We start from the raw sequence: 124769 nt of genomic DNA on the forward strand, positions 1-124769 counted from the left end.
TGTCCAGTTTTTAAGAAAAAAAAAAAAAAAACAAGACATGCAAAGAAACACAAAAGTGGGACGCAATACAAGGGAAAAACACAACCAGTGGAAACCGTCCCCCAGGAAATTCAGATGTTGAATTTACCAGACAGAGATGTAATTCAACTATTGTAAATGTGTTTGATGACCTAAAGGAAACCATGTCTAAAGAACTAAAGAAAATTATGAGAATGATGTCTTACCAAATAGAAAATATCAATAAGAAATTCAAAATTACAAAAAAAAAAGACAAATAGAAATTCTGAAGTTGAAGAATAAAATAACTCAATGAAAAATTCACTAGAGGGGCTCAAAAATAGATTTGAGTAGGTGGAAGACAAAATCACTGAACTTGAAGATAGGCCAATTCATACCATCCAATCTAAGAAGAAAATGAAGAAAAATGAACAGGTTCTCAGAGGCCTGTGGGACACCAAATATAATACTAAGATACACATAATGGGAATCCCAATGTAAGAGGAGAAACAAAAGGGGACAGGAAGCATAATTGGATGTATATCTCAGTTCAGTAACCTAAATTTCCACCTTAATAAACTAGTAAAAGAAGAAAAAATTAAACCTGGAATAAGCAGAAGGAAGGAAATAACAAAGAATAGAGCTAAAGTCAGTGAAATAAAATAGAAAAGGAAGAAAATCAAGAAAACCAAAAGTTGTTTCTTTAAAGGATTAACAAAATTGACAAACCTTTGGGTAAACCAAGAAAAAAATGCGAGAAGATTTAAGTTACTAAAACCAGAAATGAAAGAGAGAACATAACCAACTGACCTTTCAGAAACTAAAAGAAGTATAAGGGAATACTATGAACAATCACTTTCAAAAAAAAAAAAAAAAGGAAAGAAAAGAAAATCTAAAAGAATAGAAAAATTCCTAGAAAACACAAAGTATTAACGGTAACTCAAGATATGGAAAATCTGAATAGATTTATAACAAGTAGAGACGGAGATAGTAACCAATAACTTTCCCGGGCACCTGGGTGGCTCAGTCATTAAACATCTGACTTCGGCTCAGGTCGTGATCTCACAGTTCGTGAGTTCGAGTCCCATATCAGGTGAACTCGAGCCCTGCTTCAGACGAACTTGTGCCCCGCTTTGGGTAAAACACGAGCCCTGGGTGAGCCCCACTCTTCTCTCTCTCTGCCCCTTGATCACTTGCACCACTCCCCCCCAAAAAAATCCCATAAATAAAAGCTCAAGGCCAGATGGCTTCATTAGTGAATTCTACCAAACATATTTAATACCAATCCTTCATGAACTCTTCCCAAAAAATAAGAAGAAAGAGTACTTTCCAGCTCACTTGGAGGCCATTATTACTCTAATACCAAAACCAGGCAAAAATATCCCAATAAAAGAAAACTACAGACCAATATTCTGTATTAACACGGATGCAAAACTCTTCAATAAATTCTAGCAAATCCAATCCAGCAGAAAGTAAAAAGGATCATGCACCATAACCAAGTGGGATTTATCCCAGGAATAGGTTCTACAGAAAATTTGTCCCAGGTAAGTTCTTTATAAAAAGATCACTCAATTTAATACATTTAGTAAAGGGGAAAAAACTATGTGATCCCCTCAATAGACAAAACGAAACATGTGATTCCACTTATATGAAGAACCAGAGCAGCAAGTCCATAGAGACAGACGCAGATTAGTGGTTGGCAGGGGCTCGGGGCAAGGGAGAACGTGGAATGACTTCGAACGCATGTATGGTTTCTTTTTGGCATGATGAAAATATTCTAAATTAGATTGTGGCGATGGTTGTACAACCTTGTGAATATACACAAGTGAATTGCACACTTTAAAATGGTGAAATGTATGGCATGTGAATTACATCTCACTAGAAAGACTGTCTGGTTTTGAGATTCTGTTTCTTTTCTTGGCGCACGCGCGCGCACACACACACACACACACACACACACACACACAGAAAATAACGTTTGACTAAAAAACCTCTTACGTCAGGCTCTGTGCTGACAGCTCAGGGCCTGGAACCTGCTTTGGATTCTGTGCCTCCCTCTCTCTCTCTGCTCCTACCCCGCTCGTGCTCTGTCTGTCTCTCCTTCAAAAATAAACGTTAAAACAACAACAACAACAAAACAAACCTCTTACAAGTATGCATTGAATTATAGTCCATGCCTTAGAGGTGGTGATGCAAACTTTAGGCAAAGTCTTCTATTTTGAAGTTTACATGGCAATGGAGAAAATCAGCCGCTTTAACGTAAAGCAATGTAAGTAACAACACTAAGAAAATAGCAGAAGTCACTTTTATTCGCTTTTTTTTATAAAAAAGAATTCTCTTTCAAAGCTTACCTCATGTCAGTCGCTTGACTCACGACAGCGTTGGGTTTTGAGTCTTTTTCTTCATCCGTGTTATACAGAAAGTTTGAAGTCACAAACTATGGTCAGTGCTCTCTGCCATCCTTTTTTCACCCCTGCTGTCTTTGGGATATTTAGTTTTGATTTAAAACAAACAAACAAACAAACAAACAACAACAATCTAAGTTGAAACATCAAATACTATCCAGTTACTACACGTAAAAAAAATAAATCTGTGTTATAAATCTGTCACCTATTAAAGATGGGGAGCAAAGTTGTATAACATAATTGAAGTTTTAAAAAACAAGGCAATTCCTTCGAAGATTCAAAATCTCGGGACGCCGGGGTGGCTCAGTCGGTTGAGCGGCCGACTTCGGCTCAGGTCACGATCTCGCGGTCCGTGAGTTCGAGCCCCGCGTCGGGCTCTGTGCTGACAGCTCAGAGCCAGGAGCCTGTTTCCGATTCTGTGTCTCCCTCTCTCTCTGCCCCTCCCCCGTTCATGCTCTGTCTCTCTCTGTCTCAAAAATAAATAAACGTTGAAAAAAAAAACAAAATCTCTTGTGAGAATAAGATTGACACCATTTCAACTAACACTAGCAATTTATTCAAATAATTTCGTCCTCTCCGGTAACATGAAATTCAAATACAGTAACTCCATGCCTCAAATTCAACTCAGATTTTCAATATTTCTCAAAGAGATTATTTCATCTTTGGTCTCATAGGTGGTTATTGCTGACTGGAATTCAAAGTTACTTCCTTAGTAGGGATTTCAACATTTGTTCATCACAAGGTAAGGTTTGAACAGTAAACCTTGGTGCATTTAAAAATTTGGAGCAACACCTGGGTGGCTCAGTCGGCTAAGCATCGGACTCTTGATCTCTGCTCAGGTCATGATGTCACAGTTGGTGAGATCGAGCCCCGAGTCAGGCTCTGTGCTGACAGTGGGAAGCCTGCTTGGGATCCTCTCTCTCTCCCTCCCTCTCTCCCCCTCTCTCTCTGCCCCTGCCCCACTCGCTCATGCGCGCGCACTCTCACTCTTTCTCTCTCAAAATAAACAAACGTTTTAAAAAATAACAAAAATATCCTATTGGGGAACAGCTAAATTTTGTTCTGAAACTATCTTCTCAAGATGGTACACGTATGTTCAAGTGCATATAATTTATATCGTATAACTGCGATAAATATTATATTATATATATATATATACATATATATATTTCTTACAAATGTGCTCACAGTGCGAGATGATCAATGATCTTTTTAAGAGTTCATCTAAACCCAAAATATTGACGCCTACCCAGACGTGGCCTTCTGTTGCCATGCCTTCCTGTGGGTCTAGACAGAGAGCCCCTTTCTTCTGCTGAGAAGGCACTGGACAGGCCTGTGGAGCTTCTGCTACACCGGTTGTGTGACGGGAGACCCGCATGCTTTTGGAAGGGAATAAAGAGACCTGACAGCGGTGGGTAGAATGGTTGCACCCCCTGGCCCTCCGCTGCAGTGCTGTCTGCTCTTGTAGAGGTCACAGTGCTGAAAACTACATTTCCCAGACTCCCTTGCAACTGAGTTTTGGTGGTGATGGGAAGTCCCACCAACCAGAGGGCTTTCTGCGAGACCAAGCACAGGATGCGGAGTACCCGCTTTGCTGCGGGACCTTGAGGTCACAGCTGCCGGGGTGGCGTCCCGGATCCCGCGGGAGCCTTCTTTGTTCCGTGGGTGGTGGCCGGATTCTGCAGACTCTGCAGTCGCGGGGGCTTTCTGACCCCGGCAGAAGGAGCAGGTCCTGGGAGCGGCAGCAGCGGTGGCCGCTTCCTGATTTGTCGTCTTTTTCCGACCCGGGCTCAGCAGAGCCCCAGCCACCCTGAGCGCTCAGCCCAGAGCCTGCCTCTGCAGCCCCGGAAGGATTCCCTGAGCACCGAAGGCTCCACTTTTAGCCCCATTTGGTTTAATGCACTGGGTTGCGTTTATGGTTAGTTAAGGTGGCCCTGACTGTGGCCGCGCTGAGGGCAGGAAAGCTGTGCGGCTCAGCGCTGCGTCCGGGGTGAGCACTCCACGGGACTGGCTAGGAAGCCGGCAGGCACAGAGTCCGCTCTCTAGGGCGAGGAGTGAGGGGTCGATGGGCGCAGGGACCCATGGGTGATGTTTCCAGAAGTACGTTGCTCCCCTCCGGTAACAGTCACACTGTGGATGAAATGAGTACAGTAAGGCAGCCAGCGCCCCAGCATTCCATTCCGGTCGCATAAGCTAGTGACCTGGGTCCTCCTGCTCTCCTAGTGCTTCTTAGTAAACACGCTTGGGAGCAGGACTCCCAAGGACAGCATTCACACAGGCTGTCAGGGGCTGACGTCCTTCGGAGTTACACGGTGCCACGTTCCCCCCAAACATGCCCGCTAGCCATGGGCCAATCTTTCCAATGTGCAACAGAGTCAGAGTTGTTGAGTGAAGGGATCGCTTTACCGCCATGCTTCTACGATGCAAAGAGAACACGTTTTTTTGCCAAAGAACTTACTGCAATGGACTGAATGTCTGTGTCCCTCCCCCCGCCCCAAATTCCTATGTTGGGGGCGTTAGGAGGTGGGGCCTTTGGGACAGCTCAGGTGTCGAGGGTGGAGCCCTCGGGAGCGGGATTAGTGCCCTTATAATAGAGGCCCCTTATAACACAGGCCCCGGGCCTGTGAGGGCACACCCAAAAGTCAGCATTCTGCCCCCCTGAAGGGAGCTCTCACCAGACCCCGACCGTGGCCGACGCCCTCATCTCGCACTGCCAGCCTGGGAGAAATACATCTGTGTTTATAAGCCATCCGGTCTGCGTGCCGTGCAGGGGAAGCCGCTGCGACTAACACCCTTAAACGTGAGGATCCCAGCCCTGGCCCCGCATAGCCCTTCCTGGCGTCTTACCGCCACAGGCACAGCCTTGCCCTGTCAAGCCCTCCATCAGAGACGTGCGCTGGTGACACTTGGTGGGAGCAGTGAAGGACATGAAAAACCGGTGGCTCTTACTCTGCAAAACAGAGAGCGGACATGCACTGAAGGTTGAATCACTTTGAAGAGGGGAATCCAGTGACTCCTTCCTCCCTCCTTGCCCAAAATACCATTTTATGTACAAAGAAAAGCAGCTCCTCCACCTGCTCACCAGAATTTAAGATTCTTGCCCCCTAATTACTTCAGAATTAGGAAATACTGAGCAGGAGATCGGAAACATTACCCAAGAAGAGGAAGATGGGAAGGAGAGGGAGTTATTTCATCCGTGATCACATGTTCGTTAACACTGTTTGCAACCAAGTAGATCAGGCCTGTCTTTGATTTGTGCCCGTATATCCTGAACCTTGGAAAGGTGCTTTCTAGACTGATAAATTCTTTTTTTTTTTTTTTTAATTTTTTTTTCAACGTTTGTTTATTTTTGGGACAGAGAGAGACAGAGCATGAACGGGGGAGGGGCAGAGAGAGAGGGAGACACAGAATCGGAAACAGGCTCCAGGCTCAGAGCCATCAGCCCAGAGCCTGACGCGGGGCTCGAACTCACGGACCGCGAGATCGTGACCTGGCTGAAGTCGGACGCCTAACCGACTGCGCCACCCAGGCGCCCCTAGACTGATAAATTCTTCAAATGATCCCTTAACAATGGATGGAGTGAGAATTGCCTTGTGTACATACTTTTATTTGGGGTGGGGGGGGAGTCAAAAAATAACATGTGTCTCCCTCTCTCTCTGCCACTCCGCTGCTCATACAAACTTTCTGCCTCTCTCTCTCTCTCTCTCTCTCAAATGTACGTAAACATTAAAAAGTTTAAAAATAAATAAACTTTTCATATGAACTTATAAAAACGAATATAAAAGATTCCCTCTTAAAAATTTTAGATTACAAGCATCGATGAATTAGCCTTATTTTAGTTTTCTTTTGTTTAAGAAGAGACTGTCTTCAGTCTAGAGAAGAGAAACCACATCGTATCAGTTGATGCACAAGCATTTGACAACAACCAACATCCATTCACGACAAAACTCTCATTGGACTAGAAATAGAAAGGACTCCCTTAATGTGATGAAAGGCATCTACGAAAAACACAAAGGCAAGCATTACCACTAAGCATTTCGATAAAAAACGAAATGCTTTCACCTAAGAATAAAAACAAGGCAAGGATGACCACTACCGCTGTTCTATTCAACATTAAGCTGAAAATCCTAGCCAATGTGCCAGGCAGAAGAAGAAAAGATAGGTATCCAGACTCGGAAAAAATCAAACTGGCCTATTTTCCAGTGACATGATTATCTGCATAGAAAATTCCAAGGAAGATCAAAGGAAAGCAATCTTGAACTACTACATTTGATAATGTCACGTGGCACAAAGTCAACACAAAATTAATCACATTTTACGTAGCACTAATGAATAATTAGAAGCTGATTTTTTTCTGAGACAATTTTTCAAAACAGTTTATGGTTCACAGAAAAACTGAGGGAAGTACAGAGATTTCCCATCTATTCCCTGTCCCCATATTTGCAAAGCCTCCCCAATTATCAACATCCCCCATCAGAATTATAATCGGTGAAACACTGACACATCACAATCACTCATAGTTCGCATTAGGGTTCACTGTTGGTGTTGTACATCCTGTGGGTTTGGACACACGTGTAGGCGTGTATCCACCATTATGACATCATATAGAATATTTTCACAGCCTTCATCTATTCATCCCTTCTCCCTCAAGCCACGGCAACCACTGATCTTTTCACTATACCCATGGTTTTGCCTTTTTCTAATGTCATATGGTTGGAATCATACAGTATGTAGCCTTTTCAGATCAACTGTCTTATTAATAATGTGACGCCTCTTCATGCCTTTTCATGGCTTGATAACCCATTTCTTGTTAGTAGTAAATACTGTTCCACTGTCTGGGTGGACTACAGTTTATCCATCACCTACGGAAGGACATTTTGGTTGCTTCCGAGTCTTGGCAGTTATGAGTAAAGCTGCTGTAAACATACAGGTACATAATTGGATTTGGAGCTAAGTTTTCATTTTGTCTAGGTGAATACCGAGGGGTGCAGTTGCAAGCTTGCGTGATAAGAATATGCTCAGCGTGGTGAGTAACTGCCAGGCTGTCCTCCAAAGTGGCTGTGCCATCTTCTCATTCTCACCGGCAGGGACGAGAGTTCTGGCTGCTGCACCGTCCTCCCCAGCATTTGGTATTGTCAGGGTGTTCCAGATTGGGGCCATCCAGATACGTGAGTGGCGGCGTCTCGTTTTAAAAAAATTTTTTTAATGTTTTTTATTTATTTTTGAGACAGAGAGAGACAGAGCATGAACAGGGGAGAGGCAGAGAGAGAGGGAGACACAGAATCGGAAACAGGCTCCAGGCTCCGAGCCATCAGCCCGGAGCCTGACGCGGGGCTCGAACTCTCGGACCGTGAGATCGTGACCTGAGCCGAAGTCGGACGCTTAACCGACTGAGCCACCCAGGCGCCCCCGGCGTCTCGTTTTAATTCGCACTCCTCTGATGACATATGCTAGGAAACATCTTTTCATATGCTTATTTGCAACCTGTGTATCTTCTTCGTTGAAGTACCTGTTTCGGTCTTTGGCCGATTTTTAGGTGTTTGTTTTCTCGTTGATTTCTTAAGGATTCTTTGTGTATTTTGGATACCAGTTTAAATGTGTCCCTTGCAAGTATTTTCTCCCCGTCTGTACATTGTCTTTGCATTCTCTTGATGCTGTCTTTTACAGAAAAGTTTTTAGTTTTAATGGAGTCCAGCTTATCAATAATTTCTTTTGTGGATTGTGCCCTTCTTATCGTGTCTAAAAAGTCATTGCCAAACTCACAGTCATCTAGATGTCTAGATTTTCTTCTAGAATTTCTTCTATGAATTTTATAGTTTTGCAGTTTACATGTATATCTGTGATCCATTTTGAGTTAATTTTTGGAAGACTAAAGACTGTGTCTAGATAGAATAACATAAATTATCCCATATGAAAGTCAGAGAGAAAACAGACAGGAAAGATGGGACTGTTTCAAAAGATCTAACATCAGCGTCCCAGAAGGAAAGTATAAAGAGAATGAGGCTGAGAAAGTACTCAGAAAAATAATGGCTAGAGATTTCCTAAGCTTGACAAAAGACAATAGATTCAAGACGCTAAATTAAATTCCAAATAGGATAAACCCAAAGAAATGCAAGCCAAGACCCAGTATAGTAAAACTTCTGAAAACTAAAGGCAAACTGTCATCACCATCGTCGTCATCATGAAAGCAGCCAGGGACAAACAACGTATTAAAGTGGAACCTCCCAGGAGGTGCCTGGGGGGCTCAGTTGGTTAAGCATCTGACTTTTTGTAAAAAAAAAAAAAGTTAATGTTTATTTTTGAGAGAGAGAGTACAAGCAGGGAAGGGGCAGAAAGAGAAGAGACACAGAATCAGAAGCAGGCTTCAGGCTCTGAGCTGTCAGCACAGAGCCCGATGCGGGGCTGGAACTCATGAACCGTGAGATCATGACCTGAGCCGAAGTCAGATGCTTAACCTATTGAGCCCCCCAGGCACCCCAAGCATCTGATTTTTGATCTCAACTCAGGTTTCGATCTCCATGTCATGAGTTCAAGCCCTGCATTGGGCTCTACTCCCAGCGTGGAGCCTACTTTAAAAAATAATGATAAAGTGGAACACCCCCCCCCCAAAAAGTAAAGTGGAACCCTAAATGTATATTGCTAAATGAAGCCAATCTGAAAAAGCTGTGTGATTCCAACTGTATGACACCGGGTGAAAAGCAAAAGTCTGAAGATAGTAAAAAGGTCAGTGGTTTCCAGCGTGTCAAGTAGAGAGAGGGACAAAAGGAAAAATAGACAGAGACAGGAATTTTTAGGACAGTGAAACTGCACTGACATGGTACTGTAATTGTAGATACACCTCATCATCCATTATCTATCTGAGTTGTACATCTATAAAATGTATAATCTAAAATGGGAACCTTAACTATGGACTTTAGTTAATGATCATGGCTCATTAATAGTAACAAATGCACCACACTAATGTAAGTTGCTAATAATGGAGGAAACTAGGGGGTGGGAAGGGTGAGACAGGTAAGCGAGAACTTTGTACCTGCCACTACGCGTTTCTGTGAATGTAAAACTATCCCAAAGTAAAGTCCATTACATGTTTAAGTGATTGGAAAATCAAGACAGTCTCAGAAACTCTGAGAGAATTTGCCTACAGTATACCCAGGATAGCTACAATAAGTTCTCTACACAGAAAGGAAATGAAGGAATCCAAATGAAGGAGGAACATGGGAAGAGTGAAAATATGGAAAAATACAGTAGAGTTTTTGAAATTATATTAGATGGTTGGAGCAAAAATTATAACTGTCTAATGTTCCTCAGTGTATGTAGAGAAATATGTAACACAGTTACGTTACAAATGGGGAAGAGTAGAAAGGAAAAAAAGGGAGGTGAGGTTTCCACACTTCATTTGGTCAGGAAAAAGGTTGTTGACACAGCATAGTAGTGAATTATATATACATAATAGAATATCTTAGATGAAGTGAACCAATTTCTCCGAAAGTACACACTACCACAACTCATCCGATCTGAGATAAGTCATTTGAATAGCCTGATAAAGAAATTAAATTTATAACTTAAAAACTCCCAAAAAGAAGGACCCAGAATACCTTTATTGGAACGTTATAGCAAATGTTTATTTCAGGGAAATAAAGGTAATTCAGTTTTGAAAATCAATCAATGTAATCTATCATATCAACAAGCTAAAGAACAAACAATTCACGATATAGTACATTAATGCAGAAAAAGCATTTGCCAAAATTTAACATCCATTTGTGATAAAAACTCTCAGCAAACTAGGAAGACGGATGAACTTCTTCAACTTGATGAAAAGCTTCTACAAAAATCTTACAGCTAACATCATAATTAATTGTAAAAGATTGAATTATTTTCCCTTAAGGTAAATACAAGAGATGTTCATTCTTGTCGCATAGCAGTAGAAGTTGTATCCAGGGCAATAAGGTAAGAAAAGGAAATAAAATCACACAGATTAGGAAAGAAGGAACAAAACGATACCTATTTTCAGAGGACATGGTTGTTTATGTATGAAATTCCAAGGAATCTACACAAACAAAAACCTCCTGGAAATTAATAAGTGAGCTTAGCAAGTTCTCAAGTTACAAGATCAACATACAAAAATCAATTTTACTTCAACAATACTAGCAACAAATACATGAAAATTGAAGTTTAGAATATAGTACCATCTACAATTGCTTTAAAAAAAAAAAGTAAATACTTAGATCTAAATCTCACAAATCATTGGAGATATAAATCTCACAAACATGCATGTATAAACATTCCGAGGTAGGTGCCTAGGCGCCTAACAATGGCCTTCTAAATGCCATTCTCCAGTAAAAGCAATCGGTGTTCTTTAAGGAAACGGCTGAATGCAGGGCTGGGGCCTGTTGTTCTGCCAGAGAGAAAGAAGGTGTCCGATGCATGACGAAGACATAGCAGAAGGAGACGGTGCCAAAGAAGGGGCTCACACGGACCACATCTGTGACCATTTGAACATCGGAATAAATAATGACACTAGTGGATTATAAGCCACTGAATCAAAGAGGAAATCACGAGTCCACACAGATATAAATAAGTTGAAAGTTTGGTGAGAAACAGGCTACTGAAACGGTTTCGGAGTACCTCCCTACAAAATACTTACCAATTACGAAGGAAAGGAGAGGCCTGGAAAATCTCACCTTAGAACAATGGTCAAAGCGAACATCCCGCCTGATGGGATGCGGTGAGAAACCCACAGCGTCTGTGATATTCTCGTCCATGACGCATAACCTGCATAAAGCCACGAGGAAACTTTTTTTTTTTAATGAGGGGCATTCTACTCTACCCTGGCCTGTGGCTTTTGAGAGTCTCAAGGTCACAAAATCAAACCAAGGCTAAAGAACTGTGGCAGGTGGGAAGAGACTGAAGAGACATGACAAGGCCAGGCAAAGCAGCATCCGGAACCGGCTCCTCCTGCCGTGACGGATGCCACGGGGACAACCTGGATGGGGCCTTAGGTTCAGGTGGTAGTAATGCGTCACCGCAAGGGATGATGGCTGTGCTGTGTATACATACACACACATAAGAGAATATTCTTCATTGTAAGAAATACATTCTGAAGTATTCGAGGTGATGGAAAACCGGGCAGCAGCCTTCGGTAGTCTAGGAAAAATAAATCCATACCGTACCTGCAAAGTTTCCATAAAATCTGTGGCTCTTCCCCCAAAAATGGAACCACTCTGTTGCCAAAACTTTACATTGAAAATACACATATAACCTATGAAAAGTTTACTTTATAAATTAGGAGCAGTAAGAGATTACTAATAACAAAATTGGACAATTGTAACACTATATTGCGATAAAAGTTATGGGAGTGTGGTCTCTCTCTCTCTCTCTCTCCCAAAATATTTTCCTGTACTGTACTCACCCTTCTCCTTGTGATGCTACGAGCTGATAAAATGCGTGTGTGAGGAGACAAATCAAGGTGAATATGTAGGCCCTGTGACACAGTGTTAGGGGACTATCGACCTTCTGAGCGTGTGTCAGAAGGAGAAGCATCTGCTTCTAGACTCTGGTTGAGTGCCAATAACGAAAACCATGGATTGCAGGCGGGGGGGAGGGTACTTTCGTGGGAGTAGCAGGTACCAACAGGCTCATTATGATAAAGACATTGTAGTAGTGAAAAATGACATCAACCCAAATGTCCATCAAAAGGAGCGCTGTTCTGTAAATCTAAGTACATTGATACACTGGAAAACTACACAGCAGTCAACACAAATGAAGTGTCTCAGCGTGACTACTTGCAGAATGATAGGGATACTATCTGCAGGAGTGTTTTAAGCAAGCCAAGCGATCCCCCGCCCTTGAAGGACACATGCAAGTGACACAGAGGATAAGAAGGTGGCCGGAAGAGGGCACACCTCCTCCGATGGCCGGTAACCTCCCAGGGGCAGGGGGAGAAGGCAGTTACATGAGCGCAGCTCTCCCAACCACATCTCAATTTCTCTGATCTGACACAAAAATGCCACCGTTTTGCTAAATTTGTGAGTAGTGGGTGTATGGATTTGTGATAGGTTATTCCTCGTCGATGGAAATATTTGGCTACTAAAAGTTTAAAACAGTACGATAAAATAAAAGTGTTATCAAAAGTTCAGGGGCTCTGAGCAGAATTTGCAGATAATGTCTGGCCTGGCTAAAAGCCACACTGAAACTTTCCCAAGGACACCATACCCTCCCCTTACAGCAGGTGGCCCAGCCCCCAGGATTCCACAGGGGCAGCAGAGTCCCTGCCCGGGTTACTGGGGTTACTGAGGGTGTCGGAGACGCAGAGCAGGAGGAGGAGTGAGCTCAGAGACACCAAACCCTTTGACCTCTGGAAGAAAGATTTCCTTTTGCAGAGAAACACAGTCTCTGATTAACATGAAGGAAGGACCAAGGAAGAGTTGTTTTACGCACCGTTGTAGAGAAGTTAAGAAAATAACTCAAATTTTAACATGTGACGTCACGAGGATATTTTTATACCTTACGGATAATACATAATACCAGACTTGATGTTACGATGTGCTACGTTCCCGCTATATGGTGACTCCTTAACGCTAATAAAGCAGTGCAAATAACCAGGGCCATTGCCGCTGCGGGACAGGTCCCCTTGGGGTTCGCGCCACGGCTGTACCAACCGTCTCAAACCCTAGCTTCAGAGTGGACACAGTCACAAAGCTTGTTTTTCCGGAGCCAGTGGAAGCTCTGTCATTTGTACTGATTTTCAGGAATGGCGTGCTCGGATGAGTTTCCAGTCTTCCTGTGTTATCAGTGACATTTGATACTCTCTGATGGACTGTGCCAGCCAAGCAGGGTATTTGATTAGAAAAGAAATGCCCCCTCTGTTTCTGAATAGGGTTCATTCTCCCTTTGTTTTGTTACACATGAAGAGTTTGCCAGCAAAGCTGCCCTGGGGGAGGCACCTTAACTGGGTTGGCTTCCTCTGCGCTGGGTGAGGACGGAGATGCGGACCCAGGACTGATGTAAAACTTGATCTTGAGGTTCCGTTGAAATATGTTCTCAGCTGGATCTGTCTAGAAAAACAAGTTAGGGAAAACAAAAATTCAAGAGATCATAGTATAGAACACACTTTTTTTTTAATGTTTATTTTTGAGAGAGAGAGAGAGAGAGAGAGACAGAGTGCGAGTGGGGAAGGGGCAGAGAGAGAGAGGGAGACACAGAATCCAGATCAGACTCCAGGCTCCGAGCTGTCAGCACAGAGCCTGACTCGGGGCTCAAACTCACAAGCTGTGAGATCATGACCTGAGCCGAAGTCGGATGCTCAACCGACTGAGCCACCCAGGGGCCCCTGGAACACACAGTTCTATGTAAGTCATCAACATTACGGTATTTCTCGGTAACAAACCATGATTGTAGCATTTTTGTTAGAAGTATCCCAGCAGAGAAGCAGGTGCCGGAACGCTGCAGCACCGAGCAGCCTTTCCCGCCACACCACTGAGCGCGTCTCATCTGTTCCACTGGAAAGTGCCAGGACCCACAAGAAAACGAGCAGGAGGATTCCATGCAGAGTGGGTAACTGAGAAATGAACTAGAAACTCAAGAGAAGAATTCTGTCCCTGAGAGTACCTGACAAAGGTTCTGGCACTTTGACATATTGATTATTTTGAATTAAAGTTACCTGAGAAGCAGCCAGCTGACCCTCCTTTGTCTTCCTAAAAGCAGGCGATAAATCTCCCCCGTGAAAGGTGCCCTCCCTGTACCGGGACGAGGGAAGACCTTCCTCTCACCAGAGATGTGGGGTATTTGGGGCCAGGAAGGCTGTACAAACAAACCTTGTTTCACGAGCCCACATCTTCCTAGTGATTCTTCAGCATTCAGTGCCCACAGCCCAAACCCTTTATCACGTCCGTTCTCCGCATGTGATTTGTTTGTCTGAACGGTATAAAAGCTTCCTGCTCTGGTCACTTTTTCCCCATATACAAGTCAAACTTCAGTTAAAAATCTGTATATTTTTCTCTTGTTAATCTCTTATGTCAGTTTAATTCTTGCCCAGACCCAGACCCAGAGGGAGGAGGGGAGAACTGTTCCTCCCATACACTGTGTTAGGCATTAATTGAAAGAAAAGAAGCGATTCAAACTCATAACTTACGGTACAAATCCAAACTCCTGCTTATTTAGCAGCCCAGAAACCCTGGCACTCAGAGTAGGCATCTTTTATGTTAAGAAATGTTTAGGGGCGCCTGGGTGGCGCACTCGGCTAAGCATCCGACTTCAGCCAGGTCACGATCTCGCGGTCCGTGAGTTCGAGCCCCGCGTCAGGCTCTGGGCTGATGGCTCAGAGCCTGGAGCCTGTTGCCGATTCTGTGTCTCCCTCTCTCTCTGCCCCTCCCCCGTTCATGCTCTGTCTCTCTCTGTCCCAAAAATAAATAAATGTTGAAAAAAAAAATTTAAAAAAAAAAAAAAAAAGAAGAAATGTTTAAAATTGACTTTAGAAGATCATATAGGGGCGCGTGGGTGGCTCAGTCGGTTGAGCATCTGACTTTGGCTCAGGTCATGATCTTGCAGTTCATGAGTTCCGGCCCCGTGTCGGGCTCTGTGCTGACAGCTCAGAGCCTGGAACCTGCTTCGGATTCTGTGTCTCTCTCTGCCCCTCCCCCGCTCACGCTCTGTCTGTCTCTCTCACTCTCAAAAATAAATGAACATTTTAAAAAATTAGAAAAAAAAGAAGATTATATAATACATAGTGTAGGAGCATCCGGGCGGTTCAGTTGGTCAAGCATCCAATCTTGGTTGCCACTCAGGTCGTGATCCCATAGCTTGTGAGTTCGCGCCCTGTGTCAGGCTCCCTCTCTCTGTCTCCGCTCCTCCCCTGCTTATGCTCTCTCTCTCTCTCTCTCTCTCTCTCAAAATAAATAAATAAACTTAAAAAATACATAATTTAGTGACTTCCAAAGTTATAAAATGTCTTGAGAGAAATGCAGAGGCAGCTCCGGGGTTTCTGTAGAGAAGAGGGTGGGTCGGGAGACAAGGGGAAAAGCTGTAGAGCAGCCTTGGAGTTACAAGCACACGGCGGTTTATGGTCCTGGGGAATAAAAATAGCGTGTTCTGCTATTTTCATGCACTTAATATTTAACATTGTTGAAAAGAGACATTATATCTAAAATGGAGTCACTCATATTAAGCCCCACCGAGACTTAACACCTGGTGGCAGTTTCAGCCACTCCCAGGAGCGGCAACCAATCGGTCTGCAATTTCTTGCCGCACTAGGAGGTGATCTGCTGATAAGACCCCCCTCCCCTTCCTCCTCCCCTTGCGGAGGCAACCCTTTATTTTCTTTTGCTAATAAATCCTTGTCCCACCTGCTCTGCCCACAAAAGCCTTCCCTCCGGCGCTCCCCTCCGTTTGTTGGGTGGGATGCAAGCTGCTTCACACGTTGTTGAATGGAGCCAAGTTCGATCTTTACATTTATTCAGTTGCACTTTGACAATACACGTGAAATTATGACGGTGCTGGTTGTGGTGGGGATTTCGGGGCCTGGGGGAGCTGGGAGACGTTACAGAAAGGCTTCCATGGCCCCGAGCAGCCCTTGGTCTTGGAGCCTTCACTGATAAGAAAAAACCAAAACCAAAACCAAACAAACAAAATTCTGAGACTTTGAGCACGTTCTTGGGCCAACAGAATAAACTCTTCATAGAGAGTCAGGCCAAAAAGGAGCAGAAGTCATTGATGTGCAAAGCAAAAATCTCTGGCCTAGTAAACTGCCTCCTAAACTTGTTTTCTGTTCAAGGCAGCATCAGCTACGTGGCCTACATCCCCAAATGCCCTGTGTTTTCCCTCCACTTGGAGCCAGTATCTTCCATTGTTAATTCCGGTGACCACTGTGGTGAAATTAGACACTTTATATGTGATATTTGATCGATGCCTTTTTTTGGTGTGGAGAATTTGAAAGTCGGCCTTTGGATTCATTCCTATTATTTAATTCCATTTTCTAGGTGGTTAATATTTAAGAAATCAGCGAGGCTCCCAACAGTCTTTAAGCCTAACGCTGAAGGTTGGAACTCAAAACCCAGCACTGCCTGCCGGTCACTTACTACTGTAACGATGTATTGCCTGGTAGGGCAAGAGCCGCCGGGAGAGGGAGCCCTTGTGCATCGGGCTTACCCCGCCCTCATCACCTTGCCCAGTGCACAGCTGAAACTCACGTCGTCCTGCTGTCCCTCTGCTCCACCCTCCCGATCTGTGCTCACAGTCATGTGGGTTCATACTCCTCTGCCTCACCAGCCATTCTGTTTACACTGGTTCTCTCTCTCTCTCTCTCTCTCTCTCTCTCTTTCTCTCTCTCTCTTTAGTATGAGATGTAGCAAATGCAGGGAAGAAAGCATAAGTCACACTGTGTTAATTCATGATTGTAATGCACGTGTAATGCACAAGAAAGTACCACTGACATTTAAAAATGGGGGGTGCCTGGGTGGCTCAGTTGGTTGAGCGTCTGACTTCGTTCGGCTCAGGTCATGATCTCGCAGTCTGTGAGTTTGAGCCCTGCATGGGGCTCTGTGCTGACAGCTCAGAGCCTGGAGCCAGCTTCTATTTCTGTGTCTCCCTCTCTCTCTGCCTCTCCCCCATTCACGTTCTGTCTCTCTCTGCCTTTCAAAAATGAATAAATGCTAAAAAAAAAAAAGTTTTTTTTTTTAAATGGGGGGCACCTGGGTGGCTCAGTTGGTTGGGCATCCGACTTCAGCTCAGGTCATGATATTGCAGCTTGTGAGTTCAAGCACTGTGTGGGGCCCTATGCTGACAGCTCAGAGCCTGGAACGTGATTCTGATTCTGTGTCTCCTTCTCTCTCTGCCACTCCCCCATTTGTGCTCTGTCTGTCTCTGTCTCTCAAAAATAAATAAATATAAAAATGGGACAGTGAGGCACACCTGGATGGCTCAGTCGGTTAAGCCTCCGACTTAGGCTCAGGTCATGATCTCACAGTTGGTTGAGTTCGAGCCCCGCGTCAGGCTCTATGCTGATGGCTCAGAGCCTGGAGCCTGCTTGGGATTCTGTGTCTCCCTCTCTGCCCCTCCCCTGCTCATGCCCTGTCTGTCAAAAATAAATACATGTTAAAAAAAATTTTTTTTAATAAAAATGGGACAGTAGGAGCACCCGGAAGCCCCTCCTGCATCCTTCCTCCCCAAAGGAAACCGCCCTCCATACAGTAATCACCTCTGGGCGTTTGTGTAGAAGTTTACCACATCCAGTAGGCAGCTGTAAACGCTACTGGGCCGTAAGTGCCTGCCCTTAAACTTCTGACGGTAATTTAAACGCTTGACATGAAGCTTTTGATTGCCGAGGCATCCACCGCTAAATACACCTGTCCTGAATAAGCACCCTGCCCGCTGCCTGGCACAGCTACCGGCAGAACAGCAGAGAAGGAATTAGGGGGCCCCCACGGGGTCGGGGTCGGGGTCGGGCTTCTCTTTCAGAAAGCCCTGGGTAAGCTAGACACCTGACCCCCGGAGTGACCCTGCTTCTGCCTTCCGCACCCTGACTCGCGCGCTTCCGCTTTAGCGGCCGCTGGCACGCCGGCCTTGTCCAGGGCCGTCCGTGGTACACCTCCTTAGAGCTCTCTGCAGGCTGTTGCTGGGGTGCATCCCGCAGTCAGCATAGGAAGAACCCCAGGGGCCCGTCCAACCGCAACACTGGCTGCCGGGTTCCCCGCCAGGCGGTCCCGGCCAAGAGCAGCCCTGCGGACAGGGTGACACGGGTGCAGCTAGAGTTTCATTTGTTCCTCGTGCGCCCTCCTCCGTCCCGGCTTTGCTCGCTCAACGTCGTGCTGCTGAGATCCATCCGCGGTGTTGTGTTCAGGTGCGGCTTCTTGCACTTTATTGCTGTGCGGTATCTGATGACGCTAACACACCAGGATTTCCTCACTCACTCCCCAGGTCGATGGACATTTGGGTTTGTTCCCGTCTTAGCGGTTAGGCCAATCTTATATGTGGGGCGCCTGGGTGGCTCTGTCGGTTGAGCATCTGACCGTCGATTTCAGCTCAGGTCATGACCTCACAGTTTTGTGGCTTCAAGCCCTGCATCGGGCTCTGCACTGCAGCTCGGAACCTGCTTGGGATTTCCCTCTCTCTCTGCCCCTCCCCTGCTCACACTCTCTCTGTCTCTCTGTCTTTCAAAAAAAAAACACACACACAAAACAAAACAAAACAAAACAAAACAAAACAAAACAAAACAAAACAAAACATTCTTACATGTATTTCCTGGGCATGGATGTGCAAGATTCCTAGAATGTATTTCTAGGAATGGACTCACGATCTATGCAGTTCCTAGTGCCCCAGTAACTCACCAGTCCTTGCCTTGTGGTGTTTTATTTCAAGCATTTCAGTAACTGTGTAGTGTCATCTCATGAGGCTTTTAATACGCGTATTGTCTGTTTGGATTTCCTCTTTGATGAATTGCCAGTTGAGTTTCTTGCCACGTCCCTCCTGAGCTGACTTTTTCTTATTGACCCAAGGTTCTTTGTATATTCTGGATATGAGCCTTCGTTAGACCCAAGGTTCTTTGTATATTCTGGATATGAGCCTTCGTTAGACCTAACGTTCTTTGTATATTCTGGATATGAGCCTTCGTTAGACCTAAGGTTCTTTGTATATTCTGGATATGAGCCTTCGTTAGACCTAAGGTTCTTTGTATATTCTGGATATGAGCCTTCGTTAGACCTAAGGTTCTTTGTATATTCTGGATATGAGCCTTCGTTAGACCTAAGGTTCTTTGTATATTCTGGATATGAGCCTTCGTTAGACCTAAGGTTCTTTGTATATTCTGGATATGAGCCTTCGTTAGACCTAAGGTTCTTTGTATATTCTGGATATGAGCCTTCGTTAGACCTAACGTTCTTTGTATATTCTGGATATGAGCCTTCGTTAGACCTAAGGTTCTTTGTATATTCTGGATATGAGCCTTCGTTAGACCTAAGGTTCTTTGTATATTCTGGATATGAGCCTTCGTTAGACCTAAGGTTCTTTGTATATTCTGGATATGAGCCTTCGTTAGACCTAAGGTTCTTTGTATATTCTGGATATGAGCCTTCGTTAGACCTAACGTTCTTTGTATATTCTGGATATGAGCCTTCGTTAGACCTAACGTTCTTTGTATATTCTGGATATGAGCCTTCGTTAGTTGTGTCACAAGTATCTTTGTGCACTCTGAGACTTGTGTTTTAGTAGTCTTTTCCCACTGCTCTATAGTGCTAGCTTTATAAGAAGTCAAGTATCCATAAATACCTTTTTTTTCTGGATATTGTTCTGTTCTATAGATCTATATGTCTATGCGCTTGCCAATACTATACCGTTTCAATTACTGTAGCTTTTAATGTCATGAAATTTTATTACTTTATTTTATTTTATTTTATTTTATGAGAGAGCATGAGTGGGGGAGGGGCAGAGAGAGAGAGAGAGAGAGAGAGAGAGAGAGAGAACCCCAAGCAGGAGTGGAGCCCAACGCCAGGTTTGATCCCACGACCATGAGATCATGACCTGAGTCAACATCAGGAGTCTGATGCTCAACCGACTGAGACAACCAGGTGCCCCTGTCGTGACATTTTATAGAGAAAGCTCAGCTAATTCGCTTCAAAAACATTTTTGCTTTCTTGACCTTTTGCATTTCCATATACATTCCAAGTTCCAAGGGAATAAAATTGGGATTTTTATCAAGATTATATCGAATCTTGATATATTCTATTGAATCCTCAGTCTTGACAGAATGTTGGTTGAACTGATATATAATTAGTTAAGGGATAATTCAGATCCTTACAGTGTCAAGGCATTTCATCTAGGAATATAGTGTTACTCTCTATTTAATTTAGGCCTTTTTAAATGTCCCTCTTTACAACTTAATAATATTTCTTCCTATAGGTTTTTTAGCTACTATTAGATTTATTTCTGAATACTTGATTTCTTAGGCTATCTTGATGTCTGTTTTAAAAAAGGTAATTATATTTCTCAATAGTATATAGAAATCCATTTGGTTTCTGTGTATTGACATGGTAGTCTCAGTATATTCTGTATATAAAATATATTTCACATATTGATTTTTGTATAATGATTTCCATAAACATTTCTCTATATTGTGTATATGTTATATAGTCAGCCATCTTGCTAAGCTTTTTAAAATAAGTTGAAATTTTAATTAATGTTGAAAAGGCCTTCCATATTATATCGAATAGAAATAGTAGAGCAAGCATCTTTATCTTTCTCCTAAGTGTAAAAATTGAAGTGTCTCAATATTTCACCAGTAAAAGTGCTGTTTTGTTGTAAATTCTGTGGCTGTGGCTGGTACCTTCTATGAGATTTAGATGGTTCTTTTCTGCTTCCAGCTTGGGTTGAGGCGTTCTGTTTTTGTATGTTAAAAGATACTGAATTTTATCAGATATTTTTATGATTTTATTGAAATGATATGATTTTATTTATTAATCTGCAAATATGTTATGCTGATTCATTTTTTAGTGTCAAACGTTGCATTACTAGGGTAATACCAAATCAGTCACGCTGTATTATTTTTTTATGTATATAACAGGATTCAGTTCAGCAATTTTTTTAAAGAATTTTTCGTGTTCAGCATTTCATGGGAATTTTCATTGTACAGCTAAGATTCCAAGGGTCAGATTCAGTGTTTCACAAAGATGTTTCACCTTTGGGCGCTAACAATGAAATATATTGAAAACAATGTATGTAATCTTTGAAGTGTTCCAAGGAACACCGTTGCTATCAGCAACGTGAAACCATACGTGTCCTTGTTAAAATTCAGAACTACAGCTTAAAGATGCTTCTGTGTTTTCGGCCAAAATTCTGGGTTGTATACAGTTTGGGTTTTTTTTTTTTTTAATGTTCATTTTTGACAGAGAGGGAGAGAGAGAGAGAGAGAGAGAGAGCATAAGACGGGGAGGGGCAGAGAGAGAGGGAGACACAGAATCCAAAGCAGGCTCCAGCCTCAGAGCTATCAGCACAGAGCCCGACGCGGTGCTTGAACCCACGAGCCATGAGATCATGACCTGAGCCGAAGTCGGACACCCAACTGACTGAGCCACCCAGGCGCCTAGCCCTCAACCGTCTTTTAAAAAATTTTTTTTTCAACGTTTTTATTTTATTTTTGGGACAGAGAGAGACAGAGCATGAATGGGGGAGGGGCAGGGAGAGAGGGAGACACAGAATCGGAAACAGGCTCCAGGCTCCGAGCCATCAGCCCAGAGCCTGACGCGGGGCTCGAACTCACGGACCGTGAGATCGTGACCTGGCTGGGCTCGAACTCACGGACCGCGAGATCGTGACCTGGCTGAAGTCGGACGCTTAACCGACTGCGCCACCCAGGCGCCCCTCAACCGTCTTTTAAATATGTGGCTAAAACTTAAGGCTGTGCTCTCAGTTAAGACAAAAACTTGTGTTTTTCACAGTAGATGTAAAAACAATAAAATACTAATGAAAAAATAATAGTTCTTTTTGTCCATAGTAAAATTGGACTGTAATCGTTCCTTCTAACAGTGCCCTTCTCAAGTTACAGGAGCCGCTTAAAATGATTCGGGGAGCGTTTTAGTTAACTGGGGCCACTGCCAAAACAAAACACCATGGAGTGGGGGCTCATCCAGCAGGAGTTTATTTCTCCAGACCAGGGTGCCAGCAAGGTGGGGTTCTGGCGAGAGCCTCTCCTGGTTTGCAGATGGCTGGCTTCTCGCTTCACCCCCACTTGACGGGAGGGTTGGGGGGGAGGGGGCAGAGAAGCCCGTCTCCTACCATCTAAAAACCCTGTCTTCGAACACAGTCACATTGAGGATCCGGGTTTCGACATAAGTTTTGGAGCGTGAGGGACAAAATTCATGTCTCAGTTTCAGTCTCTGGTCCTCCCCGCCCCCCCCTCAAATTCATGGTCTTCTCACATACAGAATATTGTCATTTCCCCCCAACATCCCGGAAGCCTTCCCTCATTCCAGCACCACCTCTAAGTCTGAAGTCCAGGGTCCCGTCTCAGGATCACCATCACCAGGTCTGCGAGGCACTGGAGGCAGATTCATCCCGACGCAGCTTCCCCCTTTCGATGCTAATCTGTGAAAGTGCACAAGTTACGTGCTTCCAAAATACACCGGTGGGACAGGCCCTCGGGAGGCGGTGCCATACCAAAAGGGAGAGATAGGGGAGAAGGAAGGAGGGGCAGGTCCCAGGCAAGACCCAGTAGATCCTGAGATTGGGGAATAACCCGGTTGGCCTTCATGTCCCCCCTTCCGGGCCCAGCGAGGTGCCAGCACCACCCCGTGGCCCGCCCGCTACTCCGCAGCCACTCTGCCCTCCGAAACCAGGGAGGAGAGAGTTTCACCCCCTGATACTCTGGTGAGAGGGCCCCCCTTCTGGTCTCTGAATTGCCTTCGGGCTCCTTCTTCCCTTTCCTTGAGAAACAGCGCGTCTTCACAGCCTCGTAGCTCCGTGCTCTGGCCCCGGAGAACCCAGTGCCTCATTCCGCCGGCTTTCTCTGCCCCCTTGCCTTCCAAATGGCAGCATCTCTGCGGGTTAAATGCCATCTCTGTTCCTGGCCTGGGCTGAGAGGGCTCCTCCAAGTCCTGAGTCACGTGATCTCTTATCGGCAGGTGGTTCAGCCACACCCTTGGTGCTCTCTCCTTTGCGGTGTGGATAGCATTTTCTCCGTTTCCAATTTCAGGTTCCTTTTTTTTTTTTTTTTTTTAAGTATTTTAGGGGCACCTGGGTAGCTCACTACGTTAACATTGGGGTTTGGCTCAGGTCAGGATCTTTCGGTTCTCAGGCTCAGAGCCTGGAGCCTGCTTCAGATTCTGGGTCTCCCTCTCTCTCTGCCCCTTCCCCGCTCATGCTCTGTCTGTCTCTCTCTCCAAAAATAAATAAACGTTAAGAAAAATGTTAATCAAAGTAAAAAAATAAAAAGCATTTTATCTCAGTTTGCAAAAGCAGTCTATTAAATATGGGGTTGGAGATGGATCGGGAAGAAAAGGCTTTTTTATCTACTCATCGGAATAGAACCGCGAACAGGCAACGGCAACCCCATCATACTTTCCATTCAACGTCACCGTGATGAGATTTCCTTCAGCGTTTCACTCACTTCGTAATTAATTCTCGTTCCCCTGGCTCCGGGGCCAGCAGGCCGCTCTCATGAGTCACGGCCTCTCGGCCGCCACAGGCTTTCTTTCCGCAAGGCCCGACGCTGTCTGTTGCTGGAAGACTCAGCGATGTCTGCAAAGTGTAGCGGAGCCTTGGGGCAAAGCCTAACAGGGAAAGTGGAAGTGACCTGTTGGTGATGCTAGAGTTCTAGGGCAAGCGCCTCACTGCGCCCATTCAAGTACTCCTCTCAGCAAAAAACACCTTCACGTGCATAATGTTTTCACTGAATGTCTGGGCACCCCGTGGCCCGCTCAAGCCGACACACAAAATTAGCCATCGTACGGACTGTTTCTTCTTTCTCTATTCTCTGGAAGGTTTCCAATAAGATTGGAATGATTTCTTCTTGAGTGTTTGATAGAAACTGTCTGGGCCTAGAGGTGTTTTTGTTTTTAAGTTTATTTATTTATTTTGAGAGAGACAGAGAGAGCGTGAGCGGGATAGGGGAAGAGAGAATCCCAAGCCGGCTCTGCACGGTCGGCCCGGAGCCCGAAGCGGAACTGAAACTCACAAACCCTTGAGATCGTGCCCTGAGCTGAAACCAGGAGCCGGAGGCTTAACCAACTGAGCCACCCAGGAGTTTTATTTGTGGAAAGGTATTTAACTACAGATTCAATTTCTTTGATAATTATAGGGGGGCGCCTGGGTGGCTCAGTCAGTCATGATCTCACATTCTGTGGGTTCCAGCCCCACATCGGCTCTGGGCTGACAGCTCGGAGCCTGGAGCCTGCTTCGGATTCTGTGTCTCCCTCTCCCTCTCTGCCCCTCATCCCACTCATGCTCTGTCTCTCTCTCTCAAAATAATAAGTAAACGTTAAAAATAATAATTATTATAGGAATATTCAAGTTTTTCATATTTGTCTTGAATTGATTTGAGTGAGTGATATTTTCTAATAATTGTCCAAATTTTTATCTATTGATATGAAATTTTTTATGTTTTGAAATGGTCCAAAGTTACTGTTGTACTAAATTATCTTTTTTTAAATTTTTTAAATGTTTATTTTTGAGAGAGAGACAGAGACAGAGACAGAGTGTGAGCTGGGGAGGAACAGAGAGAGAGGGAGACACAGAATCCGAAGCAGGCTCCAGGCTCCGAGCTGCCAGCACAGAGCCCGATGTGGGGCTCGAACCCACAGACTGCAAGACTGTGACCTGAGCCGAAGTTGCACGCTTAACCGACTGAGCCACCCAGGCGCCCCTGTACTATATTATCTTTAATTACCTGCCTCAGGATGTCCTTTTTATCATTTTTGATATTGGCCTTACATGCCTTTTCTTCCTATTTTTGTTTCTTCATGAACCATCACACACGTTTGTGACTTTTATTAGTTTTATCAAGTTGAAACTATTGACTTTACTGATCCTTCTGATTTTGTTACTTTTTCTACATCATGAATTTTTGCTTTTAAATTTATTATTTTTTGCCTTCCACCCTCTTCAAGTTTAAATTGCTCTTTTTCTGTAACTTCTAGAAATGGATGCTTAGCTCATTTTCAGGCTTTCTTCTGGTATATTTTCTGTACATAAGGCCATATGCATTTTTTTAAATACTGCTTTGGCTGCCTTCCACAAATACTGGTGTGTGATGTTTTTGTTATTATTCGGTCCATACTATTTTCTAATCTCCATTAGAATTTCTCCTTTGACTCACGGTTTTCTTAAAGATGTATTCCTTAATTTACATATAAGAATTTAACATCTGTTTTTAAAGTACTTGCTTCTAACGTGGCTCTAACGTAGCTAACTTTCCATGAGTCCAACCCATTGGCATTTGTTGAGACTTAGTTTGGGGTCCGTCTGCTCATTTTTAAAAAATATTTTTGTGATTTTAAGAAGGACGTGCTTTCAGCATTTGTTACGTGTCCTGTTCTGTATTTGTCCATTAAGTCAATTCTGTTATCATTTTATTCACGTATTTCCTATCAGTTACTGAATAATGCCCTCTCACTGAGGATTTGTCTCTCTCTCCGTGTACTTGTGTCAGTTCCCATAGGATACATTTTTCAGGCGCACTCTTTGGTCTATATGTGTTTAGAACTAGTATGATGTCTAGGTAAAAGTAGCCTTTCATTATATAATTGACCTTCTTTACCTCCAGTAATATTTTTTTTGTGTTAGGTTGTATCTGGTATTTACGTAGTGACCTCATAGTGACTGACATTAAAGCCTTCTATAGTTTGGGGCACCTGGATGGCTCAGTGTATCGAGCGTCTGACTCTTGATTTTGGCTCTGGTCATGATCCCAGGGTCGCGGGATGGGGCCCTTGTTGGACTCCATGTTGAGCGTGGAGCCTACTTAAGATTCTTTCTCTCTCCCTCTGTCTCTTTCTCTCTCTCTAAAATAAATTTGTTTTTAATTTTAAAAAATGAAAAATGCTTTCTGTGGCTGAAGTTTAGAGGTTTCCTTCATGAACAAGTATATGTTATATTTTATTTTTATCTAGACTGACAATGTTTATTTTGTCACTGGCGTATTTTCTTCCCTTGTGATCAGTTTGGTCGGTGGGTGCTGAGACTTCTTTCCGCCACCTTGGCTTGTGCCCGCCATTTGTCCCGTCTACTCACTATTTCTTTGCCTCTCCTCTCTTGTCTTGTTACGTTAGCAGACTGCTTATGATTGCTGTTTTTGACTTTGAACTTCTTCATACTGTCTCTATTCTATTTGTACTTGCCCTAGAAATGTAAGCATGCATCGTCAACTCCACGAATCCAAATGTGATCAAATCTTTCTTCTCCTCCTGGGCAATTCCTGGATCTTGGAAGATTTTATATTTGCTTACCTCTCTCCTGAATTAAATGTTATTGTCTCCATTTTTAAGTTCACCTTGTTTTGTTTTTTAATCCTCTTGACATTGTTACCACCGTTTTATTTAGTCAATGGTAATTTACATTTGCTTATATGTTCACCACTTTCTTTGTTCTCTATTCTTCTCTTAAACTTATCCTTCGTGACCAGTTTCTCTCTGCCTAAAGTACATTCTTTAGCATTTCCTTTACTGAGATCGTGTTGCTGACAGATTCTCTTCTCTTAGTTCTCATTTGCCTGTAAGTGAAAGAAATTCACCCTCATTTTTGAAAGATACTTCTGCTGTGCGTATATTTCTAGGCTGACGAGATTTTCTTATAGCATGTGAATATGTCTCTCTTCTTCTGGCTTCTGTTGATATTGTTAGAAGTCAGATATCATTCCATCTGCTCTCGTGTTTAGGTTTTTTTTTTTTTTCACCCTGGATGACTTAAGATGTTAAGTCTGTAGCTTTACTACGTATCTAGATGTGAATCTATTCTCATCAGTCATGCTTGGGATTTGCTAAGCTTCTTGAGTCTGTGGGTCTATTCCTGAGTCTGAAAAGGTCTCACTATTATATTTTCAACTATTCCTCTGTTCTCTTCACTCAGCTCTCAGAACTTGGACCAAATACTTCTCACCTCACTCCTTCCATGTTTATCCTTTCTGCTGCGTTTTCTATTATTTTCTCTCTCCATCGTGTTCTGACTTGTCTTACAATTCACGAATTCTCGCTTCTGTTCTGTTCATTTTCCTGTTCAATTCTATCCATATGATTTCCATGTCCAGAAGTTCTGTTTGATTATTTTCTGAATATGGCATGCCACATTTTCTTGCCTTTTCCCTACAGTATGCTCGGGTTTGTCACTGGCCATAGTTTACAAACTATAAGATGCACTTTCTTTTACAGTGTTACGTCTTTGAAATAGTTATATGTGCGAAAACCAGTGTTGTTTTATAATTACTATCAGCCAAAAAGCACCCATAGAGAGATCATTAATATGTGCCCCAAATGGAACTAAGAAATTGGTATAAAAGGGAAAAAAGCATTTGTAAGATAGATCGCTATAAAGCAGGTGTGGGAGACTTTTTTCCCCAGTAAAGGTACCAGGTACAGAATAGAAGTTGCAATTGGAAGCGGCATTTGATTAAGTCCCAATAAACCACTGCGTTCTCCAAGATCGACGTGATTCCGCACAGAACGCGCGGGGGACTGAAGGAGGATTGATGACCACAGGTGGCCCCGCGCATTTCACAGCTTCGCACCACGCTCCGCAGCTGCCCCAGACACGGCACTGCTCTGGCTTCACTACGGGTCTTAGTTTCCTCTCGCTGACCAACAAATTAACACAGGCTCGGCACCCTGGAACCATACCCATCCGTTCTGTCACAGGGCCGTGTGTCAGGAGTCTGGGCGTGGCACAGCTAGATTCTGTGTCGAGGGTCTCATGACGCTGAAATCAAGGTGCTGGAGTCTCACCTGAGGCTTGGGACCCCCTTTGTGGCCTCGTGATTGTTAGCAGAATTCATATCCTTGCCGCTGTAAGACTCATGGAGCCTGCAGGGGCGCCTGGGCGGCTCAGCCGGTTGAGCGTCTGACGTCCGCTCAGGTCATGATCTCGGGGTCCATGGGTTTGGGCCCCACGTCGGGGTCTGTGCTGACAGCTGGGAGCCTGGAGCCTGCTTCGGATTCTGTGTCTCCCTCTCTCTCTGCCCCTCCCCCCCCCCCCCACACTGTGTCTCTGTCTCTCTCAAAAAGAAATAAACATTAAAAATTTTTTTTAAAAAAACTCCTGGAGGCTGTATCTTCAAGGTCAAGGGGAGAGAATGCCTCGCTGACACAAACTTTTGTAAAGACTTCACTAGATGAGGTCAGGCCCACCTAGGATAATCTCGTTTCATTCACTCAGAGTCAACTGATTAGCCACTTAACCATGGGGGTGATAGTCTATCTCACTTTCACGGGTCCTGCCCATTCTCAGGGGAGGGGGTTTTACAGGATGTTGACACCAGGCGGCAAGGATCTTAAGGATCACTTAGAATTTTGCCATCAAGACTGTCCTAGAAGGAACATCTCAAGCTTCCATTTGGCTCTTCCTACCCTCACTCCCCAGGCCGTGGAGCTCGTGCATGGGTCGTGCCCACACAGGTTTTGAGTATGTTTATTCCCATTGTATACGTGCTAACTGCGGAGCTAACCACAGTTTAGATGCATGGACCGCTGGGTCCACTGAGAGACGGTCCCAGGTCAACATGTCATTTGCCACCCAGTGTGCCTCAGCTCCATGCTGACTGGGGGGCCGAGGTGGGGGGACCATAGTGGTTCCTGAGAATCAGCAGCGACAACGTCTGACTTCAGATGTTTCCAGCCCTGCCTCCCAGCGGCGATCGGCCCAGGCTGTGGTTTCCTACTGCGCTCTGTGGTCCAGCCCTGTCTTCCAGACTTCCAGGTTCCGAAACCCCAACCCTCCCATTTGTCTCAAGCGGTAGCTGCTCCTTGTAGTTGCTGCTTCTGGGGTACCTCACTGTCCGCTTTTTGCCTTTTTAGTCCTCTGACGTCTGTGTAATCAATTCTCTGTTTTAAAATAGCTTTACCACATGCACGACCCCAGAGGACAGTGTGCTAAGTAAAATACACCAGTCACAGAAGGACAAATACTGCATGATTCTATTCATACGAGGAATCCAAAATAGTCAAACTGAGGGGCGCCTGGGTGGCTCAGTCGGTTAAGCATCCGACTCTTGGTTGTGGCTCAGGTCATGATCTCACGGTCGTGGGACCAAGCCCTGCATCGGGCTCTACACTGGGCACAGAGCCTGCTTGGGATTCTCTCTCTGTCTCTCTTTCCCTCCCTCCCTCCTTCCCTCCCCTCCTCGTGCACCCTCTTTCTTTCAAAATAAATAAACTTTAAAAAAATAAATAACTAAAACAGTCACACTGACAGAAGCAGAGAGTGAAATGTGGTTGCCAGGGGTGGGGAGGGGAGGGGAAATGGGGAGATGTCAGCCAATGGACATCAAGTGTCAGTTAGGCAAGATGAGTAAGTTCTAGAGATTTGTTGTACAACATTGTGCCTGTAGTGAACAGCATCGTATCGTGCACCTAAAAATTGTCAGAAGGGTTTATCTCGTATTTAGTGTTCTTACCACAAGAACAAAAAAGAGGCACAAGGAAGCTTCTGGAGGTAATGGATATATATCAGTTCCCTTGATTGTGGTTTCACAGGTGTACTTGTGTCCCAAGTCATTAGATTGTATACATTAAATACGTATATCAGTTGTATATCAACTGTACCTAAATAAAGCTGTTTAAAAAATAGATTAATAAAGGGGCACCTGGGTGGCTCAGTCGGTTAAGCATGCGACTTCGGCTCAGGTCATGATCTCACAGTTTGTGAGTTCGAGCCCCACGTCGGGCTCTGTGCTGACAGCTTGGAGCCTGGAGCTTCAGATCCTGTGTCTCCCTCTCTCTGCCCCCTCCCCTGCTCACTCTCTCTCTCTCTCTCAAAAATAAAGATTAAAAAAAATTTTTTAATATAAAAATAAATTAAGAAAATAAAATGTCTCTGTTAAAAATAACTGATACAGTTCCTGTTTTCCTGACTGGTGCCCAGGCACATATCCGAAGCTTCCTCAACGCTAGAGTGAGTAGGTAAACGCCAGTAGGTGCACGGAATGACCACTGTGCAGAAATACAACTGAACACGCGGTTCTCCGCGTGCGCGAAACTCACAACCGCAACACCCTGGCCCGAACGGTCCGGTACAGCATGGTTCCACTTCCGTGCACTGTGCAGTCGGGTCCCGTGTGGGGCGTGAAACCATCACGGACGGTGAGGGAGCCCGTACCCCGCGGGGAGGGAGGGCTCGCCACCCAGCCAGGCTTCCGTCTGCGTTGGGTGCCCTGCTCCGTACACGTGGCAGAGTTCCCCCTGGAAAGGATTGTGTTCGTGATTTCAGGCCTAACCCGGATGACCCGACACCTTCCAGGGACTCGCAGCCTTGTTTCCCGCCACACCCGCGTCCTTCCCACGTGTCTCTCGCCAGAAAGGATGTTAAAACGGTTTCAGTGCAAGAGGGAAGTGCGGTCTTGGGAACATCAGAACTTCCGCGGAGGCTGCAGAACACAGCCCGGGCGCTTAGCACCTGCCTCGCCCCGAGCCACGCCCCCCCCCCCCCCCCCCCCCCCCCGGTGTCGCTGGTTGGGTCACCCAGAGCCATGGAGCATGACCTCGGGTCTTCTGGTACCGCCCCTGGAAGACCATAGCAAACGTGTGTTATCCTAGAAAATGAAAACTAATATTCATGCCTTGTTCGGCCTTGATCTACGTACAATCATTCTCAGACGGAATTTTTTCAGAGGTGATCTCAAAGTATGTTTATATTGATTCGTAGAAATTAAACTCATGTAATCTATATCTAAGAATCCTGCATCTCAAACGAAACAATAATTTTTTAGCAAATTCGTGGTAAAATTCCGATGAAAGTCCAGAAATAAATTATGTAAGTTTTCACGGATGTGTCTCCTGTGTCAGATGATCGCTTTCTTTTTCCCAAAAATATTACATCTAAATACAACTTAGCACATTTTTGGGAGGCCCCGGGGGATTTCAGAAATGCGGTCGTGCTGAGGGTGGCTGCCTTTCTGTGCCAGCTCGTTCCCTCTCCAGAAACCAGCCTCCCATACCTGCTCCCGGAACCCAGTGCGCAGTTCTCAACCTGAGTTATCTGTGGTAAGAACATGGGCAGGCATAGAACAAACATTAGTTATACTTAAAACCTCTATCATCGTATCACGGTATTATTTACTTACACAGAATACAGTATCGAACTACGAGGCTTTTTCCTCAAAGAAAAATTTTTTTTTTTTAAAGCAGACTGCATACCCAAAGCGGGTTTGAACTCATGACGCTGAGATCAAGAGTCACACGGTCTACCAACTGAGCCAGCCAGATGCCCCTCCTCAAAGGAATCTTAAAGAAATTCCATACTTACCATCTACCAGTTGTACTAATTTTAAGTATAATGTATTCAAAATGAAGTCTTGAAGTAGGATTATAGTTCCATTTAAACATCAGAGACGAGAAAGCACAGATTTAGACTTCCTCTATCAAGCATACCTTTTAGCAACTGACATTGCCAGAGGTGTACTTTTCAGCTGTAAATCCTCAACACGATTGCTTAATAGTCAAACAAGGAGATGAGTTCAGAAATGTCACAGAACACTGAACTGGATTCTATTTCTCTGCAGCATTCAGAGACAAAATCATGGTAAAAATAAAACTCTAAGTTAAAATGTTAACCTCATACAGCAGGATGATAATAAATGGCCTTTCCTTTTGCGATTCCTTCTAAAAAATGTCAAGCCCATCAGGACCCCCACTAATCAACGCTTTGGCGCCCCAGACTCCCCACCTAGTGGTGACGTGCAGCGGGCAAGACCACGGCCTTGACTTTGCTGGAGCATCTGCCCCTGGGCGGCCGCCACCTGCGTGCTCCACGTCTCTTGCCCTATATTCAGTGCCTCCCTACACCTCTCTTGAACTAGAACCTATCCTGTTTCTCATTTTCACAAGGGCGCCCGAGTTCTTTGTGACTGCTTCATCTACTTTCTGTAAAGACAAAGCCAACCCACAAATATTTATTGAACAGCCACTGCTTTCCAGAGTTTGCCTATGTTGAGTTCCTTACCAGCCTGCTCCCTGCCTTCCAGAATATCCATCAGCTGGTGCGAGCCCATTCTGGTGCAGTCCAGCATGAGCCACAGAACCATGCAACGAACAGAAAGGGGGGTTCGGACACATAGAAGGTCCTCTAAGTGATTTGTATAAGAAATGGCCTCTGTTAAGAGCACAGAATATCCCTTCATTAAAGGTAACATTCACTGCTTATTTTTATTCAATTCTCGTATCATCAATACTGTCATAGTGAAAGAAGATTTAAGGAACTCATATATTAGAGAGTATGACACATCCTTAGCTTCCTGATTCATGGGAAAACGTCCAGGAAATCTTAACGGAAAAAAAGGTCAATAAATTGTTGAAAATGGCTCACAGCAGGTTCCCCAAGAATCAGAAGTGGAGGACGAGGCCTAGCATCCCGATGCAAGTCTGAGGGGCCTCCCCGGTGTCCCCCCAGCTGCACGTGGTTGCCCCACATTACCTCACACGGCGTGGCACGTGCAGACACGTGTTGCCTCAACCCTACCCAGCCTGAGCCCTAGCCACTTCCAGATGGCCCCAGCGGCCCTGCCCCGTGTTGCCGCACCCAGCAGCCTTCCGACACCGGGAAGGGACGGGTTTACACAATTAAAAAGTTTGACCGATTACAAAAGCATGTCTATGAACCATTTCACGGCACTGAAAAAAGATAGTTCCGCTTCAAGCTTTTACTGTGCGAGAAAGACCTCTACAATGTGCAAAATAAGACCAAACAAAATAGCTCCTGCAACATTTTATCAAGAGTAGACACACACACACACACACACACACACACTATCCTTGGGTTTCAGGCTACTGTTCTCCTGCCTGAGGTTAAGCTGGCTCTCATGTGGCCACCTGGGCCCGTGGGAGGGGAGTGCAGTAGGTCCTGACGTAGGCAACAGTTAGTCCCACACCCTTCCAGACCTGAGCTCCCCGCCCTTACCCAGGGGTTCGGTTTCTAACCACATGTCAGAGCGGCTCATCTCTTGGGCTTTCATCTGCCTGAAAGAGGCAGAAAGAAGGGAGGATGGCAGTGAGTGCCAAGTGCTGGAGCCTGACCTGTGTTTGCGTCCTACGTGACCGGAGTGTGGGGCCGATTCGCTTGGAATCCTGAGGCAAGCCAGACTTCGGGTTTAGAACATTCCAAATAAAAGAGGTTTGACAACTGCGTCGGGGTTTCATAGGGAACCAAGATCACAGAGCAAATAAATGAATACATATATATATATATATTTTTTTTTTTTTTTCCAGTAACTCAGCTTCCTGCATTGAAGTCGATCCAAATGTTAATGACTCCAGTCAGGTGCATAAGGCTTTTAGACACAAAAGATGGCCCTCAGAGGCAGGATGTCTTCTCAGCCCACTACACGATCCCCTTAGAGCACGTTTATGTAGGCAACAGATGCCATACTTATGTTTTCACAGTGGCTTGAATTTTTTTTCCTTGATCCTGCACTGTTACACTGTCTCACCTACGCTGATGTATCATTAGCTACAATTATTGTGTATTTGTACGATTATCGTGTTATCATTCACCGTGTTGGAGTTTCATTTGCCGTCTTTTTGTGAGAGGAGTGGAACAAAGTTCTCCACTAACCAGCAAGCAGGATGGGGAGAGGCATCTTTTAAAAACACACACACACGTGACAATACACAAGGTAAATTATAAGCTATAATTAAAAATATGTGGAAACCAACATCACTGGGCCCTTCCCAAGCTAAAGAGCTCTGGGAAATACGCAACAATTTGTAGCTGCCTTCATTCTATTTTCACTGCAAAATATTTTTCTGCATGTACACGGTATTGTTACAAGAGGATTTGGGTGCTCGTGAATTAAGGAAATCATCCAAATAAGGGGGAAAAAAACCAACAGAAACCTCATTCACAAATGTGTCTGTTTTCAGCAGTGTTGATAGCATTTTGTGGAGATGCCGGAATCAATGAAAGCCTGTTGCGAGCACATTTGTTAAAAGTACCCAACCGCTTTCAAAGTTTTCATAACTTTTCATTTCGTGGAAGAAATCTATGCTTTTTTTTTTTTTTTTTAATGAACTTTATATCATAGGAAGAGCCTGAACATGGGGCTTGGCTGTAAGGACTTTGCAAACCAGACCACACATTGTTCTGAGAACAGCACAGTCAGGCTTCCCAGTCTCGGGTCCCAGGACCTCCCCCCCCCCCCCGACCCCGGGAGCGCCTGTTGGAAGCTCGCTCCCCTTCCGGAGCCGACTTCGACGTAAGCACGGCCGCCACGTCCAGTGCATCGAATCGCTGCATCGCCCTGGCGTTTCCTGCAAAGTCAGGTGAGTAGGTTTTCATTTCCATCTCCTCTATTTACTAGAGTAAATTTACTATTTGCAGAGTAAATTGAGAAGGTGCTCAGAACTATTGCTTTCCTTGAATAGTAAACAGGAAAATCGCTTATTATTAAACTCCATTTAACTTTACATATAACTTTACATTTAAATTACATATAACTTTATAAATTACATTATTTAATGTGATTATTAAAATACACTATTTGGGGGGCATAGTTGGGGCATGGGATTAAAGATTCATAGGGGCACCTGGGTGGCTCAGTCAGTTAGGCGTCTGGCTCTCGGTTTTGGCTCAGGTCATAGTCTCGAAGTTCGTGAGTTCGAGACCCCTGCCCAGCTCTGGACGGAGCCTGCTTGAGATTCTCTCTCTCTCTCTCTCTCTCTCTCTCTCTCTCTCTCCCTCTGTCCCTCCCCCACTCACTCACACCCACTCTCTATGAACAGTCTCATTTTCATACTTATCACCACAGTACCTGCCCCACCCCCAGCAAAGAACAGGGCAGATTTCATATGAAAAGGCTTTTTGTAGTTTGAGATCTGCACATCTCAATGTAGTTCAGCAACTTCATCATCGTGGTTTCCAGCTTTGCTCTTTTCCACCCTGGGAGCCTTGCTGGGCCGTGAGTAACACCCACCCACTCTCCCGTGACCGACTTGGAATTTCTTAGACTCCACTTCTTCGGTTATTTCTAAGGTCAAGCCCTGAGCATCCTTTTCATCTCTGATGCTGGAATGTGGAAAATAAAAGATATGAAATGCTAACGTGGAAAAAGAAAATCAGCATAGATAAGTGTGTGAGAAAAGATACACGACAGTAAATTCTAACATAAGACTGTTGAAGGAGTCATAAAGGACTTTTTCATTACCAATGAAAAAGAGGAAAAACCTAGAGATGCTACCAATACAAATGTTGAGCCCTGGATTTTGACAGAGCTCTCAGGAGGTGAGGTGGCCACGTCAACTTAAGACACACTGGGCAGAAGCAGACTACTTCCTGGGCTCAGATCGTGTGGTTGGAGAAACCATTCATTCTTTCAAGGCAAAGATGGTTTTACTGACCAGATTAAGAAAGGTCAGTATTCCAAACTTTTTATTCTTCGATATCAGCTTAAATATTAGCGTAGGCATTGAAATTCAACAGTATGCACATCTGTGAAAGTTTACCTCTAAGCAGTATATACAGTTCACTCAACTTAGTAAGGTCACAGCATTAAGCCTCTCACTCCCAGAATGATGGCCCAGTCACTGGCTGGTCCCATCACTCCATGGCAAGTCCTGAGCCTGTCATGTGACAATTCGGGTGTGAAAAAAACTAAAGACACTTTGGACATGGAAAGAGACAGAAAGTTTACTACACAGAGACTTTCCTGAAATTCCTCCAGGATGCTCCTTAGTGCAAAACAACCGAATTCAAGAAAGCAGGAAACAGGGGTCCTGAGTGGCTCAGTTGGTTAAGCGTCTGTCTCATGGCTCAGGTCATGATCTCATGGTTCATGGGTTCGAGCTCCATGTCGGGCTCTGTGTTGATGGTGGAGAGCCTGCTTGGGATTCTCTCTCTCTCTCTCTCTCTCTCTCTCTCTGCCTCTCCCCCACTTGTACGCATGTGTGTGTGTGCGCACCCTCTCTGAAAATAAATAAATAAACATTAAAAAAGAAAGAAAGAAGAAAACAAAGGACCCAAGAATGGTGGCAGCCTAACCAGTAACTTTCGTTGAGTCAGTGAATAATCATCTGGATCTGACACCGCAAAAAGTTCCAACACTAGGGCTGGAGTGGAACTGTCAGAGTTCTCGAGCAAACACAGGTCGAATACAGCCTGTTCTCAACATCTGCAGCGGCCACGTGATTTCTGTGAAGGTAGCACTTTTCACAGATCAGTGCTGCTTCAACATCACGATCAGCACCCAGCTGGAAATAAGCAAATTTCTCGAGCCTCCTACAGAAGATGTGCCCGATGGAAACCAGATACCCGATTTTGAAGATTTTTATTACTGATGAGAACACGAGCATCTCGTACCCTTACCGTAAAAGGAAATGTCACAGCTTCTCATATAATGGAACTTGATGTGCTTGGAAAATATATTTCTTCAAATCTCATCTACAGAGACTTTGTTGGGCTCAACGTGTAATTAAATTGGAACTTGTTGAAATACGGCTGCCTCTCAAATATACCTACATGTGATACATGATATGAAGGGCTTTTAAGAGAGAGAATTCTTCCTGGTGTAGGCTTTCCTGTGCGTTAATAATCAGAGAATCAAACTGGGCACAACACATGACCAAATTCTTGGGGGAATTAAAAGGAAATAAGTGCCCATGAACAAATCACAATTATAAGAGGTTAGACAATTCAGACACAAACCAAGGTCTGTGCAGGTAAGAAACATAATAGCGAAAATAGTACAGGCATTAGGTCATGTAGACCTGAGCACCAACTGGGTCGAGCCCCAAGGAGTTAGAGCCTAGACAGGTTCCAAAACATCTCAGACCTAAACGCTGAAATGGGGTGTTAATGCACATATGATGGGCATTGTTATTAGAAGTATCCTATATATATACATATACATATTATTAGAAGTATCCTATATATATATACGTATATATATAGGATATATGTATATGTGTATATATATACATATATAGTGTGTGTGTTATATATATACACATATACATCCTACATATGTGTGTGTGTATATATATGTGTATATATATATATATATATACACATATATATATGTGTGAGGGTGTACACGGGATATAGATATAGATAGATATAAATAGATATAGATGCCTTCTGATGCCTGCACATTGTGGACACACAGCTTTTTACTCTGTATTGTTAAATACAGACCTAAAAAGAGATAGCTTGCAGCAATCTTAATACTTTTAAACCTTGGTCCAAACCTTAGACCTGATGAATCAGGAAAGCGAACTGAAGAATGTTTAGGGATTATAAATTCAGTTGATTTCCAAATTCATTAATTTCATGATGTATTTTAAACATAGGAGTACCTGTATTTCCAAGCACGATTTCCTGTTAGAATTTGTTAAGAGAAGCAAATCGAAATTTATCTCAAAAAGAGAAATGTGCAGTTGAAGACAAGCAGCCCTGATATTCAGCTGAGTGCAGGCACTATTTATTAGATATATAAGAAAGGGTGCTTGGTTCTTGGCAATAAATTAACAGGGAAAGAAGTGCAGTCGTAGGACTACGTACCTTCCTGAGGCATTCGGGGGTCTCTAAACCGAGGGAGCTCTCTCTTCGCTCATAGCGATGCATACACCCCCAGGACTTCCCCTCCTGGAGATCTCGCTGGAGCAGGGAGTCCTGAAGCCTAGCTCCTAGCGCTCCCAACAGCCCCCAAAAAACCGCTACCCACAGGCCAACTGCTGCTGCCGGGGGCCGGAAGGGTCCTGCCCCAGGGTCCCAAGGCCGGCTCCTGCCCCAGCGGCAGTTACACATGAAGGCTCCACTGTGCGGACTTGAGGGGCGTCCACGTGTAATGGTGTAAGCCACGGGGAAGGAAGACATCCTTCCCTGGGTGATGGGGTGGGAGAAATCAGGGAGGGCACTCGGGTGATGACATTGTGATACTGGACTGTTCAACACAGCCTTTGAATTGTGAACCTTCGGATGTATATGAATCTGTATATCCCAATACATGTCCATATATATGAATATGTGTGTGTATGTGTATATGTACATATACATATATATACATATATGTATATAGGAGAAGAGGAATCATAAGTTTTTAATAAGTTTTTTGTTTTATTCACATATTTTCTTCTGGTGCCCTTTAATTGTGACATAATTTCAAACTTGCAGAAAAGTTTAAGAATGGACAAAGAGCTCCTATAAATTCGTTACCGAATTTACCATTTTAAACATTTTGCCCCATTTCCCTTCCCTCTCTCTCCATACACATAATACGTACATGTGTTTTCTGAGCCACGTGAAAATAAGTTGCAGACACAAAATATTTAAGAGTAAGGACACCTCCTGTGTAACCACAGTACAAGGATAATAACCCGGAAATTCGACATCGACACGCCATTCACTAAGTCACTGACAGAGAGGGCGGGGAGACGTTTTGCTTTCAGAGGAGTAACAGTAGGATTTTTCCCAACAGTGACAGAATTGAGAAAATAATGGAACGTCTTCGGAGTGCCCGGTGAGCATTCCACACCCACCCGGTAAAGGCTATACTTGAGAAACGAAGGTGGTCGTACTGGGGACTGGCCTGGGGCCGGATGATCATGTGCCACTGCTGGGTGGTGATTAGAAAGTTGTCAGGAGACCAGACCCTAACGGTTCTCATGACAAGGAAGAAACAGGTGATGTGTTAACTGAACGTGCTGTAGACATCACTTCACAATACATGGAAGTCAGGTCCTCGTGCTGCACCCCTGAGATCCCTACGGCACTGCGTGTCAGTTCTAAATAAAACCGGCGGGAAACACTGACGGTGGCGAAATGTTTCCCTCAGACAAAAAAATCGGAGAATTTATTTCCACGGATCCACACTAAAAGGAATGCTAGGGGCACCTGGGTGGATCCGTAGGTTGAGCATCCGACTTCGGCTCAGGCGACGATCTCGCGGTTGGTGAGTTCGAGCCCCACGTCGGGCTCGCTGCTCTCAGATTGTCAGCGCAGGGCCCACTTCAGATCCTCTCGCCCTCCTCTCTCTGTACCCTGCCCCGCTCGCATTCTCCCAAAGACAAATAGCTAAAATGAATTAAAAAATAAGAGTGAAAAAAAATAAGAGAAATGCTAAAGGGAATTTGCGAGTCGTAAGGGGAATATGGTAATTAACGCAGGAAAGAAAGAAGAGAAGCAGAAAGGATCATCTGTGGGCAAATCTAAGTAAACCTTGACTGTTTAAACAGCAACGCTAGTATGGGCCTTAAAATACATGGGGAAGTAAAATGAATGAGTGCCGGGAGCGGCAGGAAGGGGTTAAATGGAGTCGCTGTTTCAAGGTCCTCACACTGTCAATAAATTCTAAAACTCATACAGATTATAAGCCTAAATGTGAAATGTAGAACAATGAAACACTTAAAAGAAAATTATGAAATTATGATGACTCATTTGCGGTAGGCAAGTGTCCCCAGATGAGACACAGAAAATGGCAACTGTAAAGAAAAACATGGTTAAGTTGGACCATGTTCAAACTAAGGATTGCTGTCTGTCCAAGGACACCAAGACGAGAGCCAAGAGGCAAGCCTCAGCACGGGGGAAGATACTAGTAACCGATGTGTCTGTCCGAGGTCTCCTATCCAATCTCTAACACATACCTCCGATCTCTATGCACCTATATCAGTTCTGTGCATTTTATACATAATATAAGTTGTGTGTGCGCGCGCGTGTGTAGAGTCGACGGAAAAAGGCGGACGACACAACACAACACAACGTCGACTTTATACGCGTCGGAGAAATACAAATGGCAACCGTAGTGTGAAACCACTACAAAATCACCAAAATGGCTAAATTTAAAAAGACACGACCTGCCAAGAGTTGGCGAGGACATGAAAGATTTGGAGCTTTCACACACTGTCAGTGAGAGTGTAGATAAAACTACTTTGGTACACTCTTGAGCAGAATCTTCTGAAGCTGAACATACGCAAAGCTTGTGATCCAGCAAGGCCTCCTCTTAGATAAATATCGGGGTCTGGAGACAAAACACGGGCACAAATGTTCATAGCAAATTCTTTCACAACAGCCCCCAACTAGAAACAATCCAGACATCGACCAAAAGCATTAAACATTTTTATAAGTGTGATATATTCAAATGAGAAACCACAGTGAAGACAAAGAAAATATTACCGCCCCGACAAATCTCTGAGATATTTGGGAAATGCAAATTAAATTACAAGGAGACATAATTTCGCATCTATCAGAATGGCTTAAACCTTTTTTAAAAAGTCAGCACCATGTCTGGCAAGGGTACAGGGTACCTAGAACTCTCGCACATTGTTGGCAAGAATGGAAAATGAGACAGCCACTCTGGAAAATAGCTTGGCAAGTTCGAGAAGTTAAATACACACACACGCCATTGGACCCATCAATCCCAATTCCATGTATTCAGTCTAGGTAAGTGAAAGCAGTGACTTTCACTGCTTTGTACAAATGTTTGTAGCAGCTCTCTTCGTAAATCATTGTAATCACATGGTGGTCATTTATCACGAACTTGATAAAGTTTGACACATTAGCAACTGCAAAAAGCCAATCTCAAAATGTTACATGCTGTATGATTGCATTTATAGGGTAATCTGTACATGTGTTAAGACGCCTACAACTGTATAGCCAAGAGAAAATTGACTTACTGTTTGTAAAATTTTTATTAAATTTTTTTTTCAACGTTTATTTATTTTTTTGGGACAGAGAGAGACAGAGCATGAACGGGGGAGGGGCAGAGAGAGAGGGAGACGCAGAATCCGAAACAGGCTTCAGGCTCTGAGCCATCAGCCCTGAGCCGGACGCGGGGCTCGAACTCACGGACCGCGAGATCGTGACCTGGCTGAAGTCGGACGCTTAACCGACTGCGCCACCCAGGCGCCCCTAAAATTTTTAAATAAAATTAAACACTGCAAATTAAGTGGTAGCCCAGAAACACAAGGATTCTTCAAAGGCAGTTCATTTGATGTGCGTTTTGTGCTGGTGTGCCTCTGAATTCTTAAAACTTTTTTTTCCCTACAGTTGTGGGTAAGCTTGGAATCATTTTCCATTTCATTCATTTCAGGCTCATGAAGTCATCTCATATTTGGCCACTAGAGGCTAGAAAATTCTTTTTTTATTTTTTTTTTTATTTTTTTTCAACGTTTATTTATTTTTGGGACAGAGAGAGACAGAGCATGAACGGGGGAGGGGCAGAGAGAGAGGGAGACACAGAATCGGAAGCAGGTTCCAGGCTCTGAGCCATCAGCCCAGAGCCTGACGCGGGGCTCGAACTCACGGACCGCGAGATCGTGACCTGGCTGAAGTCGGACGCTTAACCGACTGCACCACCCAGGCGCCCCTAGAGGCTAGAAAATTCTTATTTGGGGGTTTCCTTTCGCCTTGTGCAAGTATCCCCCATTTTGACTGTTCTCAAAGATTATAAGAAATATAATCAAAAGAATTTTTGTCAAAAGAATTTTTCACGTGGCCCCTGGGTGGCTCAGTCAGTTGAGCATCCAACTTTGGCTCAGGTCATGATCTCACAGTTCGTGGGTTTGAGCCCTGCATTGGGCTCTGTGCTGACAGCTCAGAGCCTGGAGCCTGCTTTGGGTTCTGTGTGTGTCTCTCTCTCTCTGTACCCATCCCCAGCTTGTGCTCTGTCTCTCTCAAAAATAAACAAACATTTTCAATAAAAATTTTTCCCAGCCACGTTCATTTCATTTTTCCACTCACGTTAAATAATAATCAGATATATCTCTGGTGAGATTTCCTTGAATGGCTTCACAGAAAGAGCGACCACCCACCCCTCCCAAGACAAGTAGACAAAGAGGCAGGTGTGTGTCCACAAGCCTGACCTGGAGGCAGAGCCTCTGCCTCTCTCATTCACGTCAGAGTCAGAGATGACGCACAATGATGGCATCGGATCCTAACTCCTTCTTTCTCATTTGGGACTCACAGAGGGGGGCCACCTCTAAGGGACGTACCACCAAGCAGCAAGCGTGTAAAAGTTCCTGCATCAAAATGCAGACACACAGACTTCACCAGACCTCCCATGCGTTCTGTCCGAGTTGTAACTCCCATCAGTTGCCTCTTGGGAAGAGTGCGGCCTCGTGGTCTCCCCAGGTGACAGCTTATCAGATTTCCCTTTTCCATGATGAAGGAAGGATTGTTATAACACAAATGGCCAGAAGTCTTGTCCCGCAAAGTGGTATTTTCCAAGGGCCCACTGCCCACCCCCCCAGGCAGGCTTGAGTTTCCTTAACAGAATCCCAAGCCGTTGCCAGTGTAGCTGCGGCCACATGCACGATAGCCCTGGCCTCCGGCCTCCGGTCGCCAGCATCCCACAGGCCCCCGACGCACACGTCTGTCCAGTCTGCCCTCCTCCTGTGGCCTTGTCCCAGCCCACCCATTTGCTGGGGTCCGTCACCTTCCATTTTATTTGCCCCTTTTCGCGCCCTAGTGTCTGTAGCCTTGCCCTACCCTGGCCCTCCAGTCCCTGCTGCTCCTTCCCATCCCCCCTGCTCCCTTTCCACAGAGTTCTCCGTGGTCCTTTCCCCTCTCAACAATTCTTTTCTGTTCCCCTGGTCCCTCCGACTCACCCGTTTGCTGATGGAAGAGTATTTATTGAGAGAGATAATAACAAGTGTTGGCAAGGATGTGGGGAAATGGGGACACTCCTGTGCTGCCGGTGGGAGCGCACAAGGCTGCAGTTGCTGTAGAAAAAGGCCTGGCGGGAGAGGTCTCTGGGACGGCCGTGGGGCAGGAAGCACCAGAAGTCTGTCTCCCCACCTGGACGACGGTTGCACTGGCAGAGCCTGTCTGATGTAACGGGAATCTGGTGTCTATTGAAGGCTTGCAACTTCCAGGAGAAGGCTTGGATGGTAAATTGCATTCAATCACGAGCAATTTCTGCTCTTAGCACAGTAGCAGCTACCCACTCCCTTCCCCCAGCCATGTGGCAGGCAGCTGTGCGTGTATTTCTGAAGCAGCTCACACATGGCTTGCAGGACGTAGAGTAGGCAGGAAGGACGCTGTCCTCCAAATACTGGGTCTCTGTGCTGTGATCCTTGTTTGCTGCTTCTGATCACAGAGGCACAGACAAAGCGGTGGGTGGCCATTATGACTGCTCTTGCCCCAGTGTTGCAAACCGTTCCTCTCTGGCTCAAGGGACATCCAGGAGATTCCAAGGGCCAGTTCCATTTCATTCCCCCTTTGTGTTTTTGCTTTTCCCCTTCAGGAGTCAGACATTAAAGACTAGGATATTCAAAAACAACAGCATATTCAGGGAACACTAGAAAGTGGCAGTGCATTCCCGAGGAAAGACTGAGAAAACACGTAAGAAGACATGTTTACCCTGCAAAGCTAATCCTTGGCACGGAGAGGCTACAATTAAAAAAAGTAAAAATAGCAAGCCCTAGGGAAAGAGGAGACTCTAATTTCCACAGTTGCCACATTATTAAATTCAAATGTCCAATGTTCAACAACAACAACAAAAATCCCAGGCATACAAAAAAACAGGAAATTATGGCCATTCTAGGGAAAAAAGAAATTCAACAGAATCTGTCCCTGAAAAGACTTAACAGAATAGACAAAGACTCCAAAATAATGCTCTTAATGTTGCTCAAAGAACTAAAGGGGGCATTCAGGAAGTCTAGGGAACTGTGTAAACAAAATGGAAACGCCAATGAAGAGACAGAAAACATGCACAGAAACTATGTAGCTGAAAAGTACACTAACTGAAATGGAAACCATGTGAGAAACATTCAAAGACAGTGCTAGGCAGGCAGAAGAAAGAATCCGTGAACTTGAAGACAACACTGGACACGATCAAGGCCGAGAAACAGAAGGAGAAGAGATTGAAGAAAAGCGAGCAGAGCCCAGAAGAACTTTGGCACCTTCAGAAGGACCAACACACACCTTGTGGGATCCCAGAAACAGAAGAGAGAGAGAGAAAGGGGCAGAGAGAATCCTTGAAGAAATAATGACTGAGAACTTCCTAAATTTGAAGAAAGACGTGAGTATAAACACCAGAGAAGCTCAGTGAACTCCAAGTAAGATGAACTCAAAGAAACCTGCACAAGACACGTTATATTCCAACTTTCAAGAGCCAGCGACAAAACGTGAATCTTCACAGCGGCAAGAAGGAAGTAATCAATACAGGGCAAGGGCTCACCAGTAAGATTGTAAGCAGATTTCTCATCGGAAACTTGGAAGACATTGGGCTGACATGTCCAAAGTGCTACAAGGAAACTGCCACCAAGAAATCCTGTATCTGGCTAAACTGTTCTCCGTAAGTAAGGGAGAAATCAAGATATTCTGAAAGAAACAAAACCCGGGGCAACTTGTGACAACGAGACCTGCCCTACAGAAAAGTAAAGGTCAAGGTAGTCCACAAGGCGCAATGAAAGGTCAAAGACTAACTCAGAGCCACATGGAGAAATAAAGATTTCAATAAAGGTAAATACATGGACAATCTACAAGCTGGTGAAGTTCATAATCTAGGGACATAAGCTCACGAAAAGATTGGGACCTAGCCTCACAGGGCTGGAGAATGCCTCCCCTCCCCCACACCTCACCACCACATTCCTAAAAGCTGTTTCCAGGAGTTTCTGCCGTCCCGGTGCATCATGCCTGGCTGTCTAGAAAACAATCACGAGCCATACCAAAAGGCAAACCATACAGTCTGAAGGGACAGAGCAGGCATCAGAACCAGACTCCGATATGGTGGTACTGTTGGGAATTATCAGACCAGGGAATTTAAAACAACCATGATTAATATGCTAAGGACTTTAATGGAAAAAGTAGACAATATGAGGATTGTAAGCGGAGAGATGGAAATTGTAAGAAAGGTTAAAAAGATCAAAAACAGAGATCAAAAACATTTTAACAAAATGAAGCATGCTTTTTGATGGGCTCAGTAGACTGGACGTGGCTGAGGAAAGAATCTCTGAGTTGGGGACATGACCATAGAAGTTCCAAAACTGAAAATCAAAGATAAAAAAGGCTGAAAAAAAAAATACAAAAGAATATCAAGGGGGGGGCTGGCTGGCTCATTAGGTAGAACTTACAACTCTTGATCTTGGGGTAGTGAGTTCAAGTCCCGTGTTGGGCATGGAGCCTACTTTAAAAAAAAAGTACAAGGAAATAGTAGCACGTGCTGCTATACAAAAGAATATCCCAGGACTGGGACAAAGTTGTAACGTATGTGTAATGGGAACACCAGGAGGAGAAGAAAGAGACAAAGGAACAGGCGCCATATTTGAAGCGATCATGATGGAAATTTCCCCACATTAATGTCAGGCTCCAAACCACAGATCCAGGAAGCTCAGAAATCACCAGGAGGATAAATGTCCAAAAAAACTACACTTAGGCATATCAAAATGAGGCAGAAATAAAGACTTTCTCAACAAAAAATTGAGGGGGTTTATTGTAAGTAGACCCACCTTGTAAGAAACGTTAAAGAAATTTTTCAGGGAGAAGGAAAATGGAATAGGTCAGAAACTCAGATCCACAAAAAGAAAGGAAGAACATCAAAGAAGGAATAAGTGAAGGTAATATAAAAACCTTTATTTTTCTGGGGCACCTGGGTGGCTCAGTCGGTTAGGCACCTGACTTCAACCCATGTCATGATCTCAAGGTTCATGAGTGGGAGCCTCACATCCGGCTCTCTGCTCTCAGTGCAGAGCCCGCGTGGGATTCTCCGTTCCCTCTCTCTCTGCCCCTCCCTGGCTTGCACACTCTGTCTCTCAAAAATAAATAAACATTAAAAGAATTTGTTTTTACTTTTATTTTTCTTATCCTTAATTGATCTAACAGATAACAGTTCAAAATAATAATAGCCACAATGTATTTAATTATGTTGTTTATGTATGGGTATATAATCGAGATATTCTTCCCATGCAATCCAAGAATCCTGCTCCTTGATAGTCACTCAAATGAACTGAAAATTTATGATCACACAGAAACCTGCATATGGATGTTTATAGCAGCTTTATTCATAATTATTAAAACTTGGAGTCAACCAAGTTGGTGCATGGATGAATAAGCTACGGTCCATCCAAACAAGGGAATATTACTCAGCATTAAAGAGAAATGAGCTATCGAGCCACGAAAAGATATGCAGGAAACCTACATGCCGACCACTAAGTGAGAGAAGCCAGTCTGAAAAGGTTATACACAGCATGATTCCAGCTCTATGAAATTCTGGAAAAGGCAACACTAGGGAGACAGTAAAAAGATAGTGGTTGTCAGGAGGCGTCTTGGTGAGGGGGGATGAAGAGCAGAGCACAGAGAATTTTTAGGGCAGCGAAACTATTCTGCACAGTACTACAGGGGCGGAAACCTGTCGTCATACATTTGTCCAAATTCATAGGTTGTATAATACTTCAGGTAAACTACGGACTTTGGGTGATTGTGATGTATCCGTGTAGATTCACCAGATGTAATGAATGTACCATCGTGATGGGAGAGGTGTAGAGTGGGGGAGGTTGGGGAACGCAGGGGTAGATGGGGAATATCTGTACATTCTGCTCAATTTTCGCTGTGAACCTAAAACACAAAAAAATAGAGTTTATTAATTTAAAAATATACATGGGGCGCCTGGGTGACTCAGTCGGTTGAGCATCTGACTTCAGGTCAAGTCATGATCTCACGGCTCATGAGTTCGAGCCCCGCATTGGGCTCTGTGCTGACGGCTCAGAGCCTGGAGCCTGCTTCGGATTCTGTGTCTCCCTCTCTCTCTGCTCCTCCCCTGCTCATGCTCTGTCTCTGTCTCTCTCTCAAAAATAAACAAACATTCAAAAATTAAAATATATATATATGTATATATATATATATATATATATATATATATATACATAACGACGAGTAACAAAGACATGAGCAACATTGTTCTGTAATTATTGTTGTGGTGATTCCATTTTCAATTTTCTCTACAGGGAGTGAGGAAATGTTTCAGGCAGGTTAGTCAGTAAATTCCTAACCACCTTCTCATTTCCTCCGGAATTCCAAGAGGTGTTAGAACTCGTGTGTTGACAACAATGGTTTAGATTGGGAAAACCAAATGCAGCTCCAGGATTTAAATCCACTTTTAATCAGAGGAATAAACAGGGAACACAGCATTAAAACAGGTAGCCTTGTAAGCACTTTAAATGCTGTTATGCAAACCTGCTATTGAGAAATCCAGCTCAAAGGAATCTAACACATGGGGAACATGATCTTGTCAAACTTGTCTTGTTCCTGTGGATCCTGAATGTTCGACTCTAGAAATGCTGCACTTAATTCTAATCAAGATATTCAGGAAGACACAGGACACTCCCACCTTCCTTGGCTCCTTCACCCTTTCGCACCAAACAAGATGCATTCTGGACTCAGAATCGCATTGCCACACACCTGAACACACACATGTTTGGAATGAAGAGTGGTTATTAATTCCCTCCAGTCTGTGACATTAAAAAAAAATGTAACTCTGTGTGAGACCTTGAGGTTGCAGGAAAACACAATCGAGTTTTCACATGAAAAACCTAATTGAACCCAACTCAGTCCAGATTTTGGACGAAGGGGTGACTCCCAGGCTCCACCTGGAAGGGGCTGGGCCTCAAATTTGTAGGGTATTTTGTCCAAGATGGAGAACAAGCTGAGTTTCCAAATCAAGCCAATGTGGGGAGTTGTGAGGGGTACTACCGATAGGGACCATGAGGAGTTCAGAGCCCCCTCGGACTCCCTGCAAGTATTGCCCTGGTTCCACCGCCACTTCTTTGAGCTCCTCTCTCAGCTCATACATATGAATGCTTTCTTCACCCTAGATGAACTAGGTGTGTCTGATTCGATCTTGGCAGGAGATCCTATCAGGCCACCTGGTCTCTCCCTGAACTGGCTCTGGGCACGTCCTCCAGGGTCCTGCTGAAGGCTCCCTGCCCTCTGTCCTCAGTGAAACTAGAACTTTTCTAATGGCAACAACTTCCAGTTACTACTGCCTATTACTATGCTACGTGCTTCATATCTATTAAACCAGTCATGATAACCCAAGAGGGCATTCCCATTCCATAGGACAGATGAGGAAAAGAAAACGAGGTGGCAGAGGGATTTTTAAAACTCTGCTGAGAGGCGCCTGGGTGGCTCAGTCAGTTAAGCGTCCAACTTCAGCCCAGATCATGATCTCATGGTTCGGGAGTTCGAGCCCCGCGTCGGGCTCTGTGCTGACAGCTCAGAGTCTGGAGCCTGCTTCGGATTCTGTGTCTCCCTCTCTCTGCCCCTCCTCCACCCCTGCTCACACTCTTGTCTCTCTCTCTCTCTCTCTTAAAAACAAACAAACAAACAAACAAACAAATAAATAAAAACCTGCTGAGAGGCGCCTGGGTGGCTCAGTCTGTTGAGTGTTCACCACTTGGTATCTGCCCAAGTTGTGATCTCACAGCTGTGAGATGGAGCCCCACGTCAGGCTCCAAGCTAAGCATGGAGACTGCTTAGGATTCTCTCTCTCTCCCTCTCTCTCTCCTCCCTCCCTCTCTCTCTCCCTGTCTTTTTCTCTCTCAAAATAAATAAGTGAACATTCAAAATTATTTTAGGGGCACCTGGCTGGTGTAGTCAATCTTGACCTCGGCTCAGGTCCTGATCTCAGAGTTTGTAAGTTCAAGGCCCACGTTGGGCTCTGTGCTGATGGTGCAGAGCCTGCTTGGGATTCTGTCTCTCCTTCTCTCTGACCTCCCTGCTTGTGCTTGTGTGCGTTCTCTCTCTCTCTCTCTCTCTCTCAAAATAAATAAATAAACTTAAAAAAATTTTTTTTAATTATTTAAAAAAATAAAAATCTACCGAGACCCTAAAAGCCAGGACTGGAGGTTAGACCCATCCAGGTGGACTTCTTCTGCTCTGGGAGGGAGAAAGATAGTGGGGCAAAGCCTCTTTATATCAGGGTTACCGTTGTATCTGTAGTAGTGTGTAATAGTGCGTCAGTACACGCGCACACGCACGAATGTGTGAGCACACGCAGGGGTGTGTAGGCGTGTGAATGTATATGTAATGTGTACATTTGACTCTAATGTCTAAAAACTGGTGAGATTCCTGGGGAAACTGATTGGGTTGTTTGTTTTTTTTTTTAAGTTTTTAATTGTAATTCCCGTTACTTAACGCGCCAGGTGAGAGGAGTTTCAGGTGTACGATAGAGCGACTCAGCCCATCCACGCATCACCCGGTGCTCCTCACGACAGGTGCACTCCCTGAGTGCGAGTCATTTTGAAATGGGTGGAAATGCTAAATTTCAAAATCTGTTTCCTGAATGACAAATGCCAGTTGCCCATCTCAACCGGTGGGGCAGGACTGGTTGGCACTCGGGCCTCCGGTGATCTCCAGACATGTCCGTGTGACGGAAGTGTCCCCGGGGCTCCCCTCCAGAACAGTCTGCCTGCACAGGGTCGTAGCTCCGGACAGACGGACGCACGCAATCCCCAGGCCTTTCTCTTGGGCTCGCTCACTGCAGCTGTTCCAGTGCATTTATGAAGTTTCCCGTGAGCAATTTCTTTGTTCCCTTCGACTCCTCTGACCTCGTGTCAACTCTTCATTTTCAACTTTCCTAGGACATCGGCTTCTGTCTTGTCTTGTTTTGGAAATGCCACTGTGATTACATTCTGTCCCCTTTGGAAGAACCGAGTAGCGTCCACACTGGAAAAGCAGGTACGATTCTGTTCTTGCAGGAGGTGATGCCGGACCCGGGTCGGCCTGATTCAGCAGCAGCAGCCCCCCTGGACCCCACTTCACATGCAGGAGGAAAATCCTAGTCCTGCCGCCTCAGTGAGCCCCCCATCACCCCAGCATGTCAGGGCCCAACGCTCAGGTCCGGAGCTCCCTCCGATGCCATGGCTGGCGCATTCACAGGCCACACCGGGGTCACTTGGAACCCCATTTGGCTCAGGGAACCTTCGAGAGGGATTAAGCACTGGGATTCTTTTCCACATTCCAGATACTTACTTGATACGGCCCAGAGCCCTTTGTAGGTAACTCATCAGGCGCACAATGGCAGTATTTAAAGGTCACTGATTAAAAGAAGACTTTCGCTGAAAAGCAATGCTCTCATTTGAGGGAACAATTATATTCTGCCCATTACAGGGAAGAGAGATAGAGATTTGCCAAGGACCCGGGACTTCTGGCCCGGGGACAGCACACGGGTCTCGGAACCAGGCCGGCCTCCGCCCCAGGATTCCCCAGAGCTGCCCTGTCCATCAGTCCCTCCTCTGCGGAGGACCGGAGAAAACCCATCATCTGTGACAGGGCCCCCAGAGCATAGTGACAGGTTAGAGGGGCTGGCTCACAGGGCTAATTTCTCACTGCTTCTCTGTGCCTCGCTGGGTCACAGCAGAACCTCAGGACCAGCAAGCCCTAGAAGGAAAGGCGATTGCATAACAGCACCATGTAAACACAGTGAAACAGAACCTCTCTTCGTAAAACCCAGAGCGGCTCCTCTCTCACAACGGGGTTGTGCTCTCTCGCTCTCTCTCTCCCTCTCTCCCTAGCTGGGTGACTTTCAGCAAGTCACTTTATCCCTGTCCTTCTGGGGCTGAGTTGTTTCTTCTGACAAATGACTGAACTGGAACTCGAATGCCCTTCACGCCCTGAAGTCTCAGGTGCAGTCAGGGCCCCGGGCGAGAGCAGTACTGTCTGCTAGGTGCTTATGGACACACTTGACCTAGTTCAACCCTATTTCGTGAGGTGGATATTAGGACCCCCATTACACAGATGAGAACACAGAGGTTTAGAGGGGTTACATAAGTTAACAAGGGTCCTAGAGCTGGTGAAGCGATGGGGCGTGGGTCCAAACCTTGAAACCCATGCTTTTGATGAGTCTATGCTGAGAGCCGGTGGCTATGCCAGATGAGTAACAGGCATGGCTGGACAGCCCCTGTCAGGGCCTGGCCACCGTTGTCAGCACTTGGCGTGTGCCGGCCTGCCTGACTCTCACAACGGCTCGGCCCCTTTTGCAATTGAGGGAACTGGGGCCCAGAGTGGTTAAGCAACCCGCCCAAGGTCACAGAGCCGGTACGTGTAGGAGGGATATCCATAAGATATCCATAGAAACGTGTTTCCCCTTCTTTATGATAAACTATGAGCACAGAGCACTGCAGGTCGGGTTTATTAGTAAAACATACTGGTTTCTAGAACTATCAGTTTAGGCCTTCTTTAAGGGGAGTCTCTTAGTCATGTTCATCTGGACTTTTTTTTAAATGTTTCCTTAGTTTTGAGAATGAGAGAGACATAGTGCAAATGGGGGAGGGGCAGAGAGAGAGGGAGACCCAGAAGCCAAAGCAGGCTCCAGGCTCCGAGCCGTCAGCACAGAGCCCGATGCGGGGCTCGAATTCACGAACTGGGAGATCGTGACCTGAGCTGAAGTCGGACGCTCAACCGACTGAGCCCCCCAGGCCCCCCAACCCCTGGACTTTTTAAAAATGGGTAACTGCTATTATCCCAAACTTCGAAAGATGAAAAGGATTCTGGATCCTTATAAATGGCTTCTTTGTAGTATCCTGAGCTGAAACTTACAAAGTTCGCCGAGCATAAAATAAACTCCTGTTTAAGCAAAACGGAACTTACGGTATGGGCAATTTAAGATCACCCTGTTGAAGTTTGAGGGATTTAGATACAGAATAACTTTTTAAAAATGCCTTCAGTGTAGGCAGAGCACCAGCGTAAGGAGGTATGGGCGAAGTTGAGGGAGCAAACCCACCGTTTGGCTATTTACTAACTATTGAGTGTCTGTTATTAGATGCCTATGGATATGGTGACAAAGATCCTGTCCCAGCTCACCACTTTGGAGTGTGGAGGGGACAGACACGTGCACACACAGCACTGCAGTTTTATTACACAAAACCGAGAGGGGCCAAGTTCTAAGGCAGCAGGTAACTCGGAGCGGGCAGCTCCCTGAGCAAGCGGTGTCTGAGCTGATATCTGAAGCGTGCATATTTCAGATGTCGGCTGGGAGAAGAGAGGATTCTGGATACAGAGTGTACCTCCCCGGTACGTGTGCCAAGATGCACAGACAGGAGGAAAGGAGACGAGAGGCTGGTGGGGTTGGGGCTCAGGGCACAGGCGTAGTTAAGGACTTGGGCTGATCTCATGGGGCCACAGATGCTACGGTGCATCCAATTCCAGCCCCGCCCCCTGTCCTGAAAACAGAACTCCAGCGAATTCAGGCAGTGGGCAGAGACCCCTTGATCACAGTGAGGACAGACCCAGCCCACAGGCCCGCAAGATGAATCGTAATCGGTTGGCTAATTCTAGTAACTAGTAATTTCCTAGTCAAGGGTCAGGGGTGGGCATATGGCCGGTGCTGGCCAGTAAAGTATAAAGGAAGGATGCTGGAGAAGTCCCAGGAAAAAGCAGGTTTCCAGACAAAACCTCAGACCTCAAGAGAAGAGGACTTTTTGCCCTGCCTCGCTCATCCTGACTGCACGTGATTGCGTGGCATTGTGGCCATCTGGAATTGGGGACAGTCCTCATGACGCAAGGCCACCGTGCTGAGGATGGCCTAGTGGAAACTAGAAAGAGTCTGGGTCCTAGACATGGCCGAGCCGCTGATCGAATTCTGGAACTGCCTCCGCCAGCTTCCTGGTGTGTGGGGTCACTGAGCACCTCCGCAGAAGTCACGTGTAGTCTCTTACAGCCAAGGCAACCCAGACTGACTTACACGGGAAGGCTTTGTCCCGGCTCGTGTTGTGAACCCCCGCACCCTCTCCACCGGCTCCCCCAGCTTCTCCGTGTTGCCCGATTTGGTAAGCTCCTTCTGAGTGTTTTCATGGCCAAATGACTTTCAATGTCGTTCACCGCTAAGCCAAACAATGATTTCTTTCTGTAACGTTTTGCTTCTGGGGTTAATTGCCTCTTTTTCTTCCTTTGGTTGGTGGTGGGCCCACCCAGGCCCTTTCCCCTGATCCAGCGTGACCCGGTCACACAGCAGGCCTGTCCCCAGGCTGCCGCCCCACACCTCCTCCCCTTCTTGTCTGAGGGAGCCGTCCCACGCCGGCCTCGTTCCTGTTTGCTCCTTCCTTGGGGGGCTGCGTGTCACCGGGAATGTCTCCAGGACGCCAGCCTCAGCAGATCGGGGTGCTGCGGGGCACAGGCTTTGTACCTCTCCCCGCGTCTACACCCATTCCCTCCGGCTTCGGAATCTCTTCTGGCCACTAGACCGTCAGCTTTACATCTCTGTTCCCGGCCTCTCCTCTGAACATCCACCCGCCCCTGGCACATCTCCGCGTGGCTGTCTGACGTCCACACCCCAACTCGCTCTTTTTCCATCTTCCCCATCATAGAAAACGGGATGCCATTCACTCCGTGGTTCGGGCGAAAGACCTCGGGGCGTCCCTGATCCCCTTTCTGTCCTCCCACAGCGGCGAACCCCGACAGCTCTACCTTCCAGTGGCGTGTCCGGCAGGGCGGCTCCCCTCCTCGTTGCCCCCCTGCTGCCTGGGGATGAGCAGCCGCCGCCCTCGCCCCACATCAGCCACACTCCGGGGTTTCCTGAACCCTCCAGGCATTTGCCCTCACTTTGTCCTCCCTTGGGCTCCCTCACTCACAAAACACTCACGGGTTTCATTCCCTCCCTTCATTGAGTTCTGTCCAAATGCTACATCTTCAGAGAGGCCTGCCCTGTCCACTCCCTCTAATGCTTTATCTCCATTTCCCTCCGTAGTTCTCTTTTCTACACAGCGTTTCTGACATTAAGCCACATCTCTAGGTGTGTCCGTTCATTGTCTGTCCACCTGCTACAGCCAACGCTCTAGGAGGCCAGGATGTCACTGTTGTTGGTAGTTCTGTATCTCCAGTGCCTGAGGGAGGGCTCAGTGAGTATCTGTTGATGAAGGGATGGATGGATGGATGGATGGATGGATGGGGGGAATTCTACGTCTAGAATTTAAAATAATTAACATTCCTAGACATGATCACTGAAATTCAAGTGGACGCCACTGGTCTGATGGGCTGCATTAGCACAGATAAAATTAGTGGACTAGAATACCAACATCAGAAATTTTACCAAAAAACATGGCGCCTGGGCGGCTCAGTCGGTTGGGCGTCAGACTTGATTTCGGTCATGATTCCATGGTGGTGAGATCGAGCCCCATGTCGGGCTCCGTGCTGAGTTGGAGCCTGCTTGGGATTCTCTTTATCTCCCTCCCCCTCTCCCTGCCCCTCCGCCCTGTTTCTTTCAAAATAAAGAAATACAGACTTTAAAACAAAAGAAAGAAATTTTACCAAAATGAATCATGAAAGAACAAAAATCAGAAATTTTGAAAACAATTAATTTATATAAAAGAAAAATGTATACATATAAAGAAAAAGCAGGGCTTTTTTTTTTTACTGTGGTAAAACACACCTACATAACAAAATTTACTATTTTAACCACATTTGAGTTTATGATTCAGATCCTTCCATGTGCTTTTGACTATTTGTGTATTTTCTTTGGAAAAATGTCTATTCAAATCCTTTGCCCATTTTTTATGTGGACTGTGTGGGTTTCTGTTATTGAGTTGCCGGATTTCTTTACGTATCCTGGATATTAAGTTCTTATCGGATGTATAGTTTGCAAATATTTTTGACCAGAAACGGGAGCTTTTGAAAAAGAGTGCATCAATAATGTGGAAGAAATAGTCAAAGAAATAATCAAGAAATTGTTCTAGGACCGAAGAAAGACACAATTCTTCAGCTCGAGAGGACCCACCTAGTGCCCGCAGAAGAACTGAAAAATGTTTCACGTTACTACATATAATACCTAAGTCTGTGTGCTGTGTCTGCTCCAGACTGTGGGTAGTGATGCCCTCAGCAGAGACTGCCTGGGATACTCACCTGAGCCCCGCTCCCCCCCCAGACATTTCCCTGAGCAGAGCCAATGTTGTGGCTCGTGCTGCCCTTGTGGTTCTAAATTATGATTGCAGGATGCTCCTCAGTGACATCCATCAGGAAACTTCAGGGAACAAGATTATTACTCACAGGTCAGGAAGGGTAGAGATCACAAGTAGAGAGAGAGAGGACAGGGGTGGGGAACAGAGAGAGAGAAAGAGAGAGAACCCCAAGCAGGCTCCATGCTGTCAGCACAGACCCCAACGCAGGGCTTGATCCCACAAACAGATCAGGACCTGAGCCGAAATCCAAAGTCAGACACTCCACTGACTGAGCCACTCAGGCGCCCCTGGAATGGGTGTCTTTTGAAATGGACGCCTCAGCAATCAAAAGCTTAATGTTAGGCACTTACATGATACTATGTGCATAGGTACATACTAGATTATACAGCTATATAATATTGGGTATACAACTCTATTATACAATATCGTATACAATATTATACAATGATTATATAATATTATGCAATACTGATTTGGCAGTCGAATCAGGAAGGAAAGGTGGTGGTTGTGTAATGAAGGATCCCAAGACGAGATCATCCTGGATTATCCAGATGGGCCCTAAATCCAATGGCAAGTGTCCTTATAAGAAGCACGGAGGAGACACGTGGAAAGAGGAGAAGGTCACGTGAAAGTGGAGGCAGAGACCGGAGCAAAGCAGCCACCAGCCAAGGGACACAGGGAGCCACCAGAACTAGCAAGAGCAAGGAAGGATTCTCCCCTAGAGCTTTCTGAGGGAGTGCAGTCCTACAGACCCTTGACTTTGCACTTCTGACCTCCAGGACTGTAAGAGAATACGTTTCTCTCGTTTTAAGCAACCCAGTTTACGGTAATCTGTTACGGCCGCCCTAGAAAACTAATACAGGTTTGGGTCCTGGGAAGCCGAGTGCTGCTGTGCCAAATACCTCCAAGTGTGGACGTGGCTTTGGAATTAGGCGAGGGTAGACGTTGGAAGAATTTTGAGCTGCATGAGAGATACAGCCTAGACTCCCCTGAAGAGACTATTAGTAAAAATAGAGACTTTAAAGGCGATCGGGTGAGGGCTCCGAAGGAAATGAAGAGCTGGGGAGAGAAGGATTCTGTCACCTCCGAGAAGGCGTAGCTCGTCATTAGCAGAATGGTGGTAAACACGGACGTTACGGGCATGTCTGCTGAAGTCTCAGAAGGAAATGACGAGCATGGTATTGGAAGCTGGAGGCAAGGTGAGCCTCTCCTCGCAGTAGGCCGGCAAAGAACTTGGCTGACTCGTGTCCTGTAGTCGTGTGGAAAGCAGACTTTGTAAGTGACGCACCTGAACAATTAGCGGAGATTTCTCAGCAAAGCGTTGAAGATGCGGACTGGTCCCTCCTTGCTGATTATAAGAAAATGGGAGAGGAAAGAGGTAAGTCGAGGAAGGCACCGTTAGGCAAAAACAAAACCAGTGCTTGATGATTCAGGAGATTCTTGGCTTATCCACATTGCAAAGGATGAAAAATGAGTTGCTTCACTGTTTTTTGTCTATCTTTCAATTTTTTTTAATGTTTATTTATTTTTGAGAGAGAGAGAGAGGGGAGAGAGAGAGAGAGAGAGAGACAGAGTGCGAGCAGGGGAGGGGCAGAGAGAGAGGGAGACACAGAATCCGGAGCAGGCTCCAGGCTCTGAGCTGTCAGCACAGAGCCCGACGCGGGGCTCGAACTCATGGACCGCGAGATCGTGACCTGAGCCAAAGTTGGACACTTAACCAACTGAGCCACCCAGGCGCCCCAAGAGTAGCTTTCCTGTTGGGAAGTGTGCTCAAGAGAGAGGGCCAGGGATGAGGCCGGACAACCTTTTGCTGAAGAGGGAAGCAGGGGACTCACGGACCCACTCAATCACCTCAGCAGAGCCAGGAACAGACGTGGGGTTTGCCAGAAGGATCTGTGGGGGACCCTCTTGCCTACTGGCATGAATCCTCATGACAGACCTGGGAGACCCACAAAGTTTTTGAGAACGTTGTGTCAGCGGGACACCGCCAGCCTGGCCTGAGGGACAGAGACGGGACAAAGTAAAAGAGGGCTGTCAGATTTCCAGAATTCTGTAGCCAGAAAGTGGGCTGATCGAGCCACTCAGTTCTATGCTGCCCTTTCAGAGAAAGCAAGAATGACTCTGGGGGCAGAGCCGTGAAGCTGGAGGCAGGAGGGGTGGGAGCAGAGGCTCAGCGAGCTGCCGGGGCACGGAGGCCGGAGCCGTGGGCCCAGACAGTGCAGCTTCAAGCCACGGAGACCGTTCTCAGACCTTGAAACCAAAGGTAACTGGTTCTGCTGCAGCGTCCTTAACCTGCTTGGGACTGGTGACCTCTTTGCTCCTTCCGTTTTCTCCCTTTTGGAATGGGAATACCTATCCCATACCTGTCTCACCATTGCATTTTGTACGTGATCTTCTAGTTTCATTGGCCAATACATCGAGAAGAACTTTGTCCCTGGATGCATCGGGCCGGCGCTCACCCATCTCTGATTCTGATGATTAAGATGATGACATTTGGGACTTTCTGAGCTCGTGATATGTAAATGTGGGTTAAGGTTTTGAAACCGTCGGATGGGGTGAATGTATTTTGCATGTGGGACAGACGTGAATTGGGTGGCCAGAGGTTAGACTATAGTGGGTTGAGTGGTGCCCCCCCCCCACTCCGAAAAAGACATGTCCACATCCTAAATCCCGGGACCTGTGAGTATGGCCTTATTTAGAAAAAGTTTCCTTGCAGATGTGACTACGTTAAGGCCCTTGAGATGAGATCATCGTGGGTCATCACGGTTGGTCCTTAGTCCAATGACAGATATCTGTTACCAGGCACATGGAGGACAGACGGAGAAGAGAAGGCCATGCGAAGACAGAGGCAGATTGTGGTTATGCAGCCATGAGCTAAGGGAGAGCCACAGAAGCCGGACGAGACGGGGAAGGATTCCTCCTGTTGTCGCAGCTAACTCCCACATAAGAAACACTCCCAAAGCAGCGGCTTGCAACCGAGGGGGTGGGAGAAGTTCGGGGCCCCTCGGCCGTCTCCTTCTATCTCTATGTGGTCCCCACGCGATCTCTCTGCATGCCAGCTGAATCCTACTGTGGAAGCCACCACAAAGATCTGCCCAGCCTCACGGGAGGAGTCGTAGACTCTCCCTCTTAATGGGTGTATCCAAGAATTTGCAGATGGCACTACCAGCTCAATCCAGCAGAGACGGTGAAGTCGACCGCTCAGCGCTCAGCATTAACCTTGCTACGGGGGACAAGGAAGCTGCAACGTGTACATCCCAGCCACCGCGAATCATCTACCCAGTTAAGGGCTGGCTGCCTGGGAAAATCTATGTGCCCGGATCCTTCCAGTTTTCCATGAGAGCAGGAAACAGGAGGACCTGCACACGTCAGCAGGGTTTCGGTAGCCTGAGGGTGCAGGTGCTGGCTGTTGGGAATAAAAGGCCCTGCGGAGGCAGCGGGCACATGTACAGTACTGGGTCCCAGGGGATGTTGGCAGAGCACCCCCCTCATCAGGCACGTAGTGCCTGTTCCACGTGGAAATGTAGTGCACGGGACTGGCGCCAGCTCACGGTATTGGGGAGAGTCGGGATTACTCAAATAAGTGGCTTTGGGGAAATCTGTTATTCCTTTAGGAAAGAATAATTACAAGACCCGTACCTCTCGTCATACAAAAATACAATTTTCAGAGGAGTCAAAGAGCTAACTGTCAACAACAACAAACGGACGCAAGCATGGGAGGAAAGCGTAGGTGTGGTGGAGATGGCCCTTCTAAGCGAGATCCAAATCCAGAGGCAATAAAGGAACGGACTGCCACATGACATAAAACCTAAAATGTAGCTATGGCAGAGGACAACATAAGCAGCTGGAAAGAATGTCACATATGAAAGAGGAAGATAGAAGATACTCAGAATGTAGAAAGAGCTCTTGTAAATCCGTAAGAACATGAAAGATAGCCTATAAAAAAAAGTGGGCAAAGAATATGAATTGGTGACTGAAAGGCTACAAATGTCAATAAAAAGCTGTTCAACCTCATGAATAAGCAGAAGCATAAACAATAAAACTCAGGTACCATTTTATCTCTATTAAATTGGCAAAAGTTTTTAAAAGATTGATTATAGCCATCATGAGCTAGAGTGTGACTACACTTGCAAACAGTTTAAATGGGTTGAGCCATCCTGGACAACAGCTTGGTGGTAGTCACCAGAGTTAATACTGTTGCGCACTCTAAAATTCCACTTTGAGAAAGCGCTTCAGGAATATTCCCACAGAAACAGGAAGATGTAGACTGCAGCATTGTTGGTGAGAGAGGGAAAAGTGGAAAACAACCTAAGTGTTTACCAACAGGAAAATATTTAAAATGGAACAAGAAATATGTATTTACAACACGTTATTCCAAGAAATAGTCTTCTTCATTAACAATATAAGATGTATAGACACATGGAAAAAACATTACAAGAAAAAAAGAAGAGAAAAAAAGCAAAAGCAAGCTGTAGATCAATATTGTCCCCAGGGTCCCAGTTACATTTAAGAAATCCAAACCAAGTAAGTATACGCACACCATGTTTGCAGGTGCCTACCAAGGTTCTAGATTTCACACCAAACTGCTGTAGGGCTTAATACAGGCCAAGCGTTTCGTCTATGCAGGACACATGGTAAGGGCTGTGTTAGAGGTGGCCATTTGCATTTATATTTCTGTAAATATATAATAATGCATTCCTGGGTTACTTGTGTAATTTATAAGAGGACTTCTGTGATTGCATAACACTGCCTGCCCAGGGCAAGGCCATTTATTATTAGTCCCTCCCTCCCGAGAGCCCCGGCACGGGGTGTGCCACCTCACAGCCACAGGGGAACACCAGTCACAAAAGCCATCCCGCTGTTCCCACCCCTCTAGGCCGCCAGGCGAGACCCCCAAGGTCTCCACCCACCGCCTTAAGCCCCTACCTCTCGCTTTCCTCCAGTGCGCAAGCGCCAGGAGGCGTGCCCAGCGCTCGCCAGCCCCGCCTCCAGGAGCGAAACGTCACTGAGCTGCGCCGCGCTCTGTTTGACGTACCTGAGACCCGCCTTCCGGAAGGAGGCCCCAGCGGCTGACTATGGCGACCGCCGCGGAGCAGTGGGTACTGGTGGAGATGGTCCAGGCGCTCTACGAGGTGAGCTTGGCGGCCCGAGCGGCCCAGGACCACACCCGGCCCTGGAGGGGTGGGACGGCTCCTGTGGGTTTGTGGTCTGAGTCCCGGGCAGGGTTGGCTGGGTCACGCCCGGACCTTCGTCGTCCCTCGCTGGAGAGGCTCGCGGGGGAGGCACGGGCGGGAGCGGGAACCGAGGGTCTCCGTCCGGGCACGGGAAAGGAACAGGTGGGAGGGGGCGCTGGAGCGAGGCTGGTCCTCAGAAACCAGAGTTGGGACTGATGGTGAAGCAGGGTGGTGAAAATGGAGTGGAAGATCTCAGCCTGGGAAGGTCCTAGGGGTTTCAAGTCCTCGGGACTGTGGATCAGGTAATAGGGGAACGAATTGCAGTAGAAAGGAGTTCGTTTTTGTGGGGGCGAGGGTTTAGGAAAGCCGAATGATTTAGGAATTAGGAATATGAAATAGTTTGTCATTCTTCCACGTGCGTCTCATTTTCTGTCTTGTAAAGATAGAACACTTTTTAGAGATTTTTAAAGGCGGAATAATTACGAGTGCTTTGAAAGGCTGTCTGTTTCACGTGTGTCAGGTGATAGCTGTGATAGCAGAACGTAAGTCTTAGAGAATGTTCGTTCACTTGACATGTGTTTACTGAGCTTCGATACCCTGTCGGGTAGAACTTTCTGCATGTTGTGTATCTGAGCTATTCAGTGTCGCAGCCACTAACCACAGGTGGCAGTTAGGCATTTGGAATGTGTCTGGTGCAAGTGAGGAACTAAGTATTTCATTTCATTTCATTTAGATGTATATTTACACAGTGACGTGGTGACTAGAGGCCAAGGTATTGGGACAGCACACATCTAGACACTAGGGATAGTGCAGTGAACAAACATGCAAAAATTCCTGTGCTTATAGAGCTCGTATTTGTTTAAAGCAAATAACAATTTTCTTTTGATGATTTGTTAAAAACTTAACATAGCTGCCTACTGCCAGGGGAGAGCATGGTGTCTTCCACTAAAGAACTTACCAGGGCTTCCTGAAAAACAGTTGACAGAACAGGTGTGGTGTAAGTGATGACTGATACTAAGCTAATTACAGTAACTAAGAGAAGAGCCACTGAAATTGAATTTTTTAAAAAATGAATAATTTTCTGTTGTATGTTGTTGCTTTTTTGAAGGGTGCATAACTGACCAAGACTCAGGTGTCCTCTTGGATGTAACATTTCCAGGAAAAGAAGCTGCATTTGTGATTTTGATTAATTCACTAGACAATTGGTATCTCAGTTTTTCTTAGGATGGTTTCTTTCTGGAGTGGGATGCTTCGTGATTTAGGCAGATGTTTGCCTACTGGAATATAATTATTGAGAAAAGCAAAAGAAAGAAGTAATAGTGTATGTAACCTTTGTACGTAGTCAGAAAGATATTTGCACATTGACTTAGGAGTTCGTCTCTGAATCTGCAGTTTTCCTGTTGCCATATTCTGAATTTTTTTAAACTATGGTAAATCATCTTCACTTTCTGTCTGATGTTTCAAAATAGTTTGTATTTACATTTCTGACTGTCTCTTTTAAGTGATTTTTCCAATGACGGCCTGTTGGAGTAGATCAGTCTGTAACTGACTGAGGTTTAGTTGCTATCTGGAGTCTTCCACATGTACTTACCGTGTCCAGTTGTGCAAAACATAAAAGTCAGCTGTACGTCTTGGAAATGTGCACTTGAAGACGTGGCATGGATAATTTCAGTAAGGTGTCTATATGCCTGTTGACATGAAACACACTGCATACTTGTGGGGAACTACTGCAGAAAAAAGACCTGACGTTCCTTTAGTCATTTATACAGTCTTTTTGTTTGTTTGTTTTTTTCCCCAGCCATGTTCCCAGAAGGATTTAAGGAGGCTTATTAGAGGCTTATCAGATAGAGACAATAGAGTGAGATGTGCAAAACTCTTAAGAATTGTGGAAACTGATTTCCACGTAACTCTGTTAACTGATCTGGGGTAGACGAGTGTGGTAGCAGACGGGTGAAGCTATGAAGCGTTCATTACTGTCCTTTCCCACCAATAGGAAGGCACCTCGTCTGACGGATCTGATAGTTGATATTGTTTGACCTGTTGGGATTCTGCATAAGCTTTTATTTTAAAAATTAAATTCCTTTCCTACAGAGGTTTTAAAGCTGCACTATTAAAGATTTATCACGTGAAGGAGAAATTACCAACTGTTAGAAGTGGGGATGGGGTTGGGGTGCCTGGGTGGCTCAGTCGGTTGAGCGTCTGACTTCGGCTCAGGTCATGATCTCACGGTTTGTGGGTTTTAGCCCCACATCAGGCTCTGTGCTGACAGCTCAGAGCCTGGAGCCTGCTTCAGATTCTGTGTTTCCTTCTTTCTCTGCCCCTCCCCCACTCACACTCTCTCTCGGTGTTAAAAAATAAAATAAAAGATTAAAAAAAAAAAAGAAATGGGGAAAGGAATGAGTGGAAATGAAAGGAGTTTGAAAATAAATCTTAAGAAATAATAGATTAAAGGTCATGGGAGGCAGTACATACAGGTGCATTACATTTTATGTGCAGATTTTGGAAGGGTTCACTTCATTTCTTTTTTGGTTTTTGACTCACTCTTAGGCTCCTGCTTACCATCTTATTTTGGAAGGAATTCTAATTCTCTGGATAATCAGACTTCTCTTCTCTAAAACTTACAAGTTACAAGAACGATCTGATCTTACAGTCAAGGTAAGAAATTAAATGTCTTTTATTATTCACTGTATGATTATAGTGGCTACATCTTTCCAAAAAGTACTTGTGGCGACTGAACTAGGTATGTTAAAATGTTTTCTGTTATGTAAACAAATCAAAGACCATGAGCCCTCAGGGTACCAAAATACAGGGAAGCCAGGAATAAAGTCGACACCGAGAGGAATACCACGTCAGAGACGTCTGCACGTGGCTAGAGGCCAGCAGCAGTCTTAGGAATAGGTGGTAGAAGGGAAGCTTCTGGATTTCGATTGTCGATGTGCAGGATTGCACGAGTTGCTCAGGAAAACCACCATAATTTCTGAAACCTGAATGAAGGTTTTCCCTGTGTTCTTCCTAAAGGAAATTTGGGGTTGCAAAGAATCTTCCCACCTCCCTACCCCAAACTCAGTTTTGATGCCTTCTCTGGTACGGGGCCCCGCTCAAGGCCTACCTGGGTGAACCTTAGGAAACAGAAGCGTCTAGAGGCCACGAGGAGTTCCGTGAGCCGGAGGGATGAGGGCGCTTGTGAACAGGAATTGCATCCTGGTCACTCGGTAGGAGCACTCAGGAGCTGTGCCCCAATGCAAGAGGGAAGAGCGGTTGTGACTGTGGTGTGGTCTCTGTCGCTCCGGTTGTTTTCCCGCCCAGCCCCTGTAGCACCGTGCCCGAATGCTTATAAAAAGCTCAACAGCTTGGGCTCACCCGGCAGCACTGAGTACAGCACGGAGACCGAGCCATCCCAGGAACAAGTGCTGGGGAACAGAATGAACGCAGCAGCGTGGCCATCGCTTCCGCGGTTGCACTCCCTGGCTGCGGTCGTCCTGGTCGTTAATATTAATCGTGGGGGGGGTGTCAGGCCGTGTCCCCCCGGGGACGTGCAGCAGATGGTCCCCGGGCCATCGGAACGTTTTGTTCTGAGGGCAAAAACGTTTTGGAGGCCTGACTAAAGCAGAGTAGGAGAGATCTCATTGCGTGATTTTGCATAACCTTTTCTAGGCCAATGGATCTTTGAACCTGTGTTTGGAGACGTATGCTAACCTTGACCGGAGATGCCCGCCCTCCCCCACTCTTGTCCTGACTACCTGTGGGATTAGCATGCCAGGGATCGCTCTGGACAGCATTGCAGGAAGACTGGGCCATCCAGGGCAGAGGTCCTTGGCGTTTCAGAACTCCTCGGGAGTGATCGGGTGGCCATGCAGCTGGTTTCTAGCTTGGCTTTTTAAGGGGTGGATCATTCGTAGTCTTTTGAGTTTTCATTTCTACACATGGCAATCCATGCACATAGACATTTTTTTAAAGAATGACCAACCGTGATTTTAGGGCAGTCCTCTGAAAGCCAAACTCAGCAAGATCCGGTAACCATGGCCATCTTCCCCTGAAAGCCAGGGAAGAACACAAACCGTGACCATGGCAGTGGTGCTTGTAAAGCTTCCCTTCTGGCATCACAGGCGCAGTGCCCGGGTCTGGGCTCTGTAGACCTGCAATCTCTCGCACACGAGGGGATCGCTGGCCGCTTCTAACACCCGTCTCCACGGCCACAGGTGGCCTCGGGGCTGCCGCTCTCTGCCGCGCGGTCGTCGGCAGAAGCAGATGAGGAATATATTGGTTGATTTGTAGCAGAAATCTGGGGACAGAACAGTCGCCGTCCCGTGACTAGACCCTGCTGTATTTTAACTCCTTTCCTCCCGTAGGAAAAGGAGGAGCTGATTGAAGAGTGGCAGCCGGAACCTCTTGTCCCTCCCGTCTCCGAAGACCATCCTGCTCTCAACTACAACGTCGTTTCAGGGTAAATTGGTTCACTCCTCCACGGACTTGCACTTGGTCTCCCGTGGGTATACTCGCCAAAGCACACACTGGTTTGTGTAGTATTTCTTTTTTAACAGAAATAAAACATTCAGAAATTTCCGGAGATCGGAAACGCTCTGCTTTAGATCCCAGTATATAACTCTGTTCTAAGGACAGTGTGGCCGTTGTGTATAGTCTCCGATTTGGGCATTGCAGTTCGTCCTTTCTTCTGTTAAAAAAAAAAAAAAAAAAATGCTTTTTTGGGAACCATACATGCTCACAATAATACGTCCAATAGCGAGACACGCTTAAAATGAAAAGCAGCGCTCCTGCTTTCCTCACCGTGGTTGTTTTTGAGTCTAGGTCTGCGTGGGTACCTTCGTGAGCGGGTGTTAGCGGCGTGCGCTCACTGCCGTTGACTCGTCAGCTGCGGGCGACGCTGACTCCCAGTCCCAGCTCTGACCCTTGAGCCTGCCTGCGCCGCCTCCCTCCCTGCTTCCAGGGTCTTTTCCAGCTTTGACTCGGCTTCCCCTGTTGCATATCTTTCTTGCCGTATCTGCTTTCTTCAGCTAAGAAGTGTTTTAAGTTTACGGAAAATACCTGACACAAGCATACCCACCGCCCAGAATCAATAGGCGTGAACGTTTTGCTGTCTTCAAATCTACCTTAAAAAAGAAAGAAAACATTTCAGTTACTGCTGAAGAAACCCCTTCCCATCTACCACTTTCTCGTAGCTCCCACACAGGATAACCATTACCTTGAAGTTGGTGGATGTCTCTCCTTTGCTTATCTTTATACTTTTAATACATCTGCCTGACGCCAGGAGATGATTCAGTAGTTTGTCTATAAAACTGTGATGCAGGGTGTCTCCTGAGTGTGTGTCCTCCCACTTCTGGTCTGATCTTAGGGAGTCTTATATTCTTCATGTCATGGTTTCTTTGGTCCTACAGAATTTTTACGTGTTCTCATCTCGCACTTACTCGTCATTAATGCTGTGGTGAAGTCCTTCCCCCACCCAGAGGCTGAATTTGCCTGTTTCTGTATGGTGGTCAGCTATCCCAGCATTCCTAAGTTGAATTGTCCACTTTCTGCCGCTGAGTAGAGATTTCCCTTCTTTTGTGTACATGTCCTTCTAACAGGTCTGATTCTGGCTTTATTTCTATTCTTTTGGTATATTTGTCTCTCCTTATGCCAGAACTTCATATAAATAGCACAGCTTAAGAATAGGCTCTGGGACACCTGGGAGGCTCGGTTGGTTGAGCGTCTGACTCTTGATCTCAGCTCAGGTCCTGATCTCCTGGTTAGCGGGATCGAACCCCGCATCAGGCTCTGCACTGACAGCGTGGGGCCTGCTTGGGATTCTGTCTCTTCCTCTCTCTGCTCCTCCCCTGCTCGTGTTTCTGCATGCACTCTCTCTCTCTTTCTCTCAAAATACACATTTTAAAAAAGAACAGGCCTTGACTAGAGTGAGTCCTGCACCTCCTTGTTCTTCAGAATTGCTTGGACTGCTCACAACTGTCTCCTTCGGTGTGAGTGTCGGTGTGACTGATCACATTTGACCAAAAACGGAGCTTGGGTTTGCGGCCAGGCAGTGCACCGATTTGGATTAACTGGAATCTTGCTGGTACTGAATCTTGTCACCACGTGCCCAGGGTGTCACTCGTATACTTAGGTCTCTTATGTCCTGCAGTAAAGTTACATAGCTTTCTTCATAAAGACTGCTTATCTTTTTTTTTTTTTCTACTTTTTATTTTGAAATAAGAGATTCACATGCGGTTGTGAGAAATAATCCAGGGACATCCCACGTGTACCCTTCATCGGTCTCCACCCATGGTAACGCCTGCTTAACAACCAGGACATGGATGTTGTGTATCTTTTAATAGATTCGTCTCTAGGTACCAGAGCGTATTCATTTCTGTCGGGAGGAGCATCTTTTTCTTTCTGTTCCTGTGTTACTGCACACCTCCCAGTGCAGTGTCGGATGGGAGTGGTGACAGGGGCCTCAGTGTCTCGGTGGCTTCTCAGAGATCATCTGGATCAAGTTGCGGTCTTCCTTTCTCTTTTCCATCTGCTAAGGGAACTTTTTTTAAATCAGAATATTAAGTGTTATCCCAAGTTTTCCTGTGTCTGTTGAGATGACAGACGACTTTTCTGCCCCAAGCAGTTACCGTGCCAGATTATACCGATAGGGTCTTTAAGTTATGCACATGCGTAGGTTTGTGTGAGAAAAACTGCCATCCGCCGTGCCGTCCGTCCTCACGGATCATCCAGATCCCGACTGTCTAGAAGCGATCACGGTGTTTCTTTAGCCTCTCTTTTTTTTTCCTGCGATTTTCCTGTATTTTTCTAAGGAACTTGCTTATGCTGTTATTTCTTGATTATATTCATTCTTTTCCGGTTTTCATTTTGTCCGTGAATTGCAGGAGGTAAAGGCCGGCTCTCTGAGAACACGCACACCTGCCCTCCCCAGGCCACAGTCGCCCCTCTGCCACCTTTGTGTGGCCGACAAAGGTGACCGCAGCCCCGGGAAGGGCGGCGGCCTGTGTGGCCCCGGCTGTGGTGCAGCCTCCTGGGCACCTGCCACGAGCAGCCGTGGGCCTTTCCGCCCTCCTCCTGGCAGGTTTGTGGCTGCACCGCGTGTCCCTGGATTACTTGGTGCGCCCAGTTTTGTGGCCGAGTCAGTATCATTCATTGGTGGAGCTCGGCATCCTTTGTTTTCGGCATCAGGGTTACGTTTGCTCGCACGCTCCTGTTTTCCTCATTCGTTGGCCCGCTTGCTCGCTTCCCCACGTGGGTGTGACTCGTCCTGCCGTCTGCATTCCGAACGCTCACACGTACCCGCTGCCCGTAGCGGCCCGACCGCTGCCCAGAGCCGCCTTCCCTGGCCCCCCACCTGCAGTCAGGACGTGCACAGAGCCTCCCGAGGAAGCTCTGTGGAACTCGTTTTTGGAGACCTTACGCATCCTAAAATGGCTTCGTATTCTCTTTGGCCCTGGTGTGCTCGTGTTACCGGTTCTTACTGGTCTGTCAGACACCTCAGCGTCTGGTGACCCACAGCATCCATATTCGTGTCACCGTGTGCAACATTTTCACTGTCGTCGCGAGCGGTGTGTAAACAGTCGTAAAAACCACAGAGAACCTTGAAGGCCGTTTTGCTATGATTGATGATCTTGGTTACTTTTCAATTCACGCAGGAGGGCTTTTCATTCAGTGCCAAGTTGACGCAAGAGAAAGTGAAGTTACTTAACCTGGAGAGATTTTTTTCTTTAAAAACCAGCCTTATTGGCGTATCATCCGCGGACCAGAAAAGCCACCCTTTTAATTCACCACAGTTAAGTGGGTTTTAGTACGTTCGCAGAGCTGTGCAACCATGGCCATCATCTTATTTCAGAATGTTTTTATCGCCCCAGAAAGAAATCCTACAGCCACTCTTGTTCTCTCTCCTTCCCCCAGCCCCTGACGCCCCCTAATCTACTTTCTCCGCATCTGACTCTTCTGGACATTTCGTACCAAACGAGTCCCGCAGTTTGCGGCCCTTGGTGTTGCTTTCCTTCACTTAGTGGCATCTCTTCCAGGTTCGTCCTGTGTCATAGCTTGTGTCAGTGCTTCATTCAGTTTTATGGCGGAATAATAAAATAATTTCACTCTACACTTGTCACGCTTTGGTTGTGTATTTGTCAGCCGTTGGGCGTTTGGATTGTTTCCACTCGAAAGAAGAAAAAGCATATCCGTATGTGAACTCCTATGAATGGCTGTGTGTGCGGGCACGGGTGTTTATTCTCCTGAGTGTGTACCTGAGAATGGGGTTTGTTGAGTTATACGGGAGCTTACTCTGAGGAACCACCAGTCCGTTTTACAAAGCGGCTGAATCGTTTTCCATTCCCACCAGCAGGACGTGAGAGTTGTGATTCTCCACCTCTTGGCCTACGCTTACCGTCTTTCATCACAGCCCCTCCCCGGGGGGCGGGAGGTGGGAGGTGGGACCCCACTGCATTTCCCTGATGACTGATGAAGATGAGCGTCTTTTCATGTGCTACTTGGCCGCTTATATATCTTCTCTGGAGAATTACCCGCTTAAGCCATTTTTCCCATTTTGCGGCGGCCGGGGGGGGGGGGGGGGGTGGCTGTCTTTTATCATTGAATTGTAAGAGTTCTTTATATTTTTCGGATGCCATTCCCTTATCAAATATATGACAGGCAGATATTTCCCCCATTCTGTTTGTCACTTCCCTGATCCTGTGCTTCGAAGCACAAATGTTTTTAATTTTAATGAAGTCCAGTCTGTCTCTTTTGTCCGTTTGTTTCTTGTGCTTTTGTGTTAGATCTTAAAATCTTCCTTCTTCTAATCCGGGATTACCAAGAGTTACTCCTTTGTTTTCAAAGAGGAGGGCTCAGTGTCCCATTTTTCATTCTGTAGACTTATATCTGATTTCTGGTTTCAGCAGGGCCCCCTCCCTCCAGTTGTCCTTCGGACTTTGAGTTTATAGTCATGCCTTATCAGAGAGTAAGTCTCCTATCTTTCTACAGAGCAGGAAGGGGATCTGTGTGAATGATCTGTGCTTCTCCTAAGAAGGTTTTCAGGCTGCCCTGTAGCCCGCCCGCCTGGCCCCACGTGCACAGGCAGCCTTGTCCCCAGCGTGGGAGCATTCTCCAGGAGTTGGGGCCCGGCTCCTCACTGCCCGCCCACACGCAGCTTTCTCTCTGCTTTGACCTGTCACACACAACGCGTCCTCTCTCCTTGGGTCCTGGTCTTCGGAGCATCAGATACACAGACCTCGGAGGCATTTTATGTGCCATCGAAGAGGGCACAGGTTGAAAGGGGTTTTTCCCTTCCTTCTGTTTTGTTTACCGGAAGTCACTGCTAGGTCTTCGTATTAATACGAAATCCTCCCGTTCCTGGAATAAACTCTATTTAAGCAGGGCCGTTTGGTTAGTTTGTGTCCGTTGCTGGATTTGTTTCGCTGATGTTTGGGATTTTTAACACGTGTGTGGAAAAATGAGTTTCTTCTCTTGTTTTCCCTTCCCGTGCCTGGTCCGGTTCTGGTATCAGATGTAACTAGTCTTACTGCTTCCTTAGCCACAGTGCCGTGGCAGTGCTCACAACACTGGCACCATCTTCAGCCCGTGCAGCGTGCCCTCCCTCGGGGCTGCGTGTTCCGGGCCCGGGGACTTCATGTGTGCCCTGACCGCAGTGGGGAAGGCTGCTCTGATCTTCCTTGAAGAAGGCGCGCTTTAGGTAGCGGGTGGGGATCACTAGCGTACGGAAGGCTCTGGTTTAGAGAACTCCCCTGTGACCTCACCACTGTGGCCTAGTTCCATAAAGCTGGGGATTAGGGTCATCTGGCTTGGGGGGGTGGGGGGGGCGGGGGCAGAGAGTGGCTGCATGCCACCTGGACTGTCCACCGGCCTCAACCCCCGTCAGTAAGTTGCCCTGAGGAAACTCTGTCAGCAGTGTCATCATTTTTCGATCTTAAAGGCCTTCTCAGTCTGGAAGGTACTTTACTGACCCTCCTCCGCCTTCTAACAAGTGTGTATTTGTTGTGGTGTGTGTTCTGTTGATCCTAGGTTTTTAATCCTGGATTTAACGTCTTCAGTGAGTTTTTTGTTGTTGTTGTTGTTTTTTAATGTTTTTATTTATTTTTGAGACAGAGAGAGACAGAGCATGAGCAGGGGAGGGGCAGAGAGTAGAGGGAGACGCAGAATCCAAAGCAGGATCCAGGCTCCGAGCTGGCAGCACAGAACCCGACACAGGGCTCAAACTCACAGACTGTGAGATCATGACCTGAGCCGAAGCCGGATGCTCAACCGACTGAGCCACCCAGGTGCCCCTTCAGTGAGTTTTTAAAGCTGTTTAAAGTTTTTATTTTTTAAAAAAAAAATTTTTTTTTCAACGTTTATTTATTTTTGGGACAGAGAGAGAGCATGAACGGGGGAGGGGCAGAGAGAGAGGGAGACACAGAATCGGAAACAGGCTCCAGGCTCTGAGCCATCAGCCCGGAGCCCGACGCGGGGCTCGAACTCACGGACCGCGAGATCGTGACCTGGCTGAAGTCGGACGCTGAACCGACTGCGCCACCCAGGCGCCCCTGTTTAAAGTTTTTAAAGGAAGTTTTGGCTACAGTCATTTAGTAATTGTCCGTTTCTTAATGTTTTCCAATGTATGGGCAGGAAGCAGTTGATAGGATTATGTTGAGCGTGCAGATGTAAAGCACACACAGTCCTTTGCATGCGGATGAGTACAGGGGCACATCTGTGGGGTCACGTTTCCCTTGTTTGTGTGCCTTTCTCAGCCAGATGTGCCAGGAGCTTGTCTTCTGGTTCATTTGAGGCCCTGTGTTATTTTTCTCCACGAGGGGCCTCTTGTAGACACAGGTGCTAACCCTCTCCTCTCCGGTCAGCGCCCACACAGGGCAGCTCCGTGCACCTCCTCTCTGGTTTCCTTCCGTCCCTTCTCCTCCCCACTGTAATACTTCCATTGAGCCGTCACTCGTCACTTGATGTTACGCATTGTATGTTATTAAAATGGTGCATTTTATTATTATGCATGTATCGTTGGTCTTAAAAATAGTTATTTTACCAGTAAAAATGGGTTTGTTTGGGAGTAAAAGAAGATTGCAATTTCGGACCAGCAAGCTATGGCTAAACCACAGGCAAGTGCAGCAAAGAAGGGAGAAGAATGTTATTTCTCGGAGGAGGAGGAAGTCGAGAGGGGTTGTTTTAATGAAAGTCCACTGGAGGAAAGCGAAAGTCCAGGGAGGGTCAGTTTTTTATGGGAGATGCTATGTCCATCTCTCCTGTTGGGGCCTGTAATTGGTGGTTTATTCTGTCAGGGTCCGTAGTCAGCAGTCCTTCCCATGATTGACATTGAGTGGTGCCGCTCCCCTCCCAGCCTCACCTCCTGGCATCCGGGGTCCACTCGGGGTTTGCCTTTGTTAATTTCACAGTGCCTTTGGAACCCCATCTTAACGGTTTGTGAATGTATGTTTTTAATTTTGTGCTGCAGACTTCACTCTGATTTTTTATTCACACTTGCTTTTTGAACATGCATTTGAGTGCCTGCTATGTTCTAGGAATGTGCTGAGCACATACGCTAAATCAAAATCTTGGTTCTTTTGGGACAGACAGCCCAACAGTCAAGTAAAAAGGATGTTAGCTGGTGTTAAGTGACAACAGGGAAACCTCAGAGCAGGGCAGACAGACGCCACGGGGACTCCCGATGTACTTCTTGTTCAGTTCCTCTGACTGCTGCGTGCCATTCGGTTGTGTATTCGCTGTTTCTGTCACGATGGGCATCTCAGCTCTCCCCACTCCCCACCGCCGCAAAAAATCTGGCGATTATCCCCGTGTGGGGACTCTCTCTGGAACCAGGAGTGGGGGGCTGACACATGCCTGTCTCATTTCCCTGGGGGACTTCTCTACATGGTGATGCACCCATCCACTCCCCCGAGTTAGTCTATGGGGTCCAGTTTCCCCATAGCCCTGTTGGCTAACATTGTTTTATTTTGTATTTTTCTGACTATCGGAGCCTTTGAGTATCATTTCATCCACTGACTAGCTGCCGGGGTCTTCCCCTTGTGTGAGTGCCCCTTCATATGTCTCACCTCTTCTTTTACCGCATTCTTCGCCTGTTTTTTGATTAGCATGAATCCCATGTACCATGTAGACTTTAATCTGTGGTCACTTGTTCAGGTAGTATTCTATTACGTTGACTTCAAGACACACGTTCTTTTTGCTTTTCCTGTTTCACAACCTCTGAAGTGGGGATGAATCCTGCAGCTGAGAACCGTTGTCAGCAGTGACGGGGCGGGGGGGGGGGGGGGTGGGTGGTGTCCCCACCTGTGTTTCGAGCACTTGCTCACGGCTGTGCCCACTGCCAGCTCTTCGGTTGTTACAAACGCTGCTGGCAGGTAAATCAGCGGATGGCGGGGGAAGATGCCCGACCCCTCCAAGCCGGAGACGAGAGGCTGCACTGACGAAGGCTTTGAACGTCCCTTTGTCAGACCTCTGCCTGTGGGTGATCCCGGCTCGCTTTTAGAATTGTCATTCGGTCAGGAGAAAGATGAGTTGAGTCCAGTAGGGAAGTCCCGGCGTCAGAATTTGGAGCGTGGGGGACACTAACCTGCCAGGTAACCTCAGAGATGGTGGGGGAGCATCCTAGACAACACGGGGTCCTCCCGGTGGCGGGGGGAGCGTGTTGTCTGAACACCCGTGAAATCCACGACTCAGGGGAGAATGAACAGTGGAGACTTGGGCGAAGAGGTTAGGACTGTGTTGATGGACTTACCCTGCTTATGTTTTCCTTTTCACAAGTACGGACGTACTGGGACAAATCTGTGTCGAAGCGTACCTCGTGGAAGTGTTCATTAAACGTAAACTACAAAATTCTAACACGACAGAACATTACCTGTTAGTTGGCACTGGTTTTCTTTCTTGGCGGTAGGCAAAAACCTACCATTGGCATCTTAGATTCACTGAAGTACAGTAAATCTCTTTACCACCGGCTGTTGACTGTGTGGTGTCTTCATCGAACCAAAATTCTTCCTTTTGACTCAGATTCATCCGTTTTGGTCTCACTGTGTTTGGGGACTTACCAGCAATGGTTTCTACTCCAAGGTCACAAGGACATCCTTCTGCATTTTCATCTGTTATGTCTTCCAAAACATCTTTTACGGTTTTAATATGTCTAGAATTAATCTGGGTACATGTTTATCCAAGTTTATTTTTCTCCATAGGGAAGAGAGGTGTGTAATTTGGTAGTTTGTGGGGCAGCTGCTGTCACTCACAGGTATTTGTGTGCACAGTTCTCTCGAGTTCTAGTCTTTCCTCGCTCTGGGTGCCTCTTCTGGCACTGGTACCCGACCCATGGTTTTTGTTTGTTTGGTTTCTTTAATGTTTATTTCTTTTGAGAGACAGTGAGTGAGCAGGGGAGGAGCAGAGGGAGGGGGAGAACCCCAGGCAGGCTCCTCGCGATCAGCACGGAGCCCACAAACCGTGAGATCACGACCTGAGCCGAAATCAAGAGTCAGGGTGCTTAACCGACTGAGCCACCCAGGTGCCCCCTCAACCCATTGTTAATGGGGTTCTGGAATACTAGTTTCCTTCTGGTAAAGCATCATCGTGTTTCTAAATTCACTTGAAATTACTGACTCTCACTAATAGTGAGGTTGTGAGTTTGGATTGGAAAGGGTTTTATTTTTCCTCCAGCTAGTCCTCTGAGGCCTTGATTATGGAGATGTCTTTCTAGATTGGCTTTATTTGCTCCTGGGAGAGACCCTGAAGGCTCTCATACTCCCGCGTTTCTTGTTACGTGCCCAGTGTGACGTTCCTGCTAGCCTGCGTGGAACACAGGCGTGAGCTTCCATTTCTTGCTGGAAACTGGTTTCCCTCCCCGCTCCCAGTGCCGGACAGAAACAAGATCCTTGTGTCCCTACGCCGCGATGCCTCTTGACAGCTTGCCGGCTGTGGTTAGGGGCTTTGGGCGTACTTCCTTTTGACGGTTTGATTTCTCTGCGTGTTAGTTTTCGTACAGTGGCCGTGACTTTTCCAGCAGCAGCCTTAATATAGACTTGTCCACGCAGGTGTTTTGGTTTTCCATGTCTGTGTGAGTGCCAGCACCTCCACACCGGGACCATCGGGAAACTCAAGGGTGAGGAGCAGGAGACTGAATGAACGCTGGATTCAGAAGCGGAGTAGGTGGCTTGAAGGAGAAGCCCCTGAGGCCAAAGGGAAGAGGGAGGGAAATATTTAGAGAGCACCTGTGACGGGCCAGGCCCTTATCTAGCAATGGCCCTGAGAGGTGGGTTCCTTCCATACTTTAGAGATGAAGAAGCCGAGACCCCCAAGGGCCGAGGAGCGTCCCCGAGCTCCTGGAGCCGCCAGGAGCCAAGAGGCAGAGGGCGTCTGTCTGGCTGACCGCAGCCCTTCCCTGCGTCCTCCTGCCTCTTGTACAGGTTCACCTACTTCTGTGAATTTACTTCGAGTGCCCGTTCTCTTCCTTCCCTGCGTTCCCACATCTTCTGTTTCTCGCATAAGAAACCAGTTCTGATCGCACGTCCCGAGAGCCGTGTTTCCAGTGTTTTCTGACAGCAGCGCATCTTCCAGAGCAGCGCGTGTGCACAGGGGTGCACGTGTGCAACTGAGGCAGGCTCGCGCCGCAGTCCTTGCCCTGGGCCTGTGCTCTGACGGCCTCCGTCCCGCTCGGCTCGCGGCTGGTTTTCGGCCCCAAGAGCCTGGTCGAGACCACGTTGGCCTCACTAGCTCGTGACCCCCCGGTTTGGCCCCGTGTTTTTGAAGCGTGGCCTTGAGGAGTGTTGTCAGCAGGGGACGTGGCAGGTGGCCTCAGTAGCTGTCTCCTGTCCCGGCCCAACTCCGGTCCGCGCTCCCGGGCTGCTGGCCACCCTGTCTGCCCCACACCCTACCTCTCGAGCAGTAATCCAGCACTAACTTCAGAACCCCTGCGTACTTTTTTCGGTGGCTTTCCAGAGTTAACGTGTATTTTTGAGCCACTTTAACTACAAGGCCAGAGCTCGTTCTGCCTGTTCTTGCTTTGGATGGTGATGTTTTTAGATTTCCTTCCTATTTGTCTTATTCCAGAGTTTTTTCTGAGGTACTTCATTTACTTGTTTCTTCATGAGTTTTAAAATCAAAAAGATTTACCACTAATCTGTGTTGGAATTATCACTTACTTTTTTTTTTTTTACCTAAGTAGAACAAAGTAGCCTAATATGAATAGAGCTAATGGCCGATTTTTAACGTACCATTTGCTAACTGTACATGTTAGAACTAACAAAAAGAGCTGGAAGACGAGGATGCAGGTCGGGCAGAGTGACAACACTTGTGTGTCTCATGAGCCACCAGGGTGGGTGGTGCCACGTCCCTGTAACGTGAACGTCTGTTCACAGGTACCTCTCTCCTCTCTTTCCCCAGCCCTCCGAGCCACAACATTGTGGTGAATGGAAAAAAATGTGTAAACTTCGCCTCGTTTAATTTTCTTGGATTACTGGATGACCCTCGGGTCAAGGTAAGTGGCCCCCGCGCTGGAGGCAGCAGGATTCCCTGCGAAACTGGACCTGAAATAGACAAACGGAGGGCGTCAGGAAGGGCGCTCTCTGCTGCTGGTGCCGTCACTGTCGCCCGGCAGAGCTGGAACCTGGTCTCGACAGAGGGTGGGCGATACGGGCGTCTGACGTGGCTCCGTGGCGGTGACACGCAGAGAGCCCCGGGAGGCGGCCCAGGTAGTCGTGGGAGGCACGTCTGGGAACCCAGTCCATCTCCCGTTGGGAGTACGGGCCAGGTAGCTGTTTGGAGGACAGACTTTTGCCTGGAAACGCCACAAAGTATAAAGGCATTGAGTTAACCAAGTTTGGATAGGTTAAAACACAACTGTTCCACGTTTTTTAAGTTCTGTCCCTAAATCTTTACATGTGTCTGCTCTTTATATCCTGTTGTTAGAATGGCCACGGTTCTAAGAAAGGAAGCAAAGGGGGCGGGGGTTGCCATGTGGGTTGAAGAATAGGATATGTCAGTTTTGAACTCTGAAAGATACGTTATTAAAACCTGATTTTTCTTACATCCATGAAGGCAGCGGCTTTGGTGTCCTTGAGGAAGTACGGCGTGGGGACCTGCGGGCCTAGAGGGTTTTACGGCACATTTGGTATGTTTCTGCCTTCTCTTCCAAACTACTGCTTTTTTTTTTTTTTTTTTAATGTTTATTTTTGAGAGAGAGTGCATGTGAGCAGGGGAGGGGCAAAGGGAGAAGGAGACAGAAGATCTGAAGCAGGCTTTGTGCTGACAGCCTGACGCGGGGCTCGAACTCATGAACCGTGAGATCATGACCCCGCAGAAGTTGGATGCTTAACCAACTGAGCCACCCAGCCACCTCCAAACTACTGCTTTAAGAATTGACTCGATCTGATTTCAAAGCTCCTTGGGAAAGATATCCTGGATTCGTTGTGACATTGGGTGGGTGAGTGCTGTCTGTGTTTGGCATCGTGGCGGGAGGGGCCCTGGTCTGAGACTGAGTGTCGCTCACCGAGAAAAGTGCCTTAGGTGCACCGTCTCCCGGAGGGCGAGGCCCACGCTGCTGCTGCTGCTGCTGCTGCTGCTGCTGCTGCTTGTGCCCCGAGAGACCCACTTTGTGTCTGTGTGTGTGACGGCAGGTGGCTCCGGTCTTCATAGTCGTGCAGGAACCTGGTTCTTCCTTATCGCCTTCCTCCAGTGCCAGGGAGCACCAAGCTCGTCCGCCTAGCTGAAGTCGCGCCACAGGTGTGGGGGAGGGGTGCGTGCAGCGGTCCCTTCGAGGCAGGTGGGAGTGTCGCGTGTCACTGCCACACTCCAGTGTGGCACAGAACCTAGGTGAGGCCTCGCCGTGGAGGGGCTGGGACACACCTCCAGCCGGGCGGCCTCCTCGTTACATAATTGTGCAAATGAAGATGTTACTGGAAATAATTTCCTGGCTTAGCAGCGTCAGCGCGTGGGGAAGACAGCCAGGAAATCTCTTCCGTCTTCTATTTGTACTTCATTTCTAGGCCTTCGTGCGGTTTTTTTCACTTAAACAGTTAGGTGTTTTTATTTAAGGGAACACTTTTTCTTTATTCCTTAACTAGCTTAGAAGTTAAATGATTTTTATTGGAAGCAGACAACAGAGCTGGTGTGCAAGCATCTTAAGGTGGAAAAGATCTGAAAAATCTTGTATTGCGGCCATTTAGAAGCAACGTAGAAAGTTCAGAGAGGCCGCCTGACTTCCTGACAGTCGCACAGCTCATTAATTTCAGCCTTATGGCCAGAAACCAAGTATCCTGACTGCGCGTCCTTATGGGAAGATCAGAGACTTCAAGAGCGCAGATCAGCCTCCCTCTCTGCCCCAGTCTAGTGCAAACACGGTTGGTTTGCTTGGTTTTTATTGGTAGGGAATTATTTCCTAGAGATACAGTATTAGAAAACTAGAAAAGGCATTTTTTGTGGGGTTGTTTGCTGTTATCTGATCAACAGTATTTTCTATGATTTGCTTGCTGTCGTAAAAAAAAAAAATAGTTGTCTTACAAGCTTCTCTTTCTTGTGGATTTTATTTGCACGTGTGGCCTTGGCCCCTGCCTCGGAGTTCATTTCAGAGGATAGGTAGCAGATTTAATGCCAAATCAAGTCATGAAAAAAAAAAATGTTTCAGCTTTTCAAAACCAGTTTTTCCAGAGCTGGTAGAATAGCCCAGTCAGCTTTCTGTTTGGATCACCTAATAGGTTGTCACGTGCTCCCAAACATGAGGTCTGTAGTGGATGGTTTGTAAGTTAATATTCTTGATGGAATAATTCAGCCCATGCTATAAACTTCGGAAGGTTTATAGAGAGAGTCAAAGGCTTCTCCCCGCCATTGTCTCTACCCCAGAGAAGACAGCTGCTGTCAGTAGTTAGCTGCTTGTTCATTCTTCCAGAGACCTGTTTCGGCAAACGCAAACCCCTTCCGTACACACATTTCCCCAAACAAATGGTGGCATACCCCGCAGGTGCTCTGTGCCTTGCTGTTGGAGTGATTTTGTTGGAACTTTAAACTGGATTTGGATTTTCAGGGGTCTGAGTGGGTCCCCGGGGGCAGAGTAATGAGCACATCTGTGTGTCACCCCTCTGTACTGTGTGTCCTCGGCCGGGTCTCCCGGGTGGTAACTAGCGGAGGGTTGGGACGGACGGCGGCGTCAGTGTGGAGGCTGGAGGCGGGCTGGCGGGGCTGGTGGTGTGATGGCCTTGTGACAGGACCCGGGTCCTAGCGCGCTGTCCTTCTGGTAAGCTGATATCGTTCCTCCTTCACAGGCGTCCGCGCCTGTCACCTCTGTTCTTTCTCGTGTGGCTATTGTCCACGTTTTCACTTTCTGGTTTTCCGACAGGATAGTTTGTATGTAATTATTATTTTTTTAAATTTTATTTTAGAGAGAGAGCATGAGTGGGAGAGTGGGGGAGAGAGAGAGGTTGAGAATCCCCAGCCACATGCTCAGCATGGAGCCCGACACGGGGCTTGATCCCATGGCCCTGGGATCGTGACCTAAGCCGAGATCAAGAGTTGGACACTTACCTGAATGAGCCACCCAGATGTCCCTGACAGTATGTTTTTTATATTTTTCCTTATTCTGGAAGGAGTTGCTTATATTACAGTTATATTAAATTACCTTGAAATTTCAGTGTTGGGTAAGATCAGAGAAGGTACTTAAGGTAAGTGAAGGCTCAATTTTAAATCTCTAGAATAAACCTCCACAATTAAGTTATTCTGAATATTTATGGTATATTTGCCCTTTGCTCTGACCAACAAAGCAAACTGAGGACCCCTTTCCTCTCCTTTGAAGTTGCTTGTGCACCCCTGCGGCCAAAGGCCTCTTTCCCTGGGCCCCCAGAAAGTTATTTTTAATTTCATCCTTTTTTTCCCCCCGGAAATAACACATTCAGACGTCTGTTTTTAAAGATGAAAATACTTCTTTGTTGAGCTCTTAACTTTTCAAAAATAAATGTAAATCACTTGTAAATCTCCTTTATATTATAAATTATAATTTTCTTTTTAATGTTATAATATTTTTTTAATTATTATTTCATAGTAACATATTGGATGATTAATACAGAAAAAAAATCAACAGCAGAAAAAATCAAACATCATGTAGTTTTTTAAGCTGGATGTTGTCCTGCCGCTGGCAAGTGCTACTCAGCAAGTTCTTATCATCCTAAGGACCAGTGATGAGAAGTCTCCCCACCTTCCCCTTTATTGTTTGAATGTGTTTGAGAACAGAGCCAGTGGGTTTGTCAGGTTGTGGAGTGTACATCCCTTCCTCTAGGGCCGATGAGGTCCCCTGCACTCGGATGCTTTCTCTTATCCAACTTCTCTGTTTGTTTTCTTTGAATAGGCTCAGATCTCATTGGCCTGAGGTTTATCGCTGGCTTCCCAGAATCTGCTTTGCATATACAATGCCTGCTTGGCTCTTTGCTCTTCAACTAAATCAAAACACAATTAGTGGCAGGGTTTCGTGGCGAGGGATAATTGTGTTCTAGAGCCAATCGTAAACAAGTAAATCGTTCGTTTATTTTTCAAAATATTTTCTTTGTTTCAAAGCCGTCGGCTGAACCCTGACTGCATGTTTTATCAGGAAGAAGACTTGGTCATAAAATTCCTACATCTGCCACTTCTTTTTACCAGCCGGTCTGGGATTGATTGTTTCTGCAGTGTAGGAGGGGAACAATCCTTGTTTGCACAGCTTAGAACATTTTGGTAAGAATACAGAAGATACTGCGTGTGAAAACATTGTGGAAAACGTTCAGCACTGTATTTATGTTGTAATGAGTGCATAACTGGTATTATTTGTACTTTTAAGAAAAGTCAGGTCTCGAGGGATTTTAAAAAAAAAAAAACAGTGTGAAGCACAAAAGTATAGAAGCCTTAAGAAAAAGTGTAGTTGTTTTTAAACTGTTCTAAAGTTGACTGTTTTATAGTCTTTCCTTTGGAAAACAACCCAGAAAGCCGTTATAGCTCTTACTAGAATAAAACAGGGGATCCTGTATAATTGGAAAACAGAAAAGTGCCTGTAACGTGATAGTTCTTAAACATCCGGGGTTTGGACAACTCAAGTAGAAGATAGTGTAACTGCTCTTTTCTTTTTAAAAGGAAACCTCTTTTTATTCTACAAATACTGGTTTAACTGTACAAGCGTTGGGGCGCCTGGGTGGCGCAGTCGGTTAAGCGTCCGACTTCAGCCAGGTCACGATCTCGCGGTCCGTGAGTTCGAGCCCCGCGTCGGGCTCTGGGCTGATGGCTCGGAGCCTGGAGCCTGTTTCCGATTCTGTGTCTCCCTCTCTCTCTGCCCCTCGCCCGTTCATGCTCTGTCTCTCTCTGTCCCAAAAATAAATAAACGTTAAAAAAAAATTAAAAAAAAAAAACTGTACAAGCGCTTAAACGGCTTATCGGTTTTTCCATGCCAGGCCTTCTCCTGAGTGTTCATGGGCCGTGACTCGTGGTTCCGGTAACGATCCTTTGAGGCAGGTCCGACTGTGACCTGTTTGACAGAGGAGGGCTGGAGAGGCACGGGGCAGTGTCAGGCCTGCCCTGGGTCCACACCTGGGGAGGCGGGAGGCCAGAGCCGGAGCCCCCTGGGAGGACTGCTGCGGCCAGGCCCCACCCTGCTGTGGCGGGTCCCGGGTCTGCGTCCCGTCTCTAGGTTTCTGGTTCCGGGGCAGGTGCTAGAAAGGGCGGCGGGCGCGGGGAGGGCCCACGGGCTCTCTGGGCACCCGCCTCCGTGGTCGTCCCCACCGCGCTGGTTCCTAGCGGCGAAGCAGAGGATGTGCGCTTCCTCGCGCTCCGTGCAAACCGGTGGCACCAGCGGGTGGACTGGATCGTCCGCACGGAGGACAGACGTCGGGAGCGGGAGAGCACGGCCCTCTTCCTGTTTGCTGCCTCCCCTCCCTGTGTCTCACGGCATAGCTGTCACACATCAAGGCAGCTGTCCGTACCCACCTGTCACAAAACCTCTCTGCGAAGCTGCCGGCGGCAAAAACCCAGTGTCTTTAGGTACCCAGAGAAAAAGGCCCGTCTTTTTCAAACTCTTGGGAAAGACGAGAATCAGTAAGTCGTTGACTTCTTGTGGAGAATTTTCTTAACCACGTTACGGCAGTGACATAAAAACGGTCATGAGTATGTATACACAGCGATGAGAATATTTCTACCATACAGTTTTCATCAGCTGGGTAACTAGCTCTTAGAGCCCTGAAAGTAAGCCAAGATTGTTTCATTTTCTCGTCGCTAATCGGTGAAAAAAAATGAGCCATTTAAAGTGGAGTCTACAGAATGATTTACGGTCCTTTTTGTAGTTGGCAAAAACGTTTGTGTCCATAGCATGTTTTTTCCCTTTGAAATGGACCTGGTGGGTGAGAGCAGTTCACTGTGGCTCGGCTTATCCATCTGCTAAATGGGCACGATGTGGGGCAGACTTGGGATTCGGAGGAGGCCTCCTGCGGGGACCCGCCCTGTTCTGATCAGAAATGGGGGTGGCGGGGACTTGCCTGCAGGGCAGGAGCCACAGCTCTAGGGATGAGGGAGGCGCCCGCGCTCTGCGTGGGGGGGGCCGGTTTCGGGGGGGCCTGTTCTTGAGCGTTTGGCCACCTGCCTCTCTCTTGTCCCGATTGAGAGATCCCACTGGCAGCGTCTCGTCGCGGGCGGCGCCAGGGTCAGGGTCGTGTCCTCGGACCTGGGTGTCACGGACCTTGTGCTTGAAGAGCTCAGCACCCTGTCGATACCATTTCGATCAAATGGGAGGTGGTCTTCTTAATGTTACTGTAAGGTCGTGTCCTCGGTCCTGGGTGTCACGGACCTTGTGCTTGAAGAGCTCAGCACCCTGTCGATACCATTTCGATCAAATGGGAGGTGGTCTTCTTAATGTTACTGTAAGGTCGTGTCCTCGGTCCTGGGTGTCACGGACCTTGTGCTTGAAGAGCTCAGCACCCTGTCGATACCATTTCGATCAAATGGGAGGTGGTCTTCTTAATGTTACTGTAAGATTCCACGCTGACTGGCTGAACGTTCATGTCGTGGAATGTCTGCTCTATCGAATGGCGGTAACCTTTTGGTAATGGAAATCAGGCGGCCCTTCGTGTGCTTTTTGTGACAGGCCCTGTGGGGGTACGTTTTACCTGCAAATAGGAAGAAGCGGGTTTCGTTTTTTTGTCATCACTTGAGCGGAGCGGGAGAGACCGTTCGTGTTCACAGTTCGGTAGCATCGTCTAAGAAGCACGTGCATCCGGGGGCTTCGATTTATTTTCTTCTCTGGGTACTGCTCCATTCTCGAGTTCCTCACTCTGCATCTCCAGCCGTCAAATTGGGGTTTGGTGGGGGGGCACCTGTGTCCTGCCATCCTGCCACTCAGTAGCTGGCTCCCACCCCATCCCTCGTCCCCAGCCCAGCGTTCTCAGTCTTCAGTCTGAAATCACGGCGCGTGTGTGGTACTGGTGAGTATAGAGGGGGCTGAGGGCGCGAACCTTCTGCCCCGGGCGTGGAGCTCCCCTGTGCCAGCCGCACCCTGCCTCTCCTGGAGGTGTCGCTTTGTCAGGTGCCAGAAACCCTGTATTTCTCCCCGATCCTGTGCTCGTCAGACCACCTGTCTTTATGTGATAGTCACTGCATTTTTTTTTTTTTAACATTTATTTATTTTTGAGACAGAGAGAGACAGAGCATGAACAGGGGAGGGTCAGAGAGAGAGGGAGACACAGAATCGGAAGCAGGCTGCAGGCTCTGAGCCATCAGCCCAGAGCCCGACGCGGGGCTCGAACTCACCGACCGCGAGATCATGACCTGAGCCAAAGTCGGATGCTTAACCGACTGAGCCACCCAGGCGCCCCAGTCACTGCATGTTTGATAAACGAATGAGAAGATTATTGGACACCCCCCGTCTTTTAAAAATATAACCCCTTGTGAAGTTGAAACTTCTTTCATTCTTAATTTTCTTTGACTAATTAAAAAGCATCACAATAAGGTTAGTGTGTCCCTAATCAACCAGTGAGTGGGTTTACAGATTTGAGACACTTTATTCAGATGTGCCAAGAAGTTGATTCCGTATTTCTTATAGCTACACTAACTTAGCTCACTTATTCCTGTCTGGAAGGTGGTGGAAGCCTTACCCTGACCATTGACTGTGTGTCTCATCCCTTACGGTGGGAGTATTCGGTCCGGTCAGGCTTGAACCAGCTAGGGTAAATCCTGTCTGGCGATCTCAGTCGCTCAGGCTTCGTGTCTCCCCGCTTCTCACCTGTCTCTGTGGGGCACCCCTCCTCCCTGCTCTCTGGGAGACACGTGGTCGGTGGAGGGCAGGCCCCTGGAGTGATGCTCCCTGCATGCGGCCTCGACATGGTCCGGGATAGCTCTGTCGGGCCATCCGCCCTCTGCAGCACCCTCGCCGGGACCCGTCTGGATCCCCCGCCACTGCCCGGACTGCCAGGTCCCCTGAGTCATGTGCCAGTGTTCCCCTTCGTGGCCTCTCAGTCTGCCTTTACTACCTCCGATTTCCCTCTCTCCCCTGAAGCTCCGGGGCTGGCGGGCCTGGCCGCATGCTTCCTGTAGCACTCCTGAGTGCTTGCACGGGGCACGCGGCGGGACTGATTCCTTCTCCAGACCTGGGTCCTGCTGTGGTTGAAAGAGCTAAAGGAAGTTTGAAAAGTCCTCTTCTCTCCCAGCTAATGCCTCATTTTGGGGCCCCAGGGCAAAGCTGGTCAGTGCACTGTTGCTTCTAGACCCTGCTGGGCCCTCCATGCCGGGGCCTTCAGCCTCGTGGCAGGGCCAGGGAAGGTGAGCGGCTGTAAGAAGCAGGGCAGGGAGGAGAGAGGTACCAGTGTGGCGAGCGCAGTGTGTTCCCGCCTTAACATTCTTTTTTAGCAGCTCCTATAAAACACCGCATTTCTCTTTGTGCCGTACGTTTGAAGTCCCCAGTCCGCTTAAATAGAAATCCAAACAGAAAAGTCAGTGCTGCGGAGTGATAGCAGGTGCTCAGGGAAGTCCCAATAAGCTAGTAGACGAGGGAGCACCGCCTGGATTGGAGTACGTGGGTTCTTTGACGTTTCCTCTTTGAAGCTGGCTGACGCTTGTCCTCATGTCCGGCGTGTACCTTCTGCTAACACGCAAAAAAGGCTTTCATAGATTCACGTGTCGCGCATTGGTGAAGCCTCGGTGCGGTTGGCTGAGAGAAGTCAGAGCAGGTGGTCATTGGGCCTCGAATCCCCGCGCTGGCTGACGCAGAAGCGAAACCCAGCGTTGGAGCTGCCCCCAGCACGCTTCGGGGACAGAGGCGTAGCCGATCCCATTCAGATTTCAGAAATCGTTTCGGCCCAGAGTTATCTAAACGCATCTCCCATCATTTATAACTCAGAAGCAGTTTCATTTTGCCCGTAAGGTGACGGTATCGTTAACGAGACTTAATAAACTGAACTTACTTTCTCTACCCTCTGCTTAAAGAAGAGGAATTAGAAGGTGTCTTAACCATTTAACGTCTTGCTGTAGATGTGCACTTGGACCTGGAAGACCGCCTGGCAAAGTTTATGCAGACGGAAGAAGCCATTATCTACTCGTACGGATTTGCCACCATCGCCAGTGCTATTCCCGCGTACTCCAAGAGAGGGGACATTGTGTTTGTGTGAGTAACTTTTACCCACGTTTCTGGGCAGACTTCCTTTGGGAATGACGGTGATCCTCCCGGAGGATGCCTTTGTTAGAGGTCATCTGCCTTAGATAATCCTGACTTTTTATTTGGTAAAGAAATATATAGTAACTTCAGCGAAGTGATTGTACGGAATTGACGAGACTCTCACTGTAAGGATGCCTAAAGTGTTTTTAATTATTGATTTTATTTATTGACGTCCACAAGGCCAAGCTTACCATGGGTGAGGCCAGCGATCTCTCTTCTCTCTGCGGTTCGGTGACAGGATGGTAGTGTTCTTGAAGGGTCCGTGATCACCACCCACCTGGTTGCTCAAACTACTACTGCATTCTAGATTACCTTGTCAGGCTCATTTTGTACACTTTTCCTCAGGCATTCATGCTGTAGCCTTGTCAGCCTCCTGTGCTAGTGTCCTTTCACCACAGGGCCTTTGCACACGCCATTCCTGTGCCTAGAACATTGCCGCTCCTCTCTGTTCCTGCTCACCCTGCATATGCCTCGCCTCTGCGGGGAAGCCTTCCCTAGCCTCTCAGACCAGGCCGAGGCCTCCCGCTGCATGGGAGAAGATCCTGGAGCCAGAGGAGTCTGGTGTCGGTGTGATCCATGATCACGTGGGTACTCACACTGCCCCTCAGAGTCCCTGTGCTCCTCCGCCCCCCCCCCCCCCGCACGCACACGTGGGCACCCGCACCGCACCCACCGCCCCGCTTCCCCTGTGGCCCTTCCAGCGGGGTGTACGAGTGCGTCGCCTCCCCTGGCGTTTGCCGTTCGTCGTGCTCGGTGAGCACCAGCTCGGTAAGCGAACGAACAGAGGTCGGAGCTTAGAAGAGGGTCCGAGTGACGAGGCTTCGGGGCCCAGCCTCCTGTGGCGCCCGCACCGCCCCGCGGCCTCTCCCTGGGGGGACTCACGCGGCGGCGCTGGCCCGGCCCGGGCTCCAGGACAAGTGCGCCTTTCCTCCCCACAGCCTGCGGCAGCCGGGGCACCGGCCTGTGGCCGCGTCAGGGTGAGGGTTTCCCGACCTGACTGTGGAAGCCGGGGATTTATGAACGTCGTATCCGTAGTGAAAAAGTCAGACTCCTCACAACTTGAGAGCTGCCGATTTAAACCGTAGCCCTAGGTTTCTAGTAGAAGCCTAGTTGTGGCAAGTACGGTGTCATCCAGCCTCACTTTAAATCCTTTCGTGAATCCTAAGCCCCAAAAAAGCTGCAGCCGAACTTGTGGGATTCCTCCGTCAGATCCCAAATCCTGTGCTTCTCACGGCCGCCAAACCCAGGCTGCGTTCACGTCCAGCTGCCCTGCCCAGTGGCTTAGAGCTTCAGTTTCTAGTCAGTGAGGCAACTTAATGATTCTCCCATACATAAGGTCAAGTGTCTCTGTCTTCAAGTATTTCATAATTTCAAGTATTCTGCCCGGAATTCATTCGGAAGCAGGAACACTAGAGGCAGTGTTCAGTAAATTATACGACAGATTGTTTTTGATAAATTCTTACGCGTAGATCATATGTCCAGGGCTGTATTTCTTCTTTTTAGTAAACGCTAATAAAGCTTCGCCGGTAGTAGGCTCAGCACGGTGGCTGTTCACGTACTTAAGTCTGTGCCCGTCACTCTGCTGAGTCTGCGTGCACATTACTTTGTGTATCCGTTTTTTATATATCTAAATGTTTTATTTTAGAGAGAGAGTGTGTGCACATGAGCAGGAGAGAGGGGCGGAGGGGGGGAGGGAGGGAGAGGGAGAGGGAGAGGGGGAGAGAGAGAGAGAGAGAGAGAGAGAGAGAGAACCCCAAGCAGGCCGATGTGGGGCTCTATCCCTTGACCCTAGAGTCATGACCTGAGTTGAACTCTTAGAGTTGGACGCTCACTGACTGAGCCACCCAGGCTCCTCTCATGTACCCTGACGTAATTGTAGATTCACAGACACTTAACGACAAATAATACAGAGATTCTGTGTGGCCTTTACTCGGTCTCCCCCAGTGGTTACTTCACAGCTGGGATGTTGGCATTGAAAAAGTCAAGATACAGAGCGTTTCCACCACCACAAGGGTCCCTCGTGTCGCCACATCCCTGCCCCCCCACCCCTCACCCCCCACTTCTTACCCCCTGGCAACCACTAATCCCTTCTCCCTTTCTGTAACGTTGTCTTTTCAAGACTGTTGTTCAAGTGTAGTCATACGGTAGGTAACGTTTGGGGATCGGCTTTTTTCACTCAGCGTTAATTCTCCAGAGATCCACCCACATCGTGTGGATCAGGAATTCATTCCTTTTGGTTACAGGGTCGTATCCTGTGGTACAGAGGCGCCGTAGTCGGCTGAACCACTCGCCTATTAGGACATCTCAGTTTCCAGTTTGGGGCTCTAACAGATAACGCTACTATGAACATTTCTGTACAGGTTTTTCTGGGAAAATAGGTTTCATTTCCCTGGGCTGTATGCCGCCCAGTTCAGCTGCTGGGTCACGTGGTATTGCAGATTTAGTTTTTTAGGAAATTGCCAAACTTGTTTTCCAGGGTGGCTGTACCATTTTACATTCCCATAGACAGTATATAAATGGTCAGGTTTCTCCACATCCTCAGAAGCATTTGGTATTGTCACTTTTTTTTTTTTTTTTAATTTTAGCCATTCTGACAAGTGTGTAGAGATACCTTACTGTGGTTTTAGTTTACATTTCCTTCCTTGATGGCTAGTGATGTTTACTTTTTTCAGACTTTAGTCTTGGCATCAGGAGACCACTTCATAAAATCTATTGGGAAGTGTTCCCTCTTGTATTTTCTGGAGGCATTATATAAGGTTGTTGTTAATTCCTTATTTGGTAGAATTCTCCAGTAAAACCAACTGGGCCCGGAGATTTAATTTTTGGAAGTATTTTAAATATGAAATCAGTTGTTTAGTACTTACAAAGCTGGTCAAATTATCAGTGTCCCTTTGGTGAGTTGGGGTGGTTTGTGTTTTTCAAGGAATTGGTACATTTCTTCTCAGTCATCAAACATATGTATGTCGCATTCTTCTTAATATATCCTTATTCTTCTAACGTCTGCAGAGCCTGAAGTGACGACCCATTTCATTCCTGTCTGGTAATCTGTCTACTCTCTTCCTAGGCAGTTTTGCTAGAGATGGTCCATTTTATTTATCTTTTCAAAGAATCAGCTCTTTGTTTTATTGACTTTTCTCTGTTGTCTTGTTCGTTTCAGCCCTATTGATTTCTTGCATTACTTCCTGCCTTCTGCTCTCTTGGTTTCCTTTGCTCATCATCTAGGTTCTTCAGTTGGGAATTTTGATTGTTGACCTGAATCTTTCCTCTTTTCTGATACATTAGTGCTCTGCATTTCCCTCTCCAGTACTACTGTGGTCTTGACCCACACATTTTGATGTGTTTATTTTCATTTTCATTGAGTTCAACGTATTTTTTTTTAATTTTTTTTTTTTTTCAACGTTTATTTATTTCTTGGGACAGAGAGAGACAGAGCATGAACGGGCGAGGGGCAGAGAGAGAGGGAGACACAGAATCGGAAACAGGCTCCAGGCTCCGAGCCATCAGCCCAGAGCCCGACGCGGGGCTCGAACCCACGGACCGCGAGATCGTGACCTGGCTGAAGTCGGACGCTTAACCGACTGCGCCACCCAGGCGCCCCTGAATTCAACGTATTTTATTTTACCTTAGACTCTCTGACCCACAAATCATTTAGAAGCTGTGTTTAGCTTCCAAGTGTTTGGAGATTTGAAATTTGTTGCAGTTTGTGTTATGACTCGTGATGTGGTCTATATAGGAATATGTTCCCCGGTCACTTAAGAATATTCTGCCGTTGCTCGGTGGACTATTTTATAAATAAATGCCAGTTAGATCCCGTCAGTTGACGACGTTGTTGAGATCGGATCTAACCTTACCCGTGGTTTTCTGTATGGTAGTTCTACAGTTTTTGTGGTTGTGATTTGTCTATTTTTCCTTTCACTTTTATCACTGTTTGCTTCTCATCTTTTGTAGCTCTGTTGTTCGGCACGTATTCAAGATAAGTTTTCTTGGGTAATTGATCCTGGTTATCACTGTATAATGTTCTTCTTGGTCTCTGATCATTTTCCTTGTTCCAAAGTCTGATTTGTAAGATATTAACATAGACACTTCTGCTTTCTCTGGTGAATGTTTGCGTGGTATATTTATCGTATGTAATATGTATACTTTCACTACTATATTATTATTGTATATTCTTTTATAGGCGGGATATTGTTGGGTCATGTTTAATAACACCCTGACAGTCTCTCTTTAAATTGTGTATTTTGGGGGCGCCTGGGTGGCTCAGTCGGTTAAGCGTCCGACTTCAGCCAGGTCACGATCTCGCAGTCCGTGAGTTCGAGCCCCGCGTCAGGCTCAGGGCTGATGGCTCAGAGCCTGGAGCCTGTTTCGGATTCTGTGTCTCCCTCTCTCTCTGCCCCTCCCCCATTCATGCTCTGTCTCTCTCTGTCCCAAAAATAAATAAACGTTGAAAAAAAAAAATTAAATTGTGTATTTTGGTGCTCGCTTCGGCAGCACATGTACTAAAGTTGGAACGATACAGAGAGGATTAGCCCGGCCCCTGTGCTCGGAGGACACACACAGTCGTGAAGCGTTCCGTGTTTTTTATTAACGAGGGCACTTGTGATGCGCGCCAGGCGTTATATGTAAGTGATGGATCACAAAATTCTGTTCCTGAAGCCAATAGCACACTATATGTTAATTAACTTGAATTTTTTTTTAATCTTGTAAAGAAAAAAAAATTGTGTATTTTGGCCGTTTACATTTAAAATCATTATTGCATTTCTTACGGCGTTTCATTTTTTGTTTCTTATTTGTTATCTTTTGTCTGTTTTCTTTTTCCTTCTTTTCTGGGAGTTAAGCGAACGTGTTTTATTTAGAATTCCATTTTTACTTATCCATGGTGTTTTTGAGTGTTTCGCTCTGCGTGGTTTTTGTTTGTTTGTTTTTAGTCATTGCTCTGAATATGACATTATGTGCTCACATAAGTTATCACATTGCCGGTCTCATCATTTTACCAGTTCAAGTAGAGAAACCGGTACCTTCCTTTACATTTCTCTGCTCCTTGTTTATAGTATGATTGTTTTATTTTTTTAATGTTATTTTTTTATTTATTTAGGGATAGAAAAAGAGAGGCAGAATCCCAGTCAGGCTCCGCACTGTCAGTGCAGAGTCCAGCGTGGGGCTCGAACTCGCGAATTGTGAGATCATGACCTGAGCTGAAATCAGGAGTCGGATCCTTAACTGACTGAGCCACCCAGGCGTCCCTTTAATGTAATTGCTGAAGTATTTCTGGTATATACATTGAAAGCCGTATCAGACAGTGTTGTAATTTTTTTATGTTTGTTTATTTATTTTGAGAGAGAGAGAGAGAGAGAGAGAGAGGAGGAGAGAACTAGTGGGAGAGGGGCAGAGAATGAGGGGGAGAGAGAGAATCCCAAGCAGGCTCCGCGTTGTCAGCACAGAGCCCGACTTGGGGCTCCATCTCTCTATCTGAGAAATCATAACCTGAGCTGAAATCAAGAGCCAGACGGACATGCAACCCAACTGAGCCACCTAGGTGCCTCTGGACAGTGTTGTAATTTTTACTTAAATCATCCAAACTAATTTAGAAAACTTCAGGAGGGTGACAGAACCCTAGTGTGCTTGTTCATACTTTTTACTTAGTGTTCTTTCTTGCTTCATGATAATCTAAGATTCTTCCTTTTGTTTTCTTTACTTATTTTTTCTAGGTAGAGAACTTGCTTTAGCCATTCCTTTAGGGGAGGTCCGCTGGGGGCAGATTCTCTTAGTTGTCCTTCAACTGAGAAAGCCTTGATTTCCCCTTCACCTGAAGGGTATCTGTGCTTGTTACAGAATTCTTGGTTGACAGCTCTCTTCTTCCAAGTATTTGGAATATATTTTGGCACTTTTTTCTGGTCTCCATGGTTTCTGATGAGAAATCTGTCACTTTGTTATTTTTCTCTTCTGTATAAGGTGTCATTTTAGGGGGCTGCGTTCAAGACTTTTTCTTGGTCATCAGTTTTCAGAAGCTTTACTATAATCTTGGCGTTTATTTCTTTGGGTTTACCCATATGAATTTCGCTCAGCTTTTTTTATTTTAAATTTTTTTTTTTAATGTTTATTCATTTTTGAGAGAGAGACAGAGCAGAGACACAGCATGAGCAGGGGAGGGGCAGAGAGAGAGGGAGACACAGAATCGGAAGCAGGCTCCAGGCTCCGGCTGTCAGCACAGAGCCCGACGCAGGGCTCGAACTCACGGACCGCGAGATCATGACCTGAGCCGAAGTTGGACGCTTAACCGACTGAGCCCCCCAGGCGCCCCGCGCTCATCTTTTTTATAGGATTCAGCTTCTTGCCAAATTTGAGTCCTTTGGGCCTCCCCTGACGCAGTGTGGCATCTTTTATCGTGGCTCCACAGGTCCCTGAGGCTTGCCCTTTCTCGTCCGTTTTCTCTGCGGTTTACACGACTAGCTTCGGTTGTTACATCTGTCAGTTCTCTGATTCTTTCCTCCACCCCCGCCGCCAGTCTGCTGCTGAGCCCACCCACTATACTTCTTCTTGAGGTTACTGTGTTTTTCAGTTCTGGTATCTCCACAGGACTCCGTCCCCTGTTTCTTTGCTGAGGTTTCTGTTTTTCACTTGGTTCCGAGCATATTCATAAGTGTTCATTGAAGCATTTTTGTCCTGACTGCTCTAAAATCATCATCCCTGACATCTGTCCTCTCCGGATTGACGTTTGTTGATTGTTTTGTTTCGTTCTGTTTGAGATCTCCTGGTTCTTGGTACGGCAAGTGATACTTGAAACCTGGACGATTTCATATTATGCTGTTACAGCCTGTGCTTTATTTAAACCTTATGTTTTAACGGGCTTTCTCTCCGTCAGTCTTCCAGTCGGGGCAGGGGGCACTGCTGCCTCATCGCTGCCGGGTCCAAGTCCACGGTCCCATTTCTGCCTCCATGGATGCCACAGTGGGGGCGTTTTCGTTTCCGCTGGTGTTGGTGAGAGTCCTGCTTTCCCTCAGGCCTCCTCTGACACGGCCGCCACGGCAGGAGTCCCCACCCGCTCTCGCTTGGTACCACCTCGCAGGGATAAAAGTCCCGGCTCCCTTCTCCGATACCACCATGGCCATTGTTGGGGTGCCTTTTAGCTCCGTGAGGATCAGAGTTTCGGGGCCCAGCTTTCCTGGGGTCCGGCTGCTGTCATTTCTACCTACCCGGCTGCCCCCTGTCCTGCCCTTGGGCTACAGAGCAGGCTTCTGTGAGCGCTTTTTGCCCGTGTGGCTGGCCTTGTCGGTTCCAGATGAGGGAGGTCCCCAGAGTCCTGTCGTGTCATCCTCGGGTCCTCGGCCTGTCTGCCCTCTCTCCATCTTCCAGAGTCTCCTTGTGTTTGTTTTATACCTAATATCCGGTGTGGGGGTTGTACTTGGAAAGATAGGGAAGATAGGAGTGTCCCATCTTGGCAGAACAAGTGTTGTATATATTTTTATTTTTTTTAATTATTTTATTTTATTTTTTTAATTTTTTTCTTAACGTTTATTTATTTTTGAGACAGAGGGAGACAGAGCATGAACAGGGGAGGGGCAGAGAGAGAGGGAGACACAGAATCTGAGGCAGGTTCCAGGCTCCAAGCCATCAGCACAGAGCCAGACAAGTGGCTCGATCTCACGGACATTGAGATCATGACCTGACCCGAATTCAGCCACTTAACCGACTGAGCCACCCAGGCGCCCCTATGTTTTTAAATACTATACCTTAATTTCAAAAATGATTCCCTCCCTGATTAACTCCGTTTAGGAGATCTTACCGAAGTTTAATCTGCGGGACCCAGAGTTCTGCGCTGAGTGGGGTAGAGTCCACGATCCAGTATTACTTCTCGCAGCAGAGTTAACGGCAGTCTGTGCCACTCAGACCAGAGACGCCACTGAGGGGGAGGGGGGGAGGGACCACCAGTGTTTCCTGTGTTTCTCAGAAAGAGAAAATTGCTGAGTGAACTGACGTGCCCCCCCACAGGAGGCTGGTTCTGGGGCGGTTACAGTGTGGCCGGGGCGCGCTCGGTGGAGTAGAGGTAGCGAGGCCGTTCCGAGAGAAGGACCCAGGGAGGTGGGCGCAGACCGCGTGCGTCCAGCGCCCAGCGTGTTCTGTTGATTGGCCGTGCTCGGGCCGACGGGTAGGTGCTGGTCGGCCCAGAGCAGGCTCTCCTTTCCCGAGAATGGTGACGAGGCTGTTAAACCCCAGTTTGCGGGTCTCTCTTCCTTGCAGGGACAGAGCCGCGTGCTTTGCTATTCAGAAAGGATTACAGGCGTCACGTAGTGACATTCAGTTATTTAAGCATAACGACATGGCCGACCTGGAGCGACTACTGAAAGAGCAAGAGATCGAAGATCAAAAGGTATGATTCTTTGCAAGAAAATTATACAGCTCTTTTGTGTTCGGTAACCGGCTAAATCATATATGAAACGGTAATTTGTCATGAAAACTTGCCTGCGGATCGCATCTGGATATGAAGTGAGGGCATTCCTGCTGATTAAATAAATGTACTTCGTGTCGGAGAGCCGGGTCTGATTGTAATTGCCTCGTCGTTGCCGTAATTACAGCTGGCAAATTTGCGGGCAGGCAATCCAGGCAGCTTTCTAAAAGAGACAGAAACCGCGCGCCCTTGGCGGTGGGGGTGGGAGGGGCTCGCTCTCCACTCCGCAGAAATAACACCGGAGCTCATTAGGGTGGGAGCAGGGCGCACCTCGTGAATTCGAAATAGGTTTATTTATATCAGGATAAGTCACGTGTCCGGTAACTGGAAGAAACAGCGGCGCATCTTCGTTTATGAACATGTGAACAGTTTGACTCTCTCTCCCTCCCGCACCTTCGCCCTGGAGCTCCGAGCAGCTCCGCCTGTGCGAGCCACCTGCCCCGCGCGACTGCCTTCCGCACCGCAGCCCGTTTACACTGCCCCCTCAGACGTGCCTGGATGAGGGCACAGTTGAGTTTTACTTGACCCAGTAGTAAGGAAGGAAAGGGTCTTGTCTGCGTTTTGGTAGATGGAGAGCAGGGTTCGTCTGTTTAGGTGTTGATCATGAGAAATCTCTGGCGGGTTCAGAGGAAGCACGGGAGCATAGTGCAGCCCCTACCCTCCTCCCAGCTCTGGTAGCCACACCCTGCCGTTCTCGAATCACCGGAGCCTCTGCGTCTCCCGACCCCGTCTCTGGTGATGATTGCCTTCACCCACCTCACTTCTTCCTAGTTTGTTTTTTTCCCGACACTTATTCATTTTTGAGAGAGCAGGGGAGGGCCAGAGAGAGAGGGAGACACAGAATCTGGAGCAGGCTCCGGGCTCCAAGCTGTCAGCGCGGAGCCCCACACGGGGCTCGAACTCACAAACCGCGAGATTGTGGCTCGAGTTGAATTCGGACGCTTAACTGACTGATCCACCCAGGCGCTCCAGTTCTTTCTAGTTTAGGTGAACTTCACAGACATTGAAGTGAGCAGATCGTAGGCATACATTTTGACCAGTGGGTAACCCAGCTGTGAGGGCTCCATTGTGACCTAAAACGCTGCCATCTCCCCAGGAAGTTCCCTTGGGCCCCTTCTCAGTCATTCTCAGAGTGCCTAAATCGTGTGCGTGCGTGCGTGCGTGTGCGCGGTCACCTAGTGCATGGCGTGAACTGAAAAACATGAGAGAAGAAAGCACTTTCTTCATCTCAGAATAATCGGGTCCGAAACCTTGGGCTTGAAACGCATCCGGACTGTTTACTTCTTGAATCAGTCTTGTCAGATGGGAGTGCTAGGGAGCGTCTAACAGGTTCTGCATTTGGAATTACTGAAATTTAAAATGTCATTTGGGGCACCTGGGTGGCGCAGTCGGTTAAGCGTCTGACTTCAGCCAGGTCACGATCTCGCGGTCCGTGAGTTCGAGCCCCGCGTCGGGCTCTGGGCTGATGGCTCAGAGCCTGGAGCCTGTTTCCGATTCTGTGTCTCCCTCTCTCTCTGCCCCTCGCCCGTTCATGCTCTGTCTCTCTCTGTCCCAAAAATAAATAAACGTTGAAAAAAAAATAAAAAATAAAAAAAATAATAATAAAATAAAATAAAATGTCATTTTTTGTTTGTTTTTGTCTTTTAAAGAATCCTCGCAAGGCTCGGGTCACACGACGTTTCATCGTGGTGGAGGGGCTGTACATGAACACGGGAACCATTTGTCCTCTCCCGGAGCTGGTGAGCAGCCGCGGTCACTCCAGATTCTAGAACTCGGGCTGTCGGGCGGTGATGCCTCTTGTCCCTGAGCACTTGTGATGCCTCGCATCTGCACCGCTTTGCCTGACGGGTCTCAGGAGCACATTCAGGCCATACCAGGGAAGTACATTAACATTACATGCCAGCCCGGTCTTTAAAGGGTAGTCAAGACTCAGCTTTTTAAAACCAGCTTTATTGAGGTGTAATTGACACGCTAATGAAATCCATTCACTGTCAGCACAGTTTGGTAAGTTTTGGCAGATTTGTACACCCTCATCTCTGCCGCTGCAGTCAAGTTACAGAACGTTTCGCTCTCTCCAGAAAGTTCACTCACTCATATGCCTTTGTAGTCAGTACCTCCAGCCCTGGCCCCAGACCACCGTCGATCTGCTCTCTGTGCCTGTAGTTTTGACTTTTGTGCAATTTCCTGTAAATGAAATCATATAGGATGTGTTTTGTAAAACTCTTGCTTTTTTTCTTTTTTTTTTTTTTAATGTTTATTTTTGAGAGAGAGACAGAGACAGCGCAAGCCGGGCAGGGGCAGAGAGAGACAGGGAGACAAAGAATCTGAAGCAGGCTCCAGGCTCTGAGCTGTTGGCACAGAGCCCGATGTGGGGCTCGAACTCACAACCCGTGAGATTATGACCATTTCTGGACTCTCAGGGTTGTTCCACTTGTCTGTATGTCTGTCCTTATGCTGGTACACACTGTCTCAGTTACTGTAGCCTTATAGTAAATCTTGAAGTCGAGACATGTGAGTTCTCCAATTTTGTTCTTTTGTAAGATTGTTATGGTTATTTGAGGTGCCTGGAGATTCCATTTGAAGTTTAGGATCAACTTTTCCATTTCTGTAAAAAAAAAAAAAAAACAAAACAACAACAGCCATTGAGATTTTGACAGATAATAGATATTTCGATAGAGATTGGATTTTGATATTGAATCAGGATTATATTGAATCTGTAGATTGTATTGAATCTGTAGATTGCTGTGGAAAGTTTGTCCATCTTACTGATATTAAGTCTTCAAATCCATGAACACGGGAGTATTTCCATTTATTTAGATCCTCTTTAATTTTCTCTGGCAGTGTTTTGTGGTTTTCACTGTGCAGATCTTATATCTTTTTGGTTAAATTTATTCCTAAGTATTTTATTCTTTTTGATATTATTATAAATGGGATTTGGGGGGTGAGCGTTCACTGATAGTTTATAGAAATACAACTGATTTTGTGTTTTGATCTTATATCCTGGAACTTTTACTGAACTTACTAGCTCAAATAGTATTTTTATGGGTCTTATTCTATATATAAACTCCTATAATCTGTGAATAGAGGTGGTTGTGGTTTTACTTCCTTTCCAATTTGGATGTCTTGTATTTCCTCTTCTTGCCTGTTGCTCTGGCTAGAACCTTCTGTACAGTGTAGACTGAGGTGAGAGGGGGAAGATTGTCAGGCTGTCACCACGGAGTATGATATTAGCTATGGTTTTCCATAAATGCCCTTTATCAGTTGAGGAAGTTCCTTCCTAGTCCTGATTTGTTGAGTGTTTGTACCATGAGAGATTTGGATTTTGTGAGACGCTTTCTCTGAATCAGGTGATGAGTTGATCATGTGATCTTCCATCATCCTATTAGTATAGTTGATTTTCCCGTGTTGAACCACCCTTGAATTCAGCCATTAAAATTTGAGTCTGAGCCCATCAACTGAATGAGGATTCAGAATAAGGATTTCATATCTTGTTTTTAAAGTGTTTTACTGTTTCTTGAGGAAATCTAGACACATTCTAAATATCAGTGAAAGAGATGTGTTGTATTGGTTTTCCTTCCCTTGTTTTTGTGAGTGTCAAAGACTGATAGAATAATATGGGGGAGATAGTATAGTGGGCCAGAAGATACCAGAATTGCATTTTTAGGGCTACGACAGTAAAGCAGTACTGATGGATAGATATACAGCCAAGCCTTGAAACAAAATATAAAGCATAAGGACCAGGTCAAGTATATATTAGCATTGAATATGTAAAGATTACAGGATTATGACTTTGGGATTCCTGTTTGGTTTCACCGACTTGTCTATTTGTGTACCGCTACTGGCATAATATTCTTAAATGTGTTCTAAAACATGATTTTTTTTAAATGTTTGTTTATTTTTGAGAGAAAGAGAGCACAAGCAGGGGAAGGACAGAGAGAGAGAGAGAGGGAGACACAGAATCCGAAGCAGGCTCCAGGCTCTGAGCCATCAGCACAGAGCCCGATGCGGGGCTCAAACTCACGAACCATGAAATCATGACCTGAGCTGAAGTCAGACGCTCAACTGACTGAGCCACCCAGGCGCCCCCGAAACATGATTTTTAGAAATTGTCTCATTCATACAATATCTCATACATACTAATGGATGGAAAACAGTGTTGCAAAGGTATAATTCTCTCCAAATTAGCTTATTCATTGTTAATAAAAATCCATCTATATCTAGTGGTTGATAATCGCTGTATTTTAATTCAGTTGTGGAACTGATCACATTCATATCATTTAAGAGTAAATCAGTTAAACATTTGGGGGAGACACCTGGGTGGCTCAGTCGGTCGAGTGTCCGACTTCAGCCCAGGTTGTGATGACCTCACACTTCGTGAGTTCCAGCCCCACATGAGGCTCTCTGCTGTCAGCACATAGCCTGCTTCAGATCCTCTGTCCCCCTCTCTCTCTGCCCCTCCCCCGCTCACACTATCTCTCCCTCAAAAAATAAATTAAAAACAAAAAATAGGGGGAAAAAGCTATACAAACATACATATGTTCAGCTTCCTAACATGTACATGGAAAAGTAACATGAAGTAATTAGAAGAACATTCAGAAAAGGATGCATCTAAACCTTCGAAGGGAAAGGACTTACAAGCCTGAAAGCAGAGGGAAAACAGATTGAAAGGCATATTAATGAAAACTTTTTCTGAATTAAGAAAACAGTGCCATGAATTCAAATTAAAGCATAAGGCCACTGAGGGAAGTTTCCTCAGGAGTTTTATGTATACTCAGACCAGTATTTAACACGTACTGTCTACATTCATAAGATCTTACAATTTTGTCTTTAAAAATTGGCCTTATACTGTCTATATTGTTAAGTTTAGAGCATCTAAAGTACAGTCTCTTGGGACGCCTAAGTGGCTCAACTTCATTGCAGGTCTCGGCTCAGGTCATGATCTCACAGTTCGTGAGTTCGAGCCCCACATCGGGCTCTGTGCTGACAGCTCAGAGTCTGGAGCCTGGTTCAGATTCTGTGTCTCCCCCTCTCTCTGCCCTTCCCCTGTTCATGTTGTGTGTGTGTGTGTGTGTGTATGTGTGTGTCTCAAAAATAAACATTATAAAAAAAAAGACTTTTTAATAAATAAAATACAATCTCTTCACCATCATGACACATTTGACCCTTGAACAATGCAGACCCCCATGCAGTTGAAAATCCACATACCTTTTGACTCCCCGAAAACTCAATACCCTACTATTGACTGGAAGCCTTACCCATAACGTAAACAGTTGATTAACACGTGTTTTGTATGTCATACGTATTATACACCATATCCTTAAGGTAAGCTACAAAAAAGAAAACATTAAGAAAATCGTAAGGAAGATGAAATACATTTACAGTGCTGGACTGTATCTATTGAAAACACTTCACATCTAAACAGACCCGTGCAAGGGCCAGCTGTAGTTCTGAGAAACGTGCGTACGTGGCCGTGTTCTGAGCTGTAGTTCTGAGAAACGTGCGTAAGCGGGCCACAGGTGCCGAGCTGCCGACCGCAGGACTGTGCCGTCCACTTGCTGCGAGCGTCTGGTCGTGGCACTGCCCCCAGTTGCTCAGTATTTGTGTTCTCTGTTTAAAAACGCCTTTGTTTAATACATACTGTTGAGTCGTTCACGTTGAGCTCAGGGCCACCGGCACTGTAACTCATGTCTGGACGAAGCTTCTCTAACACACGCGTTTCCTCCGTGAGACGCATCCCAGCCTTCTGGCGCTTCAGATCGCCACCCCGCACTTCAGCGCTGTGCTGGGCCGTCGTAACCGGAACCACCGGCCAAAAGCACAAGATACAAAAAACCACAGTGATAAATAGACGCTGAAAAGGACACGTGTCTCCAGTGTGAGCGGAGGCAGGAGTCAGACTCAGCTGGGGACAGGCAGGTCGAGTGACTCCGTGCGTGCCGCTCCGCACTCTGCCTTGCGTGTTGATTCGGGGTTTCGGGACGCGCCCAGCAAGCGGGCAGGTGCACAGCTACAGACCCACCAGTGTTGGGGACCAGATGTGCTTTTTCCCTCCTAGGTGTCACTGTTCTCCCCAGTATCTTCTTGATGGTGCTGGTCACCAGCACTTTAACATTGCGTTCTGTTTGCCACTCAGGTGAAGTTAAAGTACAAATACAAAGCAAGAATCTTTCTGGAGGAAAGCCTCTCGTTTGGAGTCCTTGGAGAACATGGTCGAGGAGTCACTGAACATTTTGGAATCAGCGTAAGTGCCCCTTGCTCCTTTTCTGGGGTGTGTCCTCATGCAGAAACCATGCGGTTCCATCCTGCCGGCCACGTTCACATACCACGGGCACGAGGCAGTGCTCCTCGTCAGCGTGCAGGGTCGTGCCACCCTGGGCTCTGTCCCTTCACTGAGCCCACAGGGGACCAGGTCCACCAGACCAGGGCCTGTCGTCCCTCAGAGCCTGGAAACTCACGGCGGTGCCTCCTAGGATGCGGTCTGTGTAGCCTGTAGCGTTTGATCTTGGCTTTCCGTGTCTTTTCTCTAGAAACGGATAAACTTGCCTGCGTGTGTTTCTTAAAGTCAGTAAGACTTCCCTAACGTAGTCCCTTAGAAAATACGACGGGGGCAGTGAAAGGGTGTTCTCTCCGATATTTACAACTGTGTGTTCTCGCTGGGTTCTGCGTACGGGTGTCAGATGGCCGTGACTTCTCTACGGAGGGAGACACGGAGTCAGAAACACTGCCGGCAGACGCGCCACCAAGCCTCGGGTCCCAGAGAGCTGGAGGGAGTTGGTCACGTGTTCTCTTCAAACGAGCCCCACCTGCCCCAGTCTCGGCGGCTTGAGCCCCTGGAACCTCGGGGAGGAGCAGCGTCGGCCCGCCCCCAGAGCCTGTCTTCACCAACCCCTGTGTGCTGGAGCTGAGGGGAGCTTTTCTGCAGATCCTGTGCGTCAGAGCTTTCCGATCTCTGGCAAAACGTTGAACTAAAGAACACGAAGTCACCTTAGGTTATCTGCATCTCACGACCGATAACGGAGCAGAGCGAGTATCCCGAGTTAGAGTGACGCATGCTCCTTCCCCAGAGGCAGACTGCTATTTGGTGATTAAATGCACTGAGCAGAAGTGCAGAGTAGATGGACCTCGATCGGATCCTGATTCCGGCAGATACTGCAGAAAACAAGCTTTGTGAGGCAGGTATTAGAACACTGAGTATTCGGCAATATTAAGAAATTTTTCATCTGTTAGGTGTGATGATGGTTTCGTGATTATGCTTTTGAAAGGGTCCACGTCCTTTAGAAACGCACACTGAGGTATTTACAGATGAAACTCTTAAGAAGTTGGGGGATTTGCTCTAAAGAAATGCTGAGAGCAGGAGGAGGCTGTATGTGGAAGACTGTCCCATGAGCTGGTAGTGACTGAATCTGGTGATGAGAGTTGTTTATTCTGTCCTCTCTACCTTTGTGTGTGTTTGACATTTTTCATAATAAAAGGTTTTTTTAGAAAGTAAGAGCCAACAGGTTTCCTTGTTGGGTCTCTGGACCACTGAGAAGCCCCAGGTGGGATCGGGCCAGTCACCATCATGGCATCAGTGAGTGGCTTTGAGTGGCCACTGTGTGCCCAGGTGCACCTTGGTGCCGGGGCTGGAGCGGGAGGATGGAGTCAGGGCAGCACCGAGTTGAGGAGACGGTGGCGACTCAGAAGGCCCCGTGGCACGGTGGGGTTTGTCCGTTGCCCGGTTCCGCGTGGCCAAAGAATCAGTTGCCGTGATGTTTGGAAAAACTGCCCTTGCATTTTTGAAAAGGTGAGCGTAGGGATAAAGTGTTCAAAACTCTGAGATTTGTTCGTATTTACCCCAGGTACCTTCTGGGGGCATGGCCAACTAGACCCTCGTTGAAGCACAGGAATGACTGATTTTGAACCTCAGAATATTTGTAGTACTAAGCAGCTTTGGGTTTCTTCTTTTAATTTCCTTCTGTCCTTCCACTGGGGGTAAATTGCCGAAGGGCCTCGTTAGAGGCACGCTTCGAAACGTTCCGTGCTTGTGACCACAGGTTTTGTATGGTTTATCCTTCATCGGCACAGAGGTGGTTCATTTGAACCAAGATGTTAACGTGATCAGTGCTGTAGTTTTGTCTGCAGGCTTGACATCGGTCTTTACTTTTTCTTTAAATTGAGGAATAACTCCCACCGTCTTGCTTTTTTTGGCAGATTGATGATATTGACCTTATCAGTGCCAACATGGAGAATTCTCTCGCTTCTATTGGAGGTTTCTGCTGTGGCAGATCTTTTGTAATTGACCATCAGGTGGGTTCTTTAAAAAAAAAAAAAAGACAGTAGCTCGTGAAACTAATGCCCCCTGGTTGTGTTAGAAGTTACTCAGGGGCCCCTGGGTGGCTCAGTCAGTTAAGCGGCCGACTTTGGCTCAGGTCATGATCTCGCGGTCCGTGAGTTCGAGCCCCGTGTCGGGCCCTGTGCTGACAGCTCGGAGCCTGGAGCCTGTTTCAGATTCTGTGTCTCCTTCTGTCTGACCCTCTCCCATTCATGCTTTGTCTCTCTCTGTCTCAAAAATAAATAAACGTTAAAAAAAAAAAAATTAAAAAAAAAAAAAGTTACTCAGCTGTAACTTCCAGTCACACAGCTTCACTCTGACTTGGTTTGTCGCAATCTTTATTTAAAAGTCATGGGGCGCCTGGGTGGCGCAGTCGGTTGAGCGTCCGACTTCAGCCAGGTCACGATCTCATGGTCCGGGAGTTCGAGCCCCGCGTCAGGCTCTGGGCTGATGGCTCGGAGCCTGGAGCCTGCTTCCGCTTCTGTGTCTCCCTCTCTCTCTGCCCCTCCCCTGTTCATGCTCTGTCTCTCTCTGTCCCAAAATAAATAAATAAAAAACGTTGGAAAAAAAAAAAAAAGTCAATATGTCAGGGCGCTGGGGTGGCTCAGTCGGTTAAGCATCTGACTTCAGCTCAGGTCATGATCTCACGGTCTGTGGGTTCGAGCCCCGAGTCGGGCCCTGTGCTGACAGCTCGGAGCCTGGAGCTTGGTTTGGATTCTGTGTCTCCTCCTCTCTCTGCCCCTCCCCTGCTCACACTCTCTCTGTCTCAAAAATAAAGATTAAAGAAACTTGTTTAATAACTAAGTAAGTAAATAAAAAGTCGATTTGTCTGAGAATGACTCGACATGTTTGTATTTGGAAAATATCTTCCTTAAAAAGGTCTCGTTTTTATTACGCGGATCTTTTACACGTGCATGGCTCCTCCCACTTTACCATTTGTACACACAGTTAGCAGGTCGTGCAGATTTGGTGCCTTTAGGGTTTTTAGCCCCCCCCCCCCCCCAAAAGAAGTATATTCATGTCTTTTCCTTGTTTGTTTCTTCTCAGCGACTCTCCGGCCAGGGGTACTGCTTTTCAGCCTCGCTGCCCCCGTTGTTGGCTGCCGCTGCGATCGAGGCTCTCAACATCATGGAGGAGAACCCAGGTACAGTCTTCTGCCCCCAGGACCCCGGGCCTCACGGCTCCCGTCAGCCAGGCTGCTGGCGCGCTTTCGGAGGCATTCGCCGGAGGGGCGTGTGCACCAGACGTCGGTGCCTCCGGATGATGTTGCCTGGCGTTTGTGGGGAGAATCGCGGCTGGGATGTCGTCCAGCTCTGGGGATTCGGTGTGGGCTTCTCTCCCGGCCGGAGGGCTGGGCCGGCTCCCAGGCTGGGCGGATGGGCGGAGACACCAGGAGGAGGGGTCAGCTCCGGGCCTGTTGTCATTCGAGAAGTTAGCTGAAGTGTGCTGCTGCGGGTGCCCCTGCACATAATTTATAGCTTACCCAGGTTTTCCTTCAGCCTTTGACTCGTTATTTGGTACTGAAGCCAAATCCGGTTCACCGGCCGTTCAAGCTTCCTAAGTAGGCCAGGTTGATTACATTTCAAATGTGGCCTTAGGTTGGGGTGGCACCTCCTCACAGAGCCTGAAACAAATGGAAAAGCAGGCCTTAACCCGGTTATTTCTAAGCTTAAGATTCTTTAACTCTCTAAATGTTTAATATTGGTTTTAATTCAGAGAATCAGGAAACGTGTTTCTGTGTGCACATCGATTGGCTTGCTTGTCAGAAGGCCCAGCACGAGTGCCTCTTGGTCACATGTTTTAGTTTTTTAATTTTCCGTGAGGTGAAAACGTCCAAGAAAAGATAGTAAACGGTAGTATAGCGTCTTATCTTTTATCAAATCGTTAAGGGTCCAGAAATAAGTAATATATCTGCACCCTTTTATTCTTAGATTATTTACAGACTCCTGATGGGAACGAGAGCCCTCGTTCTGTTGTGGGAAACCTCCCCCAGCTTGCACTCGGAGCGGGCGAGGAGGTGTGAGGGCAGCACGCCGAGACCGGGCCGGGGCCTCCAGAGGCGCTCCTGTCCCTGGGGGGGTGGCCGCATTTTAAGTTGATGAGCTTGAACACTAAACATCTTTAGAGATACATTTCGATTAGTAATATCACATCTTCCAAATATTTTTTTTTCACACAGGTATTTTTTCAGTGTTGAGGGAAAAGTGCAAACGAATCCATAAAGCTCTACAAGGGTAAGTTAACTATATTTTCAATGAACTTAAAGTCTGTACCACGTTTAGACAACTAGTGAAAAATTTTGAATGCCACCTCTTTGGTTTTGAGTGTATTTAATAGGCTTGGATCAGTTTGACTCACGGCTAAGAAATGAGGAACTCGGTTCTTTCAAATTTGTGGGCCTGAAACCAGAGCATCATTTTGTTGTTGTTTTATTTTATTACTTATAATTTGTTGAGAGAGAGCACGCACAAGCAGGGGGAGGGGCAGAGAGAAAGGGGAGAGAATCCCGAGCAGGCTCCACGCTTCGCTGCAGAGCCTAACGTGAGGTTTGATCTCACAGCCATGAGATCGTGACCTGGACCGAAATCGAGAGTCGGACACGAAACTGACTGAGCCACCCAGGTGCCCTGCTTTGTTGTTGCCTTAACGAACCGTGACTTTATTTTTCTAAAAGGGATATAAGCTCATTAATCGATAACAGTATATAAGGGACAGAGGTGAAGATAAGCACCAAACACGCTATCACCAGTAAGAACTCGGGTCAACATGGAGAATCTTTCCTCATTTATGCATACAGACGAGGAAAGATTCTCCAAAATGATACCATTATATGCTGTGTCATTAGGTGACAGTGGGTGGGTTCATATCGTCCATACTTTTTAGAAAATTATTAAGTTTTATTTTAAGTGAAGAAAAACAAGTGAAATCGAAATGAACCCTATGAGTGTTGGCTTGTGTTTGTCTTAATGACACAAGAGTAGTTCTTTAAGGTTGCTCTGGCGTTAAGAAAAAATTCAGGTAGGTGACGCCTTCAGGCAGATTTCTGGTCTTACAGAAAATGATCTCAGTTGCCCAGGTGTTTCCTTTTGTCTCTCCCAAGGTGGAAACATGTCTTTTCAGTCATGAAAGTCCCACTTACTGCCAGATGTGGGAACTAGAAGCTTCTCTAAAAGGAAAGGACAGCGAATAAATGAGCAGATCGCGGCTGTTCAGAGAAAGTAGGGGAGAAATTATTACCGCTCTGGGTGTGTCTGCACAATAATAACAGAAGTTCTTCTTGCATGATTTATGGTTGGGAGCCATTGTTCGTGTTGCTTTATGAAATGTTAATGTGCCAGCACGGCACACTGGAGCCACTGCAGATTCAGGAACACCAACCGAAGCGCCCTTCATTCTGTCCGGTGGTAGCAGTGTGCCCCTTTTGTAAGCCCAGCCCTCCTCCGCCCTCCCGTCTTCTCCTCCGAAGCCCCCAGATCCCTGTCTGCCCCACGCCCGGTGTTGGCAGACAGCCCGGCCTCATGCTGTCACTCAGACCGCCACATCTTCCGTCACAGACGTGCACGCACACGGGCATCCAAACCGCTCCTCCCCGGTGTGACGGCCGGGGCGGGGGCGGGGGGTGGGCTGGGGGGCTTGCCTCCTGCAGTCATAGCTCTTCCTCCGTAAGGACTCAGCGCCTTCGGCCATCCCCTTTCTGCCGTCACCCGTTCCGAGCGATTTGATTAGCGCTCAAGCACACTCTGTCCTCTCTTCTCTTAACTGCCTCTTTCCCGTGACCCCACCTTCCCGCCAGCTGGTAGCCAGTCTTCTCTGGCATTTGTGCTGTGTCCTCATGATCTGATCTCCAGCAGTCTTTCCAAGCTCTTATTTATTCTAGACGTTTGTATCATTCTGTGTGTGATGATGTACGTAGAGGTCCTATTGTCTGCAGTAATTATTCTCTCTTCCTCCAAATTCTTAAACATCTTAGTTCTTTTTTTCTTTCACTGCGTTGCTCTAGGTCGCTAGACATCTTCTGTAATAGTAGTAATAGACATTTTCTGTCATTTCCAACTTAAAAGTCTTTCTTCATTAAGTGTGAAACCATCAGGGCCGCATGGGTAGCTCAGTTGGTTGTTTTAAAGTACGAAACGTTGTACTACGGGATTTTTTTGTAGGTGGCATTGATCAGATTATTCCTAGATTTGGAGACTTTTCAAAAAAATCATGGACTTGTCTCATGCTGAATTTCACTGTTAGAATTGTCTCCTGTTAGACCGTGCTTGCATTCTGGAGTAAACCCCTATTTGATGATGTATTTTTCTGCACTGTGCTGCTACCTGGTTTATTGAGAAGCCTGTAGGACATATTACATTTAAGGAAGGGAGACCCAGATTACCGGTCTTGGTTGGTGGTCTGAAAGGCCAGTGAAGTTAGCTTCTCGCACCTCCCTTGATACTTGGCACACGGTCATTTAGGAGAGCTCACCGAGTCCTAAACATGTTGAAGGAATCCCGTGTACTAGAAAGTGCTGCTTGCGCTCATTATATTCTGAGGGAAAAGCAGATCTTTCTAAGGGAAGCTGGGTAATGAAGGCGATTTAAAATGTGCAGCTCGGTTTCCGACAGTCATATGCCACCGTTTGTAGTCAGTCTAGCAGGTGGGTCAAAAATCAAACTATTATTATCACGGGATAAACACGGACTGTAAATGAACCTGATGTGCGAGCCTCATGACGTCTGTAATAATGACTTGAAAACACGGGATTTCACGCCTAAAGGAATCTCTCTCCCTCCCTGAGAAGCTGCAGATGTCTGTGCTATTAATCCTAAAATGAAAATAATCATAATCCAAGTAGAACTTAACAGTAAACGTGCAAATAAGAAAGGAACTTCGTAACCTGATCATACTTCCGGTGGTCAAGATGCAGCGTCTTTAGTGTTAGAACTCATCTCTATCATTTATGAAGGACAAGATAAATGAGCAAGGAAACAAGATAAATGAGCAGTGAGTAGTCGTGAAGGAGGCAGAGTAATAGAAAATGAATGTGTAGACGCTTCCCGAAAGGAGCGATTTGGGAGGGAGGCCGCAGGAGGTGATCCTGGGGCCGGACCCGGCTTACTAGCCAGCAGTGGAAGTCAGAGCGAGGGGCAGATGAGGAGAGGGCGTGAGGGCCAGGCCTCGGGACCCAGCGGGTGTGTGAGGAGGGGCCGCCAGAGCTGGGGGGGCGGGGAGGCGGGAGCAGGGCCCGCAGGCCTCCCCTCCCGGTGGAAGCCTGGGGATGACTCCTGTTTTCTGTGCTGTGTGAGCCAGTGACGTCCGCCAGGACAGGGAGCCTTCTTCCCGCCAACTCGCAGCGGGCCCTGCAGGGGCAGGGGCGTCTACACCAGGGAGCACCGCCCGGAGCACGGATCCCCGCTGTCTCTGTGGGATCGGAGCCCCGCCGTGTGACGCCGCCTGGGAAAACCACGGGGTTCTGCTCCGCTCATGAATGCAGACTTCGAGTTATTTTTCTGCGCGACACCGTTGCGCCCGGAAGGAACTTACGCTGTGTGTTTCCTTGCAGCATTTCTGGGCTAAAAGTGGTGGGGGAGTCATTTTCTCCCGCATTTCACCTGCAGCTACAAGAGAGCACTGGGTCTCGAGAAGAAGATGTTAAACTTCTTCAGGAGATTGTGAATCACGTAAGTGTGTAGTTGTACCCCGAGCCCAAGCAGCGTCTTCTGTGTCCCGTCTTAGGAAGGATCTCTCTGCCCCGGGACGCAGCCCTCTTGTGGAACCGTTCTGGTCCCCGGGCCTTCGGGGCCCATCTGTGCTGACAGGCCGCACCGTATCTGCCCGGTCAGGTTCCGCTCGCGTTGAAGTTGTCGTGTTCTGCGCTCCATTGTATCAAATACACTTTCCTTGCGCTCTACATAATTAGCCTTCCAGAAAACCCGTTCGCACGGCATTTTCAAAGCCAGGCTTTCGTACCTGTGGGTGGGGCTGGCATTATGAGTGCTGGTCACAGGCAGCACTGGACAGGTGTCTGGGGTGAACCCCCAACGCAGCTGAGACTGGAACTGGAAAGGAAGAAAGATCGCTTCTTCACCAGGCCTAGTTTGGAGGTTGATTTAAATATCTGTGTCTCCTGAAAGTGATTTTACTACTAATTGTAACTTCATTATGAACTAAGAAACGCCTCCCTGGGGAAGACCACCGGCCCCTTCCCTGGAGCCCTGCCCCCTCCGCCCCCCCTCTCCCCCCGCATGCTGCTTGTGCTCACGCTTGGATGGAAGGGCCTGGGACCCCGTGAGCACCCGTGCTGGGACGGCCCTGCCTTTCCCCCGACTGCAGTGCGGCTAGCATGCGCCTGGGAATGGGGCAGGCTTCTTTCTGCCTTCTCGTCCTGCTTGTCCTGGCGGTCCCTTCCAGGGGCTCTGCTCCGAGGTCACCGTGACGTCAGGATGATGGCTGTTGTCTGTCGTGTGCCCTTGGCTGACCGTGGCCGGGAGGTCGGGTCTCTCCGCGGTGGTGTGGCTACTCGGTATGGAGACCGGGGCTGAGGCCGATCTCGGCTTCTTAGCCGCCCTCCCTCCTCCAGTGTGTGAAGTGCCATCAGGAAGGACAGGTCGGGGAGGGCTTCGTGCAGTTGGTGGCCTTCTGGAGTCCGTCAGCTTTTAAAATGGAACCAGACCCAGAACGTGAGATCCCCGGCTCAGGGGATCTCAGGAACCGTGTGAGGTGATGAGCAGTTCGGCTGGCGCAGCGTCCGTTCCCCAGGGCCCAGGTGCTGCAGGGCCCCCCCCCCCCCCCCCCCCACAGCCCCGGGTGCGGCTCTGCAAACTCGACAAAGACAGACTCTCTTTCACGGGAACCGACCTCCCGCTGGCGCCTTTGACCCCGTCCGCGTTTTTACTGCGATGTCACGTACGTGTGTACGGGCCGAACAGAAAGGACGGCATCCTCGAGGTTAGGGTTCTTAGAGACGTGCCGCGACACGCTTCGTACATTAAACGTAGGCTAAGTGGACGCCGCAGGGAGAGTCAGGTCAGTCACACCAGCTCCATGTGACGGCCCAGCCTGTGCTCTCAGCAGGGGTGCCCGCTGGTGTGATGGACGCAGCCCGGAGCAGCCCGTCGGGGCCTCGAGCCCCCTCGCGGATCCCCCCCCCCCCCCCCCCCCCGCCCCGGCCTCCTCCGGCCCCCGCGGGATGGCTCTACACGGGCTTCACGCCGCAGGGCCGGGGCCGCATTCCTGCCACGGGAGCCCCCGTCTCTGTCCTCGAGACGTCGCGGCCGTGGGGGCCTCCTTCTCCCGGAGTCAGAGACACTGCAGAGGGCAGGCGACGGAAGGGGGGCCCGTCCTCAGAACGGAGGAGAAGGCGACAGTCTACACAGCTCCCCGATGCTGGACCCTGTTTGAGGCCCCAGCCAGAGGACATCCCGGGGAGAGCTGAAGGAGAGCGGGCAGGGCTCGGGGGAGGGGCGCGAACACGGTCCAGAAGCTGCATTTGTGCAGAAACGCAGGGTCTTGCGGTGTCTTTGGGTCCCCATGCTAAGCTCCGCTCCACGCTCCGTGTTCCGTATCTGAGAGGGATGGTTGTGGCGTTGGAACTCTCACTTAAGCTTTGCAGAACCCGGTTTCACTAAGTTCTTGTTGAGTTGCCTGACGAGACACTGTTTTTACAAAGAGCGATGGTTTAGGACGTTTCTTAGCCAGGCCTAGGATCAGAGCCGGTCCGGGTGTTCTCAGGCAGTTAACTTCTCCAAGTACACTGAGACGGAGCATCCGTATCCGTCTGGCCACGCTGCCTGCTGCCGTTTCCCGTCTTTCTAGCAGAGGGAGACCCGCCCGGCAGCGGTCGGGACGGCCCCTCTTCAAGCAGACTCCCTCACTGCCCAGCCTGGGAGCAGCAGCTCCTTCCTTGAGGCCACCCCTGCTCTGATTGTTCTGTTTTTGTTTTTTTCCTTATTTTTCTTAATGCTCATTTACTTTTGAGAGAGAGAAACAGAGTGTGAGCGGGGGAGGGGCAGAGAGAGAGGGAGACCCAGAATCTGAAGCAGGCTCCAGGCTCTGAGCCATCAGCACAGAGCCCGACATGGGGCTCGAACCCACGGACCGCGAGATCATGACCTGAGCCGAAGCCAAGAGTCGGACGCTTAACCGACTGAGCCACCCAGGCGCCCCTCTGACTGTTTGTAAATACGATTCGCATACCAGAAACTTCTCGCTTTTAGAAGATAGAGTTGAGGGGCCTTTAATGTACCACAAGGTTGTGCCCCTGCCTCAGCCCAAAATATTTTCATCCCCCAAAAAGAAACCCTGATGAACCATTACTTCGATAGGATTTTTATCCTTAATTTTGATGGAGTATATTTTAACTTTGTAAGAATATCAGCAAGTGGTTAATGTGTGGAGAAGCTGTGCAAAACGTGGGTGACACCAGACTCTGAAGCCTGGTAGCGCCTGGGCAGAGGTGCCCACGGCCGTCAGAGGAGTTGCTGGCACCTGAAGTGTAGGCTGTTGGGCTGTGAAACCGCCCTCCCGTTTGCGACCGAGTTCGGCTCTGGTTAGTTTCCGGGGCTTTGCTGGTACTGTTGCCCTTGTCCTGACTGTGCTTTGTTGAAAATGGAAACCCCCAGTCCTCTGTGGCTATTTAAACGTAAATGAAGGAAAAGGAAAAGTCCCATCTGTCCGTGGCACTGGCTGCGTCTCACTCACAGTGCTTGACGGCCACGCGGCGTGGGCCGCTCACGGGGCCTCGCAGAGCGAACGCCCGGCAGGAGGTCTGGGCGGAGGCGCGGAAGGTGGCGGGGCCGCTGGGGGCACGTCTGTGGCGTTTCGCCTTCTCGCTGTTGTGACTGGGAAAAAGAACTAACCTGCGGTTAAGGGTGGCCTCGCAGAGTACCTCCCGTCGGGATGCCCGCCGTGTCTGCGGCCCAGCTCGCAAACGTGTCCCTTCTCTTCACGCAGTGCATGGACAGGAGCATCGCGTTAACTCAGGCACGCTACCTGGAGAAAGAGGAGAAGTGCCTCCCTCCGCCGAGGTGGGTGGACGTTCAAATGTGGCGTGACTCTTGCTTTTGCTACTTGAAAAACTCCATAAAGCGTGTTCTGTCGTGAAAACGTCTGAAATGCTGCCACAGGATAAGGAAGTGTGTCCCTAGAATGTAGTTCATCCTCTTTCCTGTTCCTAAAGTAGCCATTTTCAGATTTTACCTGTAAAGCCCCCCCAGGACTCACCGGACCTTCCCAGTTAACCTAAAGAGGTATCCGCGATCCCAGGACTGGACGGGGGCGGCCGAGGTTCTGATGAGCAGATGTGCGTCTGTCACACCTCGAAGGTGACGGGCTGTGCCAGCCACGTCCACCGGGAGGACCATCCTGAGGGAGGGGCACATCCGGCCGCTGGCTGGAACGCCATGGGGTGCATTTGGGAGTGCAGACACTCCCAGACCGCCCAGGGAAAAAGAAAGCAACGGTGGGGAAAATCTAGACAGGTTCACGACACCCTATGTGGGGGGAGGGCACCTTGACTCTTGATTTACAATCGGTGCTCTTCAGTAGCACTTAAAATATAGTCAAAGGAGGTAGACACCCAGAGCATGAAGTGTCAGGGTCACAGCATGAGGTCCGTGAGGTCACAGGGGGAGGGCACGATTCGTTCTGGCCTGGAAGGGACTCCCTTCCGAGGGCAGGTGATACTTAAGCCAAGCCCAGAAGATCGAGTGTGTCAGGCAGACTTGTCAACGCCGGCGTCCGGCGGGCTGTGCAGTGGTGTGAAGACCCTCAGGTGCATCTGGAGAGACAGAACACAGGCTTGAGGGAGACGGGAGAGACGCTGGAGAGAGGGAAGGCCCAGGGAGGACCCGGGAGACTGGAGTCTGAGCCTGTGCGGACTTGGAGGGCCAGACCACGGGCAGCAGCCCTGAATGGCTTAACGAGCCTACCCCGTTCTAATTGCACCCAGGCAAGGTGCGGTCTTCTGTCTCAGGACAACAGGGTCCCTGCTTGCTTTGTTCCCTCAGCGCTCCCTGCCCAGCACAGTGCAGCTCAGTGCAAGTGCCCAGTGGACCGTCCGGATGTTTGCAGGGGGGGTGGGAGAGAAGAGGGAGGAGTGCCCAGGAGAGCTGATACTGTTTTGTGTTCAGTTTCCTGAAAACTTAAAAATGTCTGCCTTGCCTCCGAGTATTCTAGAACTTCCACACGACTCACGGAGTTGTAAATGTGAGCGTCAGCACGTAAACACTCCCTGATTTGAGAAACGTGAATTCCTGCCTTGGGCCCGGTGCTCCTCAGGCAGAGCTCCTGACACCCAGAGCCCCCCACAAGGTTGCAGTCGGGCCTCAAGTGGCAGACTTCTGAAAATGGCCCGTCAGGGTTCGGGCTTGTGGGCAGAGGGTCCCTGCCACAGTCGCTCGACTCTGCCATGCCGTGACAGATGGCACAGCCTCCTTTGACGATTTTCTGTGTCCTTGTTTCTCAGCATCAGGGTCGTGGTCACAGTGGAACAGACAGACGAAGAACTGGAGAGAGCCGCACGCACAATCAAGGAGGTGGCCCAGGCCGTGCTGCTGTAGGCGGGTCCCAGGGCCAGGTGGGCATCGCCGTGCGGCACACGCAGGCCTCCCAGTTGCCGCCGAGCAACCTGGAAGAGGCCTGCGGGTACCTGGCAGGGTGGCCACCGACCGATCACGTGGGTGTGGACTCGGCGGACCGCCACGAGGAGGATGCTGGTTATTTAAACACACACACGCGCACACACACACACACACACACACACACACACACACACACACCTAAAAGCCCAGGAACTGGTTTTTTAAGAAGAAAACTAATGACGGCATATAACCGATATTTAAATTGTGCGGTTTAGTACTATTTAAATGTTTTATTATACTAGTATTTTATATTCTTTTGTTGTTGCCGTTTAAAAATGGAGCTTCAGTTTATCTTTTCTCCCTCTAATAGTAATTGTGCAAGCACTCCTAACGTTTCCTAGCAAAGCATCCCTGCAGCATTAAAGCTTAGAGGAGCACTTCACCGTCTCGGACACAAAACGTATCTGTGAGGATCTAATTCAACCACGTCTTACGCAGTCTCCATCCCGTGAAGCCCAGTGGTGGCTAATGTATAAGGAAGCACTCTTTGTGCTGTCGTGACCAACTTTTCATTATATTTGAATCCTAGAGTTTTTATATGCATTTCTAACAGCTTACCTTAGCATCCCTAACTGGAGAATGACTACTCATTGTATTTCCTAAGTGAGCAATAATTTAAATCAAATACTATTTTAGTTTGATATAATTGACCTTCACATTTATTGTGTGTTGACTTCTAATCTGTTTTAGGAGGAGGGTTACTGTGACGATCCCAGAATAGAAATCATGTCCTTGATATTTTAGAATATCTTGAATGTATTCCTTTTTTGTAGAGTGGGTTTGCCTAAGGACATATAACTACTGTCTTTTTCTAAGCGAAGGAAAATTATTTTTATTTTCGGCTTATGAATTCCAAATATCTAAAAATGTGAATGCACTAAAAATAAAATTTTTAAGCTGGACTTTAGCTATCTGTTTTTTCTTGTGCCGTGTGCCACAAGGTAGTGTGTAAATATTACACCGTTGTTTCTTCTCTTAGTAAAGGTAAAGGAGTAAAATTGTTAAAAAAAAAAAAAAAGTAATAATGCCATTTTTATAATATGTGTTCATATTAACAAATGGTCTTCAACATCTTTTTAAATAACCTATTTTTTAATGTTTAGTTTCTATTTTGCTTGAGGTATTTCGTACATATGTGCCTTCTGATCGCTGCTGCTTTAAAGGATACAGTACTGTCTTTGGGGGATGTATCTTTTCGTTATATTTTTTAATGAAATAAACCTACATTCCTGACAATCAGTCTATATGCATGTGTAATGTGTTCAACAGAATAGCCTCTGGATTTTCACTTTTCCACATAGGTAGGGTAGTAGTCTTGGTGTCTGTGTTTAGAAAATATTAAGTACAGGGGCGCCTGGGTGGCTCAGGCGGTTAAGCTTCCAACTTTGGCTCAGGTCATGATCTCATGGTTCGAGAGTTCGAGCCCCACGTCGGGCTCTTTGCTGATAGCTCAGAGCCTGGAGCCTGCTTCAGATTCTGTGTCTCCCTCTCTCTCTGCCCCTCCCCTGCTCCTGCTCTGTTTCTCTCTCAGAAATAAATAAAAACATTTAAAAATCAAAAAAAAAAAAAAAAAAGAATATTAAGTATATTTCTTAGTGTCTGGAATTCCCTAGACTTCTATTGATGGGAGCCTAGGCCTCTATGACTACATGTATGCCAGAGCTGTGGGGTTTTTCTTTTAATAGAGAGAGAGGGAGAGTGCAAGCAGACGGGAAGAGGAGCAGAGGGAGAGAGAGAGAATCTTAAGCAGGCTCCACGATCAGTGTGGAGCCCGACGCAGGGCTCAGTCCCGTGATCCATTTTGACCTGAGCCAAAATCAAGTTGGACACTCAACTCACTCAACTCTGGGTGCCACCCGGGTGCCCCAGAGCTATCATTTTTATTAGCAGATGATGATAGCAACTTTTCAGCTACTTTTAAAATATTTTGTAAATCAACATCCAGATGGTCATTGCTACTTTTTAAAAATGCTAGAAGAGCGGCGCCTGGGTGGCTCAGTCGGTTAAGCGTCCAACTTTGGCTCAGGTCATGATCTCACGGTCCGTGAGTTTGAGCCCCACGTCGGGCTCTGTGCTGACAGCTCAGAGCCTGGAGCCTGTTTCAGTCTGTGTCTCCCTCTCTCTCTGACCCTCCCCCGTTCATGCTCTGTCTCTCCCTGTCTCAAAAATAAATAAAAGGTTAAAAAAATAAAAATTATAGAAGTGCCTGGGAAAGATGGTGAAAACAACACATGTTGTCTGACATCAGCCCTTGAAACAGCAGCATTTTGAACAAAAACCCAAAACCAAAGTCTTTCTGTTAAAACTGTACAATAACCAGCATCCAGGTACATGCACCACAAAAGAAACATATGCTAGGAACAGTAAACTTGCATAAAACTGAGGCAGAATGCTGAGAGAAAACTCCCCTCAAACCTGAAGCAGGGCACATATTTCTCCCAAGAAACCACAAGAGGGCTCTGGAACACTCCATCGACGGCTGGGGTGGGCAGCACGGAAACCATTTGGGGACCGAGTGAACACGGCATCGTGATCCACAGGAGAGGAAGTACCCAAACAACTCCTCCCTTTGTGTTACCTACAGCTGGGTTCCAACTCAGGAAATGTGGGGCTCTGAGCAAGCTGGGACAGAAACAAGAGCGGTATTTCCAATCTAGAACTGCACCAACGGGACTGTATGCTTTTGTTTTATGAACCACTAGAACGGCTCTGTAATATGCCAGTTGTAAGATGCATTTCAGTAACAAGTATCGTCACATGGGTGGAAAAGGTGCATCTTAAAATCTGCGGGATAAGTCAATGATCTGATGTGCGGGCTTGATGCCCTCTTTCCTTGTGGATGTAAAACCTTTGTGTCCCAGAACACAGTGTGTGAGGACGATTATGGCCACCTAGTCTTCCATTATCTCCACCCTTCCAAAACATTGTCCTTATGAGGACATCAAACAAAACCACCCATTACCCACACCCACAGTACGGATTATGCTGTAGAGAATACGTAAACTTTATTTTCCTATCTAGTGCCTGGTAGAGAGGAAACCGGGGTAGGCGGCTAAATGATGACGGAACACACGTAAAGCAAAAAGTTGTCTTCCAGAAGCAACATGCAAAGCAAAACAAAAGGGGAGCAGCCTTTTCAAGAGATTCAAGGGAAAAAGAAATGTGAATCAAGTATCCAGAAAAGCTGTCTTTCAAGTAAGAAGTTGGTAGAAAAACAATTTAAAATAAGAGCTCGGTACTATGTTCATAAGCCCTTCTGAGGAATCTGCTACGGGGAAGCTCCATCAAATCAAGAAGTCGCTGGGGAAATGAGAAGAATTAAGATAGTAAACTAAGAACTATTTTTTTTTAATTTTTTTTTTTAACGTTTATTTATTTTTGAGACAGAGAGAGACAGAGCATGAACGGGGGAGGGTCAGAGAGAGAGAGGGAGACACAGAATCGGAAACAGGCTCCAGGATCTGAGCGGTCAGCCCAGAGCCCGACGCGGGGCTCGAACTCACAGACCGCGAGATCATGACCTGAGCCGAAGTCGGACGCTTCACCAACTGAGCCACCCAGGCGCCCCACTAAGAACTATTCAACACAGAAGAAAGCAGTAAAGGACAGAGGTGCAAAAATAAATAGCAAAAACCCAACCATATAATTACGTTCAAAGGTGAATGGGCAAAACATTTCATTCAAAAGGCTGAGCTTAGCAGGCAGACTAAATTTTTTTTTTAAAAACCTGTGCTGTCTGTGAGAAACTTCACGTTCAAAGACACAAGTAAAGATGAAAAGTATGCCATGCAAACAACCGTGAAAGAGCTGGAGTTACCTGTATCAGTATCAGAAAGAACTTTCAAGAACTGTCGCTACAGACAAACAGAGACGTTTCGGAATGATAATAGTGTCACTACATAGTGAAACCCCAACAATTATAAGTGTATATATGCTCCTAAACACAGAGTCCTAAAATACATGAAGCAAAACTGACATAATTGAAAGAATAATTTATCAGTCATAGTCGGAGATTTGAAAAAGCCCACCCTAAATAACTGAAAGCAAGAAAGAAAATCGTACGTAAAGAAGTCCTGAACAGTACGGTCAACTGACTGGAGCAGACCTATTTACGTTTGTAGAACATCCTACTCAGAAATTCCAGAATACATAGTCTTTTCAACTGCACGTGAAACAGTCTTCAGGGCAGATCACATGCTGGGCCATAAAACCAGGCTCAATAAATTTAAAAAGATTGAAATCATAAAACGTATGTTCTCTGTCCACAACACAATTAAATCAGATCTGCAATAGAAAACCGGAAGAAGGGCGCCTGGGTGGCTCGGTCAGTTAAGTGTCCGACTTCGGCTCAGGTCATGACCTCACGGTCCATGAGTTCGAGCCCCGCGTCGGGCTCTGGGCTGACCGCTCAGAGCCTGGAGCCTGTTTCAGATTCTGTGTCTCCCTCTCTCTCTGCCCCTCCCCTGCTCATGCTGTGTCTCTCTCTGTCTCAAAAATAAATGTTAAAAAAAAAATTTTTTTTAAAAAGAAAGAAAACCGGAAGAACCCCAAATATCTAATTCATGGATCAAAGGAGAATCACAAAGGAAGCTTCTTAAATGTTCTGAACTGAATAAATATAACAGCAAAATTTATGTGACACAGCTAAAGCAATGGTTAGAAGGAAATTTGTAGCTTTAAACTCCTGGATTAGAAAAGAAGAAAGGTTTCCAATTACTAACTTCAATTTCCACCTTGGGAAAGTGGGAAAAGAAGAGCAAACTGAGCCCGAAGGAAAGAAAGAAAGATTAGAGAAGAAATCAATGAATAGAAATCAAAAATAGAGAAAATTAATGAAACGATTGGCAAGTACTTGTTGGACTGGCCAAGAGAGTAACAGAAGACACAAGTTACCAAAATCAGAACTTAGAGGGGCAACATCACTACCATTCCTACAGAAATCAGGAAGATTGTAAGAGAATATTACAGGCTTAGGCCAACAAAGTAGACAACTTGAATGACAACAAATTCCAAGAAAGACACAAATTATCAAAACAAACTATTCAGAAGTAGAAAATCTGAATAGAAATGTAACATTGCATTAGTATTTTCAGATCTTCCCACAAAAATGTCCAGATCCAGTAAATTCTATCAAACATTTAAAGAACAACTAATACCAATCAGTCACAAATTTCTTTCAGAAAGAAAGGAGGTGAGAGCACCTCTCAGTTCATCCTGTTTGGTACCTATGCTACTAAAGCCAGACAAATTACACGAAGAGAAAACTACATATAATTCTCATGAACATGGACAGAAAAAGTCCTAAATTATATTTAACGATTTTCCTGGAGAATCTAGCCTGTGCAATAAGGGGGTAAAACATCAAATTGGAAAAAAACAAAACAAAACAAATTTATTTGCAAATGACACTCTGTAGGAAATTCTAAGACATCCATTAAAAAACTGTAGCATTTAATTGTGTTTAGCAAGCTCAGAAGATACCAGGTCAATGTATATATAAATGAATTGTATTTCTGTATATTAGCAACAATCTGATAGGAAACTAAGGAAACAATTCCATGAATAATAGCATTAAAATGAATAAAATAAGAAATTTAACAAAAGCATAAGATTTTACACTGAGAAGCGTAAAAACTATGAAATATCGCTATAAGAAATTGAAGAAGATTTAAATAATTGGAGAGACGGTCCATGTTCATAAATTGGAAGAGTCCCCAAACTGATTTATAGATTCAGTGCAGTCCCTATCAAAATTCCAGCAGACTTTTATGCAGAAATCAAGAAATCAATAAATTAAAATTTATATAAAAACAGACCTATAGTAGGCAAAACAATTAAAAAGAAGAACAAAGTTGAAGGGTTTACACTACCTGCTATTAAAACTTACTATGATACTACAGTTAACAAGACGTATGGTACTGGTACAAGGATATATCAATGGAACACCATTGAGAGTTCAGAAATAAACCCTTATATTTATGGTGAATTGATTTTCAACAAAGTGCCAAAGTCCTAATCCAACAGGAAAAGGATAGTCTTGTCAACAAATGTTGCTGAGAGAATTGGATATTGTAGTAGATTGCATAATAGCCACCCAAAGAATCAAGTCCTAATTCTTGGAACTTGGAAATGTTACCTTATCTGGAAGAAGGGATCTGTGCAGCTGTGATTAAGGATTTTAAGCTGAGATTACCGTGAATTATAATGGTGGGCCCTAGAAGCCATCACAAGTGTCCGAAGAGACGAAAGGAGATGACTACTCTTGAGGAGAAGGCCATGTGAAGACAGGCAGAGGTTGCTGTGAGTAGTGATTTAAAAGATTTTCTCCTTTCTCCCAGAAGTTTTATGGCTTAGCCACATATTTAGGCGTCTGGTCTTATTATGAGTTGATTTTCATTTTTATACAGCATTTTCTGTCCGGGTGACTCCTGAGTGAGACATTTCCTTTAACTTTTTGAAAGATGTGGCTGAGGCTATTTTTCATTAGTTCCTTTTCTTTTAAAATTTAAAAATATCAACAAAATGAAGCATCGTGGTTAGAAGATCAAATTGTAGTGAAAAATGTCCACCCCCACTGTCCCCACGCTCAGCCACGCTCTCAAGAGGCAACCACTTTTTAAAATGTTCCCCCTTTGTTCTTCTGGAATAAAACGTGTCTAAATAATATCATGCCCCTATGTCCTCATTTATCAACCTGAAACTGCAATTAGGATCTCCTATTTTGAAAATATTTCGTATATATATTTTGTATATATATTTCGTATATTTCGTATATGTATTTTGTATATTTCGTATATATATTTCGTATATTTCGTATATGTATTTTGTATATTTCGTATATATATTTCGTATATTTCGTATATGTATTTTGTATATTTCGTGTATATATTTCGTATATTTCGTATATGTATTTTGTATATTTCGTGTATATATTTCGTATATTTCGTATATGTATTTTGTATATTTCGTGTATATATTTCGTATATTTCGTATATGTATTTTGTATATTTCGTATATATATTTCGTATAATCCGTATATATATTTCCCTGTTTTTCTACTTGAATTACCCACTTTCCCTGGGTTATTTTTCTAGGAGTTCCTGGTTTATGCTCAGCAATAACCCCATATAGTTTCATGCACTTGCATTGTTAATATCTGCTATCCGTATCTTAGCTCTCGTTGAACAGAGCCTCAATTTTGATGTAATGAGAGCCATTGTTTTTGTTTGTTTGTTTGTTTGTTTTTTAATGGTTTGTGCTTTTGTTTGAGGACTTTTCAGCACTCTCTGCTCTCTGTTGATTTCCGGTCTCTTTCTTTCACTTTTAAGTCTTTAATCTATTTAGAGTCTGCCCCCGTGTCTGAGATTAGGTAGAGATGCAATTTATCTTTCTTCTTCTGTATTCTGTAGTCCCATGTCATTCTCTAAGCAATCTGTTGTTTCCTCATTAATTAATTCATTCATTAATTTTTTAAAAATACTCACTTTGAGAGAGAGAAAGGGAGCAGGGGAGAGGGAGAGAGAGAGAGAATCCCAAGCATTCTCTGTGCTGTCAGGCGCAGAGCCCTATGCAGGGTTCGAATGCACGAACTGTGCGATCATGACCTGAGTGAGCTGAAGCCAAGAGTCGCACACTTAACCGACTGAGCCACCCAGGCGCCTCCCCCCCATTAATTAATTTTTATACTTTATCTTCTATTAAGTCTCATACAAACATGCCGGTCAGTCTCCAATTTGTCATTTTCCCTCGTCTGTCCTTCTGCCCTTGTGTTGGTTTCGGTATGGCTTTATTAAAACACCCTTGGGGCGCCTGGGTGGCTCAGTCGGTTGAGCATCCGACTTCAGCTCAGGTCATGATTTCACACTCCATGAGTTCGAGCCCCGCGTCGGGTTCCGTGCTGACAGCTCAGAGCCTGGAGCCTGCTTCAGATTCTGTGTCTCCCTCTCTCTCTGCCCCTCCCCAGCTCGTGCTCTGTCTCTGTCTCAAAAATAAATTAAAAAACATTTTAAAAAAATAAATAAGGGGCGCCTGGGTGGCGCAGTCGGTTAAGCGTCCGACTTCAGCCAGGTCACGATCTCACGGTCCGTGAGTTCGAGCCCCGCGTCGGGCTCTGGGCTGATGGCTCAGAGCCTGGAGCCTGTTTCCGATTCTGTGTCTCCCTCTCTCTCTGCCCCTCCCCCGTTCATGCTCTGTCTCTCTCTCTGTCCCAAAAATAAATAAACAAAAATAAATAAATAAATAAATAAATAAATAAATAAATAAATAAATAAAACACCCTTTACCACATCCCACTATCTGGCAGGACACACCCTCCCTTTGTTTTCTCTAAAATTGACTTCATTATTCATAGATCTGTCTCCGTATGTATTTTTCAATTACTTCCTTGAGTTCCTTTAAAAGAAATCCAGCTGGAATTTCAACTGATACTGCATTTCATTCACAGATTAAACTAAAAAGAATCAACCATCTTATAATATCAAATGTTCCTATCTAAGAACATGGGATGTCTTTGTATTTAGTGAGATCTTCAGTCTCCTTTATTAGCGTTTTTGTTTCCACATAGAAGGATTTTGGATTCTTGGGTAATTCCTAGTATTTCATAGTTGTAGTCATTGTAATTTGCGTCTTTTATTATATTTAATAGTTGGTTATGGCTGGCAGAGGAAAAGACCATTGATTTTTTTTTCCTTTTTTCCCCAAGTTTTTCTTTAAATTCCAGTTAGTTAACATACACTGTAATACTAGTTTCAAGTGTAGAATTTAGTGATTCAACACTTTCGTACAACACCCAGCGCTCATTACAGGGGCCATCCTTAATAAAAATATGTGGGCGCCTGGGTGGCTCAGTCGGTTGAGCATCCGACTTCAGCTCAGGTCATGATCTCACTGTCCATGAGTTCAAGCCCCCGTCGGGCTCTGGGCTGACAGCTAGGAGCCTGGAGCCTGCTTGGGATTCTGTGTCTCCCTCTCTCTCTGCCCCTCCCCACCTCATGCTCTGTCTCTGTCTCTCTCTGTCTCTCTGTCTCTGTCAAAAATAAATAAACATTAAAAAATTTTTTTAACAATATGATATACTTCACAAATTTTCATGTCATATCCTTGCACAGGGGTGATGCTAATCTTCTGTGTATCATTTCAACTTTAGCGTATGGTCTGGAAAACTTGATGAAGTCCTGTATGTGTTCTAATACAGTTGCCCCTTGAACAACATGGGTTTGAACTACGTGGGTCCGCTTGTATGTAGATTTTTTTCTTATGATTTTCCTAATAACATTTTCTCTAGCTTACTTTATGATCAAAATGCAGTGTTTGATACCCATAATATACAAAATATGTGTTCATCAACTACGTTATCAGTAAGGTTTCTGGTCAATGGTAAGCTATTAGTAGTTAAATTTCTGGGGAGTCCAAAGTCGTATGGGGATTTTGTACTACATGGGTGTCAGTGTCTCTAACCCTCATGTTGTTCAAGAGTCAACTGTAGTTTGGGACACCTGGGGGGCTCAGTCGGTTAAGCATCTGACTTTGGCTCAGGTCATAATCTCATGGTTCATGGGTTCAAGCCCTGCATGGGTCTCTGTGCTGATGGCTCAGAGCCTGGAGCCTGCTTCGAAATCTGTGTCTCCCTCTCATTCTGCCCCTCCTCTGCTCGTGCTCTCTCTCAAAAATAAATAATCGTTAAAAAAAAAAGTCAACTGTAGTTTGATGGTTCTTCTGATTTTTCTAGGTAGATGTTCATTATACCTCTTATTTCATTTTCTTTTGTTACGGCATTGTCTGGGATCTCCACAACAGTGTATTAAACAGTGGCAGTGCCACTGGGCGTCCTTACCTTGTAACTAATCGTAAAGAAAATCCATCTAAAGTGTCACTATTACATTTATCAACTTAAGTTGCTATGGGGTTTTGGTACATAGCCCTTAGCAAATGAATAAAGTTCAGGTCCTCTGGAAAGCAGACATCAAGACAAATAGACATGCAAGTGATTTGGCCCATTGATATGATGGGTTATATTGGTTGACTTTTTTTTTATTATTATTAAATATAATTTATTGTCGAATTGGTTTCCATACAACACCCAGTGCTCATCCCAACAGGTGCCCTCCTCAATACCCATCACCCACCCTCCCCTCCCTCCCACCCCCCATCAACCCTCAGTTTGTTCTCAGTTTTTAAGAGTCTCTTATGCTTTGGCTCCCTCCCTCTCTAACTTTTTTTTTCTTTCCCCTCCCCCATGGTCTCCTGTCAAGTTTCTCAGGATCCACCTAAGAGTGAAAACATGTGGTATCTGTCTTTCTCTGTATGGCTTATTTCACTTAGCACAACACTCTCCAGTTCCATCCGCGTTGCTACAAAAGGCCAGATTTCATTCTTTCTCATCGCCAAGTAGTATTCCATTGTATATATAAATCACATCTTTTTTATCCATTCGTCAGTTGATGGACATTTAGGCCCTTTCCATGATTTGGCTACTGTTGAAAGTACTGCCATAAACATTGGGGTACAAATGCCCCTGTGCATCAACACTCCTGTGTCCCTTGGGTAAATTCCTAGCAGTGCTATTGCCGGGTCATAGGGTAGGTCTATTTTAATTTCTCGAGGAACCTCCACAGTGTTTTCCCAGAGCAGCTGCACCAGTTTGCATTCCCGCATTGGTTGACTTTTGATGTTGAACTAGCCTTGCATCCCTGGAACAAACCCCAATTGCTCATGATGTACAATCGTTTTAAAACATCACTGGATTCAGTTTGCTAATATTTTCTTGAGGATTTATGCACCTAAGCTCCCGAAAGGTGTTGACGTACAGCTTTATTTTTATGTACTGTCTGTTGTACCTTGGTGTTAAGGTAATAGCAACCTCATAAAATGAGTTGGGACTCAGATGAGAGGACCTCCTCTCTTCACTGGCAGAGATTTTGTATGACTGGTGTTAATTCCTTGAATGCTGGAGAAATTCTCTATTTGAAAACATCTGGAACTTTTTCAGGAACTTTTAATTATAGACTCTGTTTTTTAACGGTTATGGGACTATTCACGTATGTCTCATCCTGCTGAGTTTTGGTAGTTTGTGGTTTTCAAGGAATTAGTCCATTTCTTCTCAGTTGTCAAATATCTGACATTTGTGACAAATTTATGATTTACGATGTCTGCAAGATCCTCTGTGATGCCCTTCTTTCATTCGACATTGATGGTTTGTCTCTTCTCTTTTTTTTTTTAATTTTTTTTCAACGTTTTTTACTTATTTTGGGACAGAGAGAGACAGAGCATGAACGGGGGAGGGGCAGAGAGAGAGGGAGACCCAGAATCGGAAACAGGCTCCAGGCTCCGAGCCATCAGCCCAGAGCCTGACGCGGGGCTCAAACTCACGGACCGCGAGATCGTGACCTGGCTGAAGTCGGACGCTTAACCGACTGTGCCACCCAGGCACCCCTGTCTCTTCTCTTTATCCTTGCCAGTTGAGCTGGAGGTTTGTCAGTGTTACTGACTTTTTTGACAAATAACGTTTTTTTGTTTCGTTCTCTCATTTCCATGTCTTGATTTTCATTGATTTCTGCTCTTTTTAAAATCTCTTTCTGCTTGCTTTTAGTTGTTGTTTGTCTCCTTTCTCTTCTTTTTCTGGGCTCTTGAGCTAGGAACTTAGATTATTGATCAATAGTTTTTCTCTTTTCAGATGTCAACACTATATTAGCTAAACCCCACAAACTGATATGTTTTATTTTTTTAATTTTTTTTAATGTTTATTTATTTTTGAGAGAGAGACAGAGCGTGAGCAGGGGAGGGGCAAATAGAGAGGGAGACACAGAATGCAAAGCAGGCTCCAGGCTCTGAGCTGTCAGCACAGAGCCTGATGTGGGGCTCGAACTCACGAATCGTGAGATCATGACCTGAACAGAGAAGTTGGATGCTTAACCAACTGAGCCACCCAGGTGCCTCCATATGTTGTATTTTGAATTTCGTTTCAATTTTCATTCAACGTCATTCATTTATTTTTATTTTCAAATTTCCTTTGAGACTCCTGCTTCAACCCCCAGATTATTTAGAAGTGTGTTGTTGAATTTCCGAGAATTTGGGGCTTGTTCTCTTGTCTTTCACTTACCGACTGCTAATCTGGTTCTGTTGTGGGTAGAAAACATACTCGGTATAGTTCAAAATTCTCTTTGATCGGTTAAAGTTTGCTGTCTGACTGAGGACATGGCCTTCTCGGTGAGTGGTCCACGAAGCGGGATGTGTGGCCTGCCGCGGGTGGGTGGACGGTTCTGTGATGTCAGGCAGACCCAGTGGGCCATGGCATTGCTGGTTCCTCTGCAGCCTTGTGGGTGTTATCTCTGGGAGTTCTAGCCAACGCTGTGAGCTGGCTCTTGAAATCCCTGTGCCTGTGTGTTTCTCCTTTCCTCTCCACCAGTTTTGTTTTCGTATAGTTTGAAACCTTGCGGTATGCTACACACAGACTTAGGATTGCTGGGTCGTGCTGAGTTGACTGAGCCTTAATCATTCTGTGATGCCCGCTTTCGTTGCTGGTAACTTTTCTTTGCTCTGAAGCTTACCTTCTTTGATGTTACGATAAACACTCTTGGTGTTTTTTGGTTTCCTAATTCGTATTTCCGTGATACAGCTTTCCCATCCTTTCCTTCCCTGCTTATCAGTGGCGTTATTTTGAAGTCATTTTTCCCAGACTGCATGGGATCGGATCAC

At 46.6% G+C, this 124769-nt stretch overlaps 1 protein-coding gene and 2 non-coding genes across 5 annotated transcripts; 2 read left to right on the top strand and 1 right to left on the bottom strand.

Annotated features, from left to right (window-relative positions):
• Window positions 1–59914: 59914 nt before the first annotated feature.
• SPTLC1 (serine palmitoyltransferase long chain base subunit 1) lies at window positions 59915–113312 on the top strand. Of its 3 annotated transcripts, XM_047830534.1 has the most exons (16): window positions 59915–60027; window positions 62617–62724; window positions 64419–64513; window positions 75439–75532; window positions 76093–76165; window positions 84517–84649; window positions 92936–93065; window positions 94793–94882; window positions 99277–99384; window positions 101334–101429; window positions 102502–102598; window positions 103634–103688; window positions 107000–107117; window positions 110389–110462; window positions 111902–112012; window positions 112387–113312. In XM_047830534.1, exons 1-15 carry the CDS (start codon window positions 59971–59973, stop codon window positions 111993–111995), a joined length of 1422 nt encoding a protein of 473 aa, XP_047686490.1. In that variant the 5' UTR covers window positions 59915–59970; the 3' UTR covers window positions 111996–112012; window positions 112387–113312. The 3 variants fall into 3 exon arrangements, with proteins under 3 accessions (XP_047686490.1, XP_047686492.1, XP_047686491.1); XM_047830536.1 differs by having other exon boundaries at window positions 111934–113312; XM_047830535.1 differs by lacking the exons at window positions 107000–107117; window positions 110389–110462; window positions 112387–113312 and having other exon boundaries at window positions 111902–112146.
• On the top strand, window positions 89173–89279 carry LOC125151096 (U6 spliceosomal RNA). The gene has a single exon (XR_007146643.1). It is a non-coding gene; the product is annotated as a U6 spliceosomal RNA (small nuclear RNA).
• A 7824-nt stretch (window positions 113313–121136) lies between the features above and the next one.
• LOC125151017 (U6 spliceosomal RNA) lies at window positions 121137–121239 on the bottom strand. The gene has a single exon (XR_007146580.1). It is a non-coding gene; the product is annotated as a U6 spliceosomal RNA (small nuclear RNA).
• Between the last annotated feature and the right edge of the window lie 3530 nt (window positions 121240–124769).

Source organism: Prionailurus viverrinus, chromosome D4 (genome assembly GCF_022837055.1).
Source record: "Prionailurus viverrinus isolate Anna chromosome D4, UM_Priviv_1.0, whole genome shotgun sequence".
Classification (NCBI taxonomy): domain Eukaryota; kingdom Metazoa; phylum Chordata; class Mammalia; order Carnivora; family Felidae; genus Prionailurus; species Prionailurus viverrinus.

Excerpts from the sequence above, each read along its gene's own strand:
- SPTLC1 (XM_047830536.1), top strand. The coding sequence starts at position 59,971 with ATGGCGACCGCCGCGGAGCAGTGGGTACTGGTGGAGATGGTCCAGGCG. Across the intron at positions 101,430-102,501 it reads CTTTTGTAATTGACCATCAG|CGACTCTCCGGCCAGGGGTA; the intron begins GTGGGTTCTTTA and ends GTTTCTTCTCAG. Across the intron at positions 110,463-111,933 it reads AAGTGCCTCCCTCCGCCGAG|ACGAAGAACTGGAGAGAGCC; the intron begins GTGGGTGGACGT and ends TGGAACAGACAG.